The sequence below is a fragment of the Dunckerocampus dactyliophorus genome, chromosome 2, assembly GCF_027744805.1.
Source record: "Dunckerocampus dactyliophorus isolate RoL2022-P2 chromosome 2, RoL_Ddac_1.1, whole genome shotgun sequence".
NCBI classification, from domain to species: Eukaryota; Metazoa; Chordata; class Actinopteri; order Syngnathiformes; family Syngnathidae; genus Dunckerocampus; species Dunckerocampus dactyliophorus.
In genome coordinates this window covers 7036836-7145896 of record NC_072820.1, presented here as the reverse complement: position 1 = coordinate 7145896, position 109061 = coordinate 7036836, and the positions used below count along the sequence as shown (strand labels likewise).

The 109061-nt window shown below is 41.9% G+C and overlaps 1 protein-coding gene across 3 annotated transcripts; it reads right to left on the bottom strand.

Moving 5' to 3' along the window:
• Positions 1 to 27380: 27380 nt before the first annotated feature.
• On the bottom strand, positions 27381 to 82354 carry ephb3a (eph receptor B3a). 3 transcript variants are annotated; one of them, XM_054758445.1, is made up of 15 exons: positions 81837 to 82354; positions 71330 to 71394; positions 67397 to 68069; positions 61569 to 61724; positions 56275 to 56610; positions 53914 to 54038; positions 49937 to 50093; positions 49645 to 49753; positions 49370 to 49422; positions 46376 to 46498; positions 45448 to 45695; positions 39593 to 39808; positions 37931 to 38080; positions 35142 to 35335; positions 27381 to 28918 (listed from the first exon to the last, which is right to left on the bottom strand). In XM_054758445.1, the coding sequence occupies exons 1-15, from the start codon at positions 81892 to 81894 to the stop codon at positions 28807 to 28809; spliced, it is 2775 nt and encodes a 924-aa protein (XP_054614420.1). In that variant the 5' UTR covers positions 81895 to 82354; the 3' UTR covers positions 27381 to 28806. The 3 variants fall into 3 exon arrangements, with proteins under 3 accessions (XP_054614420.1, XP_054614430.1, XP_054614439.1); XM_054758455.1 differs by having other exon boundaries at positions 82172 to 82354; XM_054758464.1 differs by lacking the exons at positions 27381 to 28918; positions 35142 to 35335; positions 37931 to 38080; positions 39593 to 39808; positions 45448 to 45695 and adding an exon at positions 45702 to 46030.
• Positions 82355 to 109061: the final 26707 nt, after the last annotated feature.

Below are 109061 nucleotides of genomic sequence, written 5' to 3'. Positions count from 1 at the left end.
ATAACAATTTTCTCCTCATACATAAGAGGCATACTTTAAATGTATTGAAATTATGAGGCATCTCTCATTTGAGTACCCCTTGCTGGTCATATGGTCATCCTAATCACTAGCGATGGAAGCTAACAAGCTAAATGCTGAATGTGAAATCCGGGATGAAGCTTCAAATATGCCTCACACACTTCCGTATTAAACACATTTGAAATGATAATGATGATCGAAAGAACAGGTGAATCGGAGTCACGCTCTTGCACGTTTTGTCTGTTGTGGGACCGCCTCCACCTCACTCCGAAGCAGCCAGTGGCATCAGGAGGCTCCCCTGATCTGCAGGGTCCGAGAAGCTGTTTCTCCAGCCCGTGTCTGCATAATCCAGACTGCTTACGACCAGATATATTAACTTGTTTTCACCTCACTGCAAGTTTTGAGGCTGGATTATTGTATTAAATTTCACTTTTGCGTCTTACAGCAACTATGGTGCGTTCAAGCGAGTGTTCAAAAAAGTGTGAAATCTCAAAGCTTGGTGAAAAAGACATAAACATGTAAAAACTGTGGGCTTTTTTGACTGGTATATGTATTCTGTACATTTTGCCTGTGTATTTATAAAGTATTGCCGACTTTGGGTGAATGAGAAAAAAACTACAGAAGAGAAAAATAGTACAAAAAGCAATTAATTAAAAAAAAAAACAATAAACCATTTTTGAAGATGAAGATGAGGGATGGGATGTTTTATGCAGCAAAAGCATATTTTCTGAGAAAAACATTGTAAAAAATTGCTTATTTTCTGGGGGAAAAAAATTATCCCAAAAGAAAATCAGCAAATTTTAGGGTCCCTGATTGCTGAAGCACAAATGTGCAGGGATCCACTGTCTTTCTTTGCCTGTGTCATTCCCACCGAGCCTATTTCAGTGGGATGTGTGTTGATGTCCAGCGGCACTTCCCTTCAAAAGGGTGAGAAGGAGTGACTCTCTGGTGTTAGGCTTCATACACCGGCCCTGGCAAGGTGGAATACCTTTTCAAACATGCCATTCCACGTCTGTAACGCTTCTGATGCTGCAAATGCATCGGTTGACTTCAACCCAGGAATTCGGTGCTTCTCACGATGAGCGGTGAAGTCAGTGCCACCGTCTAACATGACGTATAAAACAGCAACAAGTGCTTTCAACACACAAGGGCGGTGAAAACTGACGGGTCCACGTTGTCCTCTGTGCCGTTTATGCAGAACAGCAACACACACAAAAAAGAATGCCAGTGTTTGCCGTCACCGGGTGTATTAAAGCATTCTTTTCTCTAACCCCCATCCCAGGCTGTACTGTTGATGTCTGCTCCAGCCTGCTTTGTTAATATCACTATCACAGAGACCTTACATTTCAAGGTAATTGCTTAATTGCCGAGCTTTATGATAAACCAGCGCTGGACAGACTTCCAAGCACGAGAGGCCAGCTGGGCTGAGTACTGTGGCCGAGATGGCTCAGGCCGATAACAGCTTGTGAAGAGCGTCACCGTCGTCATGTACAGCTGATCCTGATTTCCAGCCTCCTATCACCTCATGCATCACACAAACTAAAACATGTCCAATAAAAACACAGGACGGTCGGGCACTTAAGAGTTTTCTAAAGCTTCCTCGGGGAGTAACGGCTCTGTCTGGATTGCTTGCAAATGGACAGGCAATAAACAGCAGGCACATGACTGCGTTAACAGTGCGGGGTGATTCCACTTGCTGATTTGGTTTCTCTCTCCTCTTCCTCCACGTCCTCCTGTCAGAAGTTTCTAGTTGCCAGTTGTGAGATGAGCTGACAGTTGGTCACACCATTAGGCTGAGTGGCTGCCGGCTGCCCTGGTCAATGAATCCTCGGTGACAAATAACTTGGCAAAGAGTTCCAAAGAGGCTGCTTGGCACAGAAGCCCGGGCTGCTCCCTTTTGGTCCCAATGAGGACCCAAAAACAGATGTCTGGTGTAAAGCCACAGAAAGCTTCCTGCACAGCAAATTTAGTCTTGATTGAAGTGAGCTTGGAGGCATAGCTCATTTTCAGGCCTTGTATCAAATGTGCATACCTTTTTTCACATCTTGAAGACTCTCATTATGTCAGATGGAGAGTGTCAGAAATGGAGGAAGCTATTAAGGAAGAGCAGAGAGCCACTGGTAATTGGTGAAACTTGTGTGTGAGATCAGATTCTTTTTAGCAATGCCAGACTAACTATTTACCTTGTATAGAGCATACAGTGTAACCTCCAAATTCAAGTTGTAGGCCTCAAAAGTCACAATAAAACTTTGCGTCACACAAAAATATCGGAATTAAAATGGCACTGGTGCCGAAAAAAACTAAGTAGCTAACGGTGCCTCACTTCGTTCCTATAATAGTGCCATTGAAATGAGACAAAAAGAGCTAAAGTAACTCATGCAGACGTTTATCCATCGCTGTCCACACCAGCAACACAACACTTCCTCATTATCCACCACTAACTGTCAGGTGCATTCACAACCGGCAGAATTCAGAACATCAATGTCACTAATACTAACTGGCCAGTTAATACACGACTCTTGGATGTAGGTTTAACTAGCAAATGTTCTTGTAAGTGTAGCCTAACTGGAACCCACCTGCTTCAGTCAGCCCCGCGATCCGCCCTGGGCTCAAACTAAGGTTGGCAAATTGAGAGTCGACAGTGCTCGTCATCAAGCTAAAACCCTGGACTATGAACTCCATCCCCACGATCCGCCGTGGGCTCCAACTAAGGTCCACAGACTGAGAATCGAGCTGAAACCCCGGACTGTCACCTCGATCCTCGCAATGCGCCCTGGGCTTGAACTAAGGTCTGCAGAGCGACAGTCCAGAGTGATAGCCATCAAGCTAAAACAACGGACTATCTATTTGATTCTTGTGATCTGCCTTGGGCTCGAACCAAGATCCGCAGAATAAGAGTCAAGAACGCTAGCCATCATGTAAAACCCCGGACTGTCAACTCGACCCCTGCGACCCACGCTGGGCTCGATACTAAAGTCCGCAGGATGAGAGTCTAGCTAAAACCCCAGACTGTCAACTCAATCTCCGCAATCCGCCTTGGGCACGAACTAAGGTCCGCAGAATGAGAGCCGAGAGTGCCAGTCGTCAAGTTAAAACCCCGGACTGTCAACCTGACGTCCAGCATGACTCTTAAGGTGTATCCGCGCAGCCACACTAGCTGGCCCCCATTACACAACATCACCGTCTATTATCAATGTCTGCTCGAATTTTATACAACAAATGCACTTAAAGTATTATGAAATATATTTTTTAAATTTTTTTTCACATTTTGCACACAATTGTACACAATTGTGGATTTTATTTCAGCTTGGTGAATTTGGTTATCCAAAGACCAAAGAGGAGGTTTATGGATGTAGTGAAAGAGAACATGAAGGTCGTTGGTGTGAGAGAAGAGGATGCAGAAGACAGGGTTAGATGGAGGCAATTGATTCGCAAGGGAAAAGCCAAAAGGAGAAGAAGAAGAAGAATTTGGTTATCATTTTATATATATTATTGAAGTGCTTCAGTTACTATTTTGTTGCACAAAATTCCATGAAAAAATTAAAAGACATTGTTTTTGGACAAAATCCAAGCATCATATTGATGTGGCACCGGTATCGGATAGTATGTAAATGATACCCAACCTTAAACAAAAATTGCATGCGGATCTCCTGAGACTTCAGCTCAGTGAGCATCTAATGAATGAACTCCATGAGAGTGTTTTGCTTTTTGATGAGCAGGACATTTTTTGCGACATAAAGGATGTGAGTTGAGTTCCTGCTCAGTGATGGCATGAATGTGAGTGGTCGTTAATGTGCCCTGTGGTTGACCGGTGATCCCACAACCCTGAAACGTTATGTAAAATGGATAGACGAATCAGGATTGAAAAATAAAAGTGGAAGAAAGGCAAAACGCAAACAGTCATTTGAGCTTTAAAGTCACCTGCCTCTGTTATCTTGTGTCATATCATTCAGTGTAACGGTTCTTGCTCCGACACTGAAATACTATCTGTCAAGGTTCATTAGTTCCATTGGTTAATAAAGCAATAGATAGTCCATACCAGTTTCACCTTCCTCAGCCGTGTTATGCCGGGTTTATTCACAATTAAAGAAGCTCGGGTGAAACCTGAGTCTGCCATACAAATTGCCTGGCGAAAGTCTTGTCACTTACCCACGTTGCAGGAACAATAAATAATAGCTTCACTTGGAGTTGCTCATTTGGATTCAGATTCAGTTTATATGAAAGGCAAAAGCCTCCAGATAATGCTCATTATAGCAAAATAAAATCTTGTATTATTCAGTGAGTTTTATCATTTAATTAGGACGGAAAGGTCAGATTGTACTTGGACAAAAGTCTTGTCGCATACCAAAATAATGTACGGTGAAAATTATATTTTGCTTTGAAAACACAAACTTGCTACTTCAGAACATAAAGTCAGGGTGCCCCGGTAAGAAGAATGAATATTGTGTATGACTCCCATGAGATTGGAGGACTCCGTCTTTACGTCTCAGCAATGACTCCAATAACTAACTGATCAAATCATCTGGAATGACAAAGAAGGCAGTCTTGCACGGTTGCCAGACTTCATGAAGATTTTTTGGTTTCGTCTTCCGAGCCTCCTCCTTCATCTAACCCCAAACATGCTCATTTATGTTCATGTCTGGTGACTGGGCTGGCCAATCTTGGAGCACCTTGACCTTCTTCACTATCAGGAACTTTGATGCGGAGGTTAAAGTATGCGAAGGAGTTTAAGGACAACAGGAATTTAAGGACAAGTCAACAATCGTGTTGCATTTGCCAAAGCCTACAGCTTGCAGAAAGGATGGGCAGTGGAAAAATGGCAGAATGTTGATTTTTTTCTGATGAATCATTCATTAAACTGCATCCCACTCACCGCAAATACTGCAAAAGACCTGTTGGGACCTGCAGGAACCCAAAATTCACCCAGAAAACAGTCAAGTTTGGTGGAGGAATATTATGGCCGGGGGTTACATCCAGTATGGGATTGTGCAAGAGATCTGCAGAGTGGATGGTAACATCAACAGCCTGAAGTATCAAAAAATACACATTGCCCATTACTGTCCCGATCCACATTTTCTGGCTTCTGATTTTTTTTTATGGTCTTGCCGATCCGATACCAATCCTTTTTTTTTTATATAATAAACGATTGTTACAAACATGAATTTGTGAAATTGAATATGGTAATGAAAATAGCTCTTCAAAGCATTAAAAATAATGCAACCAAAGAATTGCTGAATTTACTTTTGTTTGGCTTTTGTAACAAACCTCTGTGAGTCAAGTCCCTAATCCAATAAAAGATCCATCCAGTAAAAGAATAAAATTGGAAAAAATGGCCATGCAAAATACTTTTAGGGTAGAACTAATCATTGGACATATTTATAGATCAATTTGTGCTGTGATTTAGAGTCGATGACATTTTTTTTTAACAATCTCGCTTCAGCGTAATCGTAATTTACTGACGGTCCCAAGTATAAACAACCAGCGCGCAAACAAACTGGCACGCAGCCAGAAATGTTTCATTGGGACAACCCAGGTGAGACCATTACTCACATAGAGGTGGCAATAAGTTGATACCTGAAATGTCTAGATGGCACCACGTAGCTCCGTCACTGCGTGCAAGCTCCCCGCTCATTGACACAGCAGTCCGGGCACAGTGAGGGGGAACTCCCGCTGTAGCTATGGAGCCGAATATCCAGCGTCCAACGTGAAACTAACTCCACCATGGTACACCGCGGACATGTCTGCATGGTGGTGTTGCGTTTTCTTCTTCTTGAGGGTAGCGTGAGTCGATTGGCAACCAGCTTTGAGGCGCATTACTGCACCGACTATATTGGAGTGTGGCTCAGAGTTACGAACGTTATACGGCTATCACGCCCGATCTCGTAGCGGAAGCCAATATTATCCGAGGGAGGGGAGGGCGCAATACAAGTAATAATACATTTTTTTCTAATATTGCCACGATCGACCGTCAGTGTCCCAAAGAGCTACTAGTGGCTTGCGATCGACGGGTTGGTGACCCCTGATCTAGAGGCCTTTGCCTTTTTTATAAGCTATTTCTGAATCCAAATGGTTTATTATTATGTATTATTCCTACAGCTTGGATAAGCAACAAAGCGTTTGCCAGGCACATAGTGCAAGAGGCCCGGTTGGTGGGGCCCTGTCACAAGAACACCCCTCTTGTAAGCTCCACATGTCATAAAAGGCGATTAAAGGAGGACCACAGGGACAACAGGGGACTGCATACTGTCAGCAGGTGTCTCTGACAGGCTCATTAAAAACAGCATAGCCCTATATGATGTCTTGGGGTAAAGGCGAGTTCTGGCTGTCTTTTAACTAAGCAAGCTTCACTCTGTGGTGACGCAGTCTTGACGGAAGGTCTGAACTTCCAACAACGGCAGACCTCGACCTTCTAATGGGGGTTCTGGTGATCCCATCAATGACCATCAGACTACGGTGAAAAAGGCAAGGGAGAACCACTTCGCTGAGCTTATCTCCAAGAACAATCCTGGGTAATAGTCGCATTTCAGTGACATGCCATGATCGCTTATGTCTCCGGATACGGACACGCACATGTACAGAGCAATCTGATCTTTGACCTGTGTCTGAAATCAGGACAAGTAAGACATGTAGAGCCTTGACTTCTACTAATATGAACCTGGGACCAGATCCAAAACCTATTTGGTGCAGCTATAAGGTGCCCCTGCGTGTATTATAGTGCACATTAACACATTCACATTAAGAGCACGGCTAGTCCAGTGTCCAATTGGCAGCTGCAAATAATCATAAAGCAAAATGTGTTATTCACTGCTGCTTAAATAACATTTGTTCAAATCAAAAGCGTGCAGGTAATTGAGAGGATGTTTTTTTTAATTAAACTAACGCCCTCATTTGGACACACATATCAGCAGGTAATTGCAGCAATAATTAGGACGGCTGAATGAAAATGGAAAAGCAGGATGACTGTCGGTGTGAGCAGCCATTTCCTATTACCAGTCAACTTCATCAGGTATTGAATTAATGACACGCTTTTATCGGGAAACTCATACCTTCATGTCAGCCACACAAATGCAAAATGACTAGACCTCTTCTCAGCCAGTCACAACCAATAAAGCCCTTGACTGAGAAGTCAAAGGAATACCGTAAAAGTACCCACAGACAGTTCAAGTTGCTCCATAGTTTTACTTTGACATTACCGTGCAGCATCACCACTTGAACGTGCATTTCACCTTTTTTTTCCTTCCTCACGTATTACAATATTGTTATGTGTATTAATATTATGTATATTAATAATATTAATATTATGTATATACACTAGGTCCCCAACTTACGAACACAATTGGTTCCAGACGACCGTTCTTATGTCAAATTGTTCTTAAGTAGGGGAAAAGGTAATATTACCAATGATATAGGTACTACATGTATGTGTATACATATACAGTATATGCATATTTTTTTAAATATGAGTTTGGATGCAGTAGTAATATTAAACGATGATAATTAATGAAAAAAACAATAATAAAAGTGATATAATAAAACATAATGATAAATGTTATTTACCTTTGAAGAGGAGTGGTCGAGCATACGTCGTTGTGGTGGAGTTGGAGGAGGAGATATTGAAAAAAAGGACAAGTCGTCATCGTTGTTAGACTCTTCTAAAAGAGGTAGTGTTCTGTGGGTGGTGTAGAATTAAGCAGGCCTATTAACTCTTCATAAACTTTAATCACACGCTCTGTCCGGGTTGTATAATTTAGCTTTCCATTTAGCTTTATCTCCCCAGTGTCTAACTCTTCCTCTGTTGGTCCCATTAGCTCTAAGGCTGCCTCTGTTGGTCCCATTAGCAGTGTCACAGTGCCCTCTACTGGTCAAGCATGTACAGTAGCAGTATAAATACTGATTGAGTGACTACAATGCAAAATAAAATAAAATATAGACCAGTCGGCTTGTGTTCGTATCCGCAAATGTTCGCTAGTCAGGTGTTCGTAAGTTGGGGACCTAGTGTATATATATATTTTTTTTTACATAAAGCTTCATGATAAGAACTGTCCATTGAGAGAAGTGTCTAATTAGCAGAAGAAAAATAATCAGCCATGGATGACAAAAGGACTAAAAATGCCTGTAAAAAAATATATATTTTCTAAAATAATCGAGAATCTATTCAATAACAGGTTAGACAAATGCATTAATAAGAATGAATTACTCACGGCCAGCCAATACGGATACAGAGCTCACATTTTAACCTCCATGGCACTGACTGAAATTACTGAGGAAATTACCAACACTATATACCAGTGGTCCCCAACCTTTTTTGACCCACGGACCAGCTTGTGTTCCCACAAATCTCCCGCGGACCGGGGTGGAGGTTCGTGATAGCGATCTAATTTATCTTATTTGTTATGTATTGTGTAAAACTAAGACATGAATAGCATCAAATTAAAAGCACAAAATGAATGCGGACCGACTATCCACCAGTTCAAGTTTCAGCCAAGTTTTTCCAGAGAGATGATTACATCGCTGTTTGACGTGTGTGGTAAAAGGCAGTGCACTAGCATGAATTAACTTGAGACAAATGTGCACATTAGCACTCATTAAGTCATCAAAACTTACCTTTATGCATTCCCACATAGTATCATAAGCTAGGAGAATACACATCTGCAAGTTTAAATATTACGTGTGGAGTACCCCAGGGGTCAATACTGGGTCCAAAACTGTTTAATTTGTATATAAACTAAATCTGTAAAGTGCCGAAAGACTTAAAGTTAGTAATATTTGCAGATGATACTACTGCTTTTTGTTCGGGGCAAGTACTCAAGAGTTATTTAATAAAGTCACAGATGATATGGCCAACAAGATAAAGCTAGATTATCCTTGAACCTAAGTAAAACTCAAATAATGCTGTTTGGTAACAAATTGACGGTGTGGACATTGAAAGGGTGAACAAAAGTACATTTTTGGGGATCATAATCAATGAAAAATTTAGCTGTAAATCTCACATAAAAGAGAAAGCTGTTTTCCTTTTCCATGTTGGGCTAGACATCAGTATTTATGTAGATCCTTGATATCTTTGACAACAAGAACTCTAGCCTCTGGTCTTCCAATTAATTTGATGAAGATTTTGCAATTTGCACTCCACGTACCTTGGATCCTTCCTTGCTTCCTCAGATCACGTGCTTTCTTAGTGATTTCAGCATTGCGCCTTGTCAGGTGGTCATTCATGTAGATGTTGGTACCTTTCAGCTTCTTTCCTTGTTTCAGCAGTGCAGTCTTGAATTTCCTGTCTCTGAACGTGCTGTTCCTGCCATACAGTGGGATACAGGTGTCAATAGTTTGGATGTCTACGTCCACCTCCTTAGATTGCAAAAAGGTGACAACTCTGGTTCGTCATTATTCGCCACTGCCCTGGCATAGGACCTAGTTTTGATCCGAAGCCCCGTCACGACCACATCATTCATTCACGTGTCCTCAGGTAAAAAATGCTGACAACAAACGAGTATCTTGTTGAGTCTTCGTAGCGAAATTGAGAGCCAGTAGTATCCACTCCTCCGTCTGTCCCTTTGCAGTGGCTTGAGGCACTGCGGCTAGCGAGGCGTGGTGTTACTCCGCCAGATAAATATAGTTTGTTTTTTTTTAGGGTTTTTTGTTAGGGCTTTAGCGTCAAAATAGGTACCTCCCAGGCATTGTTAGCTGGTTCATACTAACTTGTTTTCTCATGTTAGAACGCACAGAAAAGGGAAAGAAATATGTGTTGATGTTTCACATTAGGATTGTGAATGATGGCAACATTTTTTTAAAAAGTGCAGTTTTCCTTTAAAGCAGAAAGTAAAAGTCAAACAGCAAATCAACCTGTACCTAATTAACAATATAAATGGTAAAAGAAAAGGGGTTTTCTCCAAGATTCAGATGGTTATTTGTATAAGACCGTGGCTTGTTTTGTCTACATCCTGGAATCGTTTGCCGTCTGTTTGAAACCAGTCATATACAAAATATGACAGAATGGAAGTTCTCAGGATTCTCAGGTTTGGGACAGGTGCGATACTACAGTGGCACGTCTGATGTCGCTCACAGAGCTCGTTTTTGTGTATGTTCAGATACTTGGAAAAATTAGGGGGAACACTGGTCGGATGGTTTGCCAGAACCTCTTTGCGGCCGACCGAAAATCGTCCTCCTTGGCCTCACCGAACTCCTCCCATACCCGACTTGAGTTTTTTCTGTCAACCACCGCTAAAGCTGCATGCCGCTTGGCCTTGTACCTGTCAGCTGCTTCAGGAGTCCCACAAGCCATCCATGCTCGATAGGACTCCTTCAGCTTGACGGCAGCCCTGACATCTGGTGTCTGGTTCGGGGCTTGCCGCCACGACTGGCACCGACCACCTTGCGGCCGCAGGTCCAATCGGCTGCCTCAGCAATGGAGGCACAAAATACGGCCCATTCAAACTCGATATCCTCGTCCTCCCCCGGAATGCAGGCGAAGCTCTGCCGCAGGTGAGAGTTGAAGACTCTGCCAGACGTTCCCAGCACACCGTCCCTACACGTTTGGGTCTCCCAGGTCTGCCCGGCCTACTCCCCCGCCATCTCATCCAACTCATCACCGGGCCGTGATCAGTTGACAGCTCAGCTCCTCTCTTCACTCGCGTGTCCAGAACATGCAGACTCAGGTCTGATGATACGACTACAAAGCCGATCACAGATCTGTGGCACAGGGTGTCCTGGTGCCAAGTGCACTTGTAGACATCCTTGTGTTCGAACATGTGTTCGTTGTGGACAAACTGTGGTTCGCACAGAAGTCCAATAACGTCACACCTCACGGGTTTAAATCGGGAGGCCGTTCCTCCCATTCACGCCCCTCCAGGTCACACTGTCACTGCCCACTTGGCTGTTGAAGTCTCCCAGTAGAATTATGGAGTCACCTTCCATATTTCTTAAAGAATATTCCTGCAAAACACTGCAATGCATTTATGTATATGTTTTGCTCTATTATTCTGCATTTGAACAAAGCATCTCCTCATACAGAGAGAAAGAAACGTCAGCACCTTTGTAGCATAATGTATGTCAAAGACGGCTATGCTTTTATAAATATTTATCAACAAAATGTATTGCATCGAGCGAAAACCGTAACAAAAACAACACCAAGAGCCCGAGCAAGGGTGTAAAACCGCAGCCTGTATGAAAAAAGAAACCGACCAATTAGAGAGCAGTTTCAGGTCACCTGATTACTAAAGCCTTCTATCACAGACCCTCGTTAATCCATTTATGTTCATGTAAGACTGCCATTACATGATACAGACTTGTTACATCTTGTTAAATAGAATGATTTGAGTAGGCAATAATATTAAAGGTGTGTTGTACAAGCTATACAATCAATGACGGTAGCATTAAAGGCTTTCCCAAGTGAATTAACCGCGCTATTTTAACCCACATTTCACAGGCGTGTTCCATTTTCTAATCAAATCGCTTTCATCAGGAGCTCATCTAGTTGTGGAAGTCTATGGTAATGTGGATAAATGAGCAAAGAGAGAGTTGTGGTTGCAATCAGCGCAGACTTTTAACACTGTACGCTTGAAAATTACAGTAAGGCACAGAAGAAAAAAAACAAGGGTTTTAAATGAGCTGTGTCAAAAATAAATAAATGAATAAATAAAGTAATTGCTAATTAAATCAAGTGTGTCTTTCATTTGACTAAAATTCAATATTTTGCTTTGATTGGTGTTTGGTCGCCTGTATGGTGCATTTGAATAAAGCCCACAGTTTGCACAATTCAACACAAATCACTGAAAAAAAATGTATTTCATAAACACAAGGACGCTCCTTGTTGGACTGTGGCATTAATTGCGATTAATTAATTACAGTCATAATTAGTGCATTTTTTTATTAAATCGCATTAATCTAATTGTCAATCTGTAATTTTACTGTTTTTATATTTGATTTGCCTTTTCATAAAATCAAGTGGACATGGCTGTCAGTGGCTGTCATTGTGTTTGGGGTTTTTAGCATCAGCTGATAGGTTCCGATTGTAGTTGGGAGGGCAAGGAGAGTAGCGGCGAGGAGATGTGAAAATGGAGGCACATCAGAGAGCTGTTGGTCCAAAAAATGGGAAATTTATTTAATGCTCCAACTGCCTTGATAAAGGTAGAGTGAGATGCCTTCTTTGAAAGAAGGAGTTTACTTGTCAACAAAGCAGCTGAATACCTGGCCCCTCCCCCGCACACAGCGAGGTGCTGCTCTGCCGTCTCATTCGCTCATTCAGGAAACGACGGGAGAAACGGCGAATGAAAGTGCATTTTTTCACAGCATGGTAAGCTGTGACTTTGTAAAACAATACAACACTACACTTGCCACGCTGTCAGGGCCCGTCGAGGAGAACGTTCTATTTTTTTTCACGCAAGGTTTAGAGGGCCGATTACAGTGCTTTTGCATCTCTGTGAGATAGATGCAACTGTTAATCCACATGTCCATCATTATCTAACATATGACTATTATACAGCGTTTCTAAGTGAAATAAAGATGTGTGCAAATGTTAACTCCCATATCCATCCTTGATATAAGACTACTACACAGCCTACCACTTCACTTCGTACTTCCATGCACGTTTTACAGGGGCTTTATACATTCACAAGTTAACGTGTTCATTCAAGTCATTTTGAAAATGTTCCAAGCAATGTATTTAGCTGCAATTTGATATAATGCATGTCTTGAAAGCAGCTACATTGTTACATAAAATGTAGTTTAGTCCCTTGTATCAAGCCTATAAACACCATGCATGTTTTCTTATTTTGTTTGTAGTCAACGTTTTTTTCACTTTTTAATGTTTGTTTTTCTTCTGTTAGCAAATACATACTGCAGATAGTAATTTTCAATAGCTAGTAAATATGACTAGTTGATATTGGTATGTTTTTGTGATAAGCCTTTTAGAAACACATCACGCATTTGTTTAAAAACACCTCACATCAGCCTTCAGACGAATGCAGCTGCTTGTTTTTATTTTAAAATGGCCAACTTTAGTACCAAATTCTATGCTAATTACCCAAAATGCACTAAATGTATATACTTGTATTTTCATTTCACAGGCAGAGGGGAAGAGTAAGGTGTGGAGCCAATTCACAAAAAACTCAACAGGCGTTACGTTAGATGCAACATGTGCACTGTGCAAGTCAGCCAAGGGTCCAGCATCACCAAAGCAAAGAACACTACAAATTTGTGGCAACATCTAAAAGTAAATCACAAAGAGGCATGTCAGTTATGTTGACAGTCTTACAAATTAAACTTTCATTATTTTCATCTTACATTCCATGCCCACCAGTCAGCTGCCATTATTCAGGGTCTAGAAATCAACATCCAAAGAAGTCATCTGGCATTTCAATAGCATAAAAAATGAATAGTTATATAACACTTAGCAGAGTTATATAGTCAAGTGGAAGCAACACTGTCTGATGGACTAAACTGAAACAAAGATAAGGGAATCTCCGCGATGATAATGATGCAATGTGAAGGCATCTGCACACACAAACACTCATCAGGTTTACCATCCATCACCAAATTAAGGCCATTGATTGCAAGCTGTTGTGATTATGTGCAGAAAGAACAAAAGCTGAAGGAAAATGACTCTGTGGAAATGCAAAGAACTGTTTGCCCTCTAGCTGTGCGTCTTTGCTTATGATTTAGCCATTTCCAGTGGTTTAATCTGGGAACTTTACTTTTAAGATTCCCGGTGCGTTGCTGCGCTATAGCTGACTTAAACATTACAGACATGGACATGATCCTGCAGTACTGGGCATGGAAATGGGAGGATATTCCCGACACTCTACGAGTCCCGCAGTTGTTTTTTTCTCCATGGTGGTGCATCCTTTCCTGACTTTTCATTATCCTTACAAAACTCCCCGTGTGCTAACAAGCCGCAACGCTCGCTGAGTGAACAGACGGAGCTCAGGGGGAGGAGGAAACGAGAGGATCAGAGAGACTTGGAGCTCTTGGGTTGGTGTCTGCGCAGAGATTCAACATACAGCTGGGGCTCAATTAGTGTCCATTTTTACTAATTAAGCACACAGTCTGTCTGAATCAGTGGTGCAAAAACCAATGTTGTTTGTCAAATCATACGCTGTCTCCGGCTTGCTGCCCCCGAGGCTGCCTGCAGGCCCTTCTTCTGTACATCGCTCTTCCTCTTCCTCTCCGCGCGGGAGTTCAGAGACGAAGAGGGGAAATGAGGCATTCTCAGCGGTTTTCCAAAACGAGAGTTCTTTCTTTTTTACTGTGTTGTTTGCATAAAATCTTACACGCAAGCACTTGGAACAAAATCAAGTCCCGATATTTATTTAGTCTTTGAAGCGCTTATTATTCAGCATCCGGTGGCGCATTTCATTCAGCGTGGCTACGGGGTTTTGTGCAAGTCGAAGCTTGGCCCAGCAGATAAACCCTTAAAGACTCGAAGAAGAAGACAATCACAGTCACGGACATTTACAGTGTGAAAGTAGTCAAAGCACTGGTGTCTGAAGTTAACACTTTGTAGTATGATATGTGTTAAATTGCTCCCACAGAGAGAATTTGGTCAGACACTGTCAATCTCTACGCACCATCTGCGTACGCCATTAGTTTCCCAGACTCAATGACGGTCCTTCTGCAGAAGGTCAGCCTTCTCCAAAGTGATCTGTCAACTCCTTCATCCCCTGTCGCACTCTTATCACGGCCGCACACTTCCCTCTCCGCTGTTGCCATGGCTACAGTTTGGCAGGGATGAGTGGTATCAAAAGCGCTCTGGAGTTTTGCAAAGCCTCTTCTCCACTCTTACCTCTGTTGTTTTGCTCTAATCCCTCCCTTTTCATCTTCTTTCTGACAGGGACAACCTGGAGGAACTCACAAAGCTTCATGCTACTGTTTGACCGGACGAGACGGCGAGTCTCCCTGGACTCATCCGGCTGGTCCGGCTGGGCTGCTATCCTCCAGATACCGCCTCATTATCTACAGAGCGCCGCATTGAAGCTCAGCTTTCTTTGAAGCTACAAGCAAAACAATAAAACTTCAAATTCCATCGCAGTGAAGCAGCTCTTTGTGCTGGATTACTTTAAAATGTTGGCTTCATAATATGGTTGTGCTAAAATGATCATGGTGACATAAGCCCCTTCAGACTCAAAGCAGAACGGGTGAACACCAATGTCCAAATCACGGACTGAACATTAAACCCTCTTAAAGCTGCACTGAAGAGCGACGGAGCTGAAGTGTAAACAGTGTTAGGTCATTGGCTGCTGCAGGATTCATAGCAAGTGGTGTGTTGTTGATGCTTCTATAATTAGACTGGAAGCACACACAAAAAAGGCCGTTTACAAGAAGATGTCAAGAACATTCTCGACTGGATAAGCAATATGATTGTAGCACTTGAGTCAGCGTGAGGCCCACAGGGGCAGACAGGCTTTGGTAATGTAATAGAATACTTATTGGATCATGTCCTGTTGCCTGCATACACTAACTAGACCCTCAAATTGGAAGTGTTTTTAATAGATGACAATGTATTGGATGCACACAATTCCCTGAGTGTGACAAATGGCAACTCCAGACAGCCAAGGAGGGTTTTTTATGTCGTGAGTGTGTTTTTATAGGTGCCGGGCATAGGCCAAGAAAGGAACTATAAAAAACTTGGGACGAAAGTGGAGATCCAGGGAAAACACGCACTTAAACCAACAGAAGTAAGTCGAAAAAGTAGCTTTTTGTCGCGAATTATAGCCCTGTGATTGACAAGTTCAGGGGTGTCCAAAGTGCGACCCTTGGGCCAATTGCGGCCCGCGGTTGTTTTTCTATTGCCCCGCGGCAAATTCTGAAATTCTACAATTTAACAAAAAAAAAAAAAAAAAACAGCATTAGCAGCAAAAATGGTAAAATCCGTCACAATTTTACAATAATCAAAATATTAGGAGAAAAAAGTTGTAATCTAAGAAGAAATGGTTGTAATTTTACGAGAATAAAGTTGAAAAATGAAAGAAAAAACACATTTTTTGAAAGTCATAATAACGGGAAACACGGGAAGACCTGGGTTTGAATCTCCGCTTTGGCATCTCTGTGTGGAGTTTGTTCTTCCCGTGCGTGCGTGGCTTTCCTCCCACATTCCAAAAACATGCATGTTAGGTTCATTGGCGACTCTAAATTGTCCATAGGTATGAATGTGAGTGTGATGGATGGATGGATGGACAAAACAATGAATAATTGTGGGAAAAAGTTATAATGTTATGAGAATAAAGTCAAAATATAATGGTAATAAAGTCATAGTATTGCGAAAAGAAAATCTACAAAGATTATATAAGAAACATTTTTTAATATTTGGAAAACTATTTGGAAAACTCATTTTATGATAATAAAGTCACAATATTAAGAGAAAAAAGTGATATTCTAACGACAAAAAGTCACAATTTGACGAGACTAAAATGATAATAATATGAGGAGAAATAATGTAATTTTAGTAGCATATATTATTATATACTCTGTTATTGTATTAAATACTAATAAAAAAAAATTTAAGCCGTAATATTATAAGAAAGACATTTTCATCATTATTATTACAAATTATTATTATGGGAATAATGTCATAATATTACGAGAAGGAAATTTCCAGGAAGAAAGTTGAAATGTTTGAAAAAAAACACAAAAAACCCAAGAGCAACAACGAGGGAAAAAAAGACCGAACTCCATACTAACAATATGCCACATGTTGAGAAGGTCGTAAACAGGTTTGCTTTGCTTTAACTACATGAATGTTTCATTTATAACGAAGGAATCCTACTTGGTGGAAATCCATTACAGTTGCGCATGTAAACAGGGACTTCACATACACACGTGAAAATAGAAGAGACCGATTTATTTGGGAAATTCGATTAGTGTAGTGCACGTAAACGTAGTGAGTGTAAGTGTGGTCACACTTTCTTGAGCTTCAGCTGGTAGTCTACATCAAGCAAATTGCTTAGATTTCCTTTTTTGGGCATGTCACGTTTTCCCAGGCACTTGTTGCTAGGCAGAGTTGCTAGGCAGACTTCATAAGGTTAGAACTGCCCCATATGCAATTGTCTCTCCTACATCAGATATACACGCACTAAAGCCATTCCTCATAAACATCAACTGACTTATTATTAATTATACCGATTTTAATTCCTTAAGAGAATTGTATCTGTTACAGTATGTGTGCAATGAACACACTTAATGATAAACATCTGTAGTCCATAATTCATAGCTGACCCAAACGAAGCCGTGACTTAAACCTGACATCAAATTCATTCACCTCCAACATTTTTCTCGGCCTTATCACCAGTCGAGAGCGCAAGGCAGGGAGATATGGTGTCATGTCAGAGCGTTGGGTGGGGAAAGAGACATTCTATATGGCCGTTAGGTTTGGAGAGCTGGCTGCTGCCAGGAGAAGGCGGATGCGAAAGAAGTGATGAGAAGAGATGTATGACCCACTTCCAGCACTATTTCCTTGCAGTGTTCCTTCATCTGAGCCCTGTGGCCCTCTGCGAGAAACATCAATATCACTGACACATCTTTGAGACGGAGGAAACAAATAACAACAAACTTGTTCTACATGTGCATTATTTCAAGGGTTCCAATACAATTCCATGATTGACAATAGGGACATGTCATTGATTCATTTTCATTTTTCCGTGAATGTTTTGAACTGGATCTACGTACGTATGGTCATCAGCTTTGGGTCGTGACCGAAAGGACAAGATCGTGGCTGGGCTCTCCCTTAGAGATAAGGTGAGAAGCATTGTCATCCGGGAGAAACTCTGAGTTGAACCGCATTGAGAGGAGCCAGATGAGGTGGCTCGGAAGACCCGGGACACTTTGAAGAGACTATGTCGCTCAACCCGCCTGGGAATGCTGGGGAAAGGGAAGTCTGGGCTTCCCTGCTTAGGCTGGTGCCCCGACGACCCGACCCCGGATAAGTGGAAGAAGATGGATGGATGGATGAATGGTTTGAACTCCTGAATGAATCCTGTCCGGAGGAGTTAAACTTTCCATGTTCTTCTAATTGCATTTGCATCAACAATCAATTCCAGACAATGAATATTCCTTCAGTGAGCCGGGACTAACATTGCGATTCTCCTGTGATCATTCAAATATTTTTATTTTGATACCTAGTTTTAATGCCGACGAGAAGAAATAGTCACGGACATCAACGAAGAATCTTGCAACACAATGATATCATGCAACATGATCAAACACCTCCGGACTGTCGAAATAACGGAGTGCCTCGTCTTTGACGCGCTACGTCAGACTTCCTCTAAGCAGTCAGAATGTAACCGAGGGTTTCAGGATGCTAGCTCATGTGGAAGTTCGGTGTAAATAAAGGATGTGAGCTAGGAGTACTCTTAGGCAAGTTTATCATTTGCACGGTCCATCTCTGTTAGCAACCGTCAAGGGACCTTCTCAACACACAAAACACACTTACGGCGTTCAAAATAACGGCGCTTTGGGCTACGTCCTGTTACTTGTGTTAACAAAATAAGGGTGTAATAGCTCACACCGACATTGAGACAGCATCTTTTGTGAAAGTGTACTTCATAACATTTATATTCAAGTTGAATGGTTTGATATTTATATACTGGTTGAAACAACTCCGGTTCGCACCCTCATTTAAACCATTCAAACTTCAACGACCCTGTCCTTTTAAAAGCATCGGAATGGAGAATCGTTCGGAACAAGAATCGAAACGAGGACTCTGAACCGGAATCCTTCAAATCCGGACGATGCTCAACCCGAGTGAGATGTGAAAAGAACGAGAGCGAGAACTTGTTAGCATCAGTGCCGTCTTGTAAGACAGTCACTTCCTGCTGCGAAATTAAGGCTAACAACCATGCATGATGAAACAAGACGCACCCGCACGCAAGCAGCTAACCATGTGATTTTGGATGGCGGTATTTGTCAGGGCTCGGCTGAAAGGTTGAGTGTGTGACTTGCTGTTGTGAATATGCTGGAGTTTATACGGGCTGCATGATGAATAGCTGGTGTCAGGTGTTACCATGGGGATGATTACTTGGAAGCAGCCGAGGCAGTATAAGCATTTGGGATTTCTCAAAGCCCATCAAACGCTTGGCAGGCCATTTATTTCCAATATACAGGTAGTTTCAGGCGATACCAATCTGTCTGACTGTGTGTTTGTTTCTTTACGGGATGCAGACGAAAGCAGCATCTCGGTCTTCCTATTTAATTATAAAGCAGCGTAGACACGTATCGCTGTCAACATCAGCTTTGTTGACCCCCCGACATGAGACACCGCGACCGACTGTCTCGTCAGGACGGGATAGGGAGAAGTTGTTATTGCTCCTTGTCGCTCTTCATCATTTCAAGCCGACTGTAAAAGCCCTCCGCAGAGTGGAGGCGAGTCCCAGAAGCCGGCAGGCCTTGTCGCTAACACGCCCCACAGGCCACAACAAAAGGGGCCGCTTAAAACAAGTTTGAGCGGCAGCCTGGCAGCGAGGCCCGCCTCGATGCCCCATGGTGATACTTTGCAGGTTTAGAAGGACGGGAATTAAGCTGGGATGCACCAGTCCCTTTGGTTTTCTTGTCTTTTCTTTGCTGATTTGGGACATCTGTTCCAAAAACCACAGCACATCACACACACATCGTGTTTACTTAAAAGCCTAAAGTCTATCTCTTCCTGCTCCCCTCCGTCCACGGCCTTTCACCCCCCTAGTAGGGATTTGTGATTCAAACTGAGATGAAGGGGGGCTAAACCCCTCAATCTCATCAGCAAACATACTAATGCATAATCTTTTCTCTTTTTTAACCAAGCCATTCATATGCATGCAAATGATGCCTGTCTTTTCACTCAGAGCTCATTGCTGTGCTGCTTTGAAACTCAGCCAGGCTGTCACGTGCGCTCCTTTTAGATGCACAGACCGGCTTGGTTTTTAACTTATTTGTTTTTTTTTTATCAAGGTCACAGTGGTTTTTATTTTGGCGCTTGAGAGAAGGAAGGAGAAACGTAGTCGTCACATGTCCATCTGAACAGAGTGGGGCAGCAGATTAGCTTCTTGGTGCTTTTTACAAATACAGCATTATATGAGTCTCACTTGCAAGTACGCATGTATGCATGCTGTTGCGCTGTAGAAAAAGCACGCCATGCTTATTTTGCATCATCTGTTGAAGTGGAATGTCAATTTAAAATATGTAGTTTTCATATTTGGAGGTGCTCGAAATCATCGTGTAAATTGCCAATGCTAATTGCTAGCACCTATACGGGATTTTTACCATAAACCAGCATAGAGCTATCGCGCTTGTTTTACGTAACAGTTTCATGTCACAAAGAAACGATTTGCATCTTACCTAAGTCGACACGTTGTCGTGCTTTATTTCTGTATGTTCAGTTTTCAAAGTAGGCCAAGCCTTAGCAGGAGCAGAACGACACCTCAGCCCAAACATTAGCAACAATAGCTAATGTAGCTTTGTGAGCTACAGTGCTAACATTACAGTCATATTTTAACAGACTCTGAAGAAACACAAACATGATCATATTTAAAGCTCCCACATCTGTAGTTGTTGCTGTCGCTCCAGGCTTTGTTTTAAGGTGTGTAACGAAGGCTGTTTTTATACAAAGCTGTCCTCAGTGGTAGGCGAATACCAGGGGTGGGTCCGAGGGTGGTCTATGAGGAAGGTGGGTTTTTTTCTTCAAGAGGGAGATTTGTATCGTATTTCATGGTCATAAACACGCCCTAGGGACAACATTATTAAAAATTTCAAGTGAATCTTTGACAATAAGGTAGAATTAACACCTATATTGAACTATTAACTATTAATGTTCATCTCTCTCTCTAATGAAACCCTTAAATATTTTCCAAAGTTGCCGCTTAAACATCTTATTACACGGTTCGACAAACTATGATTTATCTCCAATTCTCCATCCTCGCGTTTATATTTGTCCTCAATGCATTTGCAGGCCTGTCGCGGCTCGTTCAGCTCAAGTATGTGTGTGTGCGCGTGTGTGTGGCCCTGAGATCAGCAGCCCTGGCAGCAGTATGAGGGATGGCGGCGGTCGTCTGCTGGTCTGACGCACGTTGCCCTTCAAACCCAAAAGGCTAGAGACACCCTTGACTCAACGGCCGTGGCCTCAGTGACCTTTGAATGCGTGAAACGGTGCTGAGGCGCATCATCAGCGTCATCATCGTGCACGAACATGGCAGACGACGGAGCCGGTGAGCACAAAGCGCACTGTCATGCTAATCAGCAACACGGGGAAAGCGCTGAGGGGAACTGACGTGCAGGTGTGCGAGTGCGTTTCCTTGCTCAGATGTTTTTAGTGAAATTCAACTACTCTTTGACCGAAAAAGAAAAATCAAAATATAACACTTGAAGACCAGTTGCAGTGTAACGGATTATCTTTAACAAGATTATCATAAGCTGGTTACAAGAAATGGCAAGTGTAATCCATTAATGTGGGTGAAAAAGGCAAAATGTTTCATCGCACTCGGTTTTTCAGGAAATTAAGCAGATTTTCCTTATTTAGCAATTGATGATGCGTGACCTTAGCGCTATTAGGTGCGCATTATAGGTCACATTGGAATGAAATGCTTTTCCTCTTATAGAAAGGAAACAATCAAGTGTATTTTAAGGGTTTCCACAAACATACTGCAATCACCTACAGGAACTACAGCAATTTTAGAGGACATGTGTCTGGTGTGGTGGAGAAAATACTGTACATTTCCGACAACTTGGCTTTCAACACAACACAGCAGGGGAGCTTTATGTTATTTCCAAGGCGTCCCGCAGCTCCGATACTGGGTCGACTTCAACTTCCCCTTTCCTTGCCGATGCCATTCACACGGAACTGCATCATGGGAAAAATACGGCTTTTTAAAGCAGTGTCAAAGGGGATAATAACTCAAATCAATTCTAATCCCCCTCCCTGGGGATGCTTTGCCTTCACTTGCGGCTTCTTTGTGGGTCTTACCACCTTCATTCTGGTCTTCAGTGGCCACTTGAAGGGTCTTGTAACTAATGATTACTTTAAAAAAAAAAAAAGGAATCAATTATAGTTACGAGTTACTTTCCCACAAAGGTAACTGACAGAATTACTCCTTCATCAGTGTAATTAGTTACAGAGGAAAGTATTTACAGTAATCCCTTGTTTATCGTGGTTAAGTGGTTCCAGATGTGACCGTGATAAGTGAATTTCCAAAGTAGGATTCCCTATTTATTTTTGTAGTCCTTATTCGTAAATCAAGTATCTTCACAGTTAGAGAAAACATGTGTTCGACCTTCTAAATACGGGTTTTAACATTATTAGAGCCCCCTAGACATGAAACCACACCCCTATAGTCACCTTTACACTGTGTTAATATAGCAGACATAATAACAGAAAATCCATCCATCCGTTTTCTATGCTGCTTGGGTGGCGGGGGTATGCTGGTGCCTATCCCGGAGGCAAGGTACACCCTGGACTGGTTGCCAGCCAATCGCAGGGCACATACATACAACAACCATTCACCCTCACATTCATACCTACGGACAACAATTTAGAGTTGCCAATTAACCTAACATGCATGTTTTTTGGAATGTCGGAGGAAACCGGAGTACCCGGAGAAAACCCACACACGCACGGGGAGAACATGCAAAACTCAGAGATGCCCAACAACGATTCGAACCCTGATCTTCCCCATTTCCTGACGGTGTGGCCAACATGCTAACCACTGGGCCACGGTGCAGCCCAATTTTAATAATGAGATAACACTTTTTCTATGCAAAGGCCAGTCGCTCTGAAGTATTGTTCACAAATCTGTCTAAATCTGTGTTAGTGAGCACATGCGGACATAGTCTATCCATTTCACTGGTGAAATATCAAGATAGCATGATTACTGCACAGGTGTGCTTCGGGTGGCCACAATAGAAGGCCAATCCAAAATGTGGAGTTGATTAGGTTGTTGATTGTGGACTGTGGAATGTTGGTCCACTCCCCTACGATGACTGTGCACAGTTGCTGGACATTGGCAGGAACTGGAATGCGCTGCCGTGTACGCCCATCCCAAACATGCTCAATGGGTGAGCTGAGTATGCTGGACATGCAAGAACTGGATTTCAGCTTCCAGGAATGCCTGCAACATGGGGCCGTGCGTTATCATGCTGCAACATGGATGAATCGCACATGGGCCTCAGGATCTCATCACGGTGCACTCAAAATGCCATCGATGAATGCCAAGGCTTCTCAGGTCGAGGCCCCGATGAGGATTGTGCAGCAGGTGTCCGTGTGGCTGGTGTCAGACAATCTTAAAGGTGAGGATGTGGAGGTCGCGGGCTGGTGTGTTTCCACGTGAGGCCTGTCAAATTCTATGAAGCGCACGTTCAATTCACGGGCAACGGTTCTGGTGGACATTCTTACACGCTCCCTCAACACATGCGACATCTGTGGCACTGTGTGATAAAACTGCACATTTTGGAGTGGCCTTTTATTGTGGCCAGGTTAGGGCACAACAGATGGACGTTGATGCTAAACTCAGGACTTTTTAAAACTGAATTTGAATATTTTTAAATGTGACCTCATGGCAATAGAGCATGATTTTCACTTCCTGGAGACAAAAGCGAAGGCAACAAGACCAACAAATAAGCTGCATGTGAAGGCCTGGAAAAGCATCTCAGAATCTGGTGATGCCCATGGACCCAAGCCCTCATTTTGAGAATAAAAAGCATATGTGATTGCATAGTGTGCACTTAAATGAAACTCATTGAAAGTGCATGACTTTCAAGGTCATAGCACGGATAAATAGTTGAGTCTTTCATAAATTTTCATCATCCTCACGTTCAGACTTGTCATTCTGCAGCTTTTTCTTTGTATGCCCTGTTTGCTCCATTTGCCACCTTTCCAGCAGTTTTACATATAAATTGTCACTGAAAAGACTTTGATTTCCGCTTGTGCTTGCGCTGCCGAGATGCAGAAATTCCTCCACAAAAAGAGCCAGTGTACCGGGTGGGTAAAAGCCTGATATTTGTGTGTCTCTGCTCACAGTTTTGGCTTAGTGTTGCACCCGCTTCAGCCTTAAAGAGGGTACTTTTCCATTGATGAGAAGGCACAGGCGGCTTTAGCAGCAGCAGCAGCAAATCACTGCTCTGTTAAAAGACCCTGATGCGTTGCAAACACTCCTGCCAAGCCTCCTTGCTCCAAATCTGCCTGCTTGCAGACCCCTTGTAATTGGAGGCATTAAACTCGTTTTGGACAGGATGGCGAATGAGTGTTGTGAGCTTGGTTGAGAACTGACTGGTGCATTCAGGGGGATACACAAGTTGCTTCAATCTGACAAATCGCCACCACCAGATTTGTGTGAATTAGTGTGGACTACACATATTGTATACATATGTATGTGCAGGGCGCTCTCCGGTTCCTGTCTTGGCTAGTGCTGTTAATCCAGCATTAACCGTGGGGGTCTCCGTGGTGACATAGGGATTTGGCCACAAACTAAAAATTGGCAGGTCACTCCAATAAAAAGCGGTTGTCATCCCGCCATCCCATCATCAGCCTCTCTACCGTCTATCATCCCAGCATGCTCATTAAAATCTGTGCAATTTGCGCTGCCCTTAATGAGACATTTCCTTTAGGTTTGCAGCCGTTTTACATCATCTTTAGGATGCAGCGGCGCAAAATATTACAAAGGCATTTCTGCTGAGACGGAGGGAATGTTTTCTCTGGTGAGCAATGAGAGAGAAACTTCAAATGTTTAATGGTAGACAGGACGTGCTTCTAACATGGTTTCAGATCTCACACACACACACACACACACACACACACACACACACACACACACACACACACACACAATGGAAAATACCAAGCAAACAACAAAGAGATACTTCCTGGTTTTGAAGTTAGTTGAAAATAATTGCTGTATGATTTTGTCTGTATCAGATATGCATATTAAACACTTCTCGATTTGTTACACGAATAAAAATACGTGGTAGAAAATAAGACCAGTGTGTGCGATCAGGGCCTTCTCTGCTGGCCTAAACATGATCAGAAGCACTCCACCACATTTAGAACTTTAATTCTAGTATTTCTTGTATGAAATTGTATTCATTTATTCCCAACGGTCTATTACCGTCATTTGGTAGCGTGCCTCCTGGCTGTCCTGCTTCCAGGAGTGTTTGAATATGTTGGATTTTTCTTTTGTCAATCAGATGTTTTGTCATATCAATGTAATCTGCCTGTGGCCTTCGGAATCAGGACTGCTGGCCCATGTTACTTAAACACTATTAGCAATGGAGCTGCTTCGTTTACCAGTCAGATTATAGATTCTCCTCACAGGGCCAGCTAGCTGGCCTACAAGGATGTCAGCATTTTTCCTCTGATGGGTTGATCAGGGAAAAACTGCTTGACAAGCCAAGTTACGCCCACATTGGCTAACTGAGGAGGAGAAACTGACATGTCTTGTGAGTCCAAGTACTTATTTAAACATTTTTAAATAAATCTTGATCCTGAGCTGCTCCAGATGACGTTGTAGTGTAGCGGTTTAGAGTTTGTCTGAACCCTTTATCACCGAGCCGTTCCATTTACGCTTGTTACTTACTTACTTGTTATTTGCCTGAGCGCCAATTTCACAATCACCGGCGATCACCAGTGAAAGTTAGCAAGTAAAGTTACGAGCATAAATTAAAGTGAGGTGTATCGGTGACAATGTACTGGAAGATAAAGGGTTAAGTGGGTGTCCTGCTTTATTAATAACGTTATTATAGCAACCTGGCAGTTATGTACAGTCGTCCCTCGCCACTTCGCAGGTTAAAATTTCACAGCTACACTCTATCACGGTTTTTTATAAATATATGAATTAATAAATAATGCTGTTTTGTGGTTGAATACATGCTTTTAGTAGTCAAAACATATGCATATTGAAGCAAAGTTTACATATTTTTTGCCTAAATTAATCATTTTAAGCATAAAAATGTCTAAATGAACTACAATACAGATCTAAGGCCTTTAGAAGACACATTCAAAGACACGGTGAATGATATGTAGTATTCCACACATTCACGACGTGTCAGTAATGTTATGAGACACACAAGTGCCAGACTTGATCGCCGGAACAACAGGGTTTTATTGCAGGTTTCAATGATCTCACAACAGGCACAATAACACATCCAACCATCTTCTTCCGCTTATCTGAGATCGGGTCGTGGGGGCAGCGGCCTAGGCTGGATGGACGTGCCCTGAACGCCTCCTCGGGGAGGCATTCTGACCACATGCCCGAGCCACCTCATCTGGAGGAGCAGCGGTTCTACTCCGAGTGCTTCTCACCCTATCTCTAAGGGACAGCACAGCCAATATGGCGCCCTTTTGGCCACTACCCAAAGCTCATGACCATAGGCACAATAATCCCAAATAAAAACCTACGCCAAGGTAAAATGCATCTCTGAACCCTCAACGTCGCTTCCTGTCCGCCACAGCTTCCTTTGGGAAGACATTTAGAGCAACACACACAAGCACAAGTCTCACTTATGTCTTAAATGGCTTATTTACTCTTATCGTAATGGGTAATAAGGTTGACTATTGGGGTGTTAGTTCATGTCTGGAGGGCTCTCCTAATGTTTAAAAATGTATTTAGAAGGCCGTAAACAGGTTTTCTATGCTGTAATTACAAAAAGATTTGATTTATGAATAAGGTTGATTTATAACAGGGAATCCTACTTCATGGAAATTCACTTATCACCAATTAACCGCAATAAACGATAGATTACTTTATAGTGTTAGAGGTCATTTTTTGTGATGCAGTGCGGTGGGTAACGATGCTTCAAGTCATAGTGTACGCATCCCATCCCACGAGAGCAGCGGCGCTATTTAGTAAACAGACGAAGAACAAGATACCAGCGGTCCTCCATTTGCAGGCTGATTAAAAAGAGGCAGCCAGTTGAGATGATTAGGTATGTCCCCCCCAAAAGACACACACACACACACACACATACTGACATATGAGCTTCTTCCCAGTCGATAAAAACAAGAGCTGACAGCTTCGCTCACCTGCTCTGAGCTTTGTGTCCTGGCTGACGGTTTAACGCAGAACGACACCGACAGCCATATTAACTGTCTCCTTGAAGCTTCTCCAAGAACACACGGTGAAAATCCGCCAGTGTCCGTCAGTCACGTGACCCCATTATTTGGCGAGCGGCATGGACCGGACTTTCATTTTAATTCATCTTAAAACCTAATGAGTCCGTCCGTAGCCGCTGTGCTATTCCGACGGCGGAGGTAAAACATATTTGCTATTCCTTCTTTTCATCCCTCGGCCGAATGAGACCTGGAACTTGAGCCTGGTGAACACGCAGACAAATCAAAGAGAATACCAGATATCAGTTTAATAATTTATTTGCATATGATTATCGTAAAAATATTGAAGGAGAAATGCTTATTTTTGTTGTAGTTTTCTGGCTTTTTTTTTTTTTTTTTTTTTTTTTTTTTTTACAATCTACTACACCTTGAATTGCACAGGAAAACGTCTGCCCTTTACAGACGCACATTTTCTTCTTCTTTCATTTTGACATATAGTTTCAGATATGTAATGACCATTATACGTACATTTCTGCCATTGTTTGCTCCTCAACAACAAACAAACAAGCATGTAAACAAAGGTCACAGAGAGGCCAAAGTCAGGTCAGATAGCAGTAAAGGCTGATTGATCTAAAGTGTGTATATACAGGCAGTCATTCATTTAAATAGGGACCGCACTGGACGCATGTTCGGAGAAATGGACCAACGAGCGCTTGGTTTTACATCCACGTTTGTAGGTCAAGTCAATATTAAGGTCATAAAGCTTTCATCTGTATAGCGACCTTTTGAACACGCACTCGTCTGTGACGTGTTTGCCAAAGTACGATCTACAACTCACAGGCGTGTTTCATTAACATAAACAAAAAACAGCCTCTGCGTCTTTTTCCCTTCAAAGCTTCTGTCTGAATTTCACTCATTCGTTTGTCTGTCTGGCCTGGAAAAAAAAAAAAACCCAAATAAACAAAACAAAACCAAAAACACACACAAGCATTGTAATAAAAAGCCCCCGGTAAAAAAAGCACAAATAAGTTAGCATTCAAAACAATGCGTATATGATTCAAATAAGAAAACATGGACCTTAAAGTCCATCGCCAATGCCACCAAAGCCACATTTAACATGGAGCGTTCCACATTGGCATGCACGTGACGTGTCCAGCACAGTGTCAGTTGGATCGCTCCTCTTGGAAGGAGAGACCATGTGAAGACTTGGATGCTTTGTACAGAATTAGAACACGGAATTCTCCCAGTACATGTGGAAGACTGTATATAAGAGGAAGCGGATTTAAGGGTTTTTTTTGTTTTGTTTCTTTTCCCCCCTCAAAAAAAAATTATAACAGGAAGAATAAAAAGACATCTAGCACAGATGTGAGGCTGATTTTAAATCTTGGCACTGTCGGATCCTTCTAGACCCTCATTCCGGTCTGTGTGAGCGCTCCTTTTCCTCTGTGTGCTGGGCGAGGAGAAGCCCACTGGTTCCCAACCGGCAGAAAACACATGCAGACATGCAAACACAACCTGAGAGGGCCCATAAGACGTTTGGTTTTATGTTGACAGTCACAAAACCACATGAGTCAAATGAAGAACACACACACGCACACACACGCACACACTGTAATGGAACGCTGTCTTTTAACATGAAGTCTCGGGGCGCTCATACAGTACAAAGTATTCCGAGTGGTCCTTCCTGTGTAGCCGGAGCTTCCCCTGTTTTATCTTCTTTATTTTACATCAAGCTCTTCCAGTCAAGAGTTTCTAGGTAGTTTATTTACGTCTTTCTTGCTGCTTGACGCTGCAGCAGCTCACACTCTGATGGGGAGGGTTTGGCTCATTTGTTGCCGAACAATTTCCTCGCTGCTGTCCGGGCTTTTCCTGTTGTGTCCTGGCAGCGTTCCTCCGAGCCGCAGCAGGTCCCTGTCAACACAAGTCAAACAAGACAGAGGCAGGGTTGACATTTTACTCTCTGCAGGTTTCAACAAGTCAAATTTAAGACTTTTGAGGACTTTTTCACATCCATACTGGCAAAATAAGTACAAAAGGGCTGCACGGGTGCCTGAGCTCCATTCTGGGGTTATGTTAAAGCGTCTTCAAAAATCATTTATGAATTTGTTTTAAATCAAAGTAATGTTGATACATTTTGAAGACCTTTCAAAATCACATTTCGACATTTGAATTACAAGTCCCTCATTTAGTGCGGTTAATTGCGGCTAATTCCAGACCAGAACTTGATAAGCCAATTTCCGTGAAGTAGGATTCCTTATTTATAAATGGAATATTTTCGCAGTTTGAGCAAAAAGAATAGAAAACCTATTGACGACCTTCTAAATATGTTTTTTAACATTATTAGATCCCTTTAGACATGATATAACACCCTTTTAGTCACCTTTATACTCGTATTACCCAATATAGTAGACATAATAGAGAAAATAAGACGTAAATAAGACTCCTGCTTGTGTGTTGCTGTAAATGTGTTCCCTCGGGGAGCTGCGATGGGTTCTTAGCTTAGCGTGGGTTACTGCAGCAACAGTAGCCCGTGTTCTGGGGTGCTTTTTCCTTCAGTGCAACAATGGAGCTTCAGGTTGTGTAGGGGCGTCAAACGGCAGCTGGCTATGTGGAGATGTTGCAGGGGGCACCCCTCATGACTAAAGGCCCTCATCTGTGTGGTAATGACTTGGCTTTTTAAACAGGACAACGCTGCAGTTCACAATGCCCGCCTGACAAAGGACTTCTTTCAGAGGAAAAAGCTCACTCTTTTGAACAATCCTGCGTGTCCCCCCCGATCTAAATCCAATTGAGAACATTTGGGAATGGATGGCAAGGGAAGTTTACAAAAATGGACATTAGTTCCAGATAGTGGATGCTCCTCATGAAGCCATCCGAACCACCTGGAGCAACATTCCCACTAGCCTCCTGGAAACACTGGCATCAAGCAATTTTTGAGGTAATTAACATGAATGGCGGAGCTACTCTCATTACTGTGTCCTTTTTTGAAAATGTTGTGTCTATTTTACGGGAGTTTGGTGTTTTTTTAGCTACATTTGATCAGCTGATGAACAGCCTAGTTGCTTTCTCAAAACATTTTTGTGTCACTCCCATTTCTTTCTGTATATGTCCTATTAAAGTCAATCAAGTTCCAGTAATAAGCTCTATGAGAAAAGATGTCATAAAAGTAAAGCGAGATATAACATACAGCCCACAGTTCTCAGCAGCAACACTTTAGAATCTCTGTGTCCTTTGTTGCCGAGCCGGTGTCCTTTCTATGAGGGCCCTTGTGGCTCGGAGATGCCGTACAGATAACGCATCCTTCCATAGACTCTCTCTCTCTCGGGACGTTATCTAGCCAAGCATCGTGGCAGGTGAGGAGCCGCAGCGATACGAGGGCATGCACACATGCAAACAGCAGAGACGCTCTTTAAATCACGCGCTGACAACACGATCCATTCTCCTCCTCCGCTTTCTTCTTCTATCTCTTGCTGTTGCATACTGATGAGGCCATAAATTAATCATTGGCATGTCATCAGCACACGCTGACACATATCATAACATGCGTACACGCTCGCGCACAAGCATGTCTCTCACACACACACTCTCGCCTGTTGCCCCAAGACGGCATTGGGCGCGCCCTCCCCTGATGCATTAAAAAGCTCATTAGCAAGCTAATTAAACACATTCCTCTCTTTTAGCTTCTCCTCAATCTCCCTTATTACTCACACTTCATCACCTCCTGCTTTTCCACATCAGCAGACCTGGCTGCTGTCTGTCCTATCACCCACATTCTAGCTTGCTTCATTCTCGCCAAGTATTGTGGGAATTAAACTGAGGTCAGCCATTACATTTCCACACACAATTAGCTTCACTGAGCCCAAATCCTGGCATAGCGCTTGCCCTTGGGGACCGGTGCTCGAGAGAAAGTGCGAGCCAAGGAGCTGGCACACGACCTGGATACACGACGTGTGATTCCTGCCCTTTGTGCCAGTCGGAAGCATGAAAGCACTGCAAAGCGAGAGACAGGCGGCGTGTGCTTAATTCATTATACATCACTAGAGAGGCGAGGATGTTGCATCTACACCGGCGGAGAGCATCCTGTTGACCGGGTGCCAAGCGAACAAAATTCTGAACAAACACAGTTAAGACTGGCTGGAAGCGTCGGATTTACCACGGTGGAAGCTGGAAAAACAAATGATCACCAGGAGCGTGAGTGCCCATGAATAAGTCAACTTGTGCACTTCTCAGTGAAGTACCTGTGGCAGAGGTGCAACAAAACCCTTTGAGCGCGGAAAGAGAGAGAGGGGGGATTCTCTCAAACAAACCCAACAAGCGGGAATCTCATTTGCGTCTTTGTAGGCCTGCCATATTTTTCTTCAAGGAGACATCGTATTCCAACAACCCGGGGGCAGAGTTATCTCTCTACGAGGAGGAGGCTTCATCCTCCACTTCACAGGTGTCCTATACAATAGAGTGCACAATTTCACAAAAGGTGAAAGAGTACTGATTACATCATTTTCTCATTCTCCGCCTCTGTTGTGGACACATTACTTTTTCCACCGAGGGCCGCATGGTGGAAAATGTGCACATGTACACGTACACGTGTACATGTGCTAAGACGTTTCAAGAAAAAACTGCACCTCAGCTTTGTGATATGGGTGAAAAAGCGTACTAGTACGAACTTCAGTCTGTGCTCTTCCTATTTTTGCTGTTTTTTTATTTTTTAATTTTCCAAATATTTCAACTTTCTTCTCAAATAATCTTCATAAAATTTATTTTTGGAATATTATGACTTTACTCCCATAAAATTATAATTTTCTCCCCAACCTAATTTTCCCCAAATTACAACTTTATTTTGTTTTGTTTGTTTCACATGATATTACGACTTAAAAAAAAAACGCTACTGAAACAACACTTACATTCCTCATATTATGAGTTTATTCTTGTAAAAATGCACCTATTTTCCATGTTTTCCACAACTTTTTCTCTTAATATTTTGACTCCATTCTCGTAAAATTACAGCTGTTTTTTCCATTTGTGCATATCCTAGTGTGTGTGCGGCTTATATACCAGTGCGCTCTATAATCGCGAAATTATGATACTATACCATTTTTAGCACTGAGAGTAATTTGTTATTTGCTTTGGAACCAATGAAAGAAGGATGCACCGACAGTACATCAAACATGATGCTTCAAATTGGCTTCATTATTACAATGAGTGTGGGCAGTCATATGACAAAAACACACACTTTACACACTTTTAAAAGTGAAAAGGGATCCCTTCACTCAGCAGTCACCCCCACTGAGATGTTGCACAGCGGGCTGCTGCATGTTCTCAGCATGCATAGCAAATATTGCATTGAGTAAAAGGCTACATTTGTTGGAATTATAGCAGGACCAAACTCTCCAAACACTGTGGACACACTTCTTAATCAATTCATCAATCAATCAGTAGTTTGGTTAGACACCTTTAATGCTCCCTGGATGTTAGGTTTTCATCTCACCAAGGCATTTTGGACAATGGTATGCTTACACCTTTGCAGGGAATGTTTAGGGAGGTGCTTCGGTGCACAAAACAAGGTCTACAAAATTATACAGTAGTGTCTGGGTTAGAGTACGCCCTGGTTAGCGTGTTTTTCGGTTAATGTAGACAATTTATGGCAAAATTTTGCCTCGGTTAGTGTACAATATGAAACGCTTCTTGCCGTGTTATTAATACACTGCGTGAGTGCAACTGTGGTCTTAGTTTTATCACAAAACGTCCTTGTAAGCGGCTTGCTAATGACCACATGGAAACAGGAACCGGAAGTCATCGCCGTCACCCGTCTATGATGTGAGCGGTGTTTGACTGTTACAAAGAAGACTTGAGGTGAGAAACACTATTGTATTCAAGAAGTAACTCAAACACAAAGGCGGTGTCCGTATTGATCTCGCTGCCACATCGTGTCTTTGTCAACAATAAAGGTACAGATAAAAATAATCTTAGATGTTCATTTATCCCTTTCATTCATCATTTATATGTATTTATATGTATTTAGAATTAGGGATGTCCCGATCCAGATTTTTTAGCTTCCGATCTGATCCTATTTTTTTATAGTCTTGCCGATCCAATCCGATACCGTTTTTTTTGTTTTGTTTTGTTTTTTAATAATAATGAGATTTGTTACAAACATGAATTTGTGGAAATGAATATGGTTATGAAAATAGCTCCTCAAAGCATTAAAAATAATGCAACCAAAGTATTGCTGAATTTCCTTTTTTGTTACACAGCATGACCAACAATATTGTTTGGCTTTTGTAACAAACCTCAGTGAATCAGGTCCCTAATCCAATAAAAGATCCAATAAAAGATCAAATTGGGGAAAAAATGGGCGTGCAAAACTTTTACTTTTAGGGTACTTTTAGGGTAGGACTAATCATTTGACATGATCATAGACCAATTTGTGGCGTAATTTAGAATATATGACTTTTTTTTTTTTAACAAACTCTCTTCGGGCCCTATGAACTCTGTTTTTATTTTTTTCCAAATTATTTTTTCCTTTTTCCAATTATTTTACCAGCATGTGTGGGTGCTATTTGGGTTAGTGAGTAAAATGTCCATGAATTAAATGGCAACAATTTCTAATGGGATGTCAGCCTCAGCAATTATTGCTACAAAATCTTCAACAAACTGTGATGCCCGTGCTTGTGATTAAGGAAGGTGGAGTCACAGATGTCATTCCAATCGCATTATTAATGTAAGATATTTTAATGACACCCTTGTTTTTTTTTACACAATTAGACAAATGTGACAAAGAGCGCTCTTATCTTGAAGGCCGGAATGTGTTGTGTGTGTTGAAAATGGCAATTGACGGTGGATACACGCTGGGTGCGAGAATAAACGTGCCTCTCGTCTTTTTTCACTCAGAACCTGCACGTCGTCGGTGGGCATTGTAAAATAGTCCTTACATTAAAGCAGTAAAACACAACACAGTGAAGCCGCGCACACACACACACACACACACAGACACGCGCACACACACAGCTGCACGAACTAAACTAAGCGAACCCAACTAGCTTCCATTCACGCTCTTTAACAGAGGAGTTTTGACATGTTTGGTAGTGTTTGTGCGGTCCTTATTATAAGCTACCAGTGGTTAAAGCGGCACTTCCCGTGCAAGCGTCCTACACCATGACGCAGCCGTCCGAGCACAGTGAGAGGGAACTACCGCTGCAGCTATGGAGCCAAATATCCAACGTGAAACTAACTTCACCACGGTACACTGCGGACATGTCGGCATGGTGATGTTGTGTTTTCTTCTTCTTGGGAGTGGCAACCAGCTTTGAGGCGCATTACAGCACCTACCATGTTGGAGTGCGGCCCAGAGTTCCGAACGTGATACGGCAACCGGATCGGCCCGATCTTGTGGCGGAAGCCGATATTCATCACCCGATCTTCACAAATACAGCGCATCGGCAGTCGATCCCGATCCTGAAGATCAGATCGGGACGTCCCTATTAAAAACGTGTTTTGCGTTAGCATTTTTGGCTTTCTGGAACAGATTAATTGGATTTACATTATTTCCTAAGGGACAAATGGCATCGGTCAGAGTACGTTTCGGTTCGAGTCAGATTGATGACGCGAGCCAAGGTTCAACTGTAATTTCATGAGCACAGTGAAGAAGAACGTAACCTCAACCCAATCCAAGACCTCTGAAATGAACTCAAGGATACACAACTGCCATCCAGGCCTTCTCAGCCAATATCAGCGGCACAATTACAACAATTAGAAGAGAGTCCGAATAGCTGTTTCGTGTAGGTGTCCCAATACTTTTGTCCATTTGATATCTATTAAAAAGGCCTGTGCGAATGATTGAAAACATTAACTCATAAAACATGAAAAGGAATATATCTCCCTTTAATGTGTGCATCTGCTGTTGCAACTCCTGAAACGTGTGTTCCTTAAAGACCAAATGTTGCAAGACAACGTCGCAGTAATTTGCTGCAATACAGTCCATAAACACAGCTGCTGAAAGCCTGCTCAGTCTCACAATATCATCATTTGAATATGTTGTATTCCAACAACAAGAAGCAATAAAACTAACTTTTATGTCAGCATGAGAGAGGCAAAAAGACATTGCCTACTACGACTGGTACTTTACATGTGCGCTCACCCTGAGTACGTGCTCGTCACCACCTTGAGGCTGCCGGCGTTACGCAGTAGCTTGTCCAAGGTGTTGACGATGCGCGAGAACTTGGGCCTCAGGTTGCGCTCCTTCATCCAGCACTCCAACATGAGCTGGTGCAGCACCATGGGACAGTCCATGGGCGGGGGCAGCCGGTAGTCCTGCTCTACTGCCGTCATCACCTGAGGGACAAGACACCATTGTTACTACAGAGCAGTGTTTCTATTGCAAAATTCATGTACACTGGATCCCTGCACATTCACAGATTTGTGGTCAAAAAAGAGATCTTTTATTTTGTTCCTCTGGAAATAGGCCATTTTTTCCGGATTCACCATAAATTGATAATAATTTATAAATACGTGATAATCCAGGTAAGACCTAACATGCATTTTTGGAATGTGGGTGGGCGCTTTGCATGAGGAGATTCAAACCCAGATTTTCCAGATCTCCTGACTGTGTGGCCAACATGCTAACCACTAATCAGAGAAAATAATAAATTTAAGACAGAAATTAAGACTCACGCTCATGTGTGTTTCAATAAATGCCTTCCAGATGTGTGGACAGGAAGTGACGTTGGGCATTCAGAGTTGAGTTTTAGCTGGAGCACGGCCACAACAGTAGCCCGTGTTATTATGATGATGATGATTATTTTTTATGCTATTATTGTGCCTGTTGTAAGATAAATAATTACAAAATTATAAACGCCTGTTTGGCGATCAAGTCTGGTGTGTTACTAGTGACACCTAGTGGCCAGTGTAGACTACAGTTCATCAACATCTTGACATTCCTTAAACCAGGGGTCACCAACCCGTCGATCGCGAGCTATTGGTTGACCTTTGGGACTTTGCCGGTTGATCGGGAGAATTAAAAAAAATGTATTATTACATTAGTGCCCTCCGCTCCCGGAGAGTGACCAACATGCACGCATTTTGACCACTGAACACGCCCGTACGCCTTGGCGCCCTCCAGGCAGAAACCCGCAAGGTCCAGCTAAGAGCCCAGTCCCCAAAACCAGGCAAGAGATACTAGTACGCCGGCTCCCCTCGCCGCGCTAGCAAAGGTTGAGTGAGCAACGTGCAGAAGGGTCGACCGAGAGGCAGAGAGGGAGTGACAGAGCACAGCGATGTGCCTGAGTACACAAAAGTAGTTCTTGCACGTTACTATGACTCAAAATCTGCCTTTGCTACCTAAAATGGTAAAAATAGAGCAAAAGGCACAAGGAGAAAAAGGTGAAATGTTGAATAATTAACACAAAGCTTTGTATTTTAAGAGAAAGCTTTAAATATCTATCACTTTTTACATTACAGTCTACAATATAAAAGAAAACCTTTCTACAAAATAAATAAATAAATAAATATAATTTAAATATATTGGATATATTTTTTTCTAGGCATGCAAAAATATATATATATCGTGGTTGGGGACCAGGAATCTTGGGCTAAAAAAGGTTGGTGACTACTGCCTTAAACTGTATTTGTATTTCCAGTGCCGGCAGCACTCATGCAACCCCACACCACCAAGCTTGACTTTAGACGAGACAGAATTATTTTGATGTTATTTAGACAATAATGGCCGTGTGTTGAGTTATTTTATATCGTGTCTCTGTCAAATGTGTTCATTTTAATGATATTTTTAAATTATATTTCTTACCATGTGTCATCCAGATCACACCCAGATGGTGCATTTGGCAACAGTTTCAATTAAACATCGAAAATCCCGTTTAACATGTTCAGACACATATTTTGTGCTCATGTAAAATCTTACTACATTTCCTTCCCTTGAGCATAGAAGACATTAAGCATCTGGGTGAAATCTTACCTCCTCTTGCAGTTTTGAGAGAAAAAGGATTAAGCCTCTTGTTTCACTTTTTGTCAAATGCTTTTCATAAGCGTGACAGCAGTCCTGCTAGCACACGCTGTATTCCCAGCTTCAGTCCGGCATCATTCAGAAATGATAAAAACATTATTCTCAAGTGATTGACGGCGAGACAATAAGTGGAGGCTGAAATTGTTCACTCACAGGATTTTCACTCAGGCTAACATATTTCTCTCCATAAGATCTGTAAGGTTTTAACACACCACAATAATAAAAAATCGCCGTTTGGGAACAAAAAAAAGTGTTTTTCCACAGCACTCCTCCTCTCCTGCTGCTTGCCTTTTCATTTTTCAATTGTGCTCGAGCACCTTTCTCTACATCTTCTGTTTGTTGACTCTGACGGTTATTGAGCTAAGACTTTGGCACAAAGGCGAGTGGGAACAATAGACGGTCTCCACTTTGATACTTTCATTACTGCACGCCGGTTTTGTTGGTGGCATTTTTCATAGCGGCTCCTTTTTGCTCTCTTGTTATCAGTGTTACAAGTCTGACTTTGAATTACAATGCTGAGCAGATATTCCACGGAGAATAGAGGGTAGAGCTGCAGTCAGTGTGTTGGAGGAACACATTTTCCTGTTAGCGCGCTGCTGGAGTTGGGCGTCTGTGCATCGCAGATAGCCTGCAGGTAACAACATCCGTGTGCGTGTGTGTGTTATGGGGGAGCTTTGCAGTCTGCAAATTTGGGAGAGGGCTTGGAGGGTGTGCAGACTAAAGTTGTAAATAGGGTGAAATAATGCAGAACACAGACACACTGCGTCTGCAGCTGCAGTGAAGAGATAATAAGCTCCCCAAAAAAGTGAGACAGTGCAAACCAAACAACTCGGCTTAAAAATTAATATAAAGCTGCATGTGTCTCAGCTCTCCAAATGTATGTTTGCATCATGATAATGGTAATAACTCACATCCTGGTTGCTCATGTCCCAGTATGGCCTCTCTCCATACGACACCACCTCCCACATAACGATGCCATAACTCCACACGTCACTGGCAGAGGTGAACTTCCTGAAGGCAATGGCCTCTGGCGCCGTCCACCGGATGGGAATTTTTCCTCCCTGCTCACACACACACAAACGCACACTTAAGAGGGTGAATGGCAAACGTGTGGGAGAGATGCTGCGCTCATGTAGCAATTGGCAGTCAACAGAACGTACAGGCAGAAACTAATGTTAATTTCACACTACCACAAGGACAATGAAAGACACACAAACGCCCCTCAGGTCGCACAATTTGGAACCCGGCTACTATTCTTTGAATCGCTGTCATGCAAGACCTCATATCAGTAATATCAAATAATGAACATTGCGATTGTGTTTTGCTTTTTCTTTGTGTTTTTTTAACACCTTTTCCAAAAGATGGACCTGCCTCAAAAAAGAGGTGAAGAATAAGATATGTAAAGTCAGAAGTCTCCCACTCAAAGCAGTAAGACTCCATATTAACCATATGTATAATCATAAGTTTTGTTTAAAAACATTTTAAAAGTTTGTTATTTGAGGCATCTCCAACCATCTTCTTAGCCACTTATCCTCACTAGGGTCGCAGGTATGCTGGAGCCTATCCCAGCTGACTTTGGGCAGGTCGGCAGTCAATCGCAGGGCACATATAGACAAACAACCGTTCACACTCACATTCATACCTATGGACAATTTAAAGTCGCCAATTAACCTAACATGCATGTGTTTGGAATGTGGGAGGAAACCGGAGTACCCGGAGAAAACCCACGCACGCACGGGGAGAACATGCAAACTCCACACAGAGATACCCAACGGAGATTCTAACCCAGATCTTCCCGATCTCCTGAATGTGTGGCCAACATGCTAACCACTAGGCCGCCGTGCGGCCTATTTGAGGCATCTTTACAACCTTCTGGCCAAATGCGCGTATCTCAAATAGGGGCACTGCCAGGAATTGAAAAATGTTTTTGAAAATTTTACAAATTGTTGAATAAATTATTTTTATGCACAGCAACAAATGAAAAAAAATATTTATTCAGCGTTGGGATCAAACTTGCGCCCTCTGCCGTAAAAGGCAGCAGCCGCACCATTACACCATCAGTGAATGACAGGTAATTAGGTGGCATTCTGCCATTTTTCTCTCTTGTACTGCTGCGTGCTGTCACTCATCACAGCAATGGGCGCAGTGTCAGATTACTTCTCGTTTTTTCTCTCTCCTGCCTCGGGATGACGTGGTGCTCTATGCCTCATGGCAGCGAGGCATACTTGCGCGAAATGATGGGGTGCACTATGGCCTGTGGGACCCGTGTTGTGTGGGCAGGGAGGGGCGACTCAGAAGCCTTCCTTATTTGTCATTGGCGTTCAGTATTTTTTTATGTTTATATCAGCAGTGGTTAACTTCACTTTTATGACAGTTAGGACTGTCAAAAGGTTGACTTTACAGTAGTGACAGTTTCACCTTGGAACAGATCATTATTATTTCCATTGTGAAGTAGTTTCAAGCCAATCAACATGTCCCTACGTAGCTGGTGTTCAACTTCGCATCTTTCATGGTATACAGTATCGACACAGTCTTCACACTCACACACACATACACACACATATTATACTGACCAGTGAGCTTGTATAAGTGGGATCAGCAGAAGTGTCATCCAGAAAGCGTGACAGGCCAAAGTCTGAGACCTTGCACACCAAGTTGCTGTTGACCAGAATATTGCGGGCCGCGAGGTCTCTGTGGACATAGTTCATGTCTGACAGGTACTTCATTCCCGCTGCGATGCCGCGCAGCATCCCGACCAGTTGTGTCATTGTGAATCGGCCGTCGTTCAGCTGAGGGATGAAGAGGAGGTTAATTAAAGGACAGGGAGGCAAATGATTGGGCGAAGAATGGAGAACAAATGACACATTGAAATAAGCAAATAGATGAGTGGGGGTGAAGGCATTAGAATATGAAGCTTCATGGTGGCTCTTGATGGTAACACCTGACCGTTTAAAGCAGTCTCTGAAGTGAGATACATAATTAGGGGTTTCACGACGAGACACCAAACTCACGAGAAGTGGAACGAGACGAGGCGAGATTTTAATGTTAATTTTAAAAAGAGTGCAGTGGTAAATGGCCGTTCACTGGTATAGCGCTTTTCCACCTGCAAGGTACTAAAAGTGCTTTGACACTGCTCACACATTACCTGTGTGCTAACACACTTGAAATGTTTGTTTTCCCACAAATTGATGCTCAACGATATTATTGTCAACATTTTTTGAGATCAAATAAACCGCTCTTATGATAATAATAACACAGCTCACTGTTCTCTTGTCTACTTGTTTTTGTCTATTTGCGTCAGGGTTGTCTAGCTGTCCTTTGAGAGTTATATATATTTTATAGTAAGTATTAAGTATTTATAATTAAAAAAACATTATACATATATTTAAAAACAAATCTTTGTGTTTTTATTAGTTATTAGTATCAACATTTTAGCTTTTTGTAGTTACCAGGACTGTCAAAAATACCACGTTAACGGCGGTAACTAATTTATTTCATTCATTACGTTAGATTATTTAGAGTAATTAATACACACGCATCATGGCAAGCCACGCCTCTCTGTTATGACAACAGACGGCGGCACAGTGTAGCTCCCCACAGAGTCTGGCGCTCTTTTAAAACGTTATTCTGACCTGAACACATCAACAGCAGTACAATTCCAACACCATATACGAATCTCCAACTCCAACAAACACGTCTCTACTACAGAACAACACTTCCTCATTGTCACTCGACTACTGCGAGATGCATTCAGGGTCACTCCGAACATCAAAACGTCTTTCTTATGCGTATATGCGTGGTCTAAATAAACACAAGGACAAAGAAAAACAATAAGTGGATATTCTTATCACTGACTTTGCAACTCTTAATGCGGAAGTACAATTTGCTGCATTTAAGTATGCTCGGAAAATAAACACAAAACATGTGAAATCAGTTTAAGTTACGTGGTGTCTTTGAACGCAACCCCTCATTGCGAATAAACACACGGTTAAAGTGTGATTCAAAGGTTCTGCTACTGTTAAAGAAACTAGTGTTAGGTAAATAGATTTTCAGACGTGTGTGCTATCTTGTAGCTCTATTTACAATTTCACTTAATTTGGAGCTGTTAATCCATACGAATATATTATAATCCTGCCCTGTCTTTTATCTTTCTTGCAGTAAAATACAGTAAAAATGGGCATACTTCAAACATAGTCGCAAATGGTGTTTAATCACCATTTGAAAACTGTGATTAATCTGATTAAAATGTTTCATCATTTGACAGCCCTTTACATTAAGTCTTTTTGCTCTATTTTTCCACTTTTGCTGGGTTTTTGTTTTTTTATTTCTGCAATGAGCCATTTTCCACAGATGGCTCCTGCGCCAAACTTTGAACACCCATGTGTGTTGGCTTGTATTACCAATGCATGATGCAAGAAACACTTCAATACTTGCTAAATTTAATATTGTCAACACGGATCTCTTCTATGTATGAGGTGTGTTATGAAACGAAACCAGTGATCGCGGGTGCTTCAAATTTGGCCAAAATGCAATGAGCGTCAATAGAGCCGCACGGGGATGAAAGGTGCAAACAAATCCAAACATCTATGTCAGTTGAACTGACAAATCTTTAATGCCTAGACTTACTACAGCTTGTGCTTGGACATCAACAAGTAGCAAGCAGCTGTTTGTTTTAATGGAATAAACAGCCACACGTGACTCGCTGACACTGACGCTGTGAACACCAAGGTAGGTTGGATTGCCAGGTGTGTCTAAAGCACTTAATGTGAGCTTCCAATAGTGCCTTACACCCTACCGCACTCTACTGTTTTATCATCCGTAGTAGCCATCATCACAGTCTGATTGGCTTCTGGCTGCCCTGTTTTCACAATACAGCTTTTCTTCAGCTCTTCTCGTCCCATTTCGCGACACCCCTATAAATAATTAAACTCTTTACTGTCATACTAAAGATACTGAGCCTAAACCTTAGAATAAGCAAGAGATGTACATTTTTTTGCTACAGAGGTCATTTTACCAAATACTGCTGACAGGGAGGATTTTTTTTTTTTTACAACTAAAGAAGCTTTTCATTTAAAATCCTACATATTTCTGAAGGCACATGGGTATAAACGCAAAAATTCTCATAGATCAGCGCTTCACTCGAGCTTGATGAAAACATCAATACACAATTAAGTGGAAAAGCTGTATTACTGAAAGGATGAAGCAGCAAATTTAGATATCCAGTGCTGAATATTTTATCAAAGTCAACAAAAGAAAGCTATTGTTTGACTCCACTGTAGCCATAAAGCAGCAAGTCTGCCATGCTGGAGTGTGTATTTCTGTTTTCATGGAATAAAACACAATCCCTCTTTTTGTGCAAGTTAACCGTTTTATCTTCTCATTATGGTATGATTGGATTCATTAACACCTGTGTGGCATCAATACTGACAATTACTCAGGGGAAAAAAAAACTTTAATCTTAAAGGTGCTGCCCCTCTTCAGCTCCAAATTACAATAACTTTTTTGGCCAAAAAACACAAGGACTACCAGATGTTACCAATAGTGGTTTAAAAGAACATTTATCCATTCATCCATTTTCTACTGTATGCCGGAGCTCCCTGGCCGATTGACTGGTCGCCAGCCAATGCAGGGCCACGTACAGACAAACAACCATGTTTAAAAGAACAGGTTGAAAACATAAATGTGTATATTTGTCACAGTTTGAAGTTAAGCTTTGTTTCATCACGAATAAGAGGAGTGTCGTGCACGGCTATCACACACCGCTGTCAGGTATTCAAGTGAATGTCTCTGGCATCAGCATCTCAGAGAAGCCACCGACAATTTGGAAGGCAATACATTAAATGGCAGCTTATGTTAGTAGCTATACTTTGCCAAATCGCTGCTGTTCGCTGATGTCAAACTTGGAGTTCCATTCGTTCCAGAAGGGTCAACTCGAACCGAAACGGCCGGTAACCAAATCAATTTTTCCCATAAGAAATAATGTAAATCCAATTAATCCTTTCCAGAAAGCCAAAAATATTAACACAAAACAAATTTTTATTGTTTTGCAATTCTAGTTTTACATGCACAAAACAATTCGAAATGCATATATTGAAGATGTGATTCTCGGCGACTGTCCCCAAAGACACGATGTGGTAATGAAATCAACCACCACCACCTTCCTGCTTTAAATCCTTAAAGTATTTCTCCCCTGAATAACCCAAAACTGAGCCAAAGAATGCTGCAAGTGCCAGCGTTTTAATAAAGAAGCTGAGAAACACTACTGAATTCAAGAAATAACTCGTAACCAAACAGGAAGATGGCGTCCGTTTGGTGTTTTGCTGCCACGTGTCTTTGGGAACGGTAGTCTTCAGTGAAGGTAAAAGTAACATTAAATGTTCATTTATCCCCTTCATTCCTCATTTTAATGCATTTAGAATTGTTTTATGCATGTAAAACTATAATTATAAAACTGTAAAAAGGTGTTTAGTGTTGAAATTTTGGAGAGTCAACAGCTGATGACATCATAGGCGGTTGACGTAACTTCCGGTTCTGGTTGCCATTTTGTTTGCTAGCTAATAGGATGCTAACAAGGTAGGACATTTTCTGATTTAAAAAAAACAAACATATTAAGAATACGGATGGACTTACGCGGTGTATTGATAAAGCAACAAGACGCGTGCCATTTGTACGCTAACTGGAGAGTGCATGCAAACCGAGGCAAAATTGTTTTCAACATTAAACAAATAAAGGACGCTAACTTGGGGGACGCTAACCGAGGTTCCACTGTATCTTGTGTATGTTATGTAGGCTGTGGCTTGCAATGAGCAGGAAGTGGGCAGAATATACAGTTTTCGAGGGTCAAAGCAGTACCTAACCACGGCAGCGAGCACCTTTAATAATTTAAAAAAATGGCTTGAGGCACTACGCATTTGATCAAATATTGATAATTTAATTTTTACATTTTTTCTTCTTTTTTTTTTTTACAATTTTTTAAATTTTATTTTAATTTAAAAACATATATATTGATAATTTCATTGAATTCAATTGGAAATAAACACAAACACTGGTTTGAATGTTATCTTGACGCACTGTAGACCAGTGAGAAGCATTGACGTTCAAAATTTGCAACCTTCCAAATGAGACTCCAGAACTCATTTTGAGTCACACTCTCGTGACCGGGGGAGGACAAACAAACTGTTTTTGTGTTTTTGTTATTTCACGGCAGGACATCTGACTCAGAACACTGGCCACAGGAAGGAACAGACCGAGACTGGACAGTAAGCTTTACATCATTCGCTATACATATAAAACACCTTTTTCAATTTCTATAAAACCTGAACATGTTTTAACAATTGTGTTAATGTCCTTTTTATGAATGCTGATATAAAAAAAAAACATGTACCATTTTGTGCATATCCCGATACAAATTTATTGTCCTTTTTCCATCAGTGATGTTTAATGAGTAACGACCACACTCGCATTTAAAAGTGCATTTGATGCTATGTTTACATGCCGTTTAATGTGCTGCAGCTGATTAATTATATAGCCTACCGATTGATGGAGGTGCATTTGGCTGTAATAAATGTTTGCTGGCTCATTCAGCAAGACCAAAGCAGGGATAGAAAGGTCATAAAGTGATGTTTGCAGTCTGCTGCTGCAAATACAGATCACCTCATTACACACTTCATTCAACATTAGAAGTATTGTGTCAAAGGTTCAACCTACAGATAGAGGTGCTGACGTGAAGCTAAACAATCTGAGACATAAATTTCCCCCTTTTGGCCTCCTGGGATTCTCTCAATGCACATCAAGTGGAGATATGTAAATAGAAAAATGGTAATTTAATGTCAGAGGGACTGCAGTGATTTGCTAAAAGCATTAAGTAGCCTCATTTAGCCTAACAGTCTTCTTCTCAGTGCAACCACGCAAAGAAAAGCCATTGTACGAGATGTAAAGTACATGTAATAGCCTCCACGCAGCTGTAAATGTACTGCATGACGCCTCATTTCTCTTCCTGTCTTTGTTCAGCACTTTGTGTGGGCGGGGGTGGCATGAAGTGAAAACTCTGATCACTAATGTATTCCGTAGTCGCACAAAGACTCCAAAATACACTGAAGCATCCAGTGATGCATCCAAAATGCAACAGTTTTCCACCTGGAGTTTGGGCATTGAAAAGAATGTCAGCATCAGTTAGGCGCGTCAAGCAGAGACACTACGCCTGCCTACAAATGTAATATTGTGCATTTAATCTCTATCACTCAGCAAGTGAACGCCTCGGGGTGTTTTATGGAGCGTAAAACATTTCGATAACCCAGGGGTGTCATGAGTGCATGTCTGTGTGTGTGTGTGTGTGTGTGTGTGTGTGTGTGTGTGTTCCTCTCGGCTTTGATAGAAACTGAAAGTAATCTTTTCAGTCAGACCTGTGTGCACCTCCCGCCAGGCTTACCCTGAGGAAGGAATCAAGCGCGCCATTCTCCATGAATTCTGTGATGATAAGGACGGGGCAGCTCCGTGTCAGCACACCCTCCAGCCGGATGACGTTGGGATGGTCGAATTGGCCCATGATGGAGGCCTCGGCAAGGAAGTCCCGCCTCTGGCGCTCCGTGTAGCCGGCTTTCAAGGTCTTAATGGCCACCACCATCTCCCTGCGGCCGGCCTGCTTCAGCCGTCCGCGACACACCTCGCCAAACTCACCTGGGGTAAGACAAGGGGGTGCGGGCAAAAGGGAGAGGAGGGAGGGGGTGAGGGTGATGAGGGAGAAGGGTTGAGTGAGCAGAGGAGAGAAAAGGAGGGGACGTTGGAGAGTGTGTGGGAAGACGGAACTTTGGGAGTGAATGAGCTGCTTTTAGAGAGGTCAGCGTCTAAATGTTGGGGGTTGAAATAAAGAAAAGGAAACTGCGAGGAGGGAGGTCAGAGGGTAAAGATGTCAGGCAGCGAGGGGGTGGCTGGCTGTGATCGAGTGTGCAATCTGGGAGTCGTGTAGGGACAAAGTGGACGGGTGAGGAACTTGGGTGTTGCACAAGTGGTGCCTGAGTGCAAACATTTACAAAAGGAGAGAAGAGGAGACAGAAAGTAAAGACGGAGGAAAGTTGATGCAGCAGGAGCACACTGTCATTTGGAGGTGAAATCAGGACAGAACATGCTGCTGGAGAGAAACAAAAACAGATTGAGGGGAGGGAAAGATTTTCACCTCCATCCATCCCACCCGTAGCTCTCATGCATGCACGCTCTGAATCTAAAGCCCCTTTTGTGCCTTAAAGCTCTTCTCACAGAACAAACCCGAGCCCTTGATGGCACACTCCTGTTCAAATAAATCATTAATGAGCGTGACTCATTCAGTGTCCCCTCGGACAAAAAGCAGCTGCGCTATTCACCTGCACCGATGACTTCTTCAATCTTTATGCAGGAGATGTCGATCTCCTTGGCGAACTCGTGGATGGCGTCATTTGGGTCCTCGTAGGTGAAAGGGTCGATGTACACTTTAACCCCCGGAGAAACTGAAACCAAGATGAAGACCGAAAAAATCAATATCGCAATATGTAATAAAGGTGCTCTACTTTACGCTGCATACTTGCACATATAGAAAAGCAGGGGTGTCCAAAGTGAGGCCCGGGGGCCATTTGCGGCCCACGGCTGTGATTTTATCGGCCCGCAGCACAGTTAAAAATTTAATTTAAAACTTAAAAAAAAAAACAACAGCAGCAAAAATGGGAAAATCAATCAAAAGTCAAAGTATTAAGAGGAGAGCTGTAATCTAGCAATAAAAAGACATAATTTCACAAGAATAAAGTAATAGTATAAGGAAAAATTAGTAGCATGATGTTGAAATATTCAAGAAAAAATGTTTCTAATTTTTTTTAAGACACAAATAATTAATAAAGTTGTAATTTTTGGAAACTTAGGTTGGGGGAAAATTTATAACATAGGAATAAAGTCAAAATATTAGGAGAAGAAAATATATACAAGAAGAAAGTTGAAATGTTTAGAAAACTATACAAAAAAATTAACAGCAGAAATTTGACCAGAGTAAAGTCAAAATATTGAGAGAGAAAAAAAAGTTTTCTAATGAGAAAAATAGTTTCAATTTTAAGAGAATAAACTTGTAAAATGAGGAAAATTATCATTTTAGTAACAATGTTGAAATAAAGAAAAATACATTATTGTTTTAAAAGATATAAAGTTATAATTACGAGAAGGAAATTTACAAGAGGAAAGCTGCAATGAAAAAAACCCAGCAAAAATGGAAAAAAAAACCAGCTGTCATTTTACGGGAATAATATTAAGAAAAAAAGTCATAATCGAATGAACAACAAAAGTCGCAATTTTACGAGAATAAAATTGAATTTTTATGGAAAAAACATCATTTTTAGTAGCATTTCACCTATATTACAAAAGTCAAAGGCAGTTTTTTCTTGAGCTACATGTAGCTTCTTAGCATAGCTCTACGTGTTGGTTTTCAAAATATCAAAGTGGCCCTTGCATCCTTTCACTTTTCACTATGTGGCCCTCGCTGGAAGAAGTTTGGACACCCCTGTATAAAAGGGAACATGGAGTGTGACATTTCCTATTGATAATATTCCACAACTTTACACAGCAATGTCAACATTTTTAGTCACACACTCACGATATGCTGAGTTTTCCTGATTACGTCTTTACTTCTTATATACAGTAAATGTGACACAATGTATTCAATAGGGGTGTCACAAGATATTGCGAGATTAAAACGTGACAAGATTTTCCCTTCAGAGAAAAAAAAATGTCACAAGGGCACTACGCATGGGACAATAATCAATTATTTCATTGATCTCACAATAAATGAAAATGAACTCGATAATTTTGTCGGCCTCGGTATATTGCCATGTGCATGCGTGTCTGTTTTCCTCATCTCTCGCCACCAAACAGGCAGGAAGAGGGTTCACTCTGTGTTTGTTTCAGCACCCTGGCGTGTTTGCTCCCTCAAATGAATGGAGTGAGCCGTTTTATCAGTCGTACAGTCTCAGTTTGCCTCGGTGGGTGGAGACAGGGCCACTAGCATAAGAGTGTCACGTAGGAGAAATTAGATCTTTAGATTGTAATATATCGTCATTTAGTTGTTATCTTTTTCCTGTACTTGTACTTTTTTTTAAAAGTAATGTTCAAATCTTATCTCGTCTCGTGAACGGAGTGTCTCGTGACACCCCTAATATTCAACGGTAACATTTAAAGGAATGAATGATCGTGTTAGTGTTACGTTTCACTATTGTTGTTACTGTATGTCAATGCGGGTATAATATGATGAGTCTATTAACACAGACAACAGGTAAAAAATAATTTAACGATACCATTTGGTCCTCACACCTTTTGGTCTGCTGAGAAAATTCTAGCCCTTGGTCAAATGTAATTGAGGACCCCTGCAATACAGTGTGTTTTATCCGATAACGTGATGAAGCGAACAAAATAATCGATAGATTATGCGATTACTAAAATAATCAATATCCGCAGCCCAACTGAGCAATGCGGCATCATGTCCCCTATAAAGAAAAAATCGGGCTGCCAGAAGAAAAAAGACAGACGGGGGAGGGAAAGAAAGGTAAAACTAAGCGACCAAATGCTTGTTAAGTTTTTTTTTTTCTTCAAAGAAATGTTAGTTCAGCCCAAAATCTGACTGACTGGTGAATCTTGTACATTAGCGTAAGTAATTTTTAATGTAACCTGTAAGAAGGAAAATATAATAGTTGTGTTATAGTCTACCTAGGTGCTCATTAATACAGTATGTCTGCCTTTTGATATCCAAAATTCTGAACTCAAACTTAAAACAACACAATTCACAAACCACAGTAACACAACTCGAGGACAGACTACAGTGTGTGTGTGTTTATGGGAGGCGGGGGTCCTTCAGGAGGATTGTGGAAGGGTGCTATGCCCCTGCGTGCAACTACAACTGCACTGCATCAAAGTGAGAGCTGTTTTTAATATTATGCTTATCTTACATAAGAATACTATATTTAATTGATGTCTTATTACCTTTTAAGTAGAGCTCCAAGAGGGTACTTCAGCTCAGAGTTACCCTTGGACGCAGAGATGACTAGCGCAGCTTAAAAACATCACGGTCAGTGATGAAAAGAAAGAGTTGTGCTGTAGGTGTGCCTGAGTCTGATTTACATTTGGTGTCTCTGGGCACTTAAAGGACCTCCTAACAGCATATTTAGCTAAGTTAATACAGGAAGAAAAAGAACACGTAGCAAAACATTGTCAAGATAAAATGGGGGCACTGTGCAAACACAGGACTTGTTTCCTGCCAGGTCAGGTGATTGGACCAGGTACTGAATCCAGTGGTTAACAGTGCATGCATGACCAATAAAGTGCAGCTGCCGAACACATAAACTTACTGTACTGCTGCAGTTTCTCTGTGTACTCCAGCTCAGAGCCACTGCGCTGCTTCCTGTAAAAGAGCAGCATGTAAGAAATGTCACATTAATATAATCAGCCTTGACTTTTTCCAATTATATGTTTTATCACTATCAGATAAGTTCACTTCACTACTTTTGGAAAAAAAACCAGCTTTTGAAGGTTAAGTATATGATTGCATGTCAACATTTAATGAGCCAACGCTAATGAAACATAGTGTTGTTCACTCTGTCAGTAATAAAAATCAAACACTTACTTTAGGCAGACAACAGCTATCACTACCAAAGCAACGATGACTACCAGCCCTGCCGAGGCTGAGCCAATGATGAGAGGCAGCTGGTCCTGCACAGACTTCTGAGGGTCACCTGGACCGAATCACACAAACGCACAAATGAATATCAGCCAAAGCAAGGCTGGAGGGATTAGACACTGCTCTGCACCACCTGGATAGCAGAGGCCATTAAAAGTCTAGAGCTATAAAGCTATAAAGCTATAAAACTATAAAACCGTATCTGCAGATCACCAGGGAGATAAACACAAGTTCATACTGTGCAGGCTGGTGCTGACATCCATGGGGTTGCTGTAGCGTCCATATCCCGCTACGGTGCGAGCTCTGACCTGCACGACATAGGGCGTAGCGGCCCTTAGCCCTTCCACCTTGGCTGAGCTGTGCTGGGATGTCACAGTGTGCGACATAGCCTGGCCCTGAAGGACAGGACAGGTCGTGTTTACTGATCAATGTTCACCATCTTCTCAGCATCATCACATACATCAGTAATTGCCTTGTTGCTAGGTGAACAAATGCTAGCATTTCCAGTCACACGTTACAATAAAAAGTCGAACATCCCTGAAGTCGTGCAAATCGGAATTCAATGAAAACTGCAGATTCAGATCAAAACTGAAATGAAGAATATACACAATAGGGGTTGGCAATATGGCCTAAAATCCATCATGTAATATACTTATAGCCTCTTGCTATAATGGTTTATTCTTTGACATATAAATTATAAGAAAACATCAGTTTAAATACATGAAATTTCAGTTTTAAAGTAACTTCCATTAGTGTCATTAATCTGTTCCAGAAGGGCCGATGACAGGGATAAACGAACATTCAAGGTTACTTTTACCTTCATTGAAGACACGACTGTTCCCACACACATGATATGGCAGCAAGATCAACACAGACACTACCTTCCTGTTAGGCCATGAGTTTTTGAATTGCATTTCTTAAATTCAATTGTGTTCTTCACCTCGATACTGTCACTTAAAATGGAGCCAAAGAAAGCTGGAAGTGCCAGCCTTTGATAAAGAAGGTGAGAAACACTGTTCAATTCAAAAAATAGCTCATGAACAGAAAGGTGGTGTCCGTGTTCATCTCACTTCCGCATCATGTCTTTGGGAACAGTCACGTCTTCAAAGAAAATAAAAGTAACCTTCAAAGTTCATTTATCCCTTTCATTCGGCATTTATATGCATTTAGAATAGTTTTATGCATGTACAACTAAAATTAGAAAACTATAAAAACATATTTTGTGTAAACATTTTTTAGCATTAACCGCTGATGACATCATAAATGGGCGACGCAGAGCTGATTTCTAGTTCCTGTTTCCATGTAGTGGCAAGCTAATAGACTGCTAAGTGACATTTTGTCATTAAAAATATAGTGATAAGCTGGACTCACACACTGTACTAATTGTATGCTAACTGGAAAATGTAAGCAAACCGAGGCAAAATCATGATGTAAATTTTCAATACAAACCGAAACACATGCTAACTGGGGCAGATGCCAACCGAAGTTCCGCTGTACCAACTGCAGAGACTTCCAAAAAAACCCTCAAGTATTTCCTCTAGGTTTTTTTCCTTTAAAACAAACCATTCTAAAAGGCACAACCAGCTAGCTGTCGACCTTGATTGTAAAATTGAAACACATAGTGTACTTCCACTTGCTTAAACATTTCTTTCCAGAAGTGCTGTGCCTTAGACAGTAAAAAATGCAAAACAGTGCAGGAGGAAGTAAATTTAGTTGGTTGTTTTTGCTTCAATGACAGAAAATTGCTTGTACTCAACAACGTGTTTCGCTTTGGGGTTGTAAAATAAATTGGTCGTACAGGTATTACCGCTCTTTGCAGGAATTGTTGCGCCACACACTCTATCGTTTTTTTCTTTTTACACTTGTATGACGGTTAAGAATGTTAAATTGTCTCTTTGAATATTGTTTGTAGGGGTCACAATTCAATTTCCATTAGTTCTTAAATCAGAATACTGCGGATCCCCGCAAAATAGTGATTCAGCCTTCGTGACGCCACAAATTCACAGATTTTTGATCAAAAATGCTTTTTATTTGTGTGAAAACACGCCATTTTGTGCTTATAATCTCCATAATCAGAAAGCAACCCCACATCTCACGTGGAAGCTCATCTGGGAAGCCCACACACACACTTCCCAAACATGAAGTTACCCAGCATGCCTTGTGGCTAATAAATGTGATAAAATAGTATTGTTTTGCATGTATACTGTGTGTATGTGTTTATTATGATACCCGAAGCGTGTCAGAATAGACGTTTTTGTGGGTGTCGAAATTACTCATGTTTTTTTTTTTGCCATTGTTAAAACCTGCCCTTTTAGCACCTAGATTCTTTAGTTCTATGAACTGTGAAAAATTGTTAAGAGTCTCAAATAGGGTTTACAATTTAATATTAAAAGGAGTAGATACAAACAATTGTAATGCCAGCGCTGGAGAGAACGGTCAGCCCCCCAGCCAAGCTCTAGCGAGGTCCAAACGGTCTCTAAAGTGAAACAGAGTTCCTCTTCCTCATATGCCTGCTGTGGAGACTGCCACAGTGATCAGGAATTTTCGTGTCACCTGTTTGTTGGTGTATTGGTCTGATCTGGTTTCAACCAATCTTGGCTAAGAAGCTGGGCGTCTCAGCCAGCATGAAACTATGTGTGTGTGTGTGTGAGACATGAATTCAAAAGAACTGGGTGTCTTTGTTCCAAGTGAAAGGTCTTGTGAGTGTGCGATCTCTCTGTTGTAGATAAGCGTGTTGCAGTACCCATCCAGAACAGAGTGGAAAATATTCCATTCCTAACACCATTCGCGGGTGGCGAATGGCCCCTAGAGTAGCAGGGATCTACTGTAATTATGTTGACCTTTAACATTGCACGATATTTTAGTTTTATTTCACCTATATTTAAGCAGGACTCTTATTGACAAGGGATGTCCAATATTGGCTTTTTTGCCAATATCCGATATGCCGATATTGTCCAACTCTCAATTTCCCATTCCAATATCAACCGATACAGATACCAATATGTGAAACATCACATATCTCTTATCGTGGAATTAACACATACTGTATCTGTTGTGAAGCTAATGGATACAGCATCAGCAATTAGCTTCTCAATGCGGCTGTAAACAACACTGTACAACTGTGAGCAAACATCTCAAAAATACTTGCGACTGGGCATGGAGTGGCTCGTGGAACTCCACAAGTTTGGTGAATCCGGCATCTTGCACAATAGAAAAGTGGTGGTCATCCAGTGCGATACACTCCATGATTTCCCAATTGATTGCTTTCGCCTTGGGAATTGAAATTATTGAAGGACGAAGTCCTGGTTCCGCCTCGTATAACCAGTCATTTGCAGTCATTGCAAATCGCAAGTTTAATATCCGAAGGAGACACGACAGACAAATGTTAGTCAGGAGCGAGTTAGCTTGTTACTAGCCACCCACGGTTGTTTACAGCACGCTTCAGACGCGGTTTGATGAGGTCATAGTTTGCGTGCTGGAAAATACGGGAACCCATAGGCTTACAGCATTTTTCATCATAGGGAAAACCAATATCGATATTGACCAATATTACATTTTCTTGCCAATATCGGGCCGATATTATCCGACATCCCTGTTACTGACATTCAGAATGTCTTTTATATGACTGCCCTGGCTTTGACATGTGAAACTCTTTATCAACAGGATGAAATGTAAACAGCAAAATGTTAAAAATCATTCAAATGTAAAGTAAGCAACTGAATTAAACATCTGCAGGGAGATGAACTTCACTTCACATCATTAATTCCTTTTAAATACATTTAATGAGACCAGCGCTTGTGCTTTTTTTTTTTTCCCCAGACAGATTTCTGGAATTATTTAATACGTTTGCAATAAGGCAGTTTCTCCACGCTGTAGAAGAGTGATATTTAAATATGGTGTGAACAGATAAAGCTACTGTTGTAAAAGTGGTAAATGTGAAAACAAGCGTCTCAGCGTTTTAAACAGACGTCATCATTCACGCATGTAGTCCTGTTGAGACTGTTCTGTAATATGAAGGTCATTTGATCACTGGAGGTCGTAAAAAGATCACATTATACCTTCCAGCGCTCGCAGGGAATTTGATCAATACCAGTGATTCGACATTGCAGCAGCTGCTGAGACTCTCCATCAATAGAAATGAATTGCTCACATGCACACCACTTTAATATTCCATTTCCCAGCATCTTGATGAAAAGGGAAAAAAGGCCAACTCACCCTTTCGTGGTATTTAATCTCGTAATCCAGAATGACCCCATTAGGTTTCTCGGGGGGCAGCCATGACAGGCTCAGGGTGTCTGCGGTGGAACGCATCAGATGGACCGTCGGTACTGCTGATGGTGCTGCAAAGGAACATGGCAGCAGTTCATTCAACAGCTTTAGTGCAAATAATTACAAATCAAATACAGCGTAACCTTGGTGAGAGTCATTAATCCGTTCCAGAACGTCCGACTCAAAACCGAAACATACTCTAACCAAATACATTTTTCCCATAAGAAAATTTTAACACGAAACACGTTTTTGTAGTTTTACATTTATGGTTTTACATGCAGAAAACTCTTTGAAATGGTGAAAAAAAGGAATAAATTAACATTTGACATCATAGACGGGTGACGGCGCTGACTTCTGGTTCCTGTTTCCTTTTATGAGCAAAGCTCCCAACAAGGACGTTTTGTGCTAAAAAATACATTAAGAACACAGTTGGACTCACGCAGTGTATTAATAACACGACAAGACACGCTAAATGTTTTACGTTAACCGAAAAAACAGGGTGTACGCTAACAGAGGTTCCACTGCAATCATAAAAATAGAGCTACAAATATTGTTGAGCCACACTTCAGTTTTTTTTTGTGAAAGCACATTTTTGTATGATTTGTTTTTCATCAAAAGTTCTGCCAAAAGTTTTCATACACGGTCTCAGTTTCTATATATATAGTATAATATTGCACATAACAAACTAGTCCGTGTGTCCTGTACTGTATCTTTCTGTGAAATAAAGTTACCAAACAAAGTCCCCTAATTTTTTTACATTTTTTTATTGTGACTACAAAATAACCTGCTATGGGGCCAAAGAAATTTGCTAGTGTCAGCAATTTAAAAAGTAAAGAAGGTGAGAAACACTACTTAATTTGATCTTGCCAGGATGTGCGGGAAGAAGGGCTGTCACGAGACAGTTCACGAGATGAGAGATTTTAACTTTACTTTGAAGAAACGTACAATGAAAATATATATATATATATATATATATATATATATATATATATATATATATATATATATATATATATATATATATATATATATATGTCAATATACAGCAATCGACTAATATAAGTTACACTATGTTACACTCTTTTGCATTCTGTGTGTATGCTATTGGCCCTGCCTCCACCCACCGAGACAAAGACACTGCATGACTGACAAAAGAGCTCACTCCGTTCATGCAAAGGCACTGAGGTGCTGCGACCAACGCACAGAGTGAATCCTCTTCCTGCCTGCTTGGAGGCGGGATATGAGGAAAACAAACATGCATGCACAGGGCAATATATTGAGGCAGGAAAAATGATCAAGTTCACTTTCATTTATTGTGTTACTTTTGTTATTGTCCAAGACCTAGTGCCCATGAGACAGTTCAGTCTTCAAGAAGTCTTCAAGAAGGTTTCAAGTTTATTGATCCATTTTAATGCCTGGTACAACTAAAGGTACATTTGTTTGGACAAATATAATGATGATACCTAATATGACAACAAGAACCCAGGTGCCACTGTAATTAGTTGCACAACTTTGCTCACACTGTTTCTGTTTGACTTTGAATCTTTTGTGGCCCAGCTTCACCTGTCATATCAGCCACGTCCCTTCCTTATGTGTCTGCCAATCAACACCTAGCCTGCCCTCCTCTCTCGTATCTGTGTCTTGTTTCTACATTATGTTGCCCATGTGGTGTAACAACCAGCCATTGGAGATAGCTAGTGCCTTGAAAATGGGAGCTTTGGAACAGGAAGGGCATCAAACATGCGATTGACTAGCTTTGGCGACCACTGAGGGGGAAAAAGCCCAAAAAGGTGAGCTTTAGTTTGCTAATTTGTGCGTGTAGTTTTTGGATTACTGATAAATGAGTCTCATCTGCTTCCACTTACAAGTTCACTAAATCGCAAATTGAATTAAAGTATAGATTTAATAGGCTTAACAGTCCAACCTTAATGGTGCATGTTTCACCTTCACCGTATGGGCCGCTCAAGCTTGAAAGAGACTCCCAGCCACGGTCCGCGTTCCATAAACCGCAGTAAAGTGGATTAAGCGCGGGTTAACTCAAATGATTACAGTGTGTGAAAGGTGCTGAGAAGTTCAGTTGGCAAAAATGTAGAAAGGTGACATTGGTTAGTGTTTTTATGTTGTGCCCAATGTTTACTGTTGCTGCTGCAGATACTAAGAGATCATTAAGACACTCATTGACATTGACTGATTGTAGGATCCACTAAAGAGCCTCTTTCACCGTGATGTTAAGTGCTATTGATCGGGAAGCCATAAGAATTAACTTGGTTTGTGGACACGTCCAGTGTCATCGACAGGTCTACTAACCAGCCTGGTTGGTGGTGATGTTGACTGTGGAGTAACGCGGAGAGGAGGGGTTCTTCCCGGAGACGCCGTTGACCGCCTGCACCTCGAAGCTGTAGCGGGTGTGAGCCTGCAGATTCCTCACCACTACCTTCCTCTGCCTCAGCCCCAGCCTCCGGGGGGAGATGTCCACGTTGTCGTCGCATCGCGTGCACGGACTGCGGTCTCGCAGGCATTTCTTGCACACCACGTTATACACTAGGTCGCTCCTTCCACCTGTGTCCTCAGGCTCCTCCCACTCCAGGGACAGCGAGGTCTCGTTGACACTGGATATCACGTTGCGAGGGGCTGATGGGACAGCTGCAAGGTGTTCAAGATAATCGTCAGTCATCCTCCTTCCTTTAGAATGTAAAAACTAAAAATGCTAAATTTCAGGTACAGAAACCAAAGTTTTCTTTTGATGGATACTTTTTTAATAATGACAATGAAAATCATCAGTATGACCCAAAATAAGTGCATATTATGACATCACCAGGCTCAGAATGTGTCAGATCCCTGTCTCCACGATACCGGTTCATCCAAATGTCTGATCCACTTGTGATACTTTTCCTCATCTCTCAAGCAAACCCAGCCATCATCATCATCATTTACAGCGGGATCTTGAACACCACTGCTGCTTCAACGGCTATTATTACTGTTATTATTATACAGATAGATATAAACATCTATCTATCTATTAAGCCTGTGAATATTGTCATTCATCCAGGTTATTGTTTTCTCAGGTCATATCTATCTATTAGCAGTGTTTTTTTGCCGAGAAGTCTCCCGCGGATCGTACCACGTATGCCGCTATTTCCCTATTTTTTTTACATTCCTGCTACCTCCCTCATCATTAGCGGCGTTTTGACAACCCACCACGTCCCCTCCTGCCACCCTGAACACTGTTTAGCAAAGCGTCATCTCAAGTACAGTATGCTGCGCGTGGACTGTCACTGCGAGGCGACTTGCTGCCACACGCACAAGGGACTTCAAAGTGTATAAATGTATAAACTTTATATAGAAACGGCCACAAATGTTGCTCAGATTAAAGTTACAGATGTCCGCAATTTTGCAACTTTGGCGATTAAAGGGATAAACTCAGAGGTGTGAAGCCTTTTCAAACTGTAGCAAACAATGAAAATGGAAAATATTTGTAATTAATATTCACGCCACAGCAGTCTGACGTCACATTTCCTTTCCAGCCAGAAGATAACATTCAATAAATACAAAATATTTAAATGTTGTACTTTGTTCTTATATTTTATTTGGATTTTTTTCCTTTTGATATTCAATCATCCATTGGGAAAGGCATCGTAATCCAATTCTAAACAGGGCTATCGGTGGTATCTAATTTATTCTATTAATTATGCTAACATTGTTTGCGGAATTAACGCATGAGCACCATGGCAAGCCACACCACATGTAATTTCAACTTAAATCAGGTGGTGTCTTTGAACGCAACCCCTCATTGCTCATAATAACACAGTTAAGGTGTGATTCAAACGTTACAGACATGAATGTTAGGCAAATACTGTACATTTTCAGACATGTGTGGGGTATGTTTTAGCTTGATTTAAATGTTCAGTTCATTTGGAGCTGTTCATCCATTTCCATATACTGTATAGTACTATTAATTGATATTTTACATTATTTTCTAGTTATATTTAATTCTATTTATTATAATATTTTTAAAATATATTTTTTTAATATTTCCAAATACAATACAACTATATATAATTGTGTTTTGTCATTTATCTTTCTTTTAATAAAATAGACTAAAAATGGGCATATTTCAAACATAGTTCCAAATAGTGATGAATAATGATTCATTCATTTGAAAACTGCGCCCAATTATAATCCAATATAAAGTCAGTAATGAATTTACCGGCTCACAAAAAAGAATAATAATAAAATAATATAATACTAAATAACACATATCTAAATGATAATAATATATAATAATATAGTATACTATATAAAGTATACTAGATAATAATAAAAAAAATAAAAAATAAATAAAATTAAAAAACATAATGAGAAAAAAGAGGATGAAAATGTGTGTGTAAGACATGTAGTCGATTACTCCTCATTACTAAGTAATGCAGTGTATATAAAAAAAAATACACAGTGTGTCCCTTGCTTTGCTTCTTGGTGCAAATCGATAAAAAAAAAAAAAAATCACATCTCAGCAAAGTGCAGGGACACCATGCTTCACAAAGAAGTGTGTGTTGGAGGGGTGGGGGCAACACAGGCTGGTTAAGCCAATGTGCTTTTCATCCTATTACAGCCAAAGAAGGAGGAGAGAATCCTCCTCTAAACGAGACGTCCACTAACTTCGCCCTCAGCCATGTTTCACTCGCCCTGTCCTCTCTAATTACCAAGAGACAGTTCAGAGTGGAGGCTCTTCTAATTGGACAGCACTCGAAAACGCACGCTGAGCCCAAGCTGCCGACTGGCTCAACCTCGCTTGTGCAACGCAACACAAAGCACAGGCTTCCTGGCACAAGCTTTGACAGACCGCAGGGACAGAACTGTCAGGCCAGTGTGTTTGTATGTTTAGTTGGAGGTGCTGATGCCCGAGTTCCTGCCTGTGTGTGTGTGCGTGTGTGTGTGGTCAGTGTCAGAGTCCACAGTGTTCCTGCGACAGTGATCTGGGGAGGACAGTTGCAGGCCGTTTGTGTCATTTAACGTGTGGAAAGGCCCCCGGGGAGTGATTTTACACAGTCAAGGCAGCTCATGTCACTCTTCATCATCGCCGTCACCTCTCTATCCGCCTCTCTGAGAGCTTTGTCCATCCACCACTGATATGGACTCTGTAGCAGATCACATTAGTTACCAGCAAGCCTGCAATTTCCTACTGACATGGCACGCATTTGTTTCCATATGGTCGCTGTCTGATGACAACTGCGTATGTCACGTTGCAGGAACTAGAAAAACTGCTGTAGCGCAAAGTATAGTGGACCACCGCACATTTACAATTCAGCATTAATGGCCCCGCAAATTTTGGTCATAAAATTGCTATTTTTCCCTCCGAAAATAGGCTCAGAGTCAGTGGTGTGAAAAAGTGTTGATTTGTTGTTTTTTTTGCATGTTTGTCACACTTAAATGTTTCATATCATCAAACAAATTAAAATATTTGTCAATAACAGCACAACTGAACACAAAATGCAGTGTTTAAATGAAACTTTTTATTATTAAGGGAGAACAAAAATCCAAACCTACATCGCCCTGTTTGAAAAAGTGATTTCCCCCTGTTAAAACATACAGTAACTTAACTGAGATTAATTGAGATCTATCAGTCTGGAAAAGGTTATAAACACATTTCTAAAGCTTTGAGACTCCAGCAAACCTCAGTGAGAGCCACTGTTCCAAAAACATGGAACAGTGGTGAACCTTCCCAGGAGTGGCCGGCCAACCAAAATTACCCCAAGAGCGCAGCAACGACTGATCCAAGAGGTCACAAAAGACCCCACAACAACATCCAAAGCACTACAGGCCTCACTTGCCTCAGTTAAGGTCAGTGTTCATGACTCCACCATAAGAAAGACACTGGGCAAAAACGGCCTGCATGGCAGTGTTCCAAGACGAAAACCACTGCTGAACATGAAGAACATTAAGGCTTGTCTCAAATTTGCCAGAAACCATCTTGATGATCCCCAAGACCTTTGGGAAAATACTCTGTGGTCTGATGAGACAAAAGTTGAACTTTTTGGAAGGTGAGTATCCCTTTACATCTGGTGTAAAAGTAATGCCGCATTTCAGAAAAAGAACATCATACCAACAGTAAAATATGGTGGTGGTACAGTAGTGTGATGGTCTGGGGTTGTTTTGCTGCTTCAGGACCTGGAAGACTTCCTGTGATCAATGGAACCATGAATTCTGCTGTCTACCAAAATATCCTGAAGGAGAATGTTCGGCCATCTGTTCATGACCTCAAGCTGAAACCAACTTGGGTTCTGCAGCAGGACAATGATCCAAAACACATCAGCAAGTCCACCTCTGAATGGCTGAAGAAAAACAAAATGAAGACTTTGGAGTGGCCTAGTCAAAGTCCTGACCTGAATCCTATTGAGATGCTGTTGTATGACCTTAAAAAGGCGCTTCATGCTGGAAAACCCTCCAATGTGGCTGAATTACAACAATTCTGCAAGGATGAGTGAGCCAAAATTCTTCCCCAGCGCTGTAAGAGACTCATTGCAAGTTATCGCAAACGCTTCATTGCAGTTGTTGCTGCTAAAGGTGGCCCAACCAGTTATGAGGTTTAGGGGGCAATCACTTTTTCACACAGGGTCGTGTAGGTTTTTTTCCCCTTAATAATGAAAATGTAAAAACTGCATTTTGTATTCAGTTATGTTGTCACTGACTAATATTTAACTTGTTTGATGATCTGAAACATTTAAGTGTGACAAACATGCAAAAAAAAAATGAAATCAGGAAGGGTGCAAACATTTTTTCACACCACCGTATCTCATTCACCATAAGTTGTAATCATTCATAAAAACATAACAATACAGGTAAAATGTCCAGCATACATGTACTACTGTTGCTTATGTTTTTAGGCTTCACTGAATGTTTATTGTCAAGCGTTGAGATGTCACACTTTGTTCAGCGGTCCTTGAACGAACCATAGTTGTGTGCTGTAAGACGCAAAAGTTTGTCTACGGAAACATAAGCTTTGACAGTCGATCTGGTTTCAAAACTTGCAGCGAGGCGAGCACAAGTTATATACGTAGTATATATATATGAACGTAAGAGTGGAACATGTACAAGTAGCTGCAGCTTGGAGAAACGGCCTTCTCTAGCCTGCTAGCCTGACGACCAGGCTAAACGCTAAACACTGTGATTCCGATTCCATCTGTCATCATCAATCATCATGCATTATTATGCATTAGTTGTGAGTACCTATACATTTTCCACTTTAAATGTGTTTCATAAGTGTGTGAGGCATATTTATGTTATGTTCTGTGTTGTCACTTTGCTGCCCCCTGTCTGCCATGTCATTGCAGTACAAAAATGTTTGTCCATACATCATTTGTGATGTCAGAAGTGATGTTGGAGTCCATCATGTGTGTTCTAGTTCACCCCAAAAGTGTTTGATGGGCTTGAGTTCAGGTTATTCCACCCCATGTCTTAGGAAGATAAAGAATTAAGATTCGGAAGAGGATTAAGGAGTCTAAGTCAACTCCTGATTGATTAATTAATTGATTATGACATCGCCAGAGGTGTTCTCTGAACTTATGAGAAGACACGCAAAATGTCTGCAGTGCGTGATAACTTACTGGTGCAGGCATTGTCAGGGGGGTCGCTATCAGCACGGTAGAAGCCACTTTGGCAGGGACAAATACTGGCTCCTCGGGCACTGGTGCGACTGTTCGACGGGCACGCAACGCAGAAGCTGTCCCCGAATTTGGATTTGAAAGTTCCTGGGATGCAAGCTGGAAGAGAGGGAGGAGAAATAAAGAAGACAATCAGAAAGAAAAAGGCAAGCTGTCATGGTAAAAGACAAGCAGCCGTCACGCCTGTCAGAGAACAAAAAGTGCACTGATGAGGCTCGGTATTTATGGAGCCGTCGATACTCCAATGACAAATGGGCCACATTTAAGAATAAGTTATCTTTGTATTTGCATATGGTCTCGAATATTCACTCTTTTCCAGGTGACATTCATCTCTCAAAGATGGGCTGACAGCCGAGCTTAATGGTAAAGGGGAGGAGACGGCGGATAAAGATGACGATAGACTGCTGACAGGAGATTGCTGTTTTCAGACAAACAGGGATGGAGAATGCTTCTGAGGAGGACGGATACACCCTAAACCTCTCAATCAGTGTCTGCTCAGCCAACAGCTCTCGGAATATAAACAATGCCTCCAAATGCACGCAGACCTCTGTCAAAATTAACCTATAAATCAGTCAAAGGTAACGTCAGCAAGACACAAATTAGCTGAGAAAGTTATTGTGAAAAAACACACAGCAAATAGCATCATTTTAGATGGAGCTGGCAGGATAAACCATCTTAAGCCAAGACTAAATAAGGATTCAGATAAAGGGGATTATCAGTATAAGACGTGGATAAATTAGACTCAGGAGCCCTGTTTGCCACATTCCCAAGCGGTGGTGTAAAAGTGGGGTTTCTGGGAAACATCTGTCCTGTCAGCGTGAGTGCTCATAAAGCCCAACCAGTCAGGGAGTGAGTGATTAACTAGTCGGCCAAAGTGCTCTTTCAGTTTGAACTCCATTTCCAGCCTAATTCTCAACAATGGCACTTTTAGGATAATCAGCGCCGCTAACGGCCTTTCATTGCAGCCCTAAAAGAACGCAATAAAAAACTCAAGAAAATAAGATGACAGTGCACAATGTTTCCCTCCCTACAGGCCTTTAGGCTGCACACTATCTGATCAAATTCATGTTTGTCCTATTACACAGTGCATTAGATTTTCTTTTATTTGTTTTCAATTTCCACGCCTCTTTTGAGTAGGTTGCTGAATCACCCCGCCGTCTGGCTTCAATCCATTAACCTCTCTGGAGGGCACAATGATCCCCCACTTTTTCATGCGGCGATTTTTCCCTCTTTTCCTCGATGGCTCTCCTCCTCCGCCTTTTGCTGCGTCTCTTGGAGAGTTTTGGCTGAGAGCGGCACCCAGACTGAGGCAACAAATGAAATGTCTGAGTGATTAATGTTAGCGCGGCCATGTTGGCTCACGTTGTTCTGAATGGTGTTAATGAGCGTGGCCGCCTGTAGATTAACTAACAGGGGACTGCAGAGGAAATTACACTTCCTCATCGCAACCCCTGGCTGAGGCCCTGGAGAGCTTTTTATCAGGCGGTGGCGGCAAGCTTTTAACCTTGAGCCGCAAAATGGCGATGACGGGTCTCTTCACGTCGTGTCCGACAATGTTTCTCACGCCTAGGTGAGAGAGAAAGCAACGCTTGTCCATCCTGCAGCACCCCCTCGCCTCCCTTTTTTTCATTTGTTCACTATTGGCTGCTGTTGCCGTCCCATCTTTGGCACTTCACACGTTCTCTCGTCTGTGGGCTTCAAACGCCTTTCTCTGCTGTTATCTGCATTTCTTCCTTTATTGGCTCTCTTTTTTTGTGCCTTACTGCTATCTTTCCCTCCCTGCTGTCCTGCTCTTACTGTATTTGTATGCTGCTCCTCTCTGCAGCTCCCTCATTAATTCCTACCCTCCTCCACCCTCCTTCACCTCCATTCATGAGCCACACAATGCATGCAGACGGGGCACAAACTGGGGTGCCTTGCAATGAAAATATTAAGCAGAGTGGGTTAAATACCAGTCAGATTAGAGACAGGGATGGGCATAATAATGGAGCAGTAAGAATGTGATGATTGTTTGGAGCTGCTTGTCGATGAGCCTAACTGTCTTAAAGCAGGGGTGTTTAAGGTTTGTCCAATAGCTAAACCAGGGGTGTCTAAAATGCAGCCCGGGGGGCCATTTGCGGCCCGCGGCTGTGATTTTATCGGCCCGCAGCACAGTCTAAAAATCGAATTTAACAAGGAAACTTAATAAAAAAACACAACAGCAGCAGCAAAAATGGGGAAAATCAATCCAAAGTAAAAATATTAAGAGAAGAGTTGTCATCTAGCAAGGAAATAAAGCCATCATTTCACAAGAATAAAGTCATAGTATGAGGAAAAATGTCATTTTAGTCGCATGAAGTTGAAATATTCAAGAAAAAAGTTTTATTGTCAAAAACAATGAATAAAGTTGTAATTTTTGGAAACTTAGGTTGGGGGAAAATGTATAACATATTAAAATATTACAAGAAAATATACAAGAAAGTCTGAATATTTGGAAAATTATTTTAAAAAATCAACAGCAGAAATTAAAAAAAAAAATTGTTTTCTAATGAGAAAAAAAAGTTGCAATTTTATGAGAATAAAGTTGAGGAAAAATATAATTTTAGTCCCAATGTTGAAATAAAGAAAAAACACATTGTTTGAAAAGGTAAAAAATATTCTGTCAATAAAGTTATTATTACAAGAGGAAAATATACAAGAGGAAAGCCGAAATGAAAAATACACTAGAAATGGAAAAAACAGCTGTAATTGTACCGGAATAAAGTTAAAATATTAAGGAAAAAAAGTCATAATTGAATGAAGAACAAAATTTTCCAAGAATAAACTGGTATTATGACGGAAAAAAACATCATTTTTTGTAGCATTTCACTTGTATTTACAAAGGTGAAATGCAGTTTTTTCTTGCGCTATGTATACTGTAGCTTCTTAGTACATCTACCTGTACACGCGCTGCTTTACAAAATATCCAAGTGGCCCTTGCATCCTTTCATTTTGCAGTATGTGGCCCTTGCTGGAAAAAGTTTGGACAGCCCTGATCTAAACATTCTTCTTGTAGTTTTTTTCTCATACTAGCATGACTTTATTCTCATAATATTTTGCCTTTATTATCATAACATTATAACACTTGCCCGATGTAATTTTCCTACAATTGCAACTTCATTCTTTGTTTTGTTTGTTTCTCATATTGCAACTGTTTTCAGTCATCTTTATGCATTTGTTTTTATCTTAATATTATGACTTTACGCTCTTAATATTTTTTAAAATTACTGCTCTTTTTTCCCCCCATTTTTGCTAAAGCAAGCAATCTTAAAGCAAATAGAGTTCACCACTTGGCTGCGACCAGCAGGGGCGCTGTTGACTGAGCTGCAAACCAGCTTTAAAAAAGAACAACATCAGTTGAGTTACATCCACACAGCATTGATCTTCTCAAGATTGGAAACAGGAGTTCACAACATTCAGAGATTCTCCCATCCCATTCATAAAAATTAAAAAAAATGTATATTAAAGTGGTCATGACACCAAATCACATGTTCATTTTGTTATTTTTGCAGCGCAAAATAACACTGGAAGGCATACAGTATTTCCTCTGTTAGGTGTGCAGTCAGGGCCAGCAAAGCATTCTCTGCTGGCCTAACCACTACCAGAAGCACTGACCTACATTGAAAACTTCAACTCTGGTATTTCTTCCATCAAATAGTATTAATTTTCCCAACAGTTTATTATCTTTACTTAGTAGCGTGTTTCTTGGCTGTGGTGCTTCCAGTAGTGTATGTGTATGTTACATGTTTTCGTCGAATCAGATTTTAGCTTCTATGTGTTTCCATGTCAATGTAATCTGCCCAGGGCCTTCAGAATCAGGAGTGCTGGTCCATTTCACTTACACACACTACTGGCCATGAGGCTGTTTTTTTTGTTTGTTTTTTTTTTAGCCAATCAGACTTGAGATTTGCCTCTCAGTGCCAGCTAGCTGACCCACAGTAACATCAGCACTTTTCCGTCTTCTGATTGGTTGAGCCGTGCAAAACTGTTCAACAAGCCACTGGTGGAAATTAGTCACTAACTCCAAGTTATAGCAGTAATGTAAACCAGGCGGGTTGGTGACTATGTATTCCAAAATAAGGGCACTTATATTATTAGGCAATCTCCCCTCTCTAGAGTTCCCCCTCTCTCTTAATGCCCCCGTGGTGCAGCACTAAGGTGACAATTGCAGTACTGTGGTTTTATGTTGTTTGGTATTGGCTCTCATAATGACTGGGAAAATGTTTTGTGTATGTGCACTTGAATGTTGACATATTTACCCTTTTTCACGCAAAAACAACAAGAAGACGGATGAAGCGACGTCACTTCAAGAAATCTCCTTCTCGGAACTACGCTTGGAACACTGCATTATTTGTTTTTTTTTTGTTGTTGTTATATAGTTTTGTGATAATATGCCCGCTGGTTGTGTGGCAGGCTTTTAATCGAACACTCGAGCAGACGGGGTAAGCCTGTTCACATTTCCAAAACACGGCATTCTTCAGAATTATGTTTGGCACATTTGGAGAACAGTTGTTTTGATACTGCGCCTCAGATCAAGGAAAGTTTGGGGCTGAATGCGTATTACCGGAGGGTGCTTCTACCATCAGCTGTCCCGACTATCTTTCCTCGACTCAGACCGGGATCTGCGAGTGAAAACCCAACAGAAGAAGTTCGACCGTGGAAAAGAGTGCCAAGGTGGCAGTCAGTAAATATAATTTTTTCTCTACTAGATAAATTCTACGAATGTTAGAATAATAATATGGGCTTTCATGCCAAATTTTAAGGCTAAACAGGGATAGCTACTCACTCGTCTTGTCTCTGCACAGATCTGTCAGTGTCAGTCACTGCCAGTCAAACAGCTGTTGTGGACATTTTTTTTTAATGTTTTTTATCAGATGCTTAATAAACTGCTTTGTCAACAAGCAAGGCAGCCCTGGTTTTCGAAACTGATATACAGCCAGCTGACAAAGTTGAAAAAATAATGTATACATGGATGTAGTAACAATGTACAATGTATTAATAAGTACTCATTACAACACAATATTAGTGAATGCTCTTATTATTATTATTAGGAGTCTGGTTGCTGGTAAAGTGTCCTCGGAGTGACGTCACAGCCAAGATGGCGTCAGTTCAGAAAACTCGCTGGGGGGTGTTTGATAAGCACAACTACGTACATATCACTCGTATTTTATAGTTGTTTACTGGCGGATCACGGTGAATACAGTCGTCCCTTGCAATATCGCGGTTCAACTATCACGCCCTCGCTATATCGTGTTTTTTTCAGAAATGCAAACAAATGATTGCTGTTTCGTGGTAGACTGTGGTCTATTTTTAGTCAAAACATTGAAATACAAGTGATATGTGGTATTCTGGTCAATAGGCGGCAGTAATGACACAAAACATTGATGAGGCATTAGCTTACATTACATGACCTTAACATTTACCTTAACAAGTCATGAAGTCCGCCATGGCACGTCCGACAGGATAGAGTGAAAATAAGTTGTCCTCCCATTGGGTTGACGTGCTAAGTTTTTGGCTTCTTAAGTTTAGAAGAAATAAATTCAAGGCTAACTGGTTAGCTTGCTAGCTAGCGGCCATCTCGAACCCTTGCAGCATAAGAGTTGCGCAATGTGACGTAAACAATGAATAATAGGAGTGTAATATGTGTAACTATCGGTCGGGTCGGGTCTGGAACCAATTAACTGCTATAGACGAGGAACTTTTATTTTTTTGTTGCTTTTTTTGGTATCATCAGCACTTTGTAATCCACATACCTTGGCATTGGGTGCGATCTGCGGTGGGTTCAAAACCAGCGACACAGGTGCAGGCGCCCACGGGAACCATCCACTCGCCATCACCGTTGCAGTAGAGCTTAAGAGGCACAGACATCTCCATAGCGTTGGTCACACAAGCCCCCGGAGCGATGACTAAAGAAGTAGCTTCTGCGCCGGTTGCAGTCTCAGGGAAGACGGCGAAATTCGCGATAGTGGTGGAGCATTTTTTGAAGAAGACCCTGACGGAGATGAGCGACATGCAGGCGCCGAGGTCCTGGAAGGCCAAGAAGAAGCCAGCCTTTGAGAGGGGGCCGAAGCTGCGCACTTTGGTGTTGATCCTGCCAGCTTCCAGCAGAGAGAAGCTCTCATCGGGGGCTATAGTATCCACTTTCACGTAGGGGTTCTCCCTCCACATGGGGCTGGTGTCTGTGGCGGCGTCCCCCTCAGACTCGTAGTAAAACAGATTAAACGTCTCTTTACAGGAGCCGGGGATGTTGGGGATGCTGGCACAGTCACGCACAGAGAACTTGAGCTCCACATAGACACGCAGCACACCCCTGCGGGGGATATAGTCCGTCCTGAGCCAGTTGTTCTGGTTGGGCTGTCGGACATTACACACCTGGTAGGTTCTGATCGGGCTCATGGAGTCATCATAGCCGCTAACTTCCTCCCACTGTGGGATTGAAAACATAAATAGTGTGACAAACGAAGCCGGGGAAACATTTGATGATGACAAGGTGCATATTGAGATACATTTAATAGACTTATTTTTATAATTGGACAACGGGTCTATTTCTCATTTAGCAACAACTGAACCACGGCAGATAGGCGCTTATCTGTTGTGTTTTAATTAATACCAAGTTCTATTAAACATAGAGCTCCCTAATACAAAGCAGTGAAGCATGAGCACATTCAAAAGTGTGAAATGACATCTGATAAAAAAAAGCACATCCCACATTGTGTCGGGTACGGACTGTGAGGAATAATTTGTAGCCGTAATGATTCCAGTTGCAAGGATCAGTCAGAAAATTCTATTCATTACACGCAGACTATTAATGGAAACACATTTTTCTCATTAAAACCCTTTTCACGCATCATGGCTATTTGACAAACAGGTCTGACATTCATCAGAAGTCGTAAAAAACAAGCTTGTTTTGTATTTATATGTCGGTGTTCTGTAGCATACATACAGTCTTATCCCAGCGAGCAGAGGTGAATGTATACTGTAAAAATGTCCACTTTTATATAATTGTCTTCTAAGATTCATGTCTACGTCAACAAATGTTAACCGTAGAATCAAACCGTATCGATCGTACACCGTACCGAATTGTTCTGCTTTTAAAATATATTGTTTTAGAATCATATGTCTATCATAAAGGTCCCCAACAAGCGGCATCGGTCAGTGGGCGGGGCTGAACCGGGCCCTGGGAAACTTTCAGGAGCAATCATAAAAAAGACACGTTTTAAGAAATTGTTTTGTAATTAACTACAAAGAATTTTATTTAAATGCGTATCCATTTTGGAAATAAAAGCTATAATTTTAATGGAAACATAATATGCAATACTGTTAAAAAGCCCATAATTTTTACAGGTTCATGTCGTTTTGTTTCATAGCTTCACGGAGCGTTTATTCCCAGCGGCCCTTGAAGGCACCGTAGCTGTCACCAAAGTTTCTCCTATGCTGCCACAAATAGAATTACATTTTTCCCGTTCTTCTTTCACCTCATCGTTCTTCCCAAATGCCGGTGCCGGGTGTGAATGCATAAAGGCGAGCCGTGGTGACGTTATTATGTGTGCGTGAGCGCTCATTGTTCATATTTATTTGATGTCAAGTTAATTCATGCTAGCACACTGGCTGTTAGCCACACACATCAACAAACGATGTGATCATCTCATCTTCTCTCTGGAAAACAAACTCCAGGTTCGTACCAACGGTGAGTCTATTCATTTTGTGCTTTTAGTTTGATGTTGTTGGAAGCTACTTGACTGAGACGTTTGTTCAGTACCGTCAGACAAGATGTAATGGACAGCGCTTTTAATGAAAGGAAGCGCGTTGTTGGTACTCCTTTCATGTTAAGCTTTCACAGCGTCAGTGGTATTCCTAATAAGTCCCTCAGTTACAGTATATACTCCGTTTTATACACAACACATAAACAAATAGCATTACATTACAACACGGCACGCACACTTGTCGTGTTATTAATCCACTGCATGAGTTCAAAACATCATCTACGTGTATTAATATGCATTTATAATCATTTTTGAATGGTTTTCTGCATGTAAAAATGCAATTGTTCTATATTAAAAGTGTTTCGTGTTAACATTTTTAGGTGCCTGGAACGGATTAATTGGGTTCGCATTATTTCTTACGGGAAAAAGTTATTCGGTTTCTGGATATTTACAACTTGTGTTTTTTGTCAGGCGTTGAGATTCCACACTTTGTTCGACGGTCCTTCGACACACCACGGTTTATATGACTAGTGAAGCACTCGCTTCGACAATCAATCCAGTCTCTAGACTTGTAGCAAGGTGAATTATAATAGCGAGTGAACAATGGCGATTGAAGAGAGAAGGGGAGGGTTGCGGAGGTGAATCTAATTTAATCTAATATCGTATCAATCACTCACACATTTTTGCCATTCGCTGGTGGTTTCGGAATGTAAATCCCATCTATAACGTAAGCAGCAAATGATTTATTTAAATGGTCTTTGATTGCTTAAAGCTAGTACTTCTCTAATTAGACCGCCCACTGAATATATTTGATATACAGTATATGGCCTCATGCTCACTTTGCTTAATACACTGAATAGTTGTCTTGAAATACCAATATTGGTCTCCCCCATATGATGTTCATGTGAATGTTGGCTAGAGAAGGTGAGTAGCTACAGTTTGTATGTTGGTCTTCTGCATATTAATGTACGGTAACTAATATTACAGTCTGATAAATGAACCAGTTAGTCAATAAATGTATAGTCCATTAAGCAAGCACCTTGTGGCAAGTCAATCTTTTTATTTTTTTTTCCTAATTCCCCGTTGGACGGAATGCTTCGTTTCCATAACAAACACGCTTGCAGAAGTTGATTATTATAAAATACTGCATAAGTCATCTCACGTCTTCGAGCTGCAGTGCAATTTATTCCCAGGCGATGAGCCCAAGAGTCAGCATTAGATGTCGTAAATCAACAGCAACACGTTGATGCACTACCTGACAAATATGATAATTGCGGGTCCCTGAACGTATGGGCTTGTCGCCCTAGTCACTCGTGAATTATAACTTCATGGATACCAGGACACTCAGGCTCGGCCCTTTTGGGAGAAGGAAGAAGCCTTTGCTCCCGAAGATCGTTCCCATGGCAACCCACCATTTCCATTGACTGACTTTGCGCTTGCGTAGCGAAGACAAATGACACTGGCCAGGAGTGGGGGGAGGTCTGTCAGGCTGTTAGCCCCCAAGTCAAATTCATGTTGCTTTATTTTCCCAGCACTCCTATGGGGGGTATCTGCAGAAAACCTTAATTTTGGACTCTAATGTGCTCTTGAGCCCATCATGCTTTCAATTATCAGGCTGTCTATGCTGCACCGGTCGTCCTTACACACTGTGGGGATTTGCTTTGGTTTATCTGTGTGTTTGCACATTGGTTTGTTTGGAGAACATGATGCACAGATTGTGTGCAGCTCATCAAGCTTTTAGCAGTTCTTTTTAATACTGAAGTGCCACGGTTCCTTCACCCACATTGTCACACGGCGTGTTTCTGATTTGCTTTTTTAGTATCCCAGAAAGCAAACACACGCTGCAAAAACAAAGATATAAAACAGTAGGAGGTATGCTGTTCAAGACACTCAGGGCTCTATTAATGAGCAAATGGAACAAATGTTGTTAAGGTGGGTGTGGGGGGCACAAAACGACCAAAACACATGCAAACAATTGCTCACCCCGCTCTCTGGGAATGTAGTCCAGGCCAGCTCTGTGGTAGCCCACCGACTGTCCATAAGGGTTTCTGCAAAGTCAGGGTTGACATGTTAGTTTAGAGTGGGGAGGAAAACAAAATAAGTAGAAATGGCAATTCCCCCAGAAACTATAGCAGGGTTTCCCATAGGCCAGGGGACGGCAACGCGCGGCTCCAGAGCCGCATCCGTGACACGTTAATCGCCGAGGTGGTGACTCCAGGAAGAGGCAGATAGTGTGGGCCTGACTCAGAACAATATGAGCTTTCACTTTTACGTCTCCAAATACCAGAAAAATCTCCCAACGACGTCAGGGAAAGGCTTTACGTTTCTCGCTAGTTGCTTTTGATAAAACAAGTCACCAAGAGCGTTTGGAAAGTTGTCAGATTTAGCAAGAAAATCGGCAAGTTGGCAACAGATGGAGAATACATGAAAGATCCGTTCATAAAAATATCAGAGCTTTTAAAAACAGGAAATTATTTCAAAAATGAAAGAATACCTCTCTTTGCAAAGATAGTCAATGGAATGATCACTTAGTGCAGGCGCAAACAATGCTGACATGCGAATATGTGAACTCTGATGGACTTTTTTAGCTTAAAGTTGGCCACATTTTGTTTTCATTTAACACAAATATGGAAACCCCTCAAAAAGGCTTACAGAGTTAAGTGTTTAAATTATTTCAGAGTAAGCCTACACATGCACGGCACACTTCTGTTTGTTCAATTTTGTTGTTGTCACCGGTAAGAAGAAGGAAAAGGAGACAAAATGTCTCTTTTGATGGTAAAGGTCGCCGACCCTTGCCATAGACACAGATTTGGTGCTATCTGTTCACCCTCGCCAGTAAACACATAATGTTGGGAGTGTGTGTAGCTCGTCGTTACACCTCCATACAGCAGATGGCAGACGTGGGAGGAAGTCAGTGTTTTGCAAGTCTCAAGTCTTTAATCTCAAGTCTGAAGTAAAGGCAAGCAAGTCCAAGTCAAGTCTCAAGTCAAGACATGACAGGTCTGAAGTCATAGGCTTGTTTCCCAAGTAAAATGCCATTTTTACAATCTAACAATCTATTCAATATGACAAATACAAAATTCAAATAAGACCAGTGTGACACAGGAGAAGAGTGCCGACATAGCATTTAGGATTTAGTCAGTGCACAGAAATGTAATTCAAACATTCGTTGCTTGTTCTTAAACCTGATTGGACGTAAACCGATGCATTCAATGAGGCAGACTCACAAGGGAAATATGTTGTCTTGCTAGAAATTACATAATAACGATCACATGACTTGAATGCTAGGACAAGTGGTGTAGAACATGGATGATTGGATAGTTGAATACTTCAAATGGGGACTCATTTTACTCAACACATTCACTGAAAATTCACTGAAAGTATTTTCAAGTCATCAGACTAAAGTCTGAGTCAAGTCCCGAGTCACTGATGACAAAGTCCAAGTCGAGTTGCAAGTTTTTGATGATTTTGTCAAGTCGAGACCAAAGTCATCAAAACTGTGACTCGAGTCTGACTTGAGTCCAAGTCGCGTGACTCGACTCCACACCTCTCATAGATGGCTAATTAACACACCTGATACGCACCACATAAAAATGTTACATTAGAACGTATGTGATCATCAACATTGTGGCGATGGCGCACAGGAAGTGTTCAGGCATGTCAGCCTGCCTAAGAAATATGCTCTTTTACTGTAGGCGATAGCCAACAACTCGCTTGACAACACAACTCAAATAGGAGGTCACGACAGAGATAATCTGCCTTGCTCACGGTACACAACACGTAACACTTTAAGTTAACACATAACACCAACAAACTACTACTACTACTATATATGGGTTTTAAAGCTAAAACTCAGACTGTATTTACAAGGTGCCCACAAGGCATGCTGGGTAGTCCAGCAGCAACTTCCCCCAACGCTACAAAATAAGATCTTAGATGTCGTGTACATTATCTTTAAAGGGGACCTATTATACAAATTTTCGGGCGTTTGTATTGAGTTCTGGACTCCCATAGATAACCCACACAGAAGGCTTTCTAGATCTTCCAGACTCTGCACCTCTTCCTGCTTCACTCCCAAAAGGTCTGTGGAATTTACTCCACCCCCGGCGCTCCTCCGGGTACGCCTCCCACCGAACCGACTCCGCTGTGATTGATCACACTCTCAAGCGCTCCCGAGGACTTCCGGACAGCTGCTGAACCCCTTTTGTCCGACTACTTACACAAAATCAACACACTTGATACATTGTTACTTACAGTTTGCTCTTCTGACTCTTCAACACAACCAAGTAACATTGGAAAGGTGTCGGACTTCAGCAACAGTTTGGCGGATAGTCCAGCTTTGTATTGGCCCATGTTCACAAAACAGTGTTAAGTGCCGCTGACAAATTAGCATATTTTCCTCTTGCTGGCCGGTCATCAACAACTCCAACCACTTCTGCCTGATGCTAGCCTCTTTAGGCACACCCCAACAAGCATTCCCTGGGAGCCATTGCTCGACGTGCTAACACCGTGAACAGAGCGAATCAGAGTGGGGGTGCTGGGCATGCCCATATGAGGAGTGCTGGGCATGCCCATATGAGGAGGTCCGGGTTGCGTTGACGTCAGCGGAACTCTGTGTTAAAAAAAACTGTGAAACACAGCCTGCAGAGCTGTCCAAAACTGCTTTCAGGGCTCACTTTCAAACCTGATTATCACGTTAGCATCATTTAACACAAGAATACAATATTGTAACAACATTTATAGGTCGGAAAAGAGGAAAAGCATAATCGGTCCCCTTTAAAATCAGCGCTAACTGACAGGGAGCCCAGGAAACATCACGAATGTTGTTTTTAGACCCTTTCCACACGGAAACACTCTTGATATTTTTTTTGGGCGAGTTGAAAATAATTCGCACCCAGACTGTGCCGCTTTAGTAAATAGTTGCATCCAGACGGGAATGGACCACTTGAGTGAAAACGATGTCATACACAAGGCACACGCGTGTGGCGCTGTGAACAGATATGCAGTCGGAACCACGTGACACACCAAACCATAGAAGAAGAAAGAACGCACGCCCATAAGTCCGTCATCTTCCGCTTTCGAAGGCTCATCTAGACTTACGAGAGTGGATGTTGAGATGCTGCCACCAAAATATTACAAATATCGCAATCCCAAGATACCCTGGAAGGCACGCAATTGACATCATTCTTAACGATCATTTAATCAATGTATTCATTGAGACACCCGTGCTGTGCTGTGGTTAGCATTTAGCGATGGCATTTTGGCTAGGGGTGTCACGAGACACCCAACTCACGAAACGAGACGATACACGAGCTTGGGTCCACCCCCCAACGAGACGAGGCAAGATTTTAACATGAAGCACAATAAAAAAATATGACTAGACAAACAAACGTTTTCATTTAGCCAAGTCACAGGTGCATTTTGAAATGTTTACTGTCCCACAAATTGATGCTAAAGGATATTATTGTCTACATTATTTGAGACCAAATAAACCACTGTTATAATAATAGTAAATAGTATATCATAACAATGCATTATTTTCTTTCATCATTAAGATGTGGAATTGCCGTTTGTGACATATATTCTCAAAGGCATTTTATTTCAACAATGACTCAAGTTCCACAGATGGCCCCTGTGCCACACTTTGGACACCCACGTGTGTTTTGCCAGCAAGATGAGGTGCTGCCAAGCGAGGCAGGAGTGTCTCTGTCTGTCTCTGTCAGGTTGCATTGTGGAAGTTTTAGAGCCGCACTCTCGTCTCTAATTACCAAATAAATGCATGGTCATGGTCACCACAGTACGCCGTCATGTCAGACACACGCTCCGAGCAGCCCCAGTGCCGCTCCGGAGGCCTGGAGAACCAGGGTATAGAGCGGAGAGAGCCACCTCCTGTGGACACTTGCTCCAAGCAGACCCGGTGCTGCCATTATTCATGTTGATGGTGAGTAATGATAACGGTGATTAAGGTTGCAGACGAGTCTGTACATCTATGTCGTTTTGATCTGATAAATATTAAGTAACTTTGATCAAATGTAGAATTACAACCGGTTCTGCTTGGATTTTAGCACGCGTCGCAGCTGTTTAACGCCCATGAAAAAACATCCACACGTTATTTGCTGACACTGGGAACACCGAGGTATGTGTGTGTAAAGCACGTAACGTATAATAATAATGCCGAGCACACTTCAACTTCCTAGCAATGTAGCAATGCAATGCCATAGTTCACTGTCTGATTGGCTTCTGTTCTCACGAGACCGGTTTTCTCCAAATGAGAAATCTTGATCTCGCAAGTGAACGCTGAAAAAAAATAAATCACTCGTCCAAAACAAGCCACACATTTTGTCTAATCTGTTAACAGTTTACTATTACACACCTTTTAAACAGCAGGCTGAATAATAACAAAAATACATGTATTTCTCTGTGCATGTGCTTAAAAGGGCCTTGGCGTGTTGGGTTGATGTAAATGATCTTCTTTCGATATTCATTTGCGCCTCTAAAATCAAAGCCTCCCTCAGGATACACACATACATACAGTGGTGCCTCTCAACTCATTTGTCCAGCCCCAGTTATCAGCTGATCTTTGGGTTTGTTTTCCTCCCTGTGCTGTTTACGACTTTGCATGGAGGCGAGAGCAGGACACACGGCGAGAGGCGACGCAGAGGATAAACACAGAATCAATAGGCATTGTTGTCTAGATGTCAGTCACAACCCGGTCCAGCGGGCTTGTTACACCTCCGAAGTAGAACCCACCACCACCTCCCCGAGTTCTCACTCGAGATGTGAGGCCAGATGCCTCCCAAAAGTGATGCCGTTGTTAGCGCATAATTACTGAAACAATTACACTTTCTTCACGGAGACTCGGTGGCACGGCGCCTGCTGTGCACCATTTGCTCACAAGTTGTTGTTAGTGCTGCCCGAGGAGAGTGTGAAGGTGCAGACAAACAGCACACCCTGTGTATAGCACAACAACCACAGTGAAGCCACACGCTTCCTGAGGCTTTGTTCTGGTTGGTGTTCTGCGTCAAAGAGAGAAGACAATGCAGTTCAAGCGCCGAGCGTCCCTGACTTGAGTGAATAGATCACTGGTCCATCTGTAGCTGCTGAGCAAAACAGTGCACACTGTTTACAGTCAAAGGCTGAACCTTCATTAACGAACACACAATAGGCTCTCTTCTCTTTGAAAGCTCCAAATAATGAATAGGAATCATTACATCCAACTCATTACATCCAGCTGGATATCCACACAGAGCGTTCTCTCTCCAGACTGTCTCCTCATTTTAGGTTTTACTACAGTTGGACACCAGGAGCAAACGAGCAAGAGAAAAAAAAAGAGTTGTAAGACCTTCTAGTTGCAATGCAAATGAGCGTTTTTGTGCGTGTAAATGGAGACCAGACTTGACAACCGGTGTTCCTTCCAGACAGATACACAGCTTAAACCTGCACAAGCTAAAGCCATGCATAAACTCAGCATCATTTGTAATGAATGAATGCATGAATGGATGTAGGCTGTATTACCGTTGCGCTTCCATAGCACAGTTAGTCAATGACTGCTGGGTCATGCAGGAACATCGTCTCGATCTTAACTCATAGAAAGTGGAGGCTTTTTTTACACATAATTAGTCCGAAAAGTGATGGCCTGTAGTTAGGAGAAAAGTCACATATTTTTGGAGATATTTATATTTGGAGGTATACAGTTAAACGTCTAGTTTAGTTGTGTCTAAAGTGTGGGCGGGGGTCCATTTGTCCATTTGTCGCTGATTTTTGCACGTTTAAAAATATAATTAAAGAAGAAAACTAACAAAAGCAACAAGAAAAATGAAAAAGAGCAGTGATTCTATGAGAATAAAGTAGAAATATCATCCACAATCCATATGTGAGACATGACCACATGTGTCTTTCTCTTTTCTGTGCGTTCTAAAGATCTAAAAACAGATAAAAAGAGACAGCTCATTACTGCACGTATGGGAACCACTTATTCCGCTTATTAAACCTTCTGAAAACAACTCCAAAAAGCGCCAAAAATGCTGCATTTGCATATAATGTGACGTGCATATAACCAAGCTACAGCGACATTGTTATTATTATTATTATTAACATTGTTACCCCAATCGACACTTAGCCAGAACACACCCGCGAGCTACTAGCGGCTCACAATGCCTCAGACCACTACAAAAAAGGTAAGGCTACATATTTGAGGTGACACCACTGCTGCTCTGCTTTTATTTCTGAGTTTGGAAAAGTTCATGCTAAATGTAGGCGTTCCTTTTTATGTCGCTATGTGAAATCAATGCGCCGAGCAAGGAAGTTCCGGCAATGCCTAAAATGGCCAAAATATGCAAAATACTGTAAGTATTACATGTTATCATGAATGTACCTACATAGTTACAGCATGTATATAAAATAGCGATCTTTGTAGGCAGCATAGGTGGATCTGTTTTTATATCTTTAGAACCCACAGAAAAGAGCAAGACGTGTTCATGTCTCACTTAAGGATGAAAAAGTGCAGTTTTCCTTTAACATAAAAAAAATTGTAACATTAAGACAAAAACATGTACAAGCATAATGTCATAAAATGGAATTTTTACAATAATTGTGCAATATTAGCAGCAAAAGAAAGAATACCGTTGCAATTTTTGGAAAATTTGGTTGGAAAAAGCTGTGATATTATGAGAATAAAGTCAAAATATTATGCGAATGACAAAAAACCATTACAAGAAGACAGTTGAAATATTTGTAAAACTGAAAAACAACAACAGCAAAAAAGAGCAGTGGAGAAAAAAAGGTTTTAAAAAAGTACTTTGTTATCTATAACACAAAGCTGAGATGCAGGCTATATTTTCTCTCACTGGGAAAAGTTTGGACTGTGGAATGCCCCTGAGGATATGAATTATTTGCAATAAACCAAAAAATACCACAAAAAATATGACTCTAAAGTAACAAAAAACGTGATTTTGAACCTGGACATTTCTAATAAACATCAAAGCATAAACTCTGTGCAAGCGTTTTTTGCTCTTTTTTGGCGGGCTTTTTTTAAAGCCTTGCTCCAAAATAAGGAAAACTCTCACCAAAGGGTGGTAAAGAAGAACGGAGTTATGCGAAAATGTTACAAAAGCAGTAAAATAGCGGTTTGTTATGACATTTAAAATGGTACGTTTACAGTTCATTGCATGTACAGTTAATAAAGGTTTTGTAATGGGTCTTCGCGGGGGCAGCTTTCCCGGCCCACCAGTGAATGGCGAAAAACCTTGAATAATTGATACGGTGGCTCGCTCCTCCCCAACAAACCCTCCTGCTAGCTTGACGTTGACGTTCCTCTCCGACTTCGGATCAACATTTCTAATAAATGACAGCACAATCCAGGTTTAAGCCCTAGTATGCTTAGTAGTATAAAATGTATAAGTACTCACCACTAATGAACGATAATGGAAGATGATAGATGAACAGATGGAATCCGAGTCACGATGTCCAGGCTAGCGCTAGAGGCTAGCAGGCTAGCAGGCTAGAGAAGGCTTTCCCACATAATCCACACTGCTTGCCTGTTGTCATTCCAGTAACAATTTGGGATCAGATATTAACTTGTGTTCATCTTGCTGCAGGTTTTGAGGCCGGATTGACCGTCGAAGTAGCCAAACACACTTGTGGGTTTCACAACGTACTACGACTATGGCGCGTTCAGGGACCGCCAAACAAGGTGCAAAATCTCAACACTTGGCGAAAAAGCATAGTCAATGAAGTATAAAGACAAAAATATGTAAAAGACTCTAAATTGTCCATAGGTATGAATGTGATTGTGAATGGTTGTTTGTCTATATGTGCCCTGCCATTGGCTGGCGACCAGTCCAGGGTCTACCCCGCCTGCCGCCCGAAGTCAGCTGGGATAGGCTCCAGCATGCCCCCGCCACCCTAATGAGGAGAAGCGGCATAGAAAATGGATGGATGGATGTCTTTTTGTTTCAGTTTGAGAGGATTGGCAAATACTAGCGCTCAACATTTTGCACAATTTCCGACTAAAACGTCATGAAAACACATTTCCTGACGGGTATCTTCGCAGGAGCTAATCAAAAGGTTTATTCTCGTTTCCTGTATTCTCTTTGATTTAGTTGCGCATGCATTTTTGAACAAACCTTAATAGATGATTTATGTTGCCGGGGTTATTTTCAAAAAGGTAATTATTTTTTCATGGATCACAACAGGAATTCTGGAATGTTCATGCATTCAAATATCAAGAATCCGTCTTAAATGTGAGGGGTGCATCAAGTAAAATCACAGTTCAGCGTGGCGCTCGTGTCGTGCTCGCCTGAAGTAGCAATCACGGTCAAAACATTTGACAGAGCTTTGAACTCCGATTCTTCATTTGCGTGTGTGAGTGACGGCACCTCAGCCCAAACACACACAAGAATGAGCACCTTTGTTTTCGTTATTAGCGAGTGAGAGAGGAGGCTGGGGGTGGGGGCAACCAATCACAGCTGTGTTTGTTCGGCGACTCTCGGCCCTCTGCGGCGCGCACAGCTGGCTGAGCCTCGTATCACGCTCGCCCCTCGGGAGCCGGATCCGGCGCGTCACCCCTCCCCTTCCCTCCCTTGGTCCTGATGCTCAGGGGCAGCCACAGGGTCGCCCAGCTTGGGCTAAGTGTGCATTTGATGCTCATTCCGACATGGCTGCAGCAGCGCACATGCACGGCGGCCTCTTGCAAAGCAAAGCAAGATTTGACCTCTGACCGCCTCATTTCATATAAATAACTCTTGTTTTGCATCCAGCGAGAGGTGAGCCGCTCTCAACATGTTCAAATGAAAGATTCTAAAACATCCCGTTTGTTCCACAGAGCCCCCACCCCACTGCCTTGTTAAACTTACAACACCTATGAGATAACCACCGCTAGTACTCAAACTCCAAAATCCCCCCCACCACCACCACCAGCCTCCAGCCCATAAAACTCCAGCAGCAGTGGAGTCGCCCTGGGGTAAAAAACAATGCTGCAGTGAAAACTTTGGAGCATCACCACCAGCCAGGGCATTTATTGTCCTATCTTTTTATGATTGCCGGAGCGAAAATGCCACACATCCAAGCGTTCACTGCAGGGCGCTTTGGGAGCTCAAACATGCTAATGTTTTATTCACTTTGAGAAAGAGCGGCTGCATCATGAAAGGCAGGCCTCATCTTACAACACGGACCCGCTTGCCAACAAGCAAACATATGAAAAATTAACAAGCAAATATCAGCGTCAGTGATAAGAGAACGATCAAATATGCAGCTATTAAAAAAGGTTTTTTTTTTTTTTTTAATTGCTTCTGGAGGTTCTTTACCGGTGTGATGCTTCATTTCACACTTGATGAGCGGCTTTTCTGAACATTTGCAAGTCAGCAAATTATGATTCTGCTAAAAAAAAAAACAAAAAAAAAGCGATCTCCGTGAATCATCACGCGTCCGAATAAACAGCAGCCTTGATGTGTGGTGATTATTTTGTGGGATAGCTTAGGAGTGGTCATCCTTCCGGTTTATGAGCTTTTAAAAAAACTATACAGTAAACACTGACTGCAAATGGCAGTCATAGGACATAAAAATGCCATCGTTGCTGGACATTTTATTGCAGTCTGTTGGTATGGACTGCATGGACGTGATTCATTAAAGCTAAAAGCGATACAGAAGATACGAGCAACAGTTAAATAATGATATGGCTGAAAAAGGCGCCCTCTCATGATCTGCCCTTCACGTTTATCCTCAGAGGACAAACATTAGTTAACCCCTGAGTCCTGAGTACAAATCAGTGGCCGGCATGGGGGGAAAAGGGGCCGATCATCTTGGTGTGAAAACCCCCTGGGACTTGGAGGGCCGCTGCCACTGCATTGATTTACTTGCTGACACCAGAAATTGATGAGGTATCATGCTGGCCGCGCTCCAGCACAGGCGGAATGGTCAGGGAAGGCGGAGAAGGCAGAGAAATGGAGAGGAGGAGCATGGGTGGGTACAGCGGCGGAGGCGAGGCCGTACTTCTCCCCAGAGCAGCCCAGCTTGGGGGTCTGCAGCGTACTTGTTAAACCGCTGACCTTTAATTCACTATTGTCACCTATCATGTTGCACATGTGTGTCCCGCTGGCGCTTTGAGGTGGCAGGAGGTGCGGAGGGGGCTGCCATTGATCTGCTTTACCGCCACATTCTTTTTTACAGACATGTGAAATCAACCCCAATGGCTGCTCTGGGGTGTGTGTGTATTGGGGGTATATTAGTATATTGGGCACCCTCACCTCTTCCAGTGGGTGTGACAACAACTGGGACAATAGCAACAGGGCAGCCCTTGAGCTGCATCATGACACACATGGAATAAATACATTATATTTGCAGCCTAAATGAAGCAAAACAAACATTTTTTACGGTACATAGATGCTGCGGTTATTAAATGGCACTGACACCACCATCACATAGCCACTTTTGGGCTCTCCAGTGACAAATTCAAACATATCTATTGTTCTCTGGTGGGAAAAATAAAGCATACCTTCAACAGCCAGCACCACGGGCACAATGAAGCTGCACAGCCACAGCAAGTAATCCATTGTCACGAGCCAGGCTTTTGCAACATGAATAAAGACGCTCACAGTGGACCCTCACGATGGATGGATGGAAGCTCAAAGAGTGATCACTGCAGCGGAGCTTTGTGTTCCTCTCATGCCTGTCACTCACACCACGGAGGATTCCCGCCGCCTCATTCCGGCATCATCCACGCCAATGAGCAAGTGTCTTTGTGCTTTTTCACATTCGCGTCCCGTTATTCCGATGACTGTACCCGCTCTCATTCCCGTTATTTGACTTCACCGACGCGCGGCAACTGACCAGGGCGCATCTCTCCGCTGCTGTGCTCCCTCTCTATGCGCACAGGATGGCGGGGGGGGTGGGAGGACCCGCATCCGGAGGTGTCGGTACGGGTTTGAAGGTTCTGTGGAAGTCCACTTGGAGCAACTCCGCGTAGCTGTTGCGCTTCAGCCAGGGGTGTGCGTCGGAATGGCAAACACTGGGACCAACAGACGCAGAGGGGGAGAAGGGGGAGGCGTGGGGTGCACTGTTTCAAGGCACTGTTGATAAACAACCCGTTTCCGTGGAAGACTTTCAAAATAAAACCTACAGTGCACCGTGAGTAAGTATTGATAGTGTTTCACTTTTTCCACATTTTGTTTTGTGCCAACTTTGGCACAAAATGCAATAAGTGATTGTAATACCCCATAATGACAAAAAAAAAATTTAAATGTCAGAATTTTTTTTTTTTTTCAAAAAGTAAGAAATCGCATCCACTAGTTCTCAGGACATGGAATCGATCTCAACAGGACTGTTCAGGTTGTCTATTCATTGGTTTATTTGTTAGGGACAGTGTGCATGCTGACATACTTAAGAATAAATTATCTATGAGTACAAAAAATGAGTTAAAAATACAATGCAAAATCAGGATGAACAGAGGGTGGAAATGCCGTTGACAGATGAGCATGTTTTTCTCTTGCTGGCCGGGAATCAGCAACTCCAACCACTTCTGCCTGATGCTTGCCTCTTTAGGCACACCTGAACAAACCCAAATTTCCTGGGAGTCATACGAGCTAACAGTGAACAGAGCAGAGCGAAGCAGAGCGGGGGGAGGGCTGGTCTACAGCATTTGCCTGGGCATGCCCATATAAGGATGTCCGGGTTGCGTTGACGTCAACGGAACTCGGTGTTAAATAAACTGTAAGACACAGCGTGCAGAGCCATCCAAAGCTGCTTTCAGGTCTCACTTCCAAATGCGCAAACCTCATTATCTGACACGTTGGCATCGCTTAACACAAGAATACAACATTGTAACAAGGATTTATAGGTCAGAAATAAGGAAAAGCGTAATAAATCCCTTTTAAGATGAAGTGGGGTGAGGCCGGTGCAGACAGTTTTTTGGGTGGAAGTAGGGGTGTCACAAGATCTTGCAAGATTAAGATAAGATTTCTCGTAGAAAAAAAAAGTCTCATGGGCCTTGGACAATAATAAATCAATAAATCACACAATAAATGAAAATTAACTTGATCATTTAGGGCCCTATGAAATCCGTTTTATTTTTTCCAAATTCCGTTTTTTCCGTTTTCACTTTTGAGAATTCCGTTTTTTAGATTTTACATTTATTTTTTTACAATTATTGAGTGTGTGTTTTTTGTGTTAGTGAATAAGATGTCTGTTAAATAAATGCAAACATCCTTGCATTTATTGATGCAATACATCAACGCACAATTTAGCCCCGTAATTGCAGCATTCATTCATGTTATGTCAGCTTTCGCAAGATCCCGCGTCTTTTTTTTGGCCAGTTTCGCGATTGCGTCCATTGGTTTCAGCACCTTGGAGCGTTTCTTCCGTAGAACAACCGCATGCGCCCTTTTGTCAGTCATTCAGGCCCTGTCCACACATGAACTCTCCTGAGGTTTTTTTCGGGCGTGTTGAAAAAAATTTGTGTCCACACTGTGCCGGATTAGTAAAATAGTTGCATCCAGACGGGAACCGATCACTGAGTGTAAATGATGTAATACACAAGGCACACCTACATGTGGCACTGTGAACAGACACACAGATGGAATCACGTGACACACCAAACCATAGAAGAAGAAAGAACGTATGCGCATAAGTCCGTCGTCTTCCGCTTTCCAAGGCTCGTCTGGACTTACGGCAAAGTGGAATTACTTCTGTGATTCATTATGGCGCATAAGACAACAAAATATGAGGAGAATGTTGGGGTGAGTCATGTCATTTGGCTTGTCGTCAAAGCTCACCTCTGCCCCCATGATGGAGACGGGGTGACGACAGGTCGGTGACATCACCGTTTCTGTCAGACAGCGGTTCAGATGTCAACACACGAAAAAAAGAAGCCGACATTTTCAGATTTTCCCACTCTGGAAGCTCGTTTTCGCCGTTTCTGTGTGGGTGAAAGGCTGAAAAGATAAAATGCTTTGCCGTTTTGACCTGTGGATAGCCCCCCAGTCTCTGTGTCTTGGTGGGTGCAATCGGGGCCGCTCGCATACACACAAAGTGCAGAAGAGTGTAACATTGTAGAAATGATACTATTAGATTGCAATATATTGTCATATACTTTTTATATTTTCTCATTGTGCATTTCTTAAAACTAATGTTAAAATCTCGTCGCGTTCTCATAAACCCAATCTCGTGTATCGTCTCGCCTCTACCCCTACTCATTAGTATTCTATGCCGCTGTAAGAATGGTCACGGACGCACCTGGAACCAAGGTCGGATGTGTGGTGTGCAATTGCACTGTTCAGGTTGTCCTCGAAGACGCTCTGTCTCTCATCTGAGACGAGATAGGACAGCAGAGAAGGTGGAGTAGGATCCAAAATATTTTTCAATTATCGATTCAATGCCCTGAGAATACAATGACATGGATGAATGAGGATAGAATATAAGCACATGTACATGCTGTACGTATTCACAGCCTTTGCTCAAGACTTTGTTGATGCATCTTTGGCAGCAATTGCAGCCTCAAGCCTTTTTGAATATGACGCCACAAGCTTGGCACGCCTATCTTTGGGCACCATGTTTGTTCCACCCATTCCTCTTTGCAGCGCCTCTCAAGATCCAGCACATTGGATGGGAAAATGCAAAATGACTGTATTCCTTTTTGGAATAAGGCTGTGATATGTAAAAAAAATGAATACTTTCTGGATTCACTGTAATGACAACAACCCAGTAAAATGAGTAAAAAACAATCCCTGTTTAGTACAGACTTGCAAAAACAACGGTAAAGGATGTAATATGCATGCCAAGGCCAGTAGTTGGCAATGTCACCTTTTAAAGCAGGGGACACCAATCTCCTTAACCATGAGAGCCTATTGCATTGTAGTCAACTGTATTTTAGTTTTCAACTGAAGTTGGCTTGACACTTTTAAAAATGGTCTCACCGTGTTATCACTGAAAAACAACCAAACAATGGCAAGCAAACATCTTTCATTTACAGGTGATCTGCAATTTGCATGTTTTTGCACCAACCAATTCTCTTCAAGCATCTTTAGAACACCTTTTGCTTGCATGGGTGTTGTACGGGTTACATCCAGTAATGCAGCTCAGTAGAACATTTTAGTAGAAGAGTAAATGTACATTTTCCAATCCAATCCACTTTACAGACGGGATGCTCACACCCCCATCTTGCTCGAACGTGGTCAAATGCCCACAACGTGACATGAATCAAACTAAACCGAGTAGTGAGGGGGCAGATGCCACTGGGCCTCAGCCCTCAGGTTAATTACAAGGTTAAAAAAAAGTCAATTACAAGAGTAATTGCTCCAAAATACAGCATATTTAAAGTTTCCTCCGTAGGGTAGCTGGACTCACCCTAAGAGCGAGGGTGAGGAGCTCAGTCACCCGGGAGGAGCTCAGAGTAGAGCCGCTGCTCCTTGAGGTGGCTCGGGCATCTAGTCCGGATGCCTCCCGGACGCCTCCCTGGTGAGGTATTCCGGGCATGCCCACTAGAGAGAAGGCCCCGGGGCAGACCTAGGAAACGCTGGAGGGATAATGTCTAAAAAAACAACCGTTTTGGGAGTGTGTGTTGAGGTTGAGCGAAACATCCGCATAGAACAAAGTCAAATGCACGGTATGGATCTCTGGACTAATACGATCAGTCAAATTCTAAGATGGTTATAGTCGGGTTTGTGAGTTGCAGCACCGCCAATCATTTGTGCTAATTATTTTTGCTGCATAGTGCTGTGTGTGAATCTGTGGGACTCTTCCTGCTGTGTGATATTCCATTAGAAGTATTCAAGGAAGACGCTTGACTCCCCCAACGTATAAATAACACTTTACAGTCAATGCAAATTACATATTTACAATCCGAAACTTGGAAATGATTCCGGATTGTGAAACACAGCGCAGTTTACCGATACCGATGTGATTGGATATCTCATTTTTAAAACGGTGCTGTGGCCCACCATTGCCGTCTTGTGATGGCTGGCTCATGTAAACTGCTATGATCTTCTGGCAAACTCTCCCGTCACGTCATTGCTTTTCTGCTCGTAATCTCAATTCATATCATTTTGTGGAAAAATCCTAAAAGTTTGGAGGCTGAGAGTAAACCAGACACGCAAAATCTACTATAATTCTCTACGCGGAATATCCATGCTGTGGATACTTCACTAAACAACAAATGTTGTTGTGTTTGTTGTGGGATACGGCCGCATATTTTAAGGGGGCAATTAAAAAGGTGAATCACCTAAAAGATCAGATGCCTGAAAATGACCTCATCCAGTGACGTTACACACAACACCCTCTCACATAATCACATCACTCATGGTGTGTGTGTGTGTGTGTGTGAAGTGGGGGTTATCGCTTTCTCTTCTCTTGCGTCTTTTATTTTGTAGTGAAAGAGGACATTGTGTCAGCTTTCCCCTGCCAGTGTGCGTGGGCGTTGACGGAGGTGGCCGTGGGTGCTGAGGATGAGGCTGAGCAGGTTTTGTTGTAGGCTGAAGGCGGCCCGCATCCCCACCAGCATCTGTCCATCCAAACAGCAGGCAGCACCGCTCGCCATGTCGATCAATTGTGGTATTAAATGGACTTTGAAGCGCGTCAATGTAAGCCTGGATAACAATGGACAGACAGCGCCTCCCGTGGGTTATCGAGTGGCCTTTGAGGTTGATACCGCGCAACAACCAAACCCCCGCCCCCCGCCCCCTCCACTCCCTTTGAGCACATCATTTGGGTCTAGATGCAAATTATGTCACAATAAAAATCCAAGCAAAGAAGAGTAGGAGAAGTGTGGGTCGTCATTATAACGCCCTCATTTGTTCATGTCATACTTTGACCTTCATAGGTTCCTTCCTGGACCGAATGTGAAGCATAGCATGGTGTGTGCACGTGAAGCTCAAGCACAAGGCTCTCCTTCACACTGCCAATTCATCTGTCTATTCAGTCTACACCCCCCATAGCCGCACCAGTCCTGCCCACCAGAACACACACTCTCTCTCTGAATTTCCTAAACTTAAGATCCCATGCTACTTCATCCCCCTCTGCCACTTCTTTTATTCCCCATCCTATAGGCTTTAGCAATTCTAACTCCCTCATCCCCTCCGCCCTCAAACCCTCTTTTGTCCCCCCCGCTTTGTGCACTAATTAACTACAGTTCAGTTCCCAGCAGGCTTGGGTCAGCCCACACCACCGGGCGTCTTGATTGACAGCTCCTTTTAGTCAGTCATACTCCAACTAAAGCACAGACAGCGTCCTTTGCTCAGGGAGCAGGTAAATAAAGACTTGAGAATAAGCAGATATCAGCAGCTCAGCTGCTCGGATTTGTTAGATATCCCTCCTTGTTGGTGTGGGTTTTCCAGGAAGGTCTTGTGAGAATAATTAGTGGGGGGTTTTTTTGGACTAAAACAACAAATGTGCTTGCATTAATCCCTGCCAGAGTCCTTGAGTAACCCTGATGTCTTAAAGAATATAATGGATGCTAATGGGTACAAAAAAAATGTGCAAATGGGATTAGATTCAGATGAAACTTGGTATTACCGTACATTATAGCTTCCAAGTCTGCATAAGTATCATAAATAGGATAAGATTTGATGGAAAGGTGAGTCTCCTGACGGGGTACCAAAAGCGTGACATAGAGTGACATAGCAAGTAGAATTTAAAGTCATTTTCGAACAAATCTGCATCTTAAAATACAGTATCACTTAGATCGTTACATCACAAGGGTCGGGAACCTTTTTGGCGAAAAGAGCCACCATGAAAGCCACATATTTTTATGTATTTTGAAGTTATTCTTTTTAATAACATTATGAAGATATTTATAATAATACTATATATATAAATACAAAATAATAATAACATACTTCTTACCAGTAATGCAACTCCTGGTGCTGCATGGTTTTGCACGGTACTGCTTTCTTTCTTTTCGCCATCTTCTTTGTCAAAAGGGTTTGCTCTGCAGAATTAGCTCTTTGGCTATTTGATGAAAGGAGGAAAGTTTACTTCTTGACCTCTTAATGACCCGGGTAGGCTAGCCCATTACCAAATAATAATCGAGTCGTGGTGTCTGACACGGAAAATATCGCTGGCATCGGCTCCGGACACGCGCGTTGGGGTGGAAAATGGATGGATGGATTAAAATGCATGAGAATGTTTTATATGTTGATTTGTAACACTGTGATTTGTGCAGTGTTTCACTTTAAAATGTCAGCGAAAAAAAAATAAATCAATACATTTTATTGTGTTAAGAACAACGTGACACACCAAACCCTAGAAGAAGAAAGAACGCATGCGCATAAGTCCGTCGTCCCACGCTTTTCAAGACTTACGAGACTGCTGCGAGTCATTATGGAGTATAAGACAACAAAATGTGGGGAGTGTGTCGACTGGGGTGAGTCATGTCCGTTCAAATATTCTGATATTATGTTGGTTTGTCTTCAAAGCTCACTTCTGGTCACGTGACGGCGACAAGGCGGCGGTGGGTCGGCGACATCATCGTTTTCATATCGTCTGTATACACGGCAACGACAAGCTCTCAGATTTTCACACTCCGGAATCCTTTTTCAAAAAATACTGTTTCAGATCACCCAGAGCGCCGTTCCCGTGTGGATGAGAGGCAGAAACGATAGAATACTTTGCCGTTTTGACCCAGACTACGTTTCCGTGTGGATAACCCCTTGGTCACTAGAGCAGGGGTGGCCAAACTTTTTTCACCGAGGGCAGCATACTGAAAAATCAAAGGACGCGAGGGCCACTTTGATATATAACATCATGTTTAAAGAAAAAACAGCCTCCATCTGAAGCTTTGTGTTATACGTGACAAAACATATTGAGAACTTTTTGTCTTACATTGCATTTTTTGTTCATTTTTTCCTTTAAAAATGTTTGGGATTTTTTTTACAAATATTTCAACGTTATTCTTGTGAACTTTTCTCATAATATTATGACTTCAACCCAAAATATTTTTATTTCATTCTCATAGTATACATTTTTCCAACATAATTTCCCAAAATCTTTATTTTTTGTTTTGTCATGATTTTACTTAAAAATAATAAAAATGAAAAATTCTTTAATATTTAAACTTTATGCTTCTAAAATATAATTTTTTTGCTCATAATATTGCAACTTTACTGTTGAAAAAGTATGACTTTTTTTTTTCTTGAAAGATTACCACTTTATTCTCATCAAAGTACTGTTATTTTCTCCCATTTTTGCTGTTGTAGTTTTATGTTTTAATTGTACAGGTATTTTTTTAAATGTGCACAGGGGCCATTAAAAAAACAGGTGCGGGCTGCAAATGGCCCTCGGGCCACACTTTGGACACCCCTGCACTAGAGCGTGGTCCGTGTGGGAGCGAGTGGAAGAAAATGTGATTTGGCGCCACCTGTTGGTTTGATCATCTGTATCTGCTGTATATGACAAGCTGTCTTTTTCGGATTTATTTTTCTAGGGGAAAAATCCAATTGCCTTTTCAGAATTATGGGAGGTTTGCTACATGATTACGGCGATTTCTGTCGTTTGGGAGTTTTATTATAACATTATTAATGTGTAAATTTTAACCATATTGCGTACATTTGAACCATATTACCGTATTTTAAAATGTGCCCTGCGACTGGCTGGCGACTAGTCCAGCTGGGATAGGCTCCAGCATACCCCCCGCAAATGGGAGGGGCGGGGGGGGGGCATGGAATTGCTTCAACTGGAGACTCATCCCATCTGGATCCTGATGACAAGTCAGTCCTCGGGCTGAGTCCATATTTTACAGAGGATGGAGGAGAGACATGAGGAAGCCATGGATGCGGTGGAAGGAATGAAAAGTAGCTCTGTGGGGCGTTAAGCTGACAAGAAGGGCTGACAGAATATCTCCACAAAGCTGCAAACTGCAAACTACTTGTAAATTATGGAGCTGGCCCAGCGCCCTCACGTTGCGTCTGCGTGAACGATAAACACGCATGAGCAGCAACGTGCATGTAGAGCTTGTGCAGCTGCAATTTTCCCATTAATCTTAAATAACAGTTTTTACCCTCGGGTTCCATGTGTTTCCAGTGTGTATATATATTTTTTTTAATTCAAAAATGTAACCACTAGCCTTCCTACTTACCACATCATCAGTGGTGACCTGGGGTTTGTCAAATGAATCATGTAACAGCCCATCAACAATGAGTGGTTACATTTTATTATGTTAAAGAACAGTTGGCTGCCTCCACAAACTCCGTAGAACCCAGACACTACTAAACATACAGTGGAACCTTGGTTAGTGTCATTAATTCATTCCAGGACGGCCGACTCTAACCGAAATGGATGCTAACCGGGTCCATTTTTCCTATAAGAAGCCAAAAATGTCAACACAAAACATGTTTAACAATTGTAGTTTTACGTGCAGAAAAATTCGAAATGCATATAAGTTTGTCACACTTAAATGTTTCATATCATCAAACACATTTAAATATTCGTCAATGACAACACAACTGAACACAAAATTAATTTTTTAAATGAAACTTTTTATTATTAAGGGAAAAAGAAAATCCAAACCTACGCGGCCCTGTGTGAAAATGTGCTGCCCCCCTTTTAAAACATAACTTAACTGAGATTAATTGAAATCTATCAGTTTGGAAAAGGTTACAAAGCCATTTTTAAATCTTTGGGACTCCAGCGTACCACAGTGAGAGCCATTATCCACAAATGGAAAAAAATGGAACAGTGGTGAACCTTCCCAGGAGTGGCCGGCCATCCAAAATGGCACCGAGGGTGCAGCGACGACTCATCCAAAAGGTCACAAAAGACCCCACAACAACATCCAAAGAACTGCAGGCCTCACTTGCTTCGGGTAAGGTCAGTGTTCATGACTCCACCATAAAAAAGACACTGGGCAAAAACGGCCTGCATTGAGTTCCAAGACAAAAAACACTGTTGAACAAAAACAACATTAAGGCTCATCTCAATATTGCCAGAAAACATCTTGATGATCCCCAAGACCTTTGGAAAAATACTCTCACGAGACAAAAGTTGAACTTTTTGGAAGGTGTGTGTCCCATTACAGCTGGCCGCATTTCAGAAAAAGAACATCATACCAACAGTAAAATATGGTGGTGGTAGTGTTCTCACCTCGATATTATAACCCAAAATGGAGCCAACAAAAGTTGCAGTTTGATAAAGAAGGTAAGAAACACTATTGAATCCAAAAAATCACTCATGACAAAACAGGAAAAAAGGACAATAGAGGATGTTGTCCGTGTGATGTCTCGCTGCCACATCATGTCTTCAGTGATGGTAAAAATAAGCTTAAATGTTCATTTATCCCTTTCATTTGTTATTTATATGCATTTTGAATGATTTTTTTGCATGTAAAACTATAACTGTAACCACTGATGACGTCACCGACGAGCGACATACAGTAGCTCACTTCCGGTTCTGGTTGCCATTTTGTTAGCAAGCTATGCTAACATTATAGCTGCACGATATCTTTTTTCAAACCGATACCAATAACTTTCTGCTTCTCAAGACCGATATGATATCAATAACTGAACTTATTAAACTTAAAACTTAAAAAGAGTGCTTGATTTGACAGCATGGGTAATCTCTCCTCATTGGAGTGTTTTTTTAAATGAGTTATTATAAGTTATCGGATTTATCGGTATGGTGTCATAATTCCCTCACGTCAGACCGATAATTATCGTGCACCCCTGATAAAAATACCTAAAAATACACTAAGAACACAGTTGGACTCACGCAAGATGCGCACCAAATTGTAAAAAGTGTGCTATATTGCGGCATCAATTTTTGATGTTAACCAAAAAAAATGCTAACCGGGGTGGACGCTAACTGAGGTTCCACTGTATTTGTTTTATATTTAATTTTAGGAAAATGTAAAAGAAGCTGTGAAAAAGTACACAAAAGCAGTTGGAGCGTAGTACTGCTGCATGCAAATAATGACAGGTATTTTGCACGCTTATACGTGGGAAAGTAATTGTAATTGTATCAATTGACCTCAATTTACTTATGGTTAAATGTCATGCTTAAAACTGATCACAAATGTACTGTGTTCACATAGACAACCGCCACACTCACATCCAAACCAATTTAGACTCTCCAATTAGCCTAACGCACATGTTTTTGGCCAGTAGGAGTACCCGGAGAACACCCACGCCAGCCTGGAGAGAATGTGCACACTCCACAGAGAGGTCCGAGTTGAGATGTTTTAAGTGTAAGTGAGATATGTGAGCTGAATACTGCATGTCCACCATATCTATAACATCCCACCACTGACACTAACACAGTCAACATGCATGTAGTTCATTCTACACGTGCTTCTGCTGCTTTGATATGTCTTCCGCACCAGGTTCTGCCAATTTCCTGCAGCACATATACCCTGTTTTCAATTTCTCAGGCTTTTATCCCGCACATCCATCAAATGGCCATCGCCTCTTGCCTTCTGCCGAGCCCCCTTTGTGTCTCGTTTCTACTTGGAAAATGGCCTCATCCTTCCACACCTAAATTAAAAACCTTATCATTTGTCTTGTGGGACTACACACAGGTTGTTCAAGTAATAAGTTACTTTGTTTTAAGTGTATAACGTCCTCTCTAGAGGATAAGAAGATAATTAATGTGGGTTTTTAGTCTGATTTAACTTCAGCAGCCAATGCACTGCACACATTAGTAACACGGTGCCATCTTGGGAGAATACATGGAGCTTAAAGTACGATGCAAATGTCTTCGGACACCATAAGACACGCCGTTTTAGCAATATGTTAATGATCACATACAATAAGTATAAGTAAAATGTCACTTAGCGCAGCGCAGACCTGCAACAAGGCTGAAGTGTGAACAAAATTTGATTGGAGTCCGCATATTCGCGTTTCAGCATTCACAGCCGCACAAATTTGCTAATTTGCAAAAAGGAAAATAATACCAGGCAACAGGAAAACGGGATGCATCAACAAACAAGCAGAAATGGCCAAAGGTAAGCTAATGAACCAGCGACACCATGCTGCCACCAAACGTCTTTAGCTTTTTCTCAAACCCACCACCCAACAGCTATTCCACCCCAAATATTCCTCTCATAACTCTGCATATACTGCATGTAAACACACATCAAAATTTTAAGACCCGTTGAAAAACTGCAAGAACTTACGTTTTGCACTGAAGACGGCTTCACGGAGGGAATCCACCGTCTGGAACTGATGTCCATTTTTGTAAAATTCCCTTGCCGTCCCTCTCCAAGTGTTCTCACTTTGATTTAGATCAGGGGAACACAATGCATGGTCCAAAAGTGTGAGGTTACTCCTCTGGAAGAAGTCCTTTGTCAGGCGGGCATTGTGTAGTTCAGCGTTGTCCTGTTCAAAAAGCCAGTCATGAGGGATGCGCCCTGCAACATAACCACCTGCCGTTTGACGCCCTTGCACAACCTGAAGCTCCATTGTTCCATTGAAGGAAAAAGCAACCCCGATCATGATGGTGCCCCCTCCACTGTGCCATGCGGAAAACATCTCAGGTGGGATCTCCTTGTCATGCCAGTAACGTTGGAAGCCATCAAGGCCGTCAAGGTTAGATTTTCTCTCATCAGAGAATAAAACGTTCTTCCACCTTCAATGTCCCATGTTTGATGCTCCCTGGCAAAGTCTAAATGGGCAGTTTTGTGGCATTGAAAGAGACGAGGCCCTTGAAGATGTTTTTCTCCATACAACCCTTTCATCACGGATGCCGTCTGATGGTTATTGGACTGCACTCGGCACCAGTAACAACCTTCATTGGAGTCGAGCATCGCCCCGTGTCTTGAATAGCCAACGGGATCCTCCGGCTCAGTGCCGGTGACATCTTTTTGGGTCTACCGCTTGACTTTTTTGTTCCATGACCCTCAGGATCTTTTAAGGAGTTTCAAGTGACTGTCTTACCGCGTCCAACCTCAGCAGCAATAGTGTGCTGTGAGAGGCCTTGCTTATGCAGCTCCACATTGCGGCCGCGTTCAAAGAGAGAACGCTTTTTGCCATGAAGAGATCATGACAATGTGAATACCTGACAGAAAATGACACTGAATCCACATTTTTCCAGCCGATGAACAGCCTCTTTCACTTTAAATCTTGTCTGCAATAAATTGCTTTCTCAATTTTTATTTTTTTGCATTTTGAAGCTCTACTTAGAACTTCCTTAAAATCTCAACAGTGCAAAATGTAATTTCTTGCAATTTTTCAGCTGGTCTTAAAATTTTGATCAGGAGTGTATATGTCACTCTGTCTGAGCCCGTTTGTTAACAAGGACCTCACGAGCCCTTCTGAAACGAGGCACGAAAAAGTGCAGGCGTTTTACGTCACAGAACAGCAAAGTAATGATTCATGATTATGTCCTGACAGGGAGTTGACTGTTAAAAGATGCCAAAGGGCAAAGACACTGCTGGGCTCCTCGCTATCAACTGTCAGCGTGTTGGTGTGTGCAGGGAGCGGTGATGGAGTACAACTTGAATGTGTTTATCTCACGGAAATGACTCCTTGTCATGAAGCTGTGAGTAGCACTCGTAGCCCCTGAAATAGCAGCTGCACTCCCAAACACCCGACGCTAATTAGCCCAATGCTGTCACTTATTGTCAGGAAACGGCAGATCTTCCTCAGTTGGACACTGGGGGTTGCAGGTATGCTAAGCAACAAATGAATAGTCAAATAATGAGTGCTGATTCACACAACTAATTAAGAACAATTTCATTGGTGTGGGCACAGATGGGTTTTTCCTTCCGAAGTATTCGCAGGAGGTGTTATTGATGATTCGCCACATTCTGTAATTTTCCCACCATTTTCCTTCCCCATTATTCATCCTCTCCTTCTTTTAATCTCCTGTGAGCTGACTCAGAACTCTACTTCCATTTGCAGTCTGTTCCCTCTCAATGCTCGTCTGTAGCATTGATTAAATGGACCCCAGTGGGCTGGCTCTATTTGAAATGGCATTTTACAGTGTTCCTCCAATGAGCTAAGTTTTAGTATTTAGATTAACAAGGTTTGTTGATTTCTCAGTGTATTCGCCTGGCTCGTGTGGGATACATTTGCCGCAACTGAACAATTACTTGTTTTGGCAGAATTATTACTTTTTCTGTGTTGGCATCCCACACCAGCGTCGCACAGCCAACTGGGCTCCCACTAGAAGGCAGAGGAAAGGCAAAGGGAAAAGTGGAGGCACAAAATGAATACAGAGACAATTATTTTTCATCAGCCGCGATGGAGCAGGGACACGATCAAACAGGACGGAGGCAAATTAGATAACAAAGGAATGAGAATAAAAGACAGCACGCCCGCTGGCTTGTAAACATTTTTGTGGTGTGTGTGCGCCCGTTGCTAATGGAAGAAAGAGCCTCTGCACAGTTTTACATGGGGGAATGGTTTCGTAATTTGCAGGCAAAGCTGATTAAAGTCACAAAAAGTAAATAGTCTCACCAGCCACTTAATTAGGAACAACATGGTGAATTCTGCTCAAGGTCAAAATGAACATCACAGTGGGAAGGAGAGGCTGACTGGTGACAGTGCCAAACGAGAATTTAAGGAAATAACTACCATCTAAATGTAAATAATGCTCTAAAAAGTTCCCATGAAAAATGCTGACAATGGTCAAAACTGGTTGCAAATAATCACTTGTTAGGATCTGCAGGCTGCATGTCGGCATGCAAGAGACTCTCACCTCTGAATGTACGACATACTGAGCCTTGAAGATTGGATTACTGCTTCACAACACCACACCGGGTACCACTTTATCAGCTAAGAACAGGTAATTGAGGCTACATTTCACCAAAATTGGACAATCTAAGATTGGTTTTCATGATGAGTTGCGATTTCCGCTGTGATGTATTTGTATGTTAAGGTCCACGATGGAAATGGATTCATCCTGCCTTATATTAATGGTGCAGGCTGCTTCTGGTGTAATGGTTTGCTGGAGTTATTTTTATCTTTGCACAAACGTATGCCCCTTTAGTCATGTTTCACCAAGTGGTACAGATCAGCCTGTGGTTAAGATTTGCAAACTCTGAGCAGGCTTGCATTTAGGGAGGGTGGCAACAGCTCTGTCAGGGGTGTAAATGTCACAAAACCACAGCAGCAGGATAATGTGTAGCTGAAAGCGATAATTCTCTGTTAATAAATCAATGGACGATGGCAAGTTTACGTATATTGAACATGGGAATGAATGTCATGTCAATTTTGGGCCCTTACTGATTTATTTGAACTGTTCTAGGATAGAATCACGCAAAGTTCATCATTGGTTTTTAAAACAAGAGAAAACCCACGCACACACACGATGAGAGCATGCAAACGCCACACAGAGATGCCCAAACGGACATTCGAATCGTGACTGTGTGGCCAACATGCTAACCAGTAGGCAACCATGCGGCCCGCCATCAATCTTGTGGCATAATTGGAACTGGATGTTTGACCATTCTTCTTGCCAGAATCGGTAGAGTTCATTGAATTTGAATGGTTTCCTGGCATGTGACAGGCTTTTTAACTATAGTTCATAAATGTCCTGTGGTCATTCCAAATTCAGTTTCGACGTCCTGTTGGAACAATCCATTGTGTCCAGGTTTCAGCCATCTTGCTGTTGATTTTCTGGAGGCAGTCCTCCTTTTTTGTGATTCTAGTCACAATGTGCAGAGCACCAGTACTACCGGCAGCGATACAGCTCCAGATGATGCATGATGCTACCACCATGCTTGACATTTGCTCAAGTGTTCTTTCCCAACATTTCTCCTTTCCCTGTCCACACAGGAATGTTCCCGGGTTTGTTTGTTTTTTGGCGCGTTGAAAAAAAATTGCATCCACGCAGTGTCAGATAAGTAAATAGTCACATAAATAGTCACGGATCACCGGGTAAAAACAGTGTAATGCATAAGACACACCTACGCATGTAAACAGACACCCAGACAGAACCAAGGAACACACGAGACACTTTGGAGTATAACAAAAAAAAAAAAATCCAGGAGGATGTCGGAAATATTCAAGGTCACGTGGTGATGTGGCAACAGGGCGACGATGTCATCGTTCGTAGAAAGCCGTGGTTTGTCGGCAACGACCACTTACCACTCTGGAAGCCATTTTCCAAAAATACTGCTTCAGGGCTCCCAGAATGCATGCCGCTGCCGTGTGGATGAAAGGCTGAAACTATAAATACTCTACCATTTTGACCTGAAAATGTTCCCGTGTGGACAGGCTCTGAGTCCCTTGGACTTTCCAGTTGTTTGACCGAGTATTCAATGACTGCTGTCAAACAAATAATTTTATGCCGCCAAAGAGACACTAACAGCTGCAGTCAATCATCACTACGACAAGTTAATAAGGCTGTGTCAGACATTGTTGAGTCCACAGCATCACCAGCACATACAGGTGGGCCTCCGTCAACGATGTTCCATGTTACGTTTTGTGGTTTTGAACGCGCACCCATAAACAAATTAAAAAGTAATTGAAATGAACTCCTAAATGAACGTGCTGGAGGAAGAATACGCACCACGGGCAGCACAAGAATGCCTTGTGTGGGCCGGACAAACACAGTGACAGCCTGCGCAGCCACACTGAGGAAAAATAACCTTGCTTGTTAGTAACGTTTTGTCCTTCGCTGTATCTCCCAAGCGCCAGCACACCAAAGAAAAGGAAAGCCAACAACAGAAGTAAAAATGACCACCATAAAAAGATATGAGAGCAGACACGTCAACCAATATTAGCCGCTCTTATGGTCCCAACCGATCAACTGTAGCAACCATCATTAAGGATAAAGATTATTGAATCCTAATGAATGCTAGAGGGGGTCATGGATTCCATGCGCTGTTACAAGCAGATCTGGGAGAAGAAGAGGAGGTTATCCTTCCAGACTATCCTGGGACAATGTTTTAAGAAGGTAGGAAGGCCTGCAAGACAACCACAGAGATACAAGTAAGGAGTTGTTCTCTTTTTATTACTGTTTGATTGAATTATTCGATGTAATCTTTTTATTAGTGTATGTTATCTGTTCTTCCTGCGTTCTGTGTACAGTGTGAGCGGCATAGGAGTTGATTTAGGTATAACTTTCTCCCAAAACGCGACTTGAATCACAGGATAGGAACGGAACTCGTTTGTACCCGAGGACCACCTGTGTAAATTATGACCCTGTATAAATTAGATAACAATCCAAAATAAATTCAAAACTGTGCACCCAAATCTTGTTTTAAAAATGCCTGAAAGAAAATAATATAAATACGAGATCCACTGTTACAGGACTGGTGGCCACACAAAGGATGCATGAAGTATGTGCCTTTTAAGTTACATTCGTGAAAGGGATGTTTAGGTTTAGTGTGCAGACCCTCTTGTTGTTGGTTTCTAGCATTTTTTCTGAGGCGCTATTGACTACCACTGCTCCACTTCCTGTACAGGTGGGGTAATTGGTGTCAGATGGTTTTGCTGCAGAGGACAAAGTGTCTGAACTTCGCTTGCTGGCTTTGGCAGTCAGCCAGCTAAAAGGTCCACATGAGTATTTGTCTCCCTCTGCACACACACTGTGCCAGCAGTCAGAGGAAATGGTGCTACCACTGGGAATAGAGCCACACAGAGCCGGCTGGGCGTTTAGGAACTTTAATGTTTAGTCAGGCGTCATGTTCGGGTAGCCCATAATGTCCACCACACCAGCCGGAGTTTGTTAAGCCTTATACTGGCAAGCAGGGAGAAACGGTTTCTTTTAACAAACAGCTTCTTTTGTTTGCATTGGTCTACTGCTTTACTGGTTTGGGATGAGAGTGCTTGTCTGGGTATTGAATACTCAAACAGCTTGTAAGTGTGTCTCAGATTGTGTATGTTATGCTACATTATAAGGTTCAAAATGGATGCTTTTTCTGTGTGGTTAAGTTCATAAAATAATTCACAATGCTTTACTGCAGAACAAACACAGAACTGTGAAGCCCTCCTTCCCCTCTTGAATCATCTTATGGAAGCATGAACACATTCCACTGTGCTCATGTTTGGTCCTAAAATAGAGATACTTGGACAAGTGAAAGTAGCAAATGATCCCACCAAGCACATGTACACTCAGCTGCCACAACATTAGAGCCAATTCAAGAGTTGTGACAAAAATGCAGTCCTTACAGAGATACTAACGCTGACTTATGATCGGCAGTGTATGCGTATCATGTGGTTGGAGTTTGCAGTCATGAAGAACTGAATGACATAATCCTGAGAGGTGCTTGTGCTGATTGGCAGAGCACATTAAGATGGTCTTGAGAGAAACTTCAAGTCATTGTAACCGTGGGGGTTGCTTAATAACAGCAGGCAAAATTCTACGCTCCAAATGACTTTTTTGGTGGAGCATTATTAAGCTGTACTGCTGAGCAAATGAAGGGAGCTTTTTAGCTTAACTTCTCTGACTGGTGGACTATTTCCAGTCTTATTTGGAGTGGTTGGGATTATTTATTTTGTATTACTTTCTTACTTAAATGACACAATCTGTTGTGCTGAATCACTGCAATGTCTATCACATTTGGTGGACTATTTCCAGTCTTATTTCGAGTCGTTCTGATCATGTATTTTGCCCAAGGTTGCCGCTGTCATTCATTTCTGACAGAGCAGTGCTCACATGAATTAAATGACTTCTTTATTATGCACACGGACGTTGTCACGTGCCGCGCTTTGACTTTTGGATCATTTTGGGTCTTTCTGTTTAATTTCTATTATGAATTGCGCTGGTTATCGTTATGAATCTGCAAGCAGTGGTCGCGTTATAGTCGGTCCATGACGGCGCTATGTCGTACGCGTGCTACGGGCCATGTGTTTGTCCCATCACTTCCATTATTACTGCAACTTCTCTGACTACAGGACGGGTTCCTGTCTTATTTGGAGTCGTTCTGATTATATATTTTGCACAAAATTGCCGCTGTCATTAATTTAAGAGCGAGAGAGTGAGCGAACATGCCGTGGGTTTGAACTTTGGATCCTTTTCAGTCTTTGTATTTGATTTTTTTTTTTCTATTATCGTGTAATCTACCTGCTAAAGGTAAGGAGTCAAAGATTATGTGGCATGAGGAATAACAGTAGAAGGAGTTTGAGTTACTCCACTGTGAACTTTAGCAGTACACACAATTAATTTGACTGTGCGCCCTTAAAGCACCATTTCAACATGAGGTCAGGTGATTGTTGGGTGGCCTTTGTGTGTGCGTGCGTGCGTGCGTGTGTGTGTATGTGGAAAATGCCTCGAGTAAGGCTGAGTTGTTGTTTTTTTGTAGTGACGAAGACTGGATAAACCCACATAAAAGGTTGAAGGCTAAAAAAAAAAAGTGCACATTGCAGCAATGACTCCATAGCTAATGGTGATGATGAAGAACGCATATGACTGCGTGCCCCTTCCAAGCACTCCACTTCTCCTCACCCCTGCAAAGGGGGGCGACACGGGCCGAGAGAACTGACATGTACGGTTGTTTCACAAACACAAGTGTTAGGGGGAAGCTAATTGAATCTGGCGTAGGGACACTCGTGAAGCAAACTGATGTGTTGTGACGCTGCGCTGTGAGCTTCATCACTCATAGAATATGAGCACCTCCTAGTGTAACACGGTGGAAGTACATTTTGTTTTACATACGTAAGGGGTATTTATTAGAAACACCCCATAGTATGACGCAACGGAGAGCATCACCGGAAACTATACAGACTGTTAAAAATGCTGCTGTATACTAAAATTATTACAAATTACACTTTTTTCTATTATTATTATTCCAATTATTACAGATAAGGAAACTATCCACAGAATGAATCGCTAAAATCTAAATATTATTCCACATTAAAGTTTCATGTTTTTTTTTTGTACTTGACTTTCTTGAACACGATAGGCAACACATTTTTGTAGTCTAGTACAGTATACTGTCACACTATCTATACAGTATTACATCTATACTGTATTTTATACAAATGTTCATAAATATGCTCACTTTCTTGCACCCCTGAACAGGATAGGTGACATATAAGAATGTGAAAATGTGTTCACGTACGCAACTGTGACAAAGCACGGCAACAACTGCACTAAAAAGACTGCAGAATAAATAACGGGAGAGGGATTATGCATGTAGAAAATCACCTCATTGCAGTGTGACATTTGTTTTGCAAGGTACAGTTAAGCCTCTGGTTTGGTATTGAAGTGTATTCTTACGTGGTGAATGAGTATCTCCTGACTAGAAAAAGGCACAAAGTGAGACTAATAAATAAAATAATGATTTAAAAGTGTGCTATTTTACTTCGATTTTAAATTTAAATTGTAAGATAGGATGGGAGATATGAAACATTTTAAAAATAATAATAATATTATTATTATTATGTCCAACCAGATGTTTCCCAGTCAAATTCCCTTTTGGTCAAAATTTGTCCAGGGTATACTTTTGTGGTCAGTTCGGATGAAATATGTATGTACAAATGAACACAGTTTAAACTTCAGTGACACATAACATAAAAGAATGTACTGTATATCTCATAAAGGTAAGTGGGGTGAGCAGCTCTCGTCGCCGGCAGGAATATGCGTCATGGCAAGAAAAAAGCAGCAGATGGCAGTAAAATGTCTGTTTTGTTCTTCTAACATAAAATGACAGGAGTGTCCGTCCTGTTAACGCACCTTTAACTCAGCCCTCAACATGAGAGCTCCATTTACAATGCAACGATGCACAAAACACAGGAACACGTATGACAATTCCTGCTACGTGCAAGAACTGAGAAGCCGCCATTGGTCAGTAAAATGCCTCAGCTGTGCATCACGGGAAAAATAATAATCACATTGATATTCTTAGGGCTGCACCATCAGAGTGAGTCATAAAACGATCAGGCCTCCAGCATGTTGTGGTGCCTGTTAAAGGCCCTCATGCTTCCAGTGTGATCATAAGAATAATCATGATTCACATCCTCTTCTCTCGTGACATTCATTTCCTGTGTTTGCACACATTGCCAGGAGACATCAGTCACACATGCTTGATTGTATAAGAGCAGAGCCGCATTACAGTACATCACCATGCTGTCACTTGCTTGTATAGCATCTCTGACCGACCTGTTCTGCATGATATTCCCGAGTGTCCTTTTCCTGTTAGTGTGAAATACATGCACCGTGGTCATTATTTGAAATATGAACAATGTACACTATGGGTTGCAAGTTTAAATGGCTGCATCGGGGCATTGCAGGATACTCGGTTGTGAGTCATTTACTTCAGGCTGCGGTACAGTCATCCCTCACTTCATTGCGGTTCAAACATTGCGCCCTCACACCATCGCGGTTTTTCAAAAGTTTCAGTTTCGTGGTTGAATGCGGCCTATTATGAGTGAAAACATATGCATATGTAAGTGAATTGTATGTATTCTTGGCCCAAATTAAGCACGTTCAATTATAAAGATTGCTAAATGAACGAAAATACAAATATAAGGTATTTAGAAATGTTACATGTACATCCGTGACCTTGTGTGCGCAGGTCCTGGGAAGTGACGTGTATGACGTCACTAGCTGGCTAGCTACTGTAGAGTTGCTGAGTGTTAGCATGGTCCGCAGTGTGGAGAGTGTCAGTGACTGGCATGAGTCGCGGCAGACAGCAGCTCCTGTGTGAATGTTCACTGCATATGTGTTCTTTACGCCATCGCAGTAGTATTCTACTACACTGGCCACTAGGTATCAGAAACGTTACATTGTAGAGACAGTGGCCACCAAGTCAATGCTGTGAGTCTCCTGCATGTAATGTCTTATTTATGTCTAATTTACTTCTTATTTTCTATTATTGTGTCAATTATACTGGGTAATACAAGTGTAAAAGTGACTATAGGAGTGTTATTTCATGTCCAGAGGGCTCTAATAATGCGAAAAAATGTATTTAGAAGCTCTTAAACAGGTTTTCTATGCTCTATGAAAATATTCCATGATAAACACTGAATAATTAATCTAACAAAAAAATGGCCTGTGGACTACAATGAGCCCATGAGCTGCAAATTAGCAATCCTTCATTTAGAAATACTTTTTTTATATTTGTAAATATTTAATATTGCTTTTAGTTAGGTAGTCATAGGTGGAAACAAACGAAAATTGAGAATATATAGTGCTATATGTCGTGACACTCAGGCCATGTGTTTTCAAGGTCAAAGTAATCTTCAACCTTTCTTTCCACACTGCTGCACCGCTGTGGTCTTTCAGACGGAAAAGTAATCGAATGGAGGATGAGGCAGTAGAACGCTGCGATGGACACACATACCAAGATAATGAAGGCTAAATATCTCCCCAGAAGAGAAAATGTCAGATAAAGTCAGTTGAATGGAAGTAGTGAATGATCAGGAGTCTGAGAAAGCCTGGAAATAAGACAGACTGATGCGGGAGAGAAACATAGCGAGAGAGGAGGAGCGACCTTTGACCAGCACCTTAAGAATCCATCCATCCATTCCATACTACTCACAGGAAGGCGTAGTGAGGAGTTCACCGGTGGGCCTCAGCCCTCAGTTAATTAGAAGGCAAAAAAGTAAATTACTAAATAAATTACAAAAAAGAATTGTATAATATTAAAGAAAGCATGTAAAATGCAAAGTAAGCATGATGATATTGTGTCTGAGTGTTCATAAGTTAGTTGATAGAGTACAAATGTCTGTACGCAAGATTGCAACGTGACGATATTTCTCGTTTAAAGAAAAGCTGTCTTGCGAGAACAGGGCAGCCTGAATAATAATGCACGTAGTATGGAAGTGGCAGTGTGCGAGGCATTATTGGAACCGCACATTAAGTGCTTTACGCAAATCATAAACCTTGCAATCCAGCCTCCTTCCGTGTTCCCAGCATCAGCGTCACTCGCTCATGATGCGTGGCTGGTTTTTCCATGGAAGTTGCACAGGCGCCGCTGTGTTAATGTCCAAGCAGAAGCTATTGTAATTCTACTTGTACATTTGATCAAAGTTACTTAACATTTGTCCGATCAATACATGAAAGTCAGGCGTATCAGTGACAATGTTTTGAAAGATAAAGGGTTAAGTGGGTGTCTTGCGTCATTAATAATGATACTGTGGCAGCCAACTTCGCTTCACAACACACCTCATACGTAGAAGAGATCCGTGTTGACAATTTAACGACATGTTCGCTATATTTAGGGAGTAAGGCCCATTAAAAGTGAAAGACAAGTGATTCTTGCGTCACGTATTTATTCGGTAATTAAATACAAGCGGTCAACAGAGGTGAAGTGTCCGCCTCACAGGCGAGCAGAAGTAGAGTTCCACCTCCGATTGTGCAGAAGTATCATCGTGCAATGCCGGTCTGAAAGCTGCATAAACCCCTCCACAATGCAACCCAACCGCTGACCAGCTGACAGAGTCAAGAAGGGAGAGCTTGGACACACTCCTCAGTTGTCTGTCTTACTGACGAAACACACATTGGTGTCCAAAGCGCAAGGGCAGTCTGTGGAACGTACCTCATCGCAGAAATAAAATAACCAAAAATCCAGCAAAAGTGGAAAAATAGAGCAAAACATCATGATGTAAACTTGAAATGTTGATACTAATAATTAGGGGGTTTCACAAGATCTCGAGAGGTTAAAAAATGTGACAAGGCACTAGACCTGGGTCGATAATAAATTAATGAATCAATCACACAATAAATCAAAATCAATTAGATCATTTTGCCAGCCTGGATGTATTGCCATGCAACAGGCAGGACGAGAGTTCACACTGTGCATTGAGCAGTGAGCTGCTATTGTTCCCTATAAGGTGAAACTATTAATGCTGCAATTCAGCCAATAAGGAACTCACATACTCTACTACTTGCCACTTATGTATAATGCAAGGGTTCATTTTTTTTAAGCGGCTGATTGATGTAGTGGGTAACGCACTTGGCACAGGCGACTGTGGTTTGAAAGCTAGTCCTATTGAATCCTAAATGGCAACGTATAACAATTTATATATATATATATATATATATATATATATATATATATATATATATATATAGTAGAACTTCAACAGTTTAAAGCGTCATGCGTTGGTTAGGCATGCAAAAACATATGAAAATGCACCCGTATTGTTTTGTGTTAAATAAAAAAAGTGATTAAAAAGTTATTAATTTAAAAAATATGCGTATTGAAGCAAATTTAACTTATTTTTTGCCTAAATGATGGTAGTATTCTACACTGGTACCTCGGTGTCACTAATATTCCTGTAGTGTTCGGTGAGACACACACACGCCAGACTCGATTGCCGGAACGACAGGCTTTTTTGCAGGCAAAATAATCCCTGATAAAAACACACTGTTGCGGCCATAACCCGTGCCATCCTAAAACTCACTTCCTGTCCGCCCGCCACTCAGCTCCCCTAGGGAATACCTTTATAGCGATACACACAAGCACAAGGCTCGTTTCTGTCTTAAATGGCTTATTTACTCTCATGTCTACTATGTTGGGTAATATGAGTGTAAGGGTGACTATAGGGGTGTTTTAGTTGGAGCTGGAGACAACAGAAAAATAAACACACACGGCGATTTAAGAAGAGAAAATTGCACAGTAGCTAGAGATTGACCGGTATGGGTTTGTCAGGACCGATACCGATACCTATTATTAGTATTTAAGGCCGATGACCGATATAGACATATACTGTATATATATCAAAAGTGTAGCGTTTAACTGCCTAAAGCATGTTTATTTAACCAAACAGATAGAAAAATAGCTCCAGAAGGGCAAGGAGTTCCTAGACTCAGAAGCATCTCTTCTTGTATTGGCGGCGACTGTTGCTTTTAGCAGTCATAATCTTTTCACACCTCTCCTCATAATGCTCCATAATAATACATACTCCATATATCGGGAGGTATTACGAGCTAGCAAAGTTGCCGCTTGTGTTTACTCCGCTCTTAATGTTACGTTCTTGTACTGTAGTAGTCGTGAGCACACGCTATTCTCTACATTACATACATTCTCCCCATTGCTAATATATTGTCTGCTGAGCTTTTAGAGCCCGACCGGCAAACTAATGTTATGGTACGCTAGCCAGCCTCCACCTTGACGTGCTTCCCTCCAATAAAACAAGTGAATTGAGTTTAATACGCACACATGCTTTTACTATCACGGACTGTTTGCCTTTTTTCAAGTACTTCGAGCTTGCGTTTACTCCGCTCTTACTTTATTCTGCTGCTCGCTGTAACATTAGCAGTAGTTGCGAGATGTAGAGCACTGGGATGTTTATTACAATTTTGAGAGAGTTTACCTTGAGATGTGTGTTTGCCCTCAGGATGTTCTGCAAACAAGAAAGCATCCCTTTCAGCTGTGTGTGTGTGTGTGTGTGTGTGTGTGTGTGTGTGTGTGTGTGTGTGTGTGTGTGTGTGTGTGAGGACAGCGTCCGCTTCAGATTGGCTCTGCCACTAACGCGTGCTTCGGCTTGCTCGACCAATCAGATGGCGTAGTGGGTGGAGCAATGGTGGAGACAGAAGTGGCAGCCGGCAGGAGAGAGAGATAAAGGTTTGGACCCCAGATGCAGCCTTGGGAAGCTGACAAATCACTTTGAATCTTTTAATAAAGCAAAGTATCAACAAAAGCAAAAGTACACTGACAAAAGGCGACGGTGTTGGCAAAAAACTAACAGAAAAAAACACTATGGAAGCAAAAGGTCAACAATGCAGACAAGTTGGAAGGCTGGGAAGCAACTGCGCTAAACCTGCGTGAGATGCTTCACAAGCAGTTGTCCAAAAGGTTCAGGGGAAAGTTTACCAGCAAAGAGACACGCTTGCAACAAGAATCCACGAGGCCGAGCAAAGAAGCCCATACAAGTGTGACAGCAGGTGTCGAACAAAGAACCGGCATCTCACCTTAAGTGGAGAGGAAAGCAATCAGTACCAGATGCGCCCTGTTGTCCCACCTCAAGCCACAGCAATGACATCTGCAAAGAAAAAATAAAAAACAGGCCAGGAAAAGGCAGGGACAAAAACAAAGTACAAAATAGAAAAGCAAACATAAAATGTGGCAAATCCACTCCAATCCTGATCCTGCGGGTCAGCGGTTGTCAACCCTAGCCCAGGTGTATCCTAAGTGCATTTTCGGCCCGCAGCTCATCCTTGTGGGGACCTTAGCTTGAGGGCATTTGCTGTATCTGGACCTATTTGAATTTTCGTTGAATACCCCTGCACTATACAGTAGAACCTCACTTAGCATATTGACAGGTGAGCGTGTTTTTTGGTTAACGTTGAGGGTTTTTTCCGCTTAGCGCACGCTATGGCGCACATCTTGTGTTATTAATACACTCTGTGAGTCCAACTGTGTTTGGAATGTGTTTTTATCACTAAACCACCCAACGTCCTTGCAGCCGCTTATTAGCTTGCCAACAAAATGGAAACCGGATCTTAGAAAATCCGTCAGTTAGTCTCTGCTTTTCTTATTGATCATGGCTGCAAAATAACCCACAACAGAGCCAAAGAAAGTTGCAAGTGCCAGCAATTTGACAAAGAAGGTAAGAAAACACGCCACTTTTAGTCTTTCGAATGGTTTTCTGCATGTAAAACCACAATTGTAAAACTATTAAAAAGTGGTTTGTGTGAACATCTTTGGGTGTTTGGAACATATTCATTGGATTTATATTATTTATTATGGAAAAATGTAATTTAGTTAGTCAGAGGTGAGAGAAAGTCTGTGTTTTGTAAGTCTCAAGTCTTTACTCCGAAGTCTCAAGTAAAGACGCGCAGGTCCAAGTCGAGTCTCAAGTCAAGGTCAAGACGGGTCGAGTCAAGTCTGAAGTCATCGGCTTCAAAGTCCTTTCAATTCATAAACACCGTTAAATGTTTACCAAATAAAATACCAAATACCAAATGAAATCATCCTCGCTGTTGATCACTACCACTCTCCGGAAGTCTGCAACTCACAGCCACGCTCTCGCTGTTTGTTCTTAAACCTGATTGGACGTTATCAGATGCATTCAATGAGGCAGATTCTGTGGGAAAATGTGGTGTCTTGCTGGAAATGACACATACTCCTCAAAAAAACACATCTTAGCTCGGAATGAATGCAATATTCTTATTAAATACTTTGTCCAAAATCACACAAAAATGATCAACGGAAATCAAATGTATTAATATTATCATTATTCTTGTTATTATCGGGGGTGTCTTGCTGTCCACCTGTTGTCTATTCCGTTTGCACAGCAGCCTGTGAAACTGATGGTCGACCTTCAAGTCATCAGCCTAAAGTTGAAGTCAAGTCAATTGATGTCAAAATCCAAGTCCAGTTGCAAGTCTTTGATGATATGGTCAAGTCGGATCCACAGTCATCAAAACTGTGACTCGAGTCCACAACTCTGGTTAGAGTATGTTTCAGTTTGAGTCGGACTCTTCTGGAAGGGATCAATGACGCTAACCAAGGTTCCACTGTATTTAGGACCGACGATGAAAGATTGTCCTCAAGAAATTAAATTCACAGATGGGTGCAGGGAAGGTGTGCAGTGTGTTTCTCTGTGGGAGGTCTGCGTAGACACATCGCTAGTGTGAAAAAAATAACCTGTTGCCTACACAACCAAGCACCCCAGCTGATTTTTGCAGTGACGATATCCCGATATCCCGATACCGCCTGCTCCTTTCACAATCCGCCTGTTGCATCGGATGCTGCTCCACTGCATGACAACACAGTGCTTCCATGACGACTGCTAGCAGAGGTGGGAGATGGTCAGTGTTTTGCATGTCTCCAGTCTTAAGTAAAGAAATGCAAGTCCAAGTCAGTAAACCTGATTGGACGTTGGTAGATGCATTCAATGAGCAGATTCTGTGGGAAAATGTGTCGTCTTGACATAACAACAATCATGCTAGTTGAATACTT

Coding starts and splice junctions, on each gene's coding strand:
- ephb3a (XM_054758445.1), bottom strand. CDS start 81,894: ATGGATTACTTGCTGTGGCTGTGCAGCTTCATTGTGCCCGTGGTGCTG. Junction 71,395..81,836: donor CGTGGTGCTGGCTGTTGAAG/GTATGCTTTATT, acceptor CTGACTTTGCAG/AAACCCTTATGGACAGTCGG. Junction 46,499..49,369: donor AGAGAAACTGCAGCAGTACA/GTAAGTTTATGT, acceptor TCTTGGTTTCAG/TTTCTCCGGGGGTTAAAGTG.